Source organism: Somniosus microcephalus, chromosome 10, assembly GCF_052327205.1.
Source record: "Somniosus microcephalus isolate GS21.2 chromosome 10, FLI_Smic_1.0, whole genome shotgun sequence".
In the NCBI taxonomy this organism is placed as follows: Eukaryota; Metazoa; Chordata; class Chondrichthyes; order Squaliformes; family Somniosidae; genus Somniosus; species Somniosus microcephalus.
In genome coordinates, this window is record NC_140996.1 from 6,134,391 (window position 1) to 6,278,569 (window position 144,179).

The 144,179-nt window shown below is 47.5% G+C and overlaps 2 protein-coding genes across 3 annotated transcripts in view; one reads left to right on the top strand and one right to left on the bottom strand.

Moving 5' to 3' along the window:
- Nucleotides 1-3,620: 3,620 nt before the first annotated feature.
- Nucleotides 3,621-97,661, bottom strand: gramd1c (GRAM domain containing 1c). Its single transcript, XM_085998372.1, has 15 exons — nucleotides 97,591-97,661; nucleotides 90,667-90,762; nucleotides 87,246-87,326; nucleotides 67,321-67,439; nucleotides 60,221-60,392; nucleotides 50,731-50,902; nucleotides 49,440-49,580; nucleotides 44,212-44,330; nucleotides 39,239-39,381; nucleotides 24,896-24,999; nucleotides 23,829-23,990; nucleotides 19,910-19,988; nucleotides 7,669-7,788; nucleotides 6,150-6,255; nucleotides 3,621-5,134 (listed from the first exon to the last, which is right to left on the bottom strand). The coding sequence occupies exons 2-15, from the start codon at nucleotides 90,730-90,732 to the stop codon at nucleotides 5,060-5,062; spliced, it is 1,659 nt and encodes a 552-aa protein (XP_085854498.1). The 5' UTR covers nucleotides 90,733-90,762; nucleotides 97,591-97,661; the 3' UTR covers nucleotides 3,621-5,059.
- A 28,560-nt stretch (nucleotides 97,662-126,221) lies between these two features.
- The window catches only part of LOC147111409 (uncharacterized), a 23,506-nt gene continuing 5,548 nt past the window's right edge, over nucleotides 126,222-144,179 (top strand). For both annotated transcript variants that reach the window (XM_085998375.1, XM_085998374.1), the window contains exons 1-3: nucleotides 126,222-126,315; nucleotides 128,392-128,616; nucleotides 143,822-144,179. The exon at nucleotides 143,822-144,179 is cut by the window's right edge and continues 251 nt beyond it. In XM_085998375.1, coding sequence (XP_085854501.1) covers nucleotides 128,505-128,616; nucleotides 143,822-144,179 — 470 coding nt within the window. In that variant the 5' untranslated portion in view covers nucleotides 126,222-126,315; nucleotides 128,392-128,504. The remainder of the gene's footprint in view (nucleotides 126,316-128,391; nucleotides 128,617-143,821) is intronic.

The following is a 144,179-nucleotide window of genomic DNA, read 5'->3' on the forward strand; positions in this document are numbered from 1 at the left end:
GAACGGCGGCCTTCTCCCCAGAGGGAGAGTCCGGCCTCCAGTCCGGAGACAGTCCTCGCCCAGGAGGTGCGCCTCCTAGATGAAATGTCCGCGGATTCTGAGCGCCGCCACAAGGAGTTCATGGGGGTTGTGGGACAGTTGCCTCAGGCCATTGAGTCCCTGGCTCATAGTGTGGCCGCTTTCGGGGACTCACAGGCCAGGGGTGTCGAACAACTCGCGGCAGCACAGGCCAGGGGTGTCGACCAACTCGCGGCAGCACAGGACAGGGGTGTCCAGCAACTCGCGGCAGCACAGGACAGGGGTGTCCAGCAACTTGCGGCAGCGCAGGACGCGAGTCGCGAGTTCATGAGTGGTGCCGTGCAGACACTCACTGATCTGATGCGGGCACAGACCAGGGCAGTTCGGGCACTCACTTCTGCCACACTCGCTGTGCCGCGGAAGCATCGCCAGGGCACCCGCCGCCCTGCTGCAGCACAGCGGTCTGGCCTCCACCAGATTGCTGCGCTTGCTGTACTGCCAGCCCGGCCGAGTGCCAGTGTCTCTGGCGACCAGCGAGCGCCTGGCATCAGCCAGCTTGCCCCCATTGCTGCAGCCGCCACTGCAACTCCCCCAGCCAAGGTGCGACGAGCTGCTGCAGAGACTGATGCTGCCCAGCCACAGCTGCAGCAGTCAGCAGCCGGCCCCTCCAGGGCCGGTCCTCGTCTAGGCCGACCCCCAAGGGCATCTGCCGTCACGCATTCTGCCCCTCAGGAGCCTTCCCCCAGCCTTGCAACACCCACAGGGCCCAGGTTGAGGCGGAGCAACAGGTCGGGCAGGGGCCGCACAAGGCTGCACAAGGACTCGCCCTCTCGGCACACCTAGTAGAGTGTGTTGGCAACGGTTTTTTTTATATGGGGGTGTTTGTGTTGTGGGGGGGGCTTATTTTGGTAAGGCCGAGGATGAAGGCCAATTGGATGGGCAAGTTTTGTTATTCCTCCCCAGGTTGTGGGAGTGAGATATTTTTGTGACTGTTTTTTGGGGGTCTTGTCTGTTTTTCTGTTTCATGTGGGAAGGGCCCTGAGTTTGTTAAATAAAGCTTTTTATTTATTCAGCTTGTCCAGGTGTCATGTTTCCAGTGGTTGTTGCGTTAAGCGGCTGAGGGCTTGCGGAGCGGCTGCATTCAGGTGCGTTCATTGCCACAAGCCATTCCCTGACAGGGGGCCTAGAAGTGTCGTTCAATAAGCCGCCGGTGGACGGCCCTTGGACCTTGTGGCTCCCTCCTGGGCTGGTACTCCTCCTCCTCCTCCTCCTCCTCCTCATGGTCCTCCTGCTCGTCCGCCTGAGGTGGTGGTCCAACGTGAGGTGGCAGTGCCTGAGTCCTGCGGATAGCCAGGTTGTGCAGCATGCAGCAAACGATGACGAACTGGGAGACTCTATCTGGCGAATACTGTAGAGATCCGCCGGAGCGATCCAGGCAGCGGAACCGTTGCTTGAGGACGCCAATCGTTTGCTCTATGATGTTCCTTGTGGCTTGATGGCTTTCGTTGTATGCCTCCTCCGCAGGGGTCCTGGGCGCGCGGAGCGGGGTCATGAGCCATGTACACAAAGGGTAGCCCTTGTCCCCAATAAGCCATCCCCTTGGTGGAGGCTGTGCCTCGAACATGTCAGCCACAGTAGTCTGGCGCAGGATAAATGCATCGTGGCTGCTTCCTGGAAAGCGGGCATTGACAGCTAGGATGCGCTGCCTGTGGTCACACACCAGCTGTACATTGAGGGAATGGTAGCCCTTCCGGTTGCGGTAATTCTCGGCATTGTCGATAGGTGCCCGCCTAGCCACATGCGTGCAGTCAATGGCGCCCTGCACCATGGGGAAGTCCGCGATCCTGCCAAATCCGACTGCACGCTGCTCCTGCCTCTCTAGGGTCATGGGGAAGGAGATGAATTGGTGTCTCCTCGCGAAAAGGGCATCGGTGACCTGCCGGATGCAGCGATGCGCGGCGAACTGGGAGATGTTTGCTATGTCCCCAGCAGCGGCTTGGAAGGAGCCGCTTGCATAAAAGTTCAGAGCCACCGTGACCTTCACTTCCACCGAGAGAGACGTCCTGCACATCAGCTGTGGACGCAGATCTCTGTGAAGCAGCTGGCAGATCTCTGCAACCACCTCCCTTCTGAAGCGCAGCCTCTTAACACAATGCGCGGCAGTCATGGTGAGATAGGACACCTGCTGCCGGTATTCCCTGAGTGGGTAAGGCCTACGTTGCCGACGCCTGATGGCCCCTCTGCGCCTAGGCATGGCTGGCCCTCTCACACAGCGTCTGCGAGCCCTTCGCACATAATGCTGGAACTGAGGGTTGGAACCCCATACAGCCCCCATAATAAACTTGCAAACAGTTAAATCACAATGATTCAAATTTCCAAGCTCTGGCCAGAAGCCAAAAATACCTCTCCTATGTTGTCCCAAATCAGTAAGCTCTGTTCCTTGGTCTCTGTCCAGAAATCCAAAGCACTGAAGTCATTGCAGCAAAATGGCTGGGCTTTATAGGTCAGTGTAAGTGCCCTTTAATTAGCGCTCCCCGAGGCCCACAGGGCCTCTGTTGCGTTCCACTTCACAGTTCTTAACAGCGCCACGCCCACATTGGCCGGGCGCCACTGAATTTCTGGTTTGGGGCGCACAAACAGCGTTGCACGACGAAATGACGTCATAAGCTGCGCGCGCAGCTGAGCGGGCGCAAACACTTTGCGCCGGCGCTAAATGTCAACTGAAGTTGGGCGTAGGCGCAGATCGTTCTGCGCCCGGGCGCTAAGTGCCTAGCGCTGCAAATCTACCCCTCTTATGGCGTTAGCGGCTGGCGAACGCAACTGAATTTCTAGGCCATTCTCTTTCATAAATGTCTCGTCATTGAACCCACAAAGAAATCAATACAAGGTGTAGCAGGCAAGTGAAGTCCAGAAGCTATCTGAAGGCTAGAGAATTGTGGGATGAAGGTTGTTGCTGTCGGAATGAGAATCGGTTGCACTGCAGAAAGATGATGGCGAAATTGACGCAAGTTGGAGGTTACTGTAGATCAGAAGCAGCAGAGAAAATGTAAAACCACAAGCCAGTGACCAGCAAAGCTGAAAAACCAGTAGAACGAGTCACCCGACAGCAGTGAAACAGCAGCTGCCAGCCAGAAGCCAACAAAGCTGAAAAACCAGTAGAACCAGCTTAGCAGAGAGGCAGACGCAGTTTAAGTCATTGAAGGTTTCACTTTCCCAATCATGTACAATGATTAGAACAAGTTGGTTGTACTCCCAACCCTGGCACTCTGAGCAGGGATTGCGGACATTCGATCCGATCGGTGCGCCTGCCCACCTTCCCATTGTGAGGGGTAGTGGGGGCTCGTTAGCCTTGCTTGCAGCCCACCTAGGAGAAAATGCTCAGAAGATAGAAACCACGAGGAAAGCAACGGGAAACCATCCCAGCTAGTCTTCCTCAGTAAGTGGCTCCAGAATCTCATGTCTGAGACTTGAGTTAGGAGCTGTCCTGGGGGCAGAACACAACGGAGATTGATTATTCTTATGTTCTTTATTCAACCGCTTAACTATATTGTTTTGAAAGGAAATTTCTAACCAAGTCATTTAGTAACACTGAAAACAAGCAGTAAGCAATTAATATTTATTTGCCGAACATGCGCCATAGATTTTATACAATAGAAATTTTTTTTTTAATTAAAAAATTAAAGATCTTTCAATAAATCTGTTTCTAGTCTGCCAGTTACCATACGTTTCCTTACTACCCTTCCCCAGTACGTCACGCATGTCACATCAGTATAGATATCCTGAAATTCTTTTCTTCAATCTGATGTCCCAAGTGGTTATTAATTTGTGCCTGAATTGCAATCGTACTCAGATACTCTAATAAAACAAATGCTGACTGCAGGCCCTCAGGTTACGGACCTCAGTCGCTCCTGAATCCTCAAGTTATCTTTTACCCTTCCACTACAGTTAGTGTTCTGACACCGTGAGGCTTTGCTGCCCCAGAAAAATAATATTAAGAGGATTGAAATTACTGTTCATAACAACAGCAGACAAACACTTAATGTATCTGTAGGACATTCCTCGGGCCACTGTTTTAACAAGCGTTTACTCATTTAAGTGCCTGCTTAGCAAACAGAGGGAACAGGTGTATACACTGAGCGGTTGTCTGCTATTATCTGCAACAGTAATTTCTGCCTTCAAGACTTCACTAGAAATCACTAAAGGTCAATTAAAACACAGGTGGAATAACAGTACATTCCAAAATAAAAGAAATAAATGCAACTTCTTTCTTTACATTCCAAATGTAAACAATGAAAAAATGGCCCTGACATGCTACAGATCACTTCATAACATTGCCTTATTTAAAAATCTTTCCAGTTTTGGGGAGATTCCTTTAAAACTAGCTTTGCAATTAGATACTATGTATTAAACATCTGTTTATAAATCATTCATAATTTTTTAAAATTTATTTCTATAAATTGCAGTGGATTTTAATCCATATTAACACAAGTTTCTAAGTACAAACTCCAGCTAGGTTTTGTGTGCAACAACTGGATAATGTCAATTTCTACATAAAATTAAATGATGCAAGTGAGGTCCAGAAAGAGCCACAGCCCAAACAAACCGTGCAATTCTTAACTGGTGAAAGGTTAAAGTTGTTATTAAAAAATACAGCTGTGAAATGATTATTGAAGTGCAGTAGTTTAATGGTCGGCGTTTTGATCTTCCATCTGGTCCCAAGTTCTGGAGAATTCACATAGCATCCATCACAGTTGTAAATTAATTGGTCGCTCAGTAGAATTTACTTTTAATGTGCAGTGTGGCCAAGGATTGCAATCTGCTGTAATCACACTTTGTATATTTGTGCATCAGCTTAGCCCATTTGCGAGCTCACCGGTCTGAGTCGGAGGTTGTGTGTTTGAGTCCCACACCAGGGTGTGAGCGCATTATCTATATTGGGTTGTTCTCGATGCGAAAGGCACTATATAAACACTAGTGTTATGTTATTCTTTTCCATCTTCTCTTGGCTATGCTCAGATTTCACCTGCACTCTTCAGAAGCCCTATCTGCTGGGGATCTTCACAGTCTGGTTTTGCAGTTCAAAACTTTTCTGAATCGCTGCGAGTGAACTTTTCAACTGTAAATGAGAAAGAAAACAAAAATTGAATGGACGAATACTCTTCCTGGACAGAAGCACCCACAACTGACTTCATAAGCCCAAGTTTACAAGTGGCTGTCAATTTACCCACAAGTATTTGATGAATGATCACACTTGCTACAAGTTGGCCTGTGGAAGTATAGTTTCTGTTAATCCCACTACAGTGTGTCAGGTGGGCATTTTGAATCCTTGTTTCAAAACTGACCCACTCACCGAGGCTGCATGTTAAAGCTCATCACATTAATAGCCCAGGAAATGCGGGAATTGAAAAAAAAAACTTGGCTGGGAATTTCTTCGGCGTTGGCCCTGCTCCCATAGCTTAGTCGGAGATGGGGCGAAAACCCCCAAAAGTTATGGCAGCGGGAACTGAGGAAATTCTTACTGCTAACACTAGAAATAAAATATGGCAAACTTACTTTCATTTCTGCATACAGACAATTCAAATTCAGATTTTTAACTAAATTGAACAGTTTTTATAAGCAGAATACTTCACTGACTTTGTAATTGCTTTTATTTTCACTTGAGGAGGTTCACATTTTATTTCTAACTCCTATTACTTATGACTTATTTAACTTGAGATAATAAAAATACTATTTTTGTAATAATATAAATTATAATTGCATACTGAATCATTTCTAATATCAAAGCACTTAAAATGACGAATGAGAAAAGTAATCAAAATAACTTTAAAACAAAAAGTGTCCCAGTTGGGAGGCACGTTTAATGACAGCAGGTCAGAGGAGATTAATGTAGCCCTATCGTGGCCCGGGCTCCTGTGCAAGAATGCTGAATTTACCCCGCATTTCAAAAGGAACTGCAGCCAGATTTAATAGTAAGTTTGTTCTCCCAATACCTTTTATTTTACTAGCACAGCTCTATGCCTCGCAACCATCAGCATAAGCTGCATCTCCCTGATGATGGACCAGTCAGGGAGCACCTTTACACATGAAATTTACAGACCTCTTCAAAAATGCTCCCTGTTCATACGTAGTACCTGTTCTAGAAGTAAAATGGAATTATTGATCATCGTCCGCAGTCTTTGAAGTTCGGCGTTATTCTTGTGTTTCGCTTCCTGCTTTGTTATCTTCTCTTGATCTAAACTGTGGGAAGTAGGAAAATAATACTGTCTCAGCGAAACTCGAAGAGGTTTTCAGGATATGTTTTTAAAACCAGATGCAAGAGCATGCTGAATGGCACAAATAGAACTATAGTACCTTGGGTGAACCGTCTTACTCAGTGCCACAATGGCTTGAGCCTGGCCTCCCTCCATCAGGGAGATGTGTCATTGCCATATTTATTGCTTGTGCTTGGGCATGAATGTGATCCAGTGAACCTGGTAACTGCTCATGTGTAGATGAAGTGTTCCCTGCCTCTACAGATCCAGCGAACCTGGTAGCTAGCTGCTCGTGTATAGATGAAGTGTTCCCTGCCTCTACAGATCCAGCGAACCAGGTAACTGCTCGTGTATAGATGAAGTGTTCCCTGCCTCTACAGATCCAGTGAACCTGGTAACTGCTCGTGTATAGATGAAGTGTTCCCTGCCTCTACAGATCCAGTGAACCTGGTAGCTAGCTGCTCATGTATAGATGAAGTGTTCCCTGCCTCTACAGTTTCTTGTCGAGGTGTCTTTGCTTGATGAAATGAATTGCCATACTTAGTCTGTACTGGAAAATTCACCATGGAATCCTCTAGTGGCGATTAAATTCGACCCAGTCTTGGGACTACGAAACCTGATACAGCCTATCCAGTCTAGGGAAGATTGTAACTGATTGTGGCAGGTTCTCCCATACTGCTTTAGCTGGTAATCACAGTTATAAATTTCAGGTCTGCACTTGGGTTTAGTGTGACTGGTCTCTCCTGCTTACGTAACGTCACCTGTCTCCGCCCCTGCCTCAGCTCATCTGCTGCTGAAACCCTCATCCATGCCTTTGTTACCTCTAGGCTTGACTATTCCAACGCACTCCTGGCTGGCCTCCCACATTCCACCCTGCGTAAACTTGAGGTCATCTAAAACTCGGCTGCCCGTGTCCTAACTCGCACCGAGTCCCATTCGCCCATCTCCCTTCTGCTCACTGACCTACATTGGCTCTCGGTTAAGCAGCGCCTTGATTTCAAAATGCTCATCCTTGTTTTCAAATCCCTCCATGGCCTCTCCCCTCCCTATCTCTGTAATCTCCTTCAGCCCCACAACCCCCCCGCCCCGAGATATCTGCACTCCTCTAATTCTGCCCTCTTGAGCATCCTGATTATAATCGCTCACCCACTGGTGGCCGTGCCTTCTGCTGCCTAGGCCCTAAGCTCTGGAATTCCCTGCCTCAACCTCTCCACCTCGCTACTTCTCTTTCTTCCTTTATGACACTCCTTAAAACCTACCTCTTTGACCAAACTTTTGGTCACCTGCCCTAATTTATCCTTAAGTGGCTCGGTGTCAAATTTTTTGTCTTATAATACTCCTGTGCAGCGCCTTGGGATGCTTTACTACGACACTTCTGACTTTATGGAGCACCACTTACCTAAGACTCAGTTTTTCAGATGTTCTTATCTTGTTCGATAAGTAGACCTTTTGGGCCACATCTTCTATGCTCAAAAGTTTAAAAAACAGGCCTAAATTCAACAAGGCTAGGATAAAGAGACTGAAATATAAAAGAATTGAATTAGTTGTACAGCTCCAAAGGGTGGGTTCCAGATCACCAGCTATTCTTGGAAAGAAAATGGACTTTATTATTTGGAAAAAACATTCGTTTAATTTTATTTACAAAAATACTTCATATTTCTGCTTATAGATAATTAACTCACAAAATACAATTAGTACAACTCCCTTCCATTTGTACAATGCTCCAAATGTCCTCTGAAAAATACGATTATCAGTTTTGAAGATTCTTCATTTTTGAATGAAACAAACATTTACGATACACTACACATGTATGTTCAGGCTGGCAATCGGAAGAACCACCAGACACAATCCCTTTAGATTGATTGGGATACTGACTTCAGGTAGCCAGACACAGCTTCTTGTGTTGCCTACATAGAATGTCCAGCACAGAAACAGGCCATTCGGCCCAACTGGTCCGTGCCGGTGTTTGTGCCCCACACGAGCCTCCTCCCTCCCCTCTTCATCTCACCCCATCAGCAGAACTTTCTATTCCTTTCTTCCACATCTGTTTATCCAGCTTCCCCTTAAATTGCATCTCTGCTATTCATCTCAACCATTCCCTGTGGTAGCGAGTTCCACATTCTAACCACTATCTGGTTAAAGAAGTTTCTCCTGAATTCCCTATTGGATTTATCAGTGACTATCTTATATTGATGGCCCTTAGTTTTGGTCACTCCCACAAGTGGAAACATCTTCTCTACGTCTACCCTATCAAACCCATTCATAATTTTAAAAGACCTCTATTAATGCTTTGTTTGCATTTTTTATGGCCTTGTTAATCTGCGTTGCTACTTTTAATGGTTCAGACCAAACTCTGCTGAATCCTGAAAACAAACAGTATGCAACATGTGACAGTACAAGAAGAAAGCATCTTCTCTTATTTTCACTTTCACATTACATAAGAAATAGGAGCAGGAATAGGCCACTCGGCCCCTCAAGCCTGCTCCGCCATTCAATAAGATCATGGCTGACCTTGGGCTCAAAGCCATTTCCCAGCCCGCTCCCCATACCCCTTCACTCCCTTATCTTGCAAAAATTTTGTCTATCTCCACTTTAAATGTATTTAATGACCCAGCCTCCACAGCTCTCTGGGGCAGAGAATTCCACAGATTTACGACCCTCTGAGAGAAGAAATTCCTCCTCATCTCAGTTCTAAAAGGACGACCCTTTATTCTGAGACTGTGCCCCCGAGTTCTAGATTTCCCCACGAGGGGAAACATCCTCTCTGCATCTACCCTGTCGAGCCCCCTCAGTATCTTATATGTGTCAATAAGGTCACCTCTCATTCTTCTAAATTCCAATGAGTATAGGCCCAGCCTGCTCAACCTTTCCTCATAAGTCAACCCCCTCATCTCTGGAATTAACCTAGTGAATCATCTCTGAACTGCCTCCAATGCAAGTATATCCTTCCTTAAATAAGGAGACCAAAACTGTACGCAGTACTCCAGGTGTGGTCTCACCAATACCCTGTACAGTTGTAGCAGGACTTCCCTGCTTTTATACTTGTGGTAAACCACAGTTATACCTGTCTGTATGTGCATGTGTATTCCACTAGGTACAGGTCTGGACATGCCTCGGCCGACTCCTCCCACTATTCCAGGTATATAAGTGACTACCTCCCAGTCCCTTAGTATTCTGGACGGGTCGACCACTCGAGACAAGACCTTCATTCTTTAGTTAATAAAAGCCTGATTGTTACTCGCGAACCTCAGTCTTTTGAGTAATTGATGGCGCATCAATTTTATCAACTAAATTTTTTATAATGGAGAAGATCCTCACACCAGCATGCCTGGACCTGGACAGTCGGGAAGCGGACGCTTCCACCAAGTTTGCTCACTGGCTCATGTGCTTCGAGACATTCCTGACTGCCTCCACTGCGGTCGAAACGGATGCGGACAAACTGTCTGTCCTGATCTCCAAGGTGAACCACCGAGTGTACTCAGTCATCCGGGACGCGACCTCGTACACAGACGCCCTCCAGCTCCTCAAGACCCAGTACGCGCACCCTGTGAACGAAGTGTACGCCAGGCACCTCCTGGGGAGTTGCAAGCAACAACCTGGGGAATCGACTGAGGAATACCTCCAAGCACTGTCTGTGCTTGGCCGGGCCTGTGGGTGTAAGGCGGTAACGCCCGCTAAGTACACGGAGGAACTGATCCGGGATGCCTTCGTAGCGGGCCACAGGTCCAACTACACCCGACAGCGTCTGCTGGAGCAGAGCGACCTCACCCTCAACAAAGCCTCCGAAATCGTACTAACGCTGGACGCAGCCCACCGGGGCATGGATGCCTACTCCTCTGCACCGTGGACGTCGCGGGGAACGACAACCTGGGACACGGTAGGACAGCCCCATAGCACCGTGCCACCCCAGCCACAGCCCAACAATGGGCCAACTACCGCAGCAGTGTCCCAAAGCCAGACAGCAGTATCCCAAGGCCAGAAATGCTACTTCTGTGGCCAGGCCAAACACCCCAGAGCGCGCTGCCTGGCGAAGAATGCGACCTGCTCGGGCTGCGGGAAAAAGGGACACTACGCCAGCGTCTGCAAGGCCAAAGCCACCCCGAACGCCAGCAGCGCCGCGTGTGGGCCGGGCGAGCCGCCATCTTGGGCCCCCAACAGCGCCGCGTGTGGGCCGTGCGGGCCGCCATCTTGGGCCTCCCCAGCCATGTGCGAACCACCGCAGCAGCAGCCATCTTGGACGACTCCAGCCACATGGGAATCATGGACGCTGCCATCTTGGACACCAGCCGGGACGCAGCAGACCGCCAACCCCCCCCCATTTGATACCCGCAGCGACACACCGACCCCTACGCTGGCCTCTGTTACGCTGGACCAAACGAGACCGCACCAACTAGCTCGGTCCAAAATGGACGTTAAGGTAAACAGCCATGCAATAAACTGCCTTTTTGACTCCGGGAGCACAGAGAGCTTCATCCACCCCGACACGGTGCGGCGTTGCTCTCTCCCAGTCCTGCCTGCGCACCAGCGGATTTCTATGGCCTCCGAGTCACAGTCAGTGGACATTGGCGGCTACTGCGTGGTGACACTAGTAGTAGACGGGACTGTATTCAATAATTTTAAACTCCTGGTCCTGCCCGACCTCTGCGCTGCCGTCCTACTGGGGTTGGATTTCCAGTGCCACCTCAAAAGCGTTACGATGGCGTACGGTGGCCCCCTCCCCCCACTCACAGTCCGCAGCCAGCAGCCTCCAAATTGCCCGCCGCGCACCAGATGCAACCTCTCCACACTCAGAGTCCCACCCCCCCCACTGTTTGCTAACCTCACCCCCGACTGTAAGCCCATCGCCACAAAGAGCAGGCGATACAGTGCCGGGGACAGGGTTTTCATCAAAACCGAAGTGGAGCGACTCCTGAAGGAGGGGATTATTGAGGGCAGCTCCAGCCCCTGGCGAGCCCAGGTTGTGGTCGTTAAGACCGGCGAGAAACAACGCCTGGTCATCGACTACAGCCAAACAATAAACCGCTACACCCTGCTGGACGCCTACCCACTCCCCCACATAGCTGACATGGTCAACCAGATCGCGCAGTACCGCGTCTTTTCGACCATTGACCTGAAATCAGCGTACCACCAGCTCCCCATCCGCCCTGAAGACCGCCAGTATACTGCTTTTGAGGCAAACGGCCGCCTCTATCACTTCCTTAGGGTTCCCTTCGGCGTTACCAACGGGGTCTCCGTCTTCCAAAGGGAGATGGACCGGATGGTCGATCAAAACGCGCTGCAGGCCACTTTCCCTTACCTAGACAATGTGACCATCTGCGACCATGACTTGCAGGACCATGACGCAAACCTCGAGAAATTCCTCCGCACCGCCCAACTCCTGAACCTGACATATAACAAGGAGAAGTGCATATTCCGCACAGACCGCCTCGCCATCCTTGGCTGTGTTGTGGAACACGGGGTCATCGGTCCCGACCCAGACCGGATGTGTCCCCTTATGGAACTCCCACTGCCCCACTGCCTAAAAGCCCTGAAGAGGTGCCTAGGGTTTTTTTCCTACTACGCTCAGTGGGTCCCCTACTATGCAGACAAAGCCCGTCCGCTGATCAAATCCACCTCTTTTCCCCTGATGGCAGAGGCCCGCTCGGCCTTCCACCATATCAAGGAGGACATTGCCAAAGCCACCATGCACGCAGTGGACGAATCCATCCCCTTCCAGGTGGAAAGCGATGCGTCCGACTTCGCTCTGGCCGCCACCCTTAATCAGGCGGGCAGACCTGTGGCATTCTTCTCACGAACCCTCCAGGGCCCGGAGACCAGACACTCCGCGGTCGAGAAGGAGGCCCAGGCTATTGTGGAGGCTGTGCGTCATTGGAGGCACTACCTGGCCGGAAAACGATTTACCCTGCTCACTGACCAGCGTTCAGTTGCTTTTATGTTCAACAACAAGCAGAGGGGCAAAATCAAAAATGACAAGATCTTGAGGTGGAGAATCGAACTTTCCACCTACAACTACGAGATCTTGTACCGGCCTGGGAAGCTCAATGAACCCCCAGATGCCCTATCACGTGGCACCTGCGCCAGCACGCAGATCGATAGGCTGAGGGCCCTCCACAATGACCTCTGCCACCCGGGGGTCACCAGGTTCTTCCACTTCATCAAGGCCCGCAACCTGCCTTACTCCATCGAGGAGGTCAGGGCCATGACCAAGAACTGCCAAGTCTGCGCTGAGTGCAAACCGCACTTTTATAGACCAGACAGAGCCCACCTGATAAAAGCCACTCGCCCTTTCGAACGCCTGAGCGTCGATTTTAAAGGGCCTCTCCCCTCCTCCGACCGCAATGTGTACTTCCTCAACATCATTGACGAGTACTCCCGTTTCCCGTTCGCTATCCCCTGCTCGGACATGACCAGTGCCACGGTCATTAAATCTCTGAACAGCCTCTTCACCCTGTTCGGTTTCCCCAGCTATATCCATAGCGACCGGGGCTCATCGTTTATGAGTGACGATCTCCGCCAGTACCTGCTCGCTAGGGGTATAGCCACAAGCAGGACCACCAGTTACAACCCCCGGGGGAACGGACAGGTGGAAAGAGAGAATGCAACAGTTTGGAAGGCCACCCTACTAGCCTTAAAGTCTAGGGGCCTTCCGACCTCCCGCTGGCAGGAGGTGCTCCCCGATGCGCTCCACTCGATTCGGTCACTGCTCTGCACTGCTACCAATGCCACCCCTCACGAGAAAATGTTTGTCTTCCCAAGGAAGTCCACATCGGGGACATCGTTACCTCCATGGCTGACGTCCCCAGGGCCGGTACTACTGAGAAGACACGTGAGGGCCAATAAAACGGACCCCCTGGTCGAGAGGGTCGACCTCCTCCATGCCAACCCCCAGTACGCTTACATTGCGTACCCGGACGGGCGGGAGGACACAGTCTCCATACGAGACCTCGCACCCTCGGGGACCGCCATAGGGCGGGAGGACACAGTCTCCATACGAGACCTTGCACCCTCGGGGACCGCTGTAACCCACTACCCATTACCACCCCCCCCACGACCCGATATCCAACCCCAACAGCCGGCTTGCCTTGGACCATCACCCACGAGGACTACACTCCAGGGCCCCAGCCTACACGGGACGCGACGCCGGAAGCTCCACCACCCCTGCCGTCACCACGTCGATCACAGCGGCAGACAAGACCTCCGGAGAGACTCCAATACACGAACTTTTAAATACACTTCACCCCGCCAGACTCATTTTTAAACAAGGGGTGAATGTGGTAAACCACTGTTATACCTGTCTGTATGTGCATGTGTATTCCACTAGGTACAGGTCTGGACATGCCTCGGCCGACTCCTCCCACTATTCCAGGTATATAAGTGACTACCTCCCAGTCCCTTAGTATTCTGGACGGGTCGACCACTCGAGACAAGACCTTCATTCTTTAGTTAATAAAAGCCTGATTGTTACTCGCTTAACCTCAGTCTTTGGAGTAATTGATGGCGCATCAATACTCCAACCCCCATTTGGAGCATTTGCCTTTTTGATTACAGGAAACTTTCGATTAACCGGCCCCTAAATAACCGGAACGCTCTATCCACCGGCAAAATTCAGGAGTCAGTTCAGGTAACTTTTATTACTTTTATTACTTTTTTTACTCCATTTGTTGCTGTGCAAGGGTGTAGCTGAAGCTGTTGCTAAGCTACAGAGATGCTTGCAACTTGTGCCGATTGTTTTGAAGCTGGGTTTGTTGCTTTATACGGAGCTCTGAGCTCCGTATCTTTTACTATAGCGTTCGGTTATCCGGAATTGTTGATGAACCGGCACCACGTCGGTCCCGTCCGTGCCGGATACCAGAAAGTTTCCTGTACTTGCTGTACCTGCATACTAACTTTTTGTGTTTCATGCACAAGGACCCCCAGGTCCCTCTGAACTGCAGCATTTTGTAATCTCTCTCCATTTAAATAATAGTTTGCTTTTTTATTTTTCCTGCCAAAGTGGATAACCTTGCACTTTCCCACATTATACTCCATCTGCTTAATTTTTGCCCACTCACCTAGCCTGTCTATACCCCTTTGCAAATTCTTTGAGTCCTCTGCACAACTTGCTTTCCCACCCATCTTTGTATTATCCGCAAACTTGGCTACATTACTCTCGATCCCTTCATCCAAGTCATTAATGTAGATTGTAAATAGTTGAGGCCCCAGCACCGATCCCTGTGGCACCCCACTAGTTACCGTTTGCCAACCTGAAAATGACCCATTTATCCCGACTCTCTGCTTTCTGTTAGTTAGCCAATTCTCTATCCATGCTAATATATTACCCCCAACTCCGTGAGCTCTTATCTTATGCAGTAACCTTTTATGTGGCACCTTATCGAATGCCTTCTGGAAATCCAAATACACCACATCCACTGGCTCACCCTTGTCCACCCTGCTTGTTACATCCTCAAAGAATTCCAGCAAATTTGTTAAACATGATTTCCCTTTCCTAAAACCATGCTGACTCTGTTTGACTGCATTATGTTTTTCTAAATGCCCTGTTACTGCTTCCTTAATGAAGGACTCCAGCATTTTCCCAACGACAGATGTTAGGCTAACTGGTCTATAGTTTCCTGCTTTCTGTCTCCCTCCTTTCTTAAATAGGGGTGTTACATTAGCGGTTTTCCAATCCACTGGGACCTCTCCAGAGTCCAGGGAATTGGGTCAGGCTTCCTCACAAACCAACTTGTGAATGTGGAATGGTAATCCAGATATGCTGAACACTTAGGCCGCGATTTTACTAACCTTGGCGGGTCGGTGGCGGGCGATGTCGGTGGCGGGTCCCGACCCCGCTGCTGGCTCCAACCCGCTCTTTGAAATGAATTTCCGCTGATGGGGTTTGTTAAGCCTGCCCAGCGCGTTTTCCGGCCAATTAGAGGAAGCGGGTCTGGTGACGTCATTCATGATGTGTCATCAGCCGGTTTCCTTAAAGGGACCACGGCCACCTTTATTTTGATATTTGTGCTGTCAGTGTTCTACAGTATTGAGGTGCTGCAAACATTGACAATGACTACACAGAGGAGCAGGGCTGCACCCAGGTTCTCCCATGACTCCCTCAGGGAGTCACAGCACACAGGGGGGTCCTCTTCTCTTCCGATAGGCGGAAGACACCTCCCCAGGACACCAACACAGCCTGGTTGCACCGTGGACCAGAGGGCACAAGCAAGGATGTCGCCAGGAGGACCTCGGTGCAGTGGTGCAATGATCCCATTAGATCATGAAACGTTAATACAAAGCCACACTCACCTTCATCCTCCTGTGCCTCTCATCACATCCCCATCACTCTGCCTTCCCTACCCTACCTCTACACATCCTTACTCACACTAACTTACCTTGCACATCCACCCATCCCTCTCTCTATCTACATTATCACATCCCCATCTCACTAGCCACCCCTCACACTCACCCTCATCCTAGTGCACTCATACCAACTAACAAAACACAAGGGTAGGCACTTGGATGTTTTATCCAATGTTCATGTAAAGTTTCTGTTAATGTGCTGTCAAATACTGAAACCTTTATTTTCAACACTTTACATTCTTGGACAGATTTGTATGCACCTTTGGAAGTGGCTTAGTGAGTTGCAGTGAATGGTGAGACATAACGGTACCCCGCCAATGGTGGCGCGTGTGAAAGGAATGGCTTGGACATTGTAGGGATGCTTTATGGTGTTGGCGTGGGGTGGTGCCAACCTGGCGCATCATGTAGCAGCCAGGATATACAGCGTCAAGTGAAGTAAATCTGGCCATGGTGAGGCCATCCCTGGCGGCAATGTGCTCGGGTGCTGATGCCCTCTGTCCTGTGCAGCATTAGGTGATTACGGAGAAGGTTGGTGTTGTTGTTGGTGCTGCTGGTGTGCCTGGTGCTGTTGGTGTTGGGGCTGATCGTGGTCGGATTCTGAGGACCAAGGTGAGACAGTATAAAGGGTACCCATGTTGATAGAATAGATGGCAGGTGAAGTAGAGATGACAGAAGCATTCTGTCAATGGTGAGAGAGTTCTTCCAATGAGGTGATACTAGATGTAAAGTAGAAAGTCTGCAGAATCTGTGCTGGAAATGGACTGAGAAATAGCTTGTGGCTGAGGAAAGTGATGATCTGTCAGGTGGGAGCTTTTACTGTACATTTGAAGCTATCAACTCATCAGCTGGAGCAATGGCCACTGAACTCCCGCCTCAGGTTGACAGCCGTGGTCCCCGAACAGCGTGGTTCCCGTGGCCATGAAGTCAAAGTGAAAAGGTAAGTTTAAAAAGTCTGTTAAGCATCTGTCAACCAGATGTTAATGAGATTAATTGGGTCCCCTACCGCTGCCTGTCGGGTCTGCTCAGCGCTGACAGACCCGACATTGGGAAAGGCACGTGGCGGGGTCCCGACCTGCTGTCAAAAAAAAACACTTTCCCACCCGACCCGCCACCGAATGCGCCCGCTGACCCCCCGCAAAATTCCGGTCTTTGTCCCAGAATCTGCTGCCAAAATAATGCCAAGTTTAATGGCATAAGCTAACCTATAGGGTATTGAGGTAACTGTGCACAATTTTTCAGGGTCAGGTCATTTGAATAGTTAGGATAAGCACCCAGAACTGTTCTGGGCTTGTGTCAGTGGATAAGTTAATGATGATGCACAAAATCTGTCCAGTGGCTCAAATTTAATGGGATGTGTGCATATGAAGGTAAGTGGCTGCAGATAAGGGAAAATATTATTTCAGTCTTTACAAAGTTTCAAAATTAATTTTATGTATTTGTCAGCCTTTGCCAAAGCAGTAGGGGAGGGTGAGAGCGGGGAATGCGAGGTGAAAGTAAAGTGAAAGAAAATGCAAAGCTGAGGTAGAAAGCAGAGTCTGTGGACACCAAACCCCTGCTTGATGGCTGGCCATGTGGATTTGCTGCTGAATGAGGTAGATACGAGAATGGTTGCCCTATTTGGCATTTCCGGGCTTCCTCCCCAGAGAACAGCATGACACCTTGGCCTAGAAATTGGGTATAGCCCTGCCAGCACGTTTGCGCCGAAAATTTTGCGCCCGCCGCGGAGCCAGTTGTGCCCGCCCCATATTCACTTTCAGCGCCCCAAAGCAGAACCGGGCGCTGGTACAGGGTGTGTCCGCCCCGTTTGGGGCGCTGAAAGTGAATTTCAGCGCTCCCGGTCCCGCTGCGCCACCCGATGCGGTGCGGCAGGCTGCTGTACTGCAGGCCTCCCCCTTCTCTTAAGGGGGAGGTGCCTGCAACGGCCGGAGCCCCGATTGCAAGTGCCGGCAAAAGAGCCCAGCACAACGGAGAAGTGCCGGGCTCCACGGAAACCAGCCGGCAATGCCGCGGGGGGGGGGTGGGGGGGTGGGAGGAGGCCAGGGAAGGAGGTGCGGGCAGGCGGCCGCCGAAAAAGCGGCCGCCCCGCACCTCCACCTTAACTTGCGCCGCTAAGGCTGCAGTAAGGACCCGGTCTCCCGATGTTGTTAGCGCCCGCCACGGAAGAGGCGGCCGCTACTGAAGATGGGGATCGGCGTGGTTTCGGGCGGTACCGGGGCACTGCGCACACCGATGACGTCATCGGTGCCGGCGCAGCACTACCGGCTAACGCCGATGTTAGGGCCCACCTAATTTCGGGCGCGACGCAACTTCCGGCGCAACCCACTCTTTCGCCCCTAATTGGGCGCAAACGCAACTGAATTTCTAGGCCCTTGTCTATTAGGAGGTGGCAGACAGGCTCAATAGTCTGTACAGTACCTGGGTGTCATCTGCTATACCATGTTCACTTCAGCTGCTGTCTCTTTCCCATCACTCATGTTGCATCAGGACCTCTGTCACTTGCTTGATGCATCTGCACAGCTAACAGCCTAATGAAGAGTCTTGGGACCTTTTACTGTGTTAAAAGGCGCTATATAAATGTAAGTTGTTGTTGTTGATGTGAGACAATCACCTGTGGTGGCTCAGAAGGATCCGGCGCTGCTAAAGAATGGCCACAGGAAAAGCTGTCTCTGTGGTACAAGCTGTCTGCAGGAGAAGGCATAGCTGTGTAACGGCCCCTTTGTGAAGTGGAGATGCTGAAGACATGCCAAGGAAGGGCTGTCTGAGTCAGTAAAGATGTACCTTTCTGTCCCCTCTAGAACTGCTCACCCTCCTCCAAACTTGGGAGTGCCATTGGAACCTCAAAAGAATTCCCATCCTCACAATTAGGTAGCTGCAAGCAAAGTAGCAACTGAAAGCAAGAAGGATGGATTTGTAAATAAAACATTTTACAATACAAAAATGTAAAACATTTCTGCAGGCCTGGCAATCCATGCACTTCTGTGCCATTTCAAATGCATACACCTCACTATTGGGTGTAAGGAAGCAGCGAGACAGTTGCAAGGCGAGAACCATTTACATATTCTTGCTACCTGTAACGAGGTTTGTACTGACCAACAGATCAGCATCCAAAAAGCTGCCTTTTTAATTTGCCGCAAAATGCAGTGGGGTGCCAATTGGACATAGGACGTGGCACCTCCAGTTTTGCAGCCCATGCTCACAGCCAGCAAGGGTCTACGCTGGTTCAATAGGCAACGATTGCACTTCGTGCCTTGCCTCAGTGGTCATTATTCATAAGCAAGTCTCAACAGTAGCATTAGCAGGCTATTGGATTATGCTGCAGCATCACAACAGTGCCTAAAAATTAGATTAATTTAGATGAAAAATGGGAAGCCTGTGCCTGAATTCCTGATACATAGGGCTAGAAATTCAGTGGGCTTTGCGCCCAGTTACCGCCCAAATAGGGTTTCTGCGCCAGTGTAAGAGGGTGCGCTGATATTCAGCGCTGCGGTAATGGCGGCGGTAGCCGGTAGCGCTGCGCCGACACCGATGACGTCATCGGTGTGCGCAGTGCCCCGGTTCCGCCCCGCTTCCGGCCCAAACCCCATATTTAGTTGCGGCCGCCTCTTCTGCAGCGGCCGCAAACAGCGATTGAAAAACGGGGCCGTACTGCTGCGCTACTGGGGCACTTTAAGGTGGAGGTGCGGCCGGCCGCTTTTTCGGCGGCCGCCTGCCCGCACCTCCTTCCCCGGCCTCCTCCACCCCCCCCCCTGCGGCATTGCTGGCTGCTTTCCGCGAGCCCGGCACTTCTCCGTGGTGCCGGGCTCATTTGCCGGCACAATCCAGCGGCGATCTCGCTGTTGCAGGCACCTCCCCCTTAAGAGAAGGAGGAGGCCTGCAGTACCGCAGCCTGCCGCTCCGCAGCGGGTAGCGCAGCGGGGCCTACAGCGCAGAAATTCAGTTTCAGCGCCCCAAGCGGGGGCGGGCACACCCTGGAATAGCGCCCGGTTCCGACTTGGGGCGCAAAAGCCGAATATCTGACGGGCGCACCTGGCTCCGCGCGCAGCGCTAACTTTTGGGCGTTAGCCTGCTGGCGGGCCTTAACTGAATTTCTAGGCCATACTCCCTTAAGGGCGAGGCTCCCCACCAGGAGCAACATTTTGTAAAATCGACCCTAATGTGTCTACGATCTGCTGACTATTTTACACCTGCCTCCCAATCTTTGGAGGAGTTGCCCTGATAGTAACTCAGTTAGGTCTGAAGTCTTTAGCTGTTCACATGGTGTTCCTGCAAAAATGTTTTTGAAAAGTCTTTCAAAATGTACTTACATAGCACTCATGGTCAACACGAGCTTTGAAAGGTTCCAACTCTGCATTACTGGTTTATTTTCCAAATTATTTCCTCTATCTGCAATAAAAATAACAAAAATAGCACAATTGTAAAATAATGCCAACATTTGGCCCAGAGGTTTCAGCAGGAAGTGCAGAACAGCAAACCTTCCACCCACCAGACTGGCCTCAACATGATCCCATCCCAAATTAGTCATTTAAACATGAGGGTTGGGTGCACATGGCATAAGAACATAAGAAATAGGAGCACGGGTCGGCCATTCGGCCCTTCGAGCCTGCTCCACCATTCAATGAGATCATGGCTGTTCTTCTGCCTCAACTCCATTCACCGGCCCTATCGCCATGTCCCTTGATGCCCTTACTAGTCAGAAATCTATCGACTTCTGTTTTGAATATACCCAATGACTGAGCCTCCACAGCCCTCTGGGGTAGAGAATTCCAAAGATTCACCACCCTCTGTGTGAAGAAATTTCTTCTCATCTCAGTCCTGAATGGCCTACCCTTTATCCTGAGGCTGTGGCCCCTGGTTCTAGACTCCCCAGCCAAGGGAAACATTCTCCCAGCATCCACCCTATCAAGCCCTGTAATAATTTTGTATGCTTCAATAAGATCCCCTCTCATTCTTCTGAATTCAAGAGAATACAGGCCTAGTTTACTCAATCTCTTCTCATACGACGGTCCCGCCATCCCAGGAATCAATCTCGTGAATCTTCATTGCACTCCCTCTATGGCAAGTATATCCTTCCTTAGGTAAGGAGACCAAAATTGTACACAGTACTCCAGGTGTGGTCTCACCAAGGCCCTATATAATTGGAGTAAGACTTCTTTACTCCTGTACTCAAATCCTCTTGTAATGAAGGCCAGCATACCATTTGCCTTTCTAATGGCTTGCTGCACCTGCACATTCACTTTCAGTGACTCATGTACAAGGACACCCAGGTCCCTTTGAGCATCTGCATTCCCCAATCTTTCACCATTTAGGAAATACTCTGCCTTTCTGTTTTTTCTACCAAAGTAGATAACTTCATATTTATCCACATTATATTCCATCTGCCATGTTCTCGCCCACTCACTGAGCCTGTTGAGATCCCCTTGAAGCCTCTTCACATCCTCTTCGCAACTGACACTGCCACCTAGCTTCGAGTCATCAGCAAATTTGGAAATGTTACATTTAATCTCCTCAACCAAATCATTGATATAGATTGTGAATAGCTGGGGCCGAAGCACCGATCCTTGCGGTACCGCACTAGTCACAGCCTGCCATCCTGAAAAAGACCCGTTTATCCCTACTCTTTTTTTTCTGTCTGTTAACCAATTCTCAATCCATGCTAGTATATTACCCCCAATTCCATGTGCCCTAATTTTGTTCACCAACCTCTTGTGTGGGACCTTATCGAAGGTCCATTGGGGTTTCGAGCCTGCGGACCTGGCAGGATTTCGGAGTGCTCTTTTCTGATGCTCCCTTGCAGGTGTGTTGCACATTTAATCCCTCTGGGGCCAATTGCTGTTTGAGTATGGAATTGGGGGCCCACATATGGCAAGTATGCTGGCTTCATGCAGATATACTTTCCATCAGCCATAAGGGAGACGTAACTGGTGAGATTTCTGGGGGAGCCCAGGACCCTGGGAGATATGCTTCCAAAAATAATGTTGGGATGGACGTAAGAAGTGCCCATGTACACCCCCGCATTGCAACAAGGGGTGGAAATGGGTTCCATCCCAATTTACCTCCCTTCTGCTCAATGTCGACCAGATTTCTGCTCCAGTAACACACACAATTTTACTGCTTTTGTAACTACTTCATCCAATTAATTTTCTTTCAGTCAGTCTCTTATAATGAAAGGCAGGTGACCTTTATGAAGCCTTGTGCAGACCTCAGCTACTCCTGACATCCTTGCTTCTTGGAAGGGAGAACAAAGGATTGCAATAGGGTGTGCATGGGGATAGACAGAGTGTACACAATTTTTTTTGAGGCAATGCCCACTTTTTGGAAACTCTGAATGCACTTGCTTGCCCCAATCAGGCGCTATGAGAGTTTGCATTTTGAACATGGTGGGGTGTTGGGTTGGATTGTTCCCTCTTAGTGTCCTTTTTTATTCGCTCCTGGGATGTGGGCATCGCTGGCAAGGCCAGCATTTATTGCCCATCCCCCAGTTGCCCTTGAGAAGGTGGTGGTGAGCCGCCTTCTTGAACCGCTGCAGTCCGTGTGGTGAAGGTGCTCCCACAGTGCTGTTAGGGAGGGAGTTCCAGGATTTTGACCCAGTGACAATGAAGGTCTGTAGCCTCTTCCCAGATCTGTGAGGAGGATGCAAAGAGGCTTCAAGGGGATATAGACAGGCTAAGTGAGTGGGCAAGAAGGTGGTAAATGGAATATAATGTGGAGAAATGTGAAGTTATCCACTTTGGTAGGAAAAATAGAAAAGCAGAGTATTTTTTAAATGGTGAGAGATTGGGAAATGTTGGTGTTCAGAGGGACCTGGGTGTCCTTGTACACGAATCACTGAAAGTTAACATGCAGGTACAGCAATCAATTAGGAAAGCAAATGGTATGTTGGCCTTCATTACAAGAGGATTTGAGTATAAGAGTAAAGACGTCTTACTGCAATTATATAGGGCCCTGGTGAGACCACACCTGGAGTATTGTGCACAGTTCTAGTCTCCTTACCTATGGAAGGATATATTTGCCATAGAGGGAGTGCAACGAAGGTTCACCAGACTGGTTTCTGGGATGGGGGGATTGTCCTATGAGGACAGGTTGTGTAGACTAGGTCTATATTCTCTCGAGTTTAGAAGAATGAGAGGTGATCTCATTGAAACATACAAAATTCTTACAGGGCTTGACAGGGTAGATGCAGGGAGGATGTTTCCCCTGGCTGGGGAGTCTAGAACCAGGGGTCACAGTCTCAGAATAAGGGGTCGGCCATTTAGGACTGAGATGAGGAGAAATTTCTTCACTCAGAAGGTGGTGAATCTTTGGAATTCTCTGCTCCAGAGGGCTGTGGAGGCTCAGTCGTTGAGTATATTCAAGACAGAGATCGTTAGATTTTTGGATATTAAGGGAATCAAAGGATATGGGGATAGTGCAGGAAAGTGGAGTTGAGGTCGAAGATCAGCCAGGATCTTATTGAATGGCGGAGCAGGTTTGAGGGGCCAAATGGCCGACTCCTGCTCCTATTTCTTATGTTCTTAATTAACACAAGCCATTTAGAATGATTCAGTTGGTCCTGGGATGGGATACCAGAGAGGCCAGCCTTCAGATAGCAAACTTCTTGATTTTGCAGCCATCTTCGCTTTGAGGCAATAAACATTGCCATTATAATAGAATGGTTTTCATTCATTCTGCCCAACAGTGGGCTTAACTGAACAGACGTATGGATGTTGCAAGCTTCCATACCCAAGTGGGGGGTGCTTTTCAATCAAAGTGCTTACTTTGAATTGCAGCTCGGCAGACTAATCCTCAACACCCAGATATGAGAGAGGGGTCAGAGGACAGTCCTTGTTTTTCTCTCCCTACATTTGGAGAGGCAGTTTGAGATATCATCGGTATGGAGATATCTTTCTCTCTCTCATTCTCCAGTCAGTCATGGAGATTGAGAAACTCCAGGCCAAGGTGCGAACGTGTACAGCCTGTAACAGAGGAAGTTTGGTGCTTTCGAATAATCAGGAAATTATGCTTTACCTGTTGCAAGCTTGGCACACAACCTTCTGCACTATCTTCAGACAATGGTCTTACACCCCAACTGGCCAGCATTTTAGGGTCAATCTCACCAACTATTGCGCAGCTATTCCTGTAGTTGATTCAGCACATTTCACGTGTTGTGAGTTATCCTAAAATGTCAGTCACCTTTACCTAAATCTGACTTAACCCACAGTAAAATAATCATAACTAATGCACTACCTGTGTACACTTCTCTTCGAGCTACACCCAGATGAGGAGGTAAACTAGTAAACTGGTCCACATGGCTCCGGCTGTAGGCTCGGCGACGCCTCCGAAGCCCAGGCTGACCCAATTCTGTGGAGATTGGATTGTGCAACGCTTCTTCAATCAACAGGTCCGATTCTGAAAAATGAGACACTCTATGAAGTTGAAGAAGTCTTTCTTCAAATTATATTTTCATCAATATAAAATGACAAACGTCCCAAATGCAGTAATGGGGAATGTTTGTAGGATACCTGTTTGTTTAAAAGTGCATCATTTAACTTCTGTTTATACACAAGCAACAGACAGACTGAATGAGAAGCATTCTGGCAATAAACGACACGAGAGGTGCTGCCTGGGTAATGTGCTTATGCCACAATAAGCAAGTTGAAGAGTGGATGGAATATGTGAGGGATTTCCTGGTACCAGGCAAAATAGCTTTGAAGGGAAATCATTCCTGGCAAAGAGGGGAGGTTTCCTGCATTGAAGCTGATGACCAGAATCAGTCCCATTCTATTGGGAAGTGGCAATAATCAACAACTCTGTTTTTATCTATACTCATTATTCTGACCTCTCTCCTGTAGAGGCTAGTTTATACTGAGTATGATGCCTCACTTGGATCAGGTACAGCTCTCCTGTATCTCATGCAGGTGGCCAATCTTCATATAGGAGCCTAGACAAAGTCAGTGAGGCAAGCCCATTTGTATCCTCACAGATGCACGTTGCAGCAGGAGTCAGTGCATAACAATCAGTAATGGAACCCGGCCTGATTTCCCCTCGGAATGCCCTGTAGCCCTGAGGCCATTGTGGCAATCCAACTACTGCCCAGTCCAAGATTGATTAATTCAGCACAGACTGGGGATTGAACCTGCACCTTCTGGTCTGCATGGCTAAGTACCACTAAGGCACTGGGGGAAGCCAATTACACACTTAAATGCCGGGGAATGGTCTTCCCTTCCAGTTCGAAGATACTTTAGTGATTCCTGTTGACCATCCTAGGTACATTGCATCTACTAGTTTATTAAGTACTAAAATATAGTAGAAACCTAAGTGTTTGAAGTAGACTTCTAATCCACTCCATGAGTTTTTCTGTATGAAGGACTTCACCAAACCCCATGGTTGTTTTCTGTAGCGCACATCTGTTGAAACTCTGCAATCAAAAAATAGTAAGTATGAAGGAAAATTACTAAAAAACAAAAGGCGTGTTTTTAAGGCATCAAATTATGTCTAATCTATAAAAGTGAATCATTTGACAAGTTAGACTGATTTGAAGCTAAATCTAGTTAAAGAGAAAATATATCTTTACTCACGTCCTCATTTTGGAGTAACAACAGAAAATGCTGGAAAAACTCAGCAGGCCAGGCAACATCCGTGGAGAGAAAATAGAGTCGACGTTTCGGGTCAAACCCTTTTTCAAAACTGGAAAGGAAATGAAATAGATCGAAAGGCAGGGCTGGGAGAACAAAAGAGAAGAGACATTAAGAGGTATTCAAAACGAAACGAGATGGTGATAGGACTAGTGGAGACAAAAGACGGCTCAGATTAGGTGTGAAATGTTCTGGCAGAATGAGAGACAGCTGCCATGTGGGAGAGAGAAAAAGGGGGTGGGGAAGGGCCAAAACAAAGATGTGGATAAAATATAAGCAAAAATATAATAGGGGCCGAGGTTATGATCTGAAATTGTTGAACTCTATGTTGAGCCCGGAAGGCTGTAAAGTGCCTAATCGGAAGATGAGGTGCTGTTCCTCGAGTTTACGTTGAGCTTCCGTGGAACAATGCAAGAGGCCAAGGACGGTGAGGTCTGAGTGGGAATGGAGCGGTGAATTAAAGTGACAGGCGACCGGAAACTCAGGGTCCCCCTTACGGACTGAACGGAGGTGTTCCGCAAAGCGGTCACCCAATCTGCGATTGGTCTCCCCAATGTAGAGGAGACCACAGCGTGAGCAGTGAATACAGTATACTAGATTGCAAGAAGTACAAGTAAATTGCTGTTTCACCTGGAAGGGATGTTTGGGGCCCTGGACAGTGGGAAGGGGGGAGGTATAAGGGCAGGTCTTGCATCTCCTGCGCTTGCACGGGAAGGTGCCGGGCGAAGGGGAAGGGGTGCTGGGTGTGATAGAGGAGTGGACTAGGGTGTCTCGGAGGGAGCGGTCCCTACGGAATGCTGAAAGGGGAGGGGAAGATGTGTTTGGTGGTGGGATCACGTTGGAGGTGGCGGAAATGGCGGAGGATGATCCGTTGAATGTGGAGGCTGGTGGGGTAAAAGGTGAGGACAAGGGGAACCCTATCATGGTTCCGGGAGGGAGGGGCAGGGGTGAGGGCAGAAATGCGGGAGATAGAACTGACACGGTCGAGGGCTGTGTCAACCACAGTAGAGGGGAATCCTCAGTTGCAGAAAAAGGAAGACATGTCGGAAGCACTGATGTGGAAGGTGGCATCGTCGGAGCAGGTGCGGCAGAGACGGAGAAACTGGGAGAATGGAATAGAGTCCTTACAGGAGGCGGGGTGGGAGGAAGTGTAGTCCAGGTAGCTGTGGGAGTCAGTGGGCTTGTAGTGAATGTTGGTCAATAACCTATCTCCAGAGATGGAGACGGAGAAGTCGAGGAAGGGAAGGGAAGAGTCGGAGATGGACCATGTGAAGGTGAGGGAAGGGTGGAAATTGGAGGCAAAGTGAATGAAATTGTCTAGTTCAGGGCGAGAGCAGGAAACGGCACCGATACAGTCATCAATGTACTGGAAGAAGAGGTAAGGGAGGGGACCCGAGTAGGACTGGAACAAAGATTGTTCCACATAGCCCACGAAAAGGCAGGCATAGCTAGGACCCATGCGGGTACCCATGGCAACACCTTTGATTTGGAGGAAATGAGTGGAGTTAAAGGAGAAGTTGTTCAATGTGAGAACAAGTTCAGCCAGGCAGAGGAGGGTGGTGGTGGATGGGGACTGGTCGGGCCTCTGTTCAAGGAAGAAGCGGAGCGCCCTCAGGCCATCCTGGTGGGGGATGGAGGTGTAGAGGGATTGTACGTTCATGGTGAAAAGGAGGCGGTTGGGGCCAGGAAACTGGAAACTGTTAAGGTGGCGGAGGGCGTCCGAAGAGTCGCGGATGTAGGTGGGAATTGACTGGACAAGGGGAGAAAAGATAGAGTCGAGATAGGAAGAGATAAGTTCGGTGGGGCAAGAACAGGCTGAAACGATGGGTCTACCAGGGCAGTCCTGTTTGTGGATCTTAGGAAGGAGGTAGAAGCGGGCTGTGCGGGGTTGGGGAACTATGAGGTTGGTGGCCGCGGGGGGAAGATCGCCAGAGGAGGTGAGGTCAGTGACAGTCTTGGAAACGGTGGTTTGATGTTCGGTAGTGGGGTCATGGTCCAGGTGGAGGTAGGAGGAGGTGTCGGAGAGTTGGCGTTCAGCTTCCGCTAGGTAGAGGTCGGTGCGCCAAACAACAACAGCACCACCCTTGTCAGCAGGTTTAATGACAATGTCAGGGTTGGATCTAAGAGAATGGAGTGCTGCAAGTTCAGAGGGAGGTAGGTTGGAGTGAGTGAGGGGAGCAGAGAAATGGAGACGGCCGATGTCACGGCGGCAGTTAGTGATGAAAAGAGCTTTACAGCCTTCTGGACTCAACATCGAGTTCAACAATTTCAGATCATAACCTCGGCCCCCATTACATTTTTGCTTATATTTTATCCACATCTTCGTTTTGGCCCTTTCCCCACCCCCCCTCTTTTTTTTTCTCTCTCCCACATGGCAGCTGTCTCCCATTCTGCCAGCGCATTTCACACCTAATCTAGAGCCGTCTTTTGTCTCCACTGTCCTATCACCATCTCGTCTCGTTTTGAATACCTCTTAATGTCTCTTTACTTCTTTTGTTCTCTCCCAGCCCTGCCTTTCGATCTATTTCATTTCCTATCCAGTTTTGAAAAAGGGTTAGACCCGAAACATCGACTCTATTTTCTCTCCACGGATGTTGCCTGGCCTGCTGAGTGTTTCCAGCATTTTCTGTTGTTATTTCGGATTTCCAGCATCTGCAGTATTTTGCTATCGTCCTCATTTTGGAGACCGTTTAAAAGAGACGGGTTAACGGCGAGTCATACAAACAGGTTAAGTGTTTTGTCCACTAACACCGCCAATGGTAATTTCTAGGCCCACTTGTTCCAAACACTGGAAGCCAGGCATTACTGAAAACTTTCTGCATTCAGCATTAATCTGTATTGATCCGTGCTAATATTTCAGGGTAAGGTTTCCAGGAGATTCAATTATTAGAGGGAAAGGCAGCATTTTTGTAGCTGTGACTGTGAGTCCCGAAAGGTGTGTTGCCTCCCTGGTGCCAGGATGAAGGACATAATGGAGTGGGTGGAAAAACTTTTGGAAAAGGAGGGAGAACAGTCCATGTAGGAACCAGTGATGTAGGAAATAGGATGGAGGTCTTGTGGAGGCAATGTGAGGAGTTAGGGTCCAGGCTGGGGAGTAATAAGCAAAGTAGAAGTAAGGACACGCTTCATTGTGTCATGTGGTACTACCACCGTGTTAACTGGGATAGATTAAGAACAGAAAATGCTGGAAATACTCAGCAGGTCAGGCAGCATCTGGAAAACTGGAGATGGAACAGGTTTTTAAGCAAATGCAGGGGCAGGGAAAGGGGGGAGGGGAGGAAAGAACAAAAGGGAAGGTCTGTGATAGGATGGAAGGCAGGAGAGATTAAATGACAAAAGGGATGATGGTGCGAGGCAAAAGGAGGTGGTAATGGGACAAGTAAAGAAATAAAAGATGGCTCTAGATGAACAGTAACAGAGCATTTGGATAAACATAATTTAATAGGACAGAGTCAGCATGGTTTTATGAAGGGGGAGTCATGTTTGACAAATTTGCTCGAATTCTTTGAGGATGTAACATACAGGGTGGTTATAGGGGAACCAGTGGATGTAGTGTATTTGGACTTCCAAAAGGCATTTGACAAGGTTCCACACAAAAGACTACTGATCAAGATAAAAAATCATGGGGTTGGGGGGAATATACTGGCATGGGTGGAAGATTGGCTATCTAACAGAAAACAGAGAGTCGGGATAAATGGTTCGTTCTCGGGCTGGCAATCAGTAACTAGTGGTGTTCCGCAGGGGTCAGTGCTGGGACCCCAACTCTTTACAATCTATATTAACGATTTGGAGGAAGGGACCGAGTGCAACATATCCAAGTTTGCCGACGATACAAAGATGGGAGGGAAAGCAGTGAGTGGGGAGGACATAAAAAACCTGCAAAAGGACATAGACAGGCTAAGTGAGTGGGCAGAGATTGGCAGATGCAATATAATGTTGGAAAGTGTGAGGTTATGCACTTTGGCAGAAAAAATCAAAGAGCAAGTTATTATCTAAATGGAGAGAAACTGCAAAGTGCTACAGTACAAAGGGATCTGGGGGTCCTGGTGCATGAAACACAAAAAGTTAGTATGCAGGTGCAGCAGGTGATCAGGAAGGCCAATGGAATCTTGGCTTTTATTGCAAGGGGGATGGAGTATAAAAACAGGGAAGTCTTGCTGCAGTTATACAGGGTATTGGTGAGGCCACACCTGGAATACTGCGTGCAGTTTTGGTTTCCATATTTAAGAAAAGATATACTTGCTCTCGAGGCGGTTCAGAGAAGGTTCACTCGGTTGATTCCAGAGATGAGGGGGTTGACGTATGAGGAAAGGTTGAGTAGGTTGGGACTCTACTCATTGGAGTTCAGAAGAATGAGAGGCGGTCTTATCGAAACATATAAGATTGTGAGGGGGCTTGATCGGGTGGATGCGGGGAGGATGTTTCCACTGATGGGTGAGACTAGAACAAGGGGGCATAATCTTAGAATAAGGGGCTGCCCTTTCAAAACTGAAATGAGGAGAAACTTCTTCACTCAGAGGGTAGTAAATCTATGGAATTTGCTACCCCAGAGAGCTGTGGAAGCTGCAACATTAAATAAATTTAAAATGGAGATAGACATTTTCCCAGCAGATAAGGGAATTAGGGGTTATGGGGAGAGGGCAGGGAAGTGGACGTGAGTCTAGGTTCAGATCAGCCATGATCCTATTGAATGGCGGAGCAGGCCCGAGGGGCCGTATGGCCTACTCCTGCTCCTATTTCTTATGTTCTTATGTTAAGTGTAAATGGCGATGGCAGAATGAAAGACAGCTGCCATGTGGGAGAGAGAGGAGAAAAAAATTGAAAAAAAAGGGATGGGGCAGAGTTTATGGCCTGAAATTGTTGAACTCGATGTTGAGTCCAGAAGGCTGTAAAGTGCCTAATCGAAAGATGAGGTGCTGTTCCTCGAGCTTACGTTGAACTTCGTTGGAACAGTGCAAGAGGCTGAGGACGGTGAGGTCTGAGTGGGGATGGAGCGGAGAATTAAAGTGACAGGCGACCGGAAGCTCGGGGTCACCCTTACGGACTGATCGGAGATTAAGAACAGATCTAGCAGCTCAAAACTGGACATCATTGAGGCGCTGTAGGCCATCAGCAGCAGCAGACTTGTATACCACCACAATCTGTAACCTCATGGACCGGCATATTCCTCACTCCACCATACACCATCAAGAAATGGCTGACTGCACTGGACACAGCAAAGGCTACAGGCCTCAACAACATCCTGGCTGTAGTGCTGAAGACTTATGCTTCAGAAATGCAAGATGAATCCTGAAAAGCTTGAAGATTGGTACCTCAAAGATCCTGCTTTCAAGCCCTATTGTGGAGGCATTTGAGGCACTGAACATATCTAACAACCTGCCAGGCAGCATCCGTGGAGAGAGAAACAGATTCAACGTTTCGGGTCGAAACCCTTCTACAGAACTGAGAAAAAAAAGGCAGGAAATGAAACAGATTAAAAGGCAGTTTGGGGGCTGGGAAATGGGGGAGGGGATGAAAGAAGAGACATTAAGAGATATTCAAGGTGAGACGAGATGGTAATAGGACAGGTAAAGAAACAAACAATGGCTCTCGATGAAGTGTGAAATGCGCTGGCAGAGTGAGAGACAGCTGCCATGTGGGAGAGAGGAAAAAAAGGAAAAGGCACAAACCAAAAGTGTGGATAAAAAATATAAAAATATAATAGGGGCCGAGGTTATGATCTGAAGTTGAACTAGACAATTTAATTCACTTTGCCTCCAATTTCCACCCTTCCTTCACCTTCACATGGTCCATCTCTGACTCTTCCCTTCCTCGACTTCTCCGTCTCCATCTCTGGGGATAGGTTATTGACCAACATTCACTACAAGCCCACTGACTCCCACAGCTACCTGGACTACACTTCCTCCCACCCGCCTCCTGTAAGGACTATATTCCATTCTCCCAGTTTCTCCGTCTCCGCTGCATCTGCTCCGACGATGCCACCTTCCACACCAGTGCTTCCGACTTGTCTTCCTTTTTCCTCAACTGAGGATTCCCCTCTACCGTGGTTGACACAGCCCTCGACTGGGTCCGTTCTATCTCCCGCACTTCTGCCCTCACCCCTGCCCCTCCCTCCCGGAACCACGATAGGGTTCCCCTTGTCCTCACCTTTCACCCCACCAGCCTCCACATTCAACGGATCATCCTCCGCCATTTCTGCCACCTCCAACGTGATCCCACCACCAAACGCATCTTCCCCTCCCCTCCCCTTTCAGCATTCCGTAGGGACCGCTCCCTCCGAGACACCCTAGTCCACTCCTCTATCACCCCCAGCACCCCTTCCCCCGGCACCTTCCCGTGCAAGCGCAGGAGATGCAACACCTGCCCATATACCTCCCCCCTTCCCACTGTCCAGGGCCCCAAACACCCCTTCCAGGTGAAACAGCGATTTACTTGTACTTCTTGCAATCTAGTATACTGTATTCGCTGCTCACGATGTGGTCTCCTCTACATTGGGGAGTCCAAACGCAGATTGGGTGACCGCTTTGCGGAACACCTCCGTTCAGTCCGTAAGGGTGACCCCGAGCTTCCGGTCGCCTGTCATTTCAATTCACCGCTCCATTCCCACTCGGACCTCACCGTCCTCGGCCTCTTGCATTGTTCCACGGAAGCTCAACGTAAACTCGAGGAACATCTTCCGATTAGGCACTTTACAGCCTTCCGGACTCAATATCGAGTTCAACAATTTCAGATCATAACCTCGGCCCCTATTATATTTTTATATTTTTTATCCACACTTTTGGTTTGTGCCTTTTCCTTTTTTTTCTCTCTCCCACATGGCAGCGGTCTCTCACTCTGCCAGCGCATTTCACACTTCATCGAGAGCCATTGTTTGTTTCTTTACTTACCTGTCCTATTACCATCTCGTCTCACCTTGAATATCTCTTAATGTCACTTCTTTCATCCCCTCCCCCATTTCCCAGCCCCCAAACTGCCTTTTAATCTGTTTCATTTCCTGCCTTTTTTTCTCAGTTCTGATGAAGGGTTTCGACCCGAAATGTTGAATCTGTTTCTCTCTCCACGGATGTTGCCTGGCCTGCTGAGTTTTTCCAGCCTTTTCTGTTGTTATTTCGGATTTCCAGCATCCGCAGTATTTTGCCATCATATCTAACAACCTTACTGATTAATAATGACACTGGCTAAGCACATGATCAATCATGATCTTCCTCATCTTCCTGGTTAGTCGCCTTCTGGAGGTGGAGCAGGGAGTTCGCTTGGGTGTGTAACAAAGTTAAAATGGATAGATGGAGTTTTTAAAAATTGCAGTAATTCAGTTCTAAGATGGATAACACACACTTTGTGAAAATCAAAATAGCTGTCCAAAACAACTCGTTTCACTTAATACATGTTAATCAAGAATTAGTTAAGATAAAGGCTCTCTTTCATGGGGACACTGGCCCTGAACGTCCATAGGGTTCACCTGATCTACCGTAATATCGGCAGAAGATCAGCAGAAACCCTGAAAGAACAGCAGAAACAGCCATTTTTAGCCAAGGATGCCATTTCTCCAAGGGTCCTGGCAATCTCCACAGGAATTCCAGGCGACTGTTTAAAATGCAAATGTATTAAGCAGCCTGTGTTTTTTTTAAACTTCAAAGGGATCCAAGTACTGCATGCTGAAATAACAATTCTCTGCTCTTGAAATAACAAGTTGGCCTCTGTATTGTGAAACTGTGTACATATAACACCTAACAATTGTGTGCCTGGAGTTTGATTTATAGGAAACTTGTTAATAAATTAGACAGACGTGGTGGAGCCTGATTTATAGGAAGTGTCTTAATGGATTGACATCAGAACGTAATGTGGTTTGCCACAGGTATGATAAACTAACCTCCATAAACGTAGTCTATTGTTTGATTTCGCGGATTTGTTCTTGCATGTCAACTCATAAGTGAATTAACCTTGTCAATAAATTATGATCTTCTTCAACAAGTATTTATATAGCGCCTTGGGCGTAGTAAAGTATCCCAAGGCGTTGCGCAGCAGTATTTTAAGACAAAAAATTTGACACCGATCCACATAAGGAGATATTAGGGCAGGTGACCAAAAGCTTGGTCAAAGAGGTAGGTTTTAAGGAGCATCATAAAGGAGGAGAGAGAGGTAGCGAGGTGGAGAGGTTTAGGCAGGAGGATCCAGAGCTTAGGGCCTAGGCAACAGAAGGCACAGCCACCAATGGTGGAGCGATTATAATCAGGGATGCTCAAGAGGGCAGAATTAGAGGAGCGCAGATATCTCGGGGGGTTGTGGGGCTGAAGGAGATTACAGAGATAGGGAGGGGCGAGGCCATGGAGGGATTTGAAAACAAGGATGAAAATTTTGAAATTGAGGCGCTGCTTAACCGGGAGCCAATGTAGGTCAGCGAGCACAGGGGTGATGGGCGAACGGGACTTGGTGCGAGTTAGGACACGGGCAGCTGAGTTTTGGGTGACCTCAAGTTTACGTAGGGTGGAATGTGGGAGGCCAGCCAGGAGTGCGTTAGAATAGTCAAGCCTAGAGGTAACAAAGGCATGGATGAGGGTTTCAGCAGCGGATGAGCTGAGGCAAGGGCGGAGACGGGCGATGTTACGGAGATGGAAATAGGCGGTCTTGGTGATGCTGCGGATATGTGGTCGGAAGCTCATTTCAGGGTCAAATATGACACCAAGGTTGCGAACAGTGTGGTTCAGCCTCAGACAGATGTTAGGGAGAGGGATGGAGTCAGTGGCTCGGGAACGGAGTTTGTGGCGGGGACCGAAAACAATGGCTTCGGTCTCCCCAATATTTAATTGGAGAAAATTTTTGCTCATCCAGAACTGGATGTCGGACAAGCAGTCTGACAATTTAGACACCTGTCAAATAACCTGCAGTTGAAAATGGCCCCAGCCTTACAACATTCTAGCCCTGATTCTCTGGCCTGTGCTCCCTATAAGTATGAATCCCTGCTGGGAGCTTGAGATCGTGAATTTACCACAAATTTGCCTTCAGTAAGTTTCCCTATTCAGAGTTAAGTAGGTAGGACAAGCTGTCATGAAAAATGAGACATTTACATGTTAAAAGGAATTCGGTTTGGATTATAGCTATAGTCACAGAACCACCACCACAAGTTTTATACACAAGATAGAGGTCCTCCCCAGGAGGCAGTTGTTAGTTTCAGAAAACATCACGGGGTAAAAATTCGGTTGCTTTGCGCCTCCAGTTAGTGCCCTAAGAGGGCGTTAATGGGGCGCGGCGCCGCCCACGCCTCCCGCGAAATTCAGCGGCAGGTTAACAGCGGCGCTAACCGGTAGCGCCCCGCGGCGCTGTGCCGCCAGCGACGACGTCATCGCCGTGCGCAGCGCCCTGCCCGTGCCCCAGCCGCGATCTTCGGAAGCGCCCCCTGAATTACCGCCGGACGCTATGTCCGACGGGGTCAGGGGCTCCTGCCTGCGGCCGGGGAGGCGCAATTTAAAGGCGAGGTGCGGGGTGGCCATTTTTGTTGCTGGCCGCCTGCAGCACCTGCCTGCGCTCCCGTCCCCGGCTTCCTGAACGACTCCCCTCACGGAGTGCCGGCTCTTTTGCCGGCACTCCCGATCCCCGGTGGCCCAGCTGGGTCCCGGGTCACGCTGCGCAAGGCTCCTCCCCTTTAAGAAGTGGAGGAAGGCCTGCAATACGTGCACGTCACTCCGCGATATTCCCTTGCAGCGCCCCAAGAGGGTTGCGAGGCGCTGTAATGTATATACCTTTAAGGGGGGGACTATGTTTTACAGCTCATGTATACTGCAGTACCGGCAGTGACCACACCTGTATATAACACTGAGTAGTAATCTGTACAGATCAGTTGCAGTTTCAGCCACATTGAGTAAACACCTATTGTACCGTTCTCCGCAGTCCGTTTCTTATTATACACGGACGTAACATTGGCGACGAGGCAGGTTCGAACCTACCTGCAACTCTGCATCACCTCCCGGGGATTCGTTCCTGGAGCTCAGTGGATTGGAGGTCAAGGCCAGAGACTCGGGCGTCGACCACGGGCAACCGCCCAGTCATCCAGCAGAGACTCGAGAATTGCGGGGGAGGCTGTCGAGAGCCAGGCTTGGCTTTCCAGTCGAGGTGGTCCAGCGAAACGGGCTGGCAACAGGTAGTGCGCAGACCCTTCCCGGACGGCGGCGGGCTAGAGCCCGACCGAGCGGCACAGCAAAGGGCCGAGCAGCATCGACGGGGAGAGAGAGAGAGGGCAGAGCGCACAGGGCGCAGCCGGTGTTCAGGGGCCGAGCAGCGTCGGAGAAAGGGAGAGAGAGACGCGCAGAAACCCGTGAGGCGCCGCCATTGCCACGAGAACCGCCGGGAGCGGCGTCGGCAGCAGCGGGGGAGGAAGGAAAGCGCGGGAGACGCCATTTTAAGCCATTGGGAGACGCCATTTTAAACCACACCCAAAATGCCGAAGAGTGGCAGTATCACCACATTTGACAATGAAGTCGAAGATTGGACTACATATGTCGAACGAATAGAGGTGTACTGCAAGGCAAATGAGGTGTTAGATGACAAGAAAGCGTCGGTATTGTTAAATTTAATGGGTGCAAAGATGTATGGTTTATTACGAAATCTAGTAACCCAAACGGAGCCAATGGAAAAGAGTTTTGAAGACATAGTAACGATACTAAAGGAACATTTAAACCCCACACCGCTGCTGATAGCAGAAAGATTCAAGTCCCACAAACGGAACCAGCATAAGGATGAAAGCAATGCTGATTATTTAACAGAACTGCGCAAACTATCGAAACACTGCCAGCTTGGAGCGGGACTGGCAGATACCTTAAGGGACAAGTTTGTGTGTGGGCTTCAAAGTGAAGGAACCCAGAAATGGCTTTTATCTGAAAAGGACCTTACACTGGAAAAGGCTTTCAGCATTGCGGTATCATATGAAGCAGCAGCACGGGGCGCTGCAGAGATACAACAGAGGCCGCAAGAATATGGCACAAACGAAATGTCATATGGAACAGAGAAGTGCTATCGCTGCGGCAGAACAACACACGACCAGAATGATTGCTGGTTCAAAGACAAAGTGTGCAGACAGTGTGGAAAAGTAGGACACATAGCACGAGTCTGCAGGTCAGGAAAGAAAACCAGCAATAAGAAACCGACCAAAGGGAAGTACAAGAAGGTACATAAGATGACGGAGAATAGTTCAGACGAACAAAAGAGTGATAACGACTCCGAAAGCAGGGAACTGAGTTGTCTGAAACTACATAATGTGATCACAATGGAGGATCACTGAACCATTTGGGTCACTCTCAAGATAGCAGGAGTCCAGGTAAAGATGGAATTGGACACAGGATCAGCTCTAACAGTCATAAACCGACGGGACTATTAGCGGCTATTCTCACACATACCCTTGAGAGACATAAAAATTATTTTGAAGACGTACACGGGGCAAAAAGTCTACCCCAAAGGAAAAATAAGGGTGACCGTTATATATAACGGTAAGGAAACACCAAAACTAGACCTGTATGTATTGCAAGATGGAGGACCACCATTACTGGGACGTGAATGGATCCGGAAAATACAACTGGATTGGCATTCCATACAGGCACTGACTGTGGCTGACAAAAAGGATGACGACGTCACACCTGGGCGATTGTCAAAGATCCTAACTGACACGAAAGAAGTGTTCCAGCAAGGACTCGGAACACTAAAAGGCATGACAGTGACGATTAAAATGAAAGAAAACGCAAGCCCAAAATTTTTTAAGGCCAAACCGGTACCTTATGCGATCCGCCCAGCCGTCGAAGCAGAGCTGGAGAGTCTGGAACGTTCAGGTGTACTGTCCAAGGTAGACTGGAGCGAGTGGGCTACACCCATCGTCCCTGTGATGAAAAAGTCGTTGAGCAGCACGCCTGGGGAACCAAGGAAGGTTCGCATCTGTGGGACTTTAAGGTAACAGTGAACCCGGTCCTTCACACCGTACAATATCCACTTCCGCGGATTGAAGATATTTTCGCCTCGCTATCTGGAGGGAAACGCTTCACTAAGATTGATCTGGCCCAGGCGTATCTGCAAATGGAGGTAGAAGAAGCATCAAAAAAATACCTCACAATCAACACCCATAAAGGTCTCTACCAATACAACCGGCTGGTGTTCGGGGTAGCATCGGCTCCGGCTATTTGGCAGAGGGCAATGGAACAAGTCCTGCAAGGGATCCCAGGGACCCAGTGTTATTTGGACGACATCCTGGTCACGGGCAAAAATGACAGTGATCACCTTGCCAACCTGGAGCAGGTGCTCACTAGATTGAAGGAATATGGGCTCCGAGCTAACCGCCCCAAATGCGAGTTTTTTAGAAAACAGATCTCATATTGTGGCCACGTTATCGGTGAAGAGGGGTTACATAAGTCCCCAGAGAAGATTGAGGCAGTAGTCAAGGCTCCAGCACCGGAAAATGTGTCACAACTGAGGTCGTTCCTCGGGCTGGTAAACTACTACCATAAGGTCTTGCCAAATTTGTCTACAATACTACACCCACTGAACACCCTACTGCAAACTGGGGTGCCATGGAAGTGGAATGACGAATGTAGACGAGCTTTCCAGAAGAGCAAAACACTAATCACATCGAAAGAGGTATTGGCCCATTACAACCCAGCATTACCAATTCGGTTGGCATGTGATGCGTCACCCTACGGCATTGGAGTGGTGCTGTCACACAAATTCTCGGACGGCTCAGAGAGGCCAATAGCCTTTGCGTCACGATCACTAACCCCATGCCTCGCCCATACGTACCTGGTGATGAACCCGACGTACAGGTCGCATCTACCCCAGAAACAGTAGCATCGGAAGCTGATGAACCAACCGACGACAGGAGGCCAGAATCGCCTCCGCACCAAGAGCAAGACACTCGGGAAAGGCGCTATCCAGAAAGGATCAGGAAGCCTCCCCAAAGACTGAATATATAAATAGACTATTTTCAGCTAATGTTGCATGTTAAAAGTGTTAATTGTAATTAGTTTGATATTTAATTGTTAAATGAGTGTTATGGTACTGTTAATCTAAAAGGGGAGGAATTGTAATGTATATACCTTTAAGGGGGGGACTATGTTTTACAGCTCATGTATACTGCAGTACCGGCAGTGACCACACCTGTATATAGCACTGAGTAGTAATCTGTACAGATCAGTTGCAGTTTGAGCCACTTTGAGTAAACACCTATTGTACCGTTCTCCACAGTCCGTTTCTTATTATACACGGACGTAACAGGCGCTACCACTCAATTTCCAGCGCAGGGATGCTAATTTTTCCAGGGCACTAAAAGTACACACACACTCACACTCACACTCAATTTTTAGCACCACATTTTTAATCACAATATCCAGGGTTTGTTTAGCTGTAGGAAAAAGCATATTTGCCCCAGGTTCTCCCAGACACAGGCCTGGATTTTTCCTCTGCCCCAAATTGTGTGGGATACTGGTGGTGTGGCCTACCACCGCGCTCCCATCCCAGCCAGGAAAGCCGCTGACTGCCCCATCCCGTCTACCACATGCAAATTACTGCAGGGAGGTGGTGACCAGCAAGCCAGCCAATTTCCTTTTTTGCTGCCGCTGATACCAACCCAAGGACCGCCAGGATCGGTGTACCCTGGGGTAGCAGTGGCAAGCCTCTTACTTCACTGATTAAAGGGGAGAGGGCCTAGTCATTGCCTCCTCTCGCTCCCCAAAACCTGACTAGTTGAAGGCCTCAGTCCAGTCCGAGGCCTTTAATAAATATACAATGTGCATTTCAGGGCTCTGCCAGCCTTTTAATTGTGTCTGCCACCTCTTCAGATGCTTCAACGGATGTCCCACCCTGCCCTATAGACCATAGTCTAAAATCCATGGAAACACGATGTCCTGGTCAAGTTGGGGGAGGGGGACTTTGCAATTAAATTGATTGTATCAATAGGAATTTGGAACCAATCTATTTTTGGCACGTCTAAAACACAATATGTACTACGGATTAGAAGATATCCTCTATAGGCTGTACAAAAGCAAACATTACCTTAGTCTACACTTGTGTTTCGATGTCTGAATGATGCAGTATCTGTTAAGCGTGTAGAAGTAGTCATGGTAAGGCACGTCATGCGTGATCACCTCTGCATCAATCTGATAGTACTGCCCACTCTGGTTCTCTTTACACATAGTCTGTAACAATACAGAAACTTGTCATAGTAATCGCTTACGTCCCAGATAAATGAAGACACTCGGTCAATGATTTCAGTGATAGAATCAGAATTTTACAGCACAGAAGGAGACCCACCATCCCATCGTGCCTGTTCTGTCTCGCCACATGTCCTTTCTCAATACCCTTGAAAAATTTTATTTTTCAAATATTTACCCACTTTCCTTTTAAAAGTTATTACGGTTTCTGCTACCAACGCTCTTTCTAGTAGGACATTCCAAGTCCTAACAGGCCACTGTGTAAAAAAAAAGTTCTGTTGGTGCTGATCTTAAAATAATGCTCTCTAGTTACTGGCTCACTAACCAGTGCTCTCCGGTTACTGGCTCACTAACCAGTGCTCTCCGGTTACTGGCTCACTAACCAGTGCTCGCCGGTTACTGGCTCACTAACCAGTGCTCTCCGGTTACTGGCTCACTAACCAGTGCTCTCCGGTTACTGGCTCACTAACCAGTGCTCGCCGGTTACTGGCTCACTAACCAGTGCTCTCCGGTTACTGGCTCACTAACCAGTGCTCTCCGGTTACTGGCTCACTAACCAGTGCTCTCCGGTTACTGGCTCACTAACCAGTGCTCGCCGGTTACTGGCTCACTAACCAGTGCTCGCCGGTTACTGGCTCGCTAACCAGTGCTCGCCGGTTACTGGCTCACTAACCAGTGCTCTCCGGTTACTGGCTCGCTAACCAGTGCTCGCCGGTTACTGGCTCACTAACCAGTGCTCTCCGGTTACTGGCTCGCTAACCAGTGCTCTCCGGCTAATGGCTCACTAACCAGTGCTCTCCGGTTACTGGCTCACTAACCAGTGCTCTCCGGCTAATGGCTCACTAACCAGTGCTCGCCGGTTACCGGCTCACTAACCAGTGCTCTCCGGTTACCAGCTCACTAACCAGTGCTCTCCGGTTACCGGCTCACTAACCAGTGCTCTCTGGTTACCGGCTCGCTAACCAGTGCTCGCCGGTTACCGGCTCACTAACCAGTGCTCTCCGGTTACCGGCTCGCTAACCAGTGCTCGCCGGTTACCGGCTCACTAACCAGTGCTCTCCGGTTAATGGCTCACTAACCAGTGCTCTCCGGTTACCGGCTCACTAACCAGTGCTCTCCGGTTAATGGCTCACTAACCAGTGCTCGCCGGTTACCGGCTCACTAACCAGTGCTCTCCGGTTACCAGCTCACTAACCAGTGCTCTCTGGTTACCGGCTCACTAACCAGTGCTCTCCGGTTACCGGCTCACTAACCAGTGCTCTCCGGTTACCGGCTCACTAACCAGTGCTCTCCGGTTACCGGCTCACTAACCAGTGCACTCCGGTTACTGGCTCACTAGCCAGTGCAAATAGTTTTACCGGACTTACCACATCAAAAGCCCATATAATTTCGACCACCTCTATCAGAGCTGCTAATAACCTTCCATTAATAAAAGCCCTAACTAAATAAGCTAAGGATAGTATTAGATTTTAAAAAAGAGGCTTATAATGTTGCGAAGAATAGCAGTAAGCCTGAAGAGTGGGAGAGCTTTATAAATCAGCAAAAGATGACCAAAAAATTGATAAAAGGGAGAAAATATATGAGAATAAACTAACAAGAAATATAAAAACAGATTGTAAGAACTTCTACAAGTATGTAAAAAGGAAGAGAATAGCAAAAGTAAGCGTTGGTTCTTTAGAGGCGGAGACAGGAGAAATTATAATGGGGAATAAGGAAATGGCCGGGACTTTAAACAAATATTTTGTATTGGTCTTCACAGTAGATGACACAAAACGTGTACCAAAAATAGTGAGGAACTAAGGGGCTAATGAGATTGAGGAACTTAAAGTACAGGAAACTTTCTGGTATCCGGCACTGACGGGACCGAGCTGGTGCCGGTCGATCAACACTGCCGGAGAAACCAGCGCTAATGTTAAAACATACGGAGCTTCTGAGCTCCGTATCTAGCAACAAACCCTGTTGCTTAGCAACAGCTTCAAAACAGTCGGCGCAGCTTGCAAGCATCTCTGTAGCTAAGCAACAGCTTCAGCTAGACGCTTGCAGAGCCAGGAATGGAGAAAAAAAGCAACGAAAAGTAAAAAAAGTTATCTGAACCGACTCCTGAATTTTGCCGGTGGATAGAGCATTCTGGAGATTTAACCTCCGTTTAAACGAAAGTTTCCTGTAATTAAGATCAGTAGAGGAAAAAGTACTTGAGAAACTACTGGGTCTAAAAGCCGACAAATCCCCTGGACCTGATGGCTTACATCCTAGGGTCCTAAAATAGGTGGCTGGAGAGATAGTGGATGCATTGGTTGTGATCTTCCAAAATTCCCTAGATTCTAGAATAGTCCCAATGGATTGGAAGGTAGCAAATGTAACCCCGCTATTCAAAAAAGGAGAGAGAAAACAGGGAACTACAGGCCAGTTAGCCTGACATCAGTCGTCGGGGAAATGCTGAAATCCATTGTTAAGGAAGTGGTAACAGGGCACTGAGAAAATCATAATATAATTAGGCAGAATCAACAGGGTTTATGAGAGGGAAATTGTGTTTAACAAATTTATTAGAGTTTTATTGAGGATGTAACTAGCAGGGTAGGTAAAGGGGAACAAGTGGATGTAGTACAAAAGCAAAATATGATGAAAGATCATCAACCTGAAACGTTAACTCAGTTTCTCTCTCCACTAATGCTGCCTGGCCTGCTGAGTGCTCCCAGCATTTTCTGTTTTTAACTCAGATACTCAGTGTGTGCCTGAATTTGTAATATAGTAGCATGCTTCTTATTGGGAGTGTAAATTTGGAATCTATGGGAGATGTCAACTTTAAAAATGAACATTTTAATTTTGGAATAAAATGCATTTGTAAGCGCTTGTTTAAATTTAGTTGACAGAGATGGAAAGAACTCTTGTTTTCCTAGTATAAAAACGAGGTATTTGGCCTTCCACACAAGTAATATGAATCGTGTTCGTCAGCCTTTATTTTCTACAGGTCTCTCTCACTCATTCAAGCGCAGGAGTCACCCGGGTATGGTTAAATAATTGATTTACTAAACCAAACAGGTGGTTTAATTAAGGCAAGATCAACACTGCCAGCAACAACAGTCACATTCATAAAACTGACATATTCTTAAAAAAGCAAAAGTCACAAATATGATAAAAATATCTACATTATCTGACTTGTATACATAAATTAAAACAAGTAAACTAAATTACGGCTAATGAGTCCTGACCAAAGGTTTTTCTTTCAATTTTAAACATTAATACTTTGCCTTACTGTTTCTTTCACGGTTAACAGCATGAACACAGTCCTTTGGACAACAGTAACTTTGTTCAAACGATTAAAGAGAGGCTAATCACAGTACCCTTTACCTAAAATATTAGCTGAGCAGACAATCCCGCCAAGTTAGGACCTGGGTTTTTAAATAGTGAAGATCAAGAAATATAAAACTTAACAGAAGATTAAAATAATATGCATATTCACTTCTTTTCCAAATCCTCCATGTAACTCAAAGGCTCTGCTCAAATAAACATGTCTAAATTCTTAAATTTTATTCAAAACTTCTCTCCAAACTTGACTAATGGTAACGTTCTTCCAGCGCTTGCACTCATATTAATCCCTTTTCTGTTGACTGCTTTTGAATTATCTTTTAGAGGCACTTATACAAAACAAATGCAATTGCTCTAGCTGTATAATATATTACAAAGTACACAAATTATATTTCACTTGTTACATAGGCATGGAAGCCTAAAAATATAAATCAGGAGGGAGACAATATGACGAAAATCCAACTCCAGGACAGAAAAAAAAACTCAACAACAAGTTCTCGGAAGGAAAAACATGTTAGATGGATTTCTAATAGGACATGGGCAATTTTATGTGTATCTAAAGGATTTTTTAAAAGAAAGAACTTGCATTTATAGAGCATCTTTCATGACCTCATGACGTCCCAAGAGCTTTACAGCCAATAAAATACCTATGAAGTGTAGTCACTGTTGTAATGTGGGGAAATGCGGCAACCAATTTGTGCGCAGCAAGGTCCCATAAACAGCAATGAGATAATGACCAGATAATCTGTTTTTAGGGATTGGCTGAGAGATAAATATTGGCCAGGACACCGGGGATAACTCTTCTTCGAATAGTGGCCGTGGGATATTTTACGCCCACCTGAGAGGGCAGTCGGGGCCTCGGTTCAATGTCTCATCCGAAAGACGGCACCTCCACCAGTGCAGGCTGGATTATGGGGCTCAAGTCTGTGGAGTGGGGCTTGAACCCATGACCTTCTGACTCAGAGGCGAGAATGCTACCCACTGAGCCATGGCTGACATCTTAAATCTATGTTTGTTAGGTTGTAAATCTGGGGGGTAGTATTAAACTATCCCACGCAGAGGGAAACTGATGGTATTGGACTGGCCCCCATTTTACACCCTGCCTGATTTTACTTCCCATTGAGTGGGCGGCCAATCGGATGCAGTCAATTTCCCACCAGGCGGGTCAGGTTAAAATGACCTTCTTTATCTTCGGTACTACATCCCTCGGTTACTGAAAACAGGTTCGACAGGTGAAAGCATTTTTTAAAGTATTTGAAGTCATTTGATTAGTTTCTTTCTCCTCCTTGCTAAATATTTTATTGGTAGCCATTTGATGGCTGCTGACTCTCGCGTGGTAGTTCTCTACTTGTTTACGGTAGATTCAAATGAGTTCTTTTAAAATGAATTGTCCGTGAGACAGTCAAGTACAAAGTGTGACTTACATTTTGCATCTGCGGCACTCAACGTGACAGACGCATACTTGATGCAAAATGTTATTTTATACGTAAATGTAGCCTCTGCAAATACCTGTTTTTCAGTTGCTGTTGAAAACTTGCCAATCAGAGGATTTGCGATGGTTATTATGTACTTCAATGTCCTTATCTGGTTACCATTCACTTCTTTCTCCCATGGACCACTGACAATATCTAGAGAAAGAGAATTTTTTCTTTCACATTAAAAGTCAATGAGCTACCATTCTATTTTTAAAAATCGACTCATATAATTTTACAAATACTGAAAAATCTCAAATTTAAATTTGAACACCGACCAGAACACTTTAGTCTTTTTTGTCGTGGGAAGCACATATAAAAAGGAAGAACTTGCATTTATATAACGCCTTACACGACCTCAGGATGTCCCAAAGCACATTACAGACAATGAAGTGCTTTTAAAAAAGATAGAGTGTAGTCACTGTTGTAATGTAGGAATAAACACGTCTAACTCCATCTGCAATGTGCAGTTTTCAAGAAGAAAAAAGAACCTAAAAAGCACCGGACTCTCAAACAGGATAGAAAAAAGAATTAAGGAGGAAAGACTCACATTTATATCACACCGTTCACATCCTCAGAATATTTTAAAGCACTTCACAGCCAAATGAATTACAGAAGCTCGAGCCACCGGCAAAAATCAGGAGCCGTTTTCGTTAGTTTTTTTTTCTCGTTGCTTTTTTCCTCAACAGTCAAGCTCTTGTCTCACAGTGCCAGGGACCCGGGTTCGAATCCGGCCTCGGGTGACTGTCTGTGTGGAGTTTGCACATTCTCCCCGTGTTTGCGTGGGTTTCCTCCGGGTGCTCCGGTTTCCTCCCACAGTCCAAAGATGTGCAGGTTAGGTTGATTGGCTATGATAAATTGACCCTTAGTGTTAGGGGGATTAAATACGTGGGGTTACGGGGATAGGGTGGGATATGTGTCGGTGCAGGCTCGATGGGCCGAAATGGCCTCTATCCGCACTGTGGGGTTTCTGTGATTCTGCAAGGTCTGCTGAAGCTGTTGCTAAGCTACAGAGACACTACAGAGACGCTTGGACTGTTTAGAAGCTGTAACAGGGTTTGTTGACAGAGAAGCTTCCGTATCTTTCAACATTAGCGCTGGAGTGTCCGGCAGTTTTGAGGGAACGGCAACAGCTCGGTCCCGTCGGTGCCGGATTGCACAAAGTTTCCTGTATCTCTGAATTATTGTTGATCGGTAAACGCGGCAGTCAATTTGCGCAAACTGCAGCGAGGCGAATGATCAGGTAACCAATATTTCCTGAATATCGCACACAATATAAAGTAAATGGGGGAAAAATTCGGTTGGTTTGCACCTCCCGTTAGCGCTTTAAGAGGGCGCTAATGGGGCGCAAAGCAACTAGCGCCCGGGCGCGGTGATGTTTGCGCCGCTCGCGAAATTGACCATTTTGCGGTGGCACTAAACACTACCGCCACGATCTCTTGCGCCCGCAGATCGTGACGTCAGTCGAGCGTGCAACGCCCCAATAGCACCCCGGACCAGATATTGAGTGGCGCCCCCTGCCTTACCGCCTGCCGCTAGCAACAACAGGTAGAGGGGAGCATTTTGCAGTCGGGAAGGGACTGGGGGAGCGCTATTTAAAGGCAGCCGCTTCATGCCTTTTTTTGTCGGCGACGTTTTTGCACCACGCATTCTGAGAGAGAGAGAGACTTCTGGAGAGGTTCAATGCTGTGTTGAGGAGTTTTGGGTACTGAGCAGCACTTTGCAGGTTGATTTTGATTTGCCCTTCCTTGCATCAATTTAGAAGAGACTGTGGGGGCTGCACTCTGAGCTCTTTCCCTGGGCCTCTCCATTGTTCTTTCCAACAGATTTGATGTACAGGTCTCTCCAGGCCGAGATTCAAGGCTGCAATGAGCAGGGTGTGGATGGAGAGCAAGATCGACCCTCCCCTTTAAGAACTGGCTGGCGCCAGTGTGTCTGTGTTCCATTGTTGACTGACATCACATGAGCTTCGGCAGCACTCTGAGGTAGTGCCTCGCTCCTCGGCGTTAGCGCCTTAAGAGAGGTGTGTAGCACCTTTATTAGTGCTCCAATCACCTCCAGGGGTGATAAGAACCAAGTTTGCAGTGGGAGGCGATAATTAGCGCCAGGCGCTAAACTTTGCGCCCGGCCGATAAATGCGCCCCAAACGGGGCGATACCGAATTTCTCCCCCATGGTGCCTTTTGAAAGGGGGTGCAGAAACAGAGAGACCAGGGGTTCACATACACAAAGTTGACAAGTTGAGAAGGCTGTTAAAAAAGCAGACGGGATCCTTGGCTTTAGGCAGAGAAGTAAAAAAGTTATGCTAAATCTTTATAAATCACTGGTCAGGCCTCAACTGGAGCAGTGTGTCCGATTCTGGGCACCGTACTATCGGAAGGATGTCACGGCATTGGAGGGGGTGCAGAGGAGATTTACTAGAATGGGGAACTTCAGTTACGTGGAGAGACTGGAGAAACTGGGATTGTTCTCCTTGGAGCAGAGAAGGTTAAGAGGAGATTTAATAGAGGTGTTCAAAACCATGAAAAGTTTTGATAAGAGTAGGTAAACAGAAACTGTTTCCAGTGGCAGGAGGGTGGGTAACCAGAGGACACAGAGTGAAGGTCATTGGCAAAAGAACCAGAGGGGAGGTGAGGAGAAATGTTTTAATGCAGCAAGTTCTTATAATCTGGAATTAACTGCCTGAAAGGGGGAAGGCGATTCAATAATAACTTTCAAAAGGTAATTGGATAAAAACTCAAAGGGGCAAAATTTGCAGGGCTCTGGGGAAAGAGCAGGAGCACGGGACTAATTGGATAGCTCGTTCAAAGAGCTGGCAGAGGCACGATAGGCTGAATGATACAGCACAGAAGGAAGCCATTCTATGATTCTATAACAACTTTTATAGCGCCTTTAACATAATAAAACGTCCCAAGGCGCTTCACAGGAGTGTTAGCAAAAAACAAAATTTGACACCGACCCATTTAAGGAGATGTTAGGGCAGATGACCTTGGTCGAAGAGGTAGGTTTTAAGGAGCGTCTTAAAGGAGGAAAGGGAAGTGGAGAGGCGAAGAGGTTTAAGGAGGGAATTCCAGAGCTCAGGACCGAGGCAGCTGAAGGCACGACTACCAATGGTCATAGAGTCATTACGGCACAGACGGAGGCCATTCAGCCCATCAAGTCCGTGCCGGCTCTCTGTAGAGCGATCCAGTCAGTCCCATTCCCCCGCTCTATCCCCATAGCCCTACATGTTTATCTCCCTCGAGTGCCTGTCCAGTCTCCTTTTGAAATCATTGATCATCTCCGCTTCCACCACCCTCGTCGGCAACGAGTTCCAGGTCCTCACCACTTGCTGCGTAAAAGTTTTTCCTCACATCCCCCCTGTATCTCTTGCCCAAAACCTTAAATCTGTGTCCCCTAGTCCTTGTACCATCAGCTAATGGGAACAGCCTTTCTCTGTCTACCTTATCCAAACCCGTCATAATCTTGTACACCTCTATCAAATCTCCCCTCTACCTCCTTTGCTCCAAGGAGAACAACCCCAGCTTCTCCGACCTAACCTTGTAGCTAAAATCCCTCATCCCTGGAACCATTCTGGTAAATCTCCTCTGCACCCTCTCAAGGACCTTCACATCCTTCCTAAAGTGTGGTGACCAGAACTGGATGCAATACTCCAGTTGTGGCCTAACCAGAGCCTTATAAAGGTTCAGCATAACTTCTCTACTTTTGTACTCAATACCTCTATTTATGAAGCCCAAGATCCCATATGCTTTGCTAACTAGTCTCTCAATATGTCCTGCCACCTTCAAAGATCTATGCACATGAACCCCCAGGTCCCTCTGTCCCTGCAACTCTTTAGAACTGTGCCATTAAGTGTATATTGCCTCTCCCTGTTCCTTCTGTCAAAATGCATCACCTTACACTTCTCTGTATTAAATTCCATCTGCCATTTGTCTGCCCATTCTGCTAGCCTATCTATGTCCTGTTGCAGTTGATTGGTATCCTCCTCACTGTTTGCCACACCTCCAAGTTTGGTATCATCGGCAAATTTTGAAATTTTACTCTGTATTCCAATATCCAAGTCATTTATATAGATCAAAAAAGCAGTGGCCCCAGCACTGACCCTTGGGGAATACCACTGTCTACCATCCTCCAGTCTGAAAAACAGACATTTACCACAACTCGCTGTTTTCTGTCCTTAAGACAATCCAAGCTGACACTGACCCTCCTATTCCATGAGCCTCAATTTTGTTAACCAGCCTTTTTATGTGGTACTTTGTCAAAAGCTTTCTTAAAATCCACGTAGACAACATCCACCGCATTCCGTTCATCAACCTTCTCTGTTACTTCATCAAAAAATTCAATTCGATTCGTCAAACACAATCTGCCTTTTTTGCAAATCTATGCTGGCTCTCCTTAATTAACTTAAACCTCTCCAAGTGTCAAATGGTGGAGCATTTAAAATTGGGGACGTTCAAAAGGCCAGAATAGGTGGAGTGCAGAGGTCTAGGGGGATTATAGGGCTGGAGGAGATTACAGAGATAAGGAGGGGCGAGGGCCATGGAGGGATTTGAAAACGAGGATGAGAATTTTAAAATCGAGGCGTTGCTTAACTGGGAGCCAGTGTAGGTCAGCGAGCACAGGGGAGATGGGTGAGCGGGACTTGGTGCGAGTTAGCACACGGGCGGCAGAGTTTTGGATTACCTCAAGTTTATGGAGGGTAGAATGTGGGAGGCCAGCCAGAAGTGCGTTGGAATAGTCAAGTCTAGAGGTGGCAAAGAGATGGATGAGGGTTTCAGCAGTGGATGAGCTGAGGCAGGGGCGGAGATGGGCGATGAATGAACATATATGTTTGAAACCTTGCACTACTGCATGACAGTATGAATGATCCCAGCCTTGCCATGGTTACATTTTGCTATAATGGAAATTTACTGTCGATGGGTGAGATTCTGTTCAGGTGGCCAGCATGTTGCGATACTGCGATGCATGTTTCCTAAAATACTGAAGTGGTAGTTTGTTAAAGCTGCAATGTGTCTGTGTGTATATCTGATAATAGCCTGATGTCCTTATTCAACTGTGTTTCAGATGTGTGGAAAGGGGATGTACAATCTATGGTGAGACAGGGAATGATACCCCTGCTAGTCAAGTTAGAGCGAAGCTAGTTCAGCATAAATATAGGTAGTGTAGCCACTGACTGTTAGAACAGAACAGACTCAAAAAGAGAACTACTATACTTCTGTTCCCGCTTAATGAAGAACGTCATTTCCATATTTAATTAATTAGTTACCTGTAATTTTTCTTGCATTAACAAATTTCTGTATAAACTGAGAGTCAGTGAACAGAAGCTCAAACATCTTGTCCGCATTCATGTTGAATACCCGGTTAATGTAAAGTTTACCCTGAAGGTCACTGTAAGAGGTCTCGCCAGCTGCAGAGAATCACATTAAATTCACTTAAGAAAAGTTTAAAAAATCTACTGTATAAAAAGTCGTTTATATAGTGTACCATACTATATTTTAGTTATATTAAAAGTCTTAATTCTTGTAATTCTTGTAATACTTCTGGCATAACGGCAAACTTAGTCATTCATTTTATTTACCTCCAACTACTCCAGGCAGCCCAGTAGGTGGCACTATTGGCCACTTCCCCCCAAACATGTTCTCCAAGGTAGGTGGTGCCTTTCCCCGATTACCTCAGACCTCCCAACACCGCCTTCAAGCAAACTTGTGCCATGGCCAGGAACATTGCTTTACTTCAAGCGGAGCTGGGAGCCTGGTAAAAGTCCTCCCATGTTAACTGGACCCTGGCTCGCTGGGTAAATCCACTGGCAGAAGGGTCGAGAACCAGAGGACACAGATTTAAGGTGATTGGCAAAAGAACCAAAGGCGACGTGAGGAAAAGCTTTTTTACTCAGCGAGTGGTTAGGATCTGGAATGCGCTGCCTGAGAGGATGGTGGAGGCAGACTCAATCACTGCTTTCAAAAGAGAGTTGGATAAGTATCTGAAGGAAAGAAATTTGCAGGGCTCCGGGGAAAGGGTGGGGGAGTGGGACTAGCTGAAGTGCTCTTGCAGAGAGCCGGCACGGGCTCGACGGGCCGAATGGCCTTCTTCCGTGCTGTAACCATTCTAGGATTCTAGCCCCTATTTAAATGGCTAGCAACAAATGGCAAATAACACAGACTTTTCCAGCTGACTATTGGAAATGTCCTTTAGTATTTTAAAAGCTTAATGGAAGGGAAGGATTCTCCTTCACCCATCTTTCTACCTGCCCTGAATGCTCTTCTCGTCCTCTCAGCCCCCGCCCACCCCCCGCCCCCCCTCACTGTCCAGTAACCCGCGCTGGATGTAAACGTGTGGAAACCAGATGAGGACAGCATTGCGTTTGACTGACTGCCCTCTGCAGTGAATAGCTTGCTAGCACCCTATCGAGGTTCACACACACAAATAATTGCCACCTGGGCGAGGTACTGGATGAAGGAAATGCAGCTGATAAACTGAAGCCCAACAGTAAATTAAGAACCAACATTCCCTTTTCTCCCCCCATTGTGTTTAATCAATCCCCGATACATTTTTCATACCTTCATCAGCCACATCAGATGTGTCTGACCTTTCTGTGGGGAGATCTTCATTGCCATTATGGTCTAAAGAAGATGAAGCTGACTTGGTGCCAACTCTGTTGTTTTTCCTTTCAGAGGTAGCAAGGGGATGGCTTCTTTCCTGATTCTCAGCTCTGACGTCTTCTCTGGGGGACTGAACAGAGATTTAATGCTCATTAGCAGCACAAAACTCTCATTGACTGACAATAAATCCCTTTGAATTAATAATTTGAATTAAGACATAATCATGTAAACAAGCTTCGATATCCAATCATTGATTCAGCCCATTTCCAGAAGACTGTAGCTTTACCCTCCTAAATGGAACGGGCTACAGAGAGCCAATTGGTGATGACGGTGAACGTGACAAGAACGTTTTTAGCAAATAAAAACTTTTTTTTTTAAACTTAGAGCACAGTGTTCTATGTGACTGAAACTGTAAAAGGAGTCTCAACTATGTTGAGTAAGAAAACAAGTTAAATCAAGACAAGGCAACTCATGGGCTTTCCCTTGTGTGAAAGAAAGAAAAGGAGAATAAGGCGGAAATGGTACAAGGCCGTGGATATAGCAGAGGGGGGAAAGACGACAGGAGGTGACTTTCGACTGTCGGCAATCCATTTGTAGGCTGAGAACAGGCAGCTAGCAAGTGTAAGGTTGGGAGGATGGGCACAGGCCCTCCTGATGTCGGCTCTGACGGAAGTTGAAAATCCCCCTCCACTCTTACCTGTTGACACAGAGAGCACATTTCATCAGGCACAGCGAGGGAGAAATTCAACTCATGCTTGTTGATCTTGTGCCTGAAAAACTGGTCAGGAGTTGATTAATTGGGTAATTGGTGGTGGGGGGGGGGGGGGGGGACGGGGGGGCGGGGGGCAGACGGTGGTGCGGTGAGGAAACCTGGGACGCCTCATTGACACCCAAACCTTGACTGATGCCATACTCAGGTGGGGCCTGTTCCTGTGCAAGCAGCCTGCCCGCCTGCCTGAAGCACGCTGTTTTACAGTGCAAAACTGGAACCCACACTGGGTGTAGGAGCCCAATGCTCAATTCAGGTACAATTGGGTGGAGCTTGTGCAGTCCAAGCTCCGCCCTGTTGTAGCAGGTCTGGAACAGCCGAACCATCGGTCCTGAAAGGACACCACTCAAAAAATGGCCACAAAACTATTGCAAGCTTATATTTTGCAAAGTTAGATTTTTGTGGAGCCAGCAAGAGGGACGGGCGATGGGAGCGGTGAGCTGAGTGAGGACGGGCGATGGGGGCGGTGAGCTGAGTGAGGACGGGCGATGGGGGCGGTGAGCTGAGTGAGGACGGGCGATGGGGGCGGTGAGCTGAGTGAGGACGGGCGATGGCAGCGGTGAGCGGAGTGAGGACGGGCGATGGGAGCGGTGAGCCGAGTGAGGACGGGCGATGGGGGCGGTGAGCGGAGTGAGGACGGGCGATGGGAGCGGTGAGCGGAGTGAGGACGGGCGATGGGGGCGGTGAGCTGAGTGAGGACGGGCGATGGGAGCGGTGAGCTGAGTGAGGACGGGCGATGGGAGCGGTGAGCTGAGTGAGGACGGGCGATGGGGGCGGTGAGCTGAGTGAGGACGGGCGATGGGGGCGGTGAGCTGAGTGAGGACGGGCGATGGGAGCGGTGAGCTGAGTGAGGACGGGCGATGGGGGCGGTGAGCTGAGTGAGGACGGGCGATGGGGCCGGTAAGCTGAGTGAGGACGGGCGATGGGGCGGTGAGCTGAGTGAGGACGGGCGATGGGGGCGGTGAGCTGAGTGAGGACGGGCGATGGGGGCGGTGAGCTGAGTGAGGACGGGCGATGGGAGCGGTGAGCTGAGTCGGGATGGGCGGTGGGAGCGGTGAGCTGAGTGAGGACGGGCGATGGGGCGGTGAGCTGAGTGAGGACGGGCGATGGGGGCGGTGAGCTGAGTGAGGACGGGCGATGGGAGCGGTGAGCTGAGTGAGGACGGGCGATGGGAGCGGTGAGCTGAGTGAGGACGGGCGATGGGAGCGGTGAGCTGAGTGAGGACGGGCGATGGGGGCGGTGAGCTGAGTGAGGACGGGCGATGGGAGCGGTGAGCTGAGTGAGGACGGGCGATGGGGCGGTGAGCTGAGTGAGGACGGGCGATGGGGGCGGTGAGCTGAGTGAGGACGGGCGATGGGGGCGGTGAGCTGAGTGAGGACGGGCGATGGGGGCGGTGAGCTGAGTGAGGACGGGCGATGGGGGCGGTGAGCGGAGTGAGGACGGGCGATGGGGGCGGTGAGCCGAGTGAGGACGGGCGATGGGGGCGGTGAGCCGAGTCGGGACGGGCGATGGGAGCGGTGAGCTGAGTGAGGACGGGCGATGGGGGCGGTGAGCGGAGTGAGGACGGGCGATGGGGGCGGTGAGCGGAGTGAGGACGGGCGATGGGAGCGGTGAGCCGAGTGAGGACGGGCGATGGGGGCGGTGAGCCGAGTGAGGACGGGCGATGGGGGCGGTGAGCGGAGTGAGGACGGGCGATGGGAGCGGTGAGCTGAGTGAGGACGGGCGATGGGGGCGGTGAGCTGAGTCGGGACGGGCGATGGGAGCGGTGAGCTGAGTGAGGATGGGCGATGGGGGCGGTGAGCGGAGTGAGGACGGGCGATGGGAGCGGTGAGCCGAGTGAGGACGGGCGATGGGGGCGGTGAGCCGAGTGAGGACGGGCGATGGGGGCGGTGAGCCGAGTGAGGACGGGCGATGGGGGCGGTGAGCCGAGTGAGGACGGGCGATGGGGGCGGTGAGCCGAGTGAGGACGGGCGATGGGGGCGGTGAGCGGAGTGAGGACGGGCGATGGGGGCGGTGAGCCGAGTGAGGACGGGCGATGGGGGCGGTGAGCCGAGTGAGGACGGGCGATGGGGGCGGTGAGCCGAGTGAGGACGGGCGATGGGGGCGGTGAGCCGAGTGAGGACGGGCGATGGGAGCGGTGAGCCGAGTGAGGACGGGCGATGGGGGCGGTGAGCCGAGTGAGGACGGGCGATGGGGGCGGTGAGCCGAGTGAGGACGGGCGATGGGGGCGGTGAGCCGAGTGAGGACGGGCGATGGGGGCGGTGAGCCGAGTGAGGACGGGCGATGGGGGCGGTGAGCCGAGTGAGGACGGGCGATGGGGGCGGTGAGCCGAGTGAGGACGGGCGATGGGGGCGGTGAGCCGAGTGAGGACGGGCGATGGGGGCGGTGAGCCGAGTGAGGACGGGCGATGGGGGCGGTGAGCCGAGTGAGGACGGGCGATGGGAGCGGTGAGCTGAGTGAGGACGGGCGATGGGAGCGGTGAGCTGAGTGAGGACGGGCGATGGGAGCGGTGAGCTGAGTGAGGACGGGCGATGGGGGCGGTGAGCGGAGTGAGGACGGGCGATGGGAGCGGCGAGCTGCGGGCCTTTCAAATAAGGACAGTTGCCAAATCTGGCACCGTCCATGTGCAGAGCCATCACTCCACTGACTTGCTGCCTGTTTTGGGCACAAGTCAAATTTCTCCCCCAGTATCTCCACAGATTTCTATTCCCCTAGTGGAATGATGGCAATCTCCATATGTGCAGATTAAATCAATGGTGAAGAATCATTCTTTTATCATCTCAGATGTTGCTTCCATATGCCGGATTTGAATTGGTTGAGCCTAACAATTTACTATATGTAAATAAATCAGCATCTGTAACACCCATACATACAGATTATACAGATAGAATGAGCACTTGTAAAAATAATTATATAAAACTACAAACACATAACCACAACCACAAAACTCTCCCAAAGACAGGGTCAAACTGTGCACAGCAAACACACTAAAAGAATTACAAGCTCCAGCACATTCAAAACACTTGCAAATAACCACAAAATGTTTACTTTATCTATCGCCAAACCCACAACACGCCAATATAAAAAGCTGTACATTAGTTACCAAAACATTATAAAACAGCATATCCTCTGAGCAATGAGAGAGCCACTAGTATTTTAAAAAAACCTCGGAGTCCACCATCATTTTATTGTGAAGGAAATAAAGTGGAATTTTTTGTAAAGTGGACCAATCTGATCATATGACCCCAGATTCCCCTCCCATTGGAGGGTTTGGGGCAGGGTGGTCCTAGTAGCCACCAATGTGAAACCACTAATGTTCCACAATTTGCTCCCAGAAGCTCATTATACAATTTGGAGACCAGACATCTGCACTTCACTGGTTCACCATCACAAAGATGGAGGGAAATCCAGTTCTGCTGCAGCCAGTTAAAGGGATAGCACAAGAAGCATCAAGCTTAGAGGTGTCAGCAGCTGGAAAGTCCACCATATCTGCTAGTGTCTCTGGAGGTGTTGCTGGCAGCACTGGGCCTGAGGAGGGACTGTCTGGTAAGCACTGAGGGCAGGAGGACCTGTAATAAGAGTGATGCAGGTCAGGGAGGGAGGTGGCGGAAGCAGTCAGTGCAACCTCCACTACCACAAGAACTGCCATACAGTTCAAGAAAAAGTTCAATGACCTGGGTGGCCAAGGCTCTGGTGCCAATAGACATCCTCTACCATTCATACAGCTTTACTCTTTCTCCAGCAGGACCTGGGTGTCAGGGAAACTCACTTCTGAAAAGAGCAACCTCTCCAAACGATCAAGTGTCTACTTTAGTGAAGACTAACTCAACTCACTTTGCCTGCCACAAGGGCTTCTCGACTTCACGGTCACTTCATTTAAAGAAACATTTCATCTTCGTGGCATAGGCGACCTCATATGGGGCAAGTTTCCATGACACAGGCCGATAGACATTCTTCCCTCCCTCTAAAGAACAAAATGTACAACTGGCGCCACAGGAGGACAATTGGGGGAGGATGACACTCACCGACAGCCCTGAGTGTGCAGGAAAAAGTGGCGTTGGATTTAATAGGCAGATGTACAGGACAGTCTGTAGGAGAGGATGAGGTTGGAGGCAAGCTTCAAAGTATTCCAATGACCTTACAATCACCCAGTATTTCTTCAAAGACAAATGTCACTGTGTGCACAGTTAAACAAGCTCTTCTGTCTTTCACATTAAAGGGGGTGCCTTGAAGGACGTGGCCAGCCACTCCGATCACCGCCCAGGCACTTTAAGATCCGCACCTGCTGCCAGATCCTCACCTACTCTGTCCTGGCATCTTACCTGTGCAAGCATCAGCACAGAGCTACCCACTCATGAGGAACTAGTTAGACAGTAACAAGAGTTATCACTGGGTGAATCACTGAACACTAGTGAGGAGGCGGACCTGGGAGCGAAAGAGAGACAGTGTGCCATTCCTCCACGGAGAAGGGACGAGTAACAAATGTCGTCAGTTGATGATCCTAGGGTCCCAGATCTCAGGGGCCCAGTCTTCAAAGGAGCAATAATACAAGAGCATCAATCTCACATTCAGGCAGTGGAGACGGTTTCTAGACAGATGGTTGAGACGATGGGTAAGTGGGAGGAGTCCACTGCTTGGATCTGCAGAACACTCTGGAGACAGTCTCAGCCAGGAGACTGCTGCAACATCAAGACACCACACCTTGCTACTACTCCTCATTCAACTCCTTGGCAAATTCTCTCTCCATGGTAATATTCTGCAGAATACCATTACAATTCTACCCAGCTAGATATGGGAAGACTGGATAAAGGCTTCATAGGATCTGAACTTTTGCCCTCTCTATTGCGTTTGTCAGTCTGTGGCCTAAACCACCTAAGCTCCTTGTCCTTTTGTTGACCGTATGTTTTTAATCTTAAGCTTGGTCGATGATCAGAGCATGAGCTGTACACCGGACTGACAGTCTGAATACACTTGAACTTGTCTGGTATAATTTGTTGAGGACCATGTAGCATGTTCTTGCCTTATTCATTTGCTATCTGTATGCTGTACGTTCTACTGGCTATGGACACTATGGCGGAACACTGACATAGGTTCAATTATTAAGGATTGTTAACTGTTCAAAATACATATACTTCCTATTTGTTTAACAAGTTAATTGGTTAGCAACTAGTGACTTGGGGATGGGGTGAGATGTGGCAAAACATGATGGGAAAGACACAATGACCTAGCAGAGTTCCTGGTGACTTCTTTTCTCCCCTACATTCCACAATGTTAAATTGGGTTCTTTTAATGTACATGGGGGATAAATTAGAACATAAGGATTAGGAGCAGGAGTGGGCCATTCGGCCCCTCGAGACTGCTCCGTCATTCAATAAGATCATGGCTGATCTTCGACCTCAACTCCACTTTCCCGCCCGATCCCCGTAATCACTTGATTCCCCTAGAGTCCAAAAGTCTATCGATCTCAGTCTTGAATATACTTAACGATGCAGTATACGCAGCCCTTTAGTTTAGGGTTGCAAAATTCTGGGAATTTTTAAAAGAGGAAACTTTCCATGGGAATTTATAGGAATTTGGGGAATTTTGAGTTTTTTTGCACACTAATGGTTTTTGTCTCTGACCCTTATATTATCTTTGTCATCAAAATAGACATACTGTTCCATACAAATAAAAACAGTCTTTCAAAACTTTATTTAGGTTATAATTTTGAACTTTATTGAACCCCCACAAAAAAGACCCATCTAAAATAAAATCAAAAGAGCGTCAGCTTATCTAGCCGGTAATTTGTCCTTATTTTGTCCCTTTGAGTCTTCTACTCATGAATCTTCTACTCATCATTGCCCCTCCTGATTCTCTGACTCTGGCTCTGACGTGTCCATTTCCTCCTGTGTCACTGTCTAGCTGTGTGGTGGACACTTCTGTATCTGGCTCAATAAGTTGTAGGTTCGCCCGGATAGCCACCAGTTTCTCCACTCTCTTGTTAGTCAGCCTGTTGCGCACCTTTGTATGCGTATTCCCAAAAAGTGACCAGTTTCGTTCAGAGGCCGCTGATGAAGGTGGGATTTGGAGTATCACCGATGCAATGGGTGACAGGGCCTCAGATGCACAAAGTCCCTTCCACCAGGTATGTGCACTGATATGCTTGCATGATTCCCATGTCCCGTCCCCATTCCAAAGACCTTGCTTGGTAGAGAACTTTACCAGACTTTCCAGAACTTTGCCCACGTCGAGATTGAGGTGGCGTGCGAGGGTAGAAATCACACTAAGCGCTGTTGATCTGTTCTCCAGAAAGTATTGGTCTCCCAACATGCTTTGGGTCCAGCATGTATGCTGCAGCATGAATCGGCTGGACACAAAATTCCTGACACGTCTGTATGAATTGAACAATTGCCTTCTCCTCTGCTTTGAGCAGCAGGGATGTGGGTAGGGCAATGCTGATTTGTTCTTTTAAATCAGCAAAAAGCCTGGAGAACATCTGACAAGACAGCGTCATCTCCTTCAATCTGAGCAATTGCAGATGCTACTGGTGAGAGTAGTTTAAAGGCTGCTAACCACTCTCTCCCAAAACACATCATCCAGCAGTATTTTCTTGATGGTGGTTTCCATATCCCCAGACTGGGATATTGCCATTTCTTGCAGCGACTCCTTACCCTCCAGAAGGCTGTTGTACATTATGACAACGCCACCCCATCTAGTGTTGCTGGGCAGCTTCAGTGTGGTGTTCTTGTTCTTTGTCGTTTGCTTGGAGTTGTAGGTTGCTGCAACTACCTGTTTTCCCCTGACATACTTAACAACTTGCTTGGCTCTCTTGTACAGTATTTCCATGGATCTCAGACCCATGATGTCCTTGTGGAGCAAGTTGAGCCCATGAGCTGCGCACCCAATAGACATAATATGAGGGTAGGCCTCCTCCACTTGAGCCCAAGCAGCCTTCATATTCGCAGCATTGTCAGTAACTACTGCGAAGACCTTTTGTGATCCAAGATCATTGATGACTGCTTTCAGCTCATCAGCAATGTATGTGCCTGTTTGTCTGTTGTCCTTCATGTCTGTGCTTTTGAAGAACACTGGGAGAGGAGTGGAGACGATGTAGTTTATGATGCCCTCCCCTCGTACATTTGACCACCCATCTGAGATAACTGCAACACAGTCTGCCATCACTATCGTTTCTTTGAGCTTTCCTTGGACTCTGTTATACTCAGCCTCCAGCAAATAAGTAGACAAAGCATGTCTGGTGGGAGGACAGTATGCAGGGCGAATAACATTGAAAAATCTCTTCCAGTACACATTGGCTGTGAGCATGAGGGGTGAGCCTGTCGCATATACAGCTCAAGCAAGGCACTCATCTGCATTCTTCTGGCTATGGTTATCCATTGTATCAAAGAACCTTCCAAGTGGGCCAGGAGTTGCTGATGATAAGGAGCCTGATGCTGAATGTGAACCATCATCTTCTTGAATGGAAGCAGAGGAACTCTGGGCTGACTGCTGTGAGCTTTGAGTGAAGTTGTTGCATTTGGATAAATGCTGCTGCATCTTTGTGGCATTCTTTACATATGGCTTTGTACAGTGTTTGCCCATGTACACAGTCTTTCCATCTTTAATGCCTGGGATAAAATACTTCCACACATCCGACGGTAAATGTGGCATTGTTCTATGCAGAGAAATAAAGGGCATTCATCTCTGTGTCGAACTGCGGTCGATCAGCACGATTGCAACAGGGTGAGTAAATTTTTCCTGATGCTCCATGTGATGGAAGCATAACCTGTGCACGCATGATGCTACATCACCAATAGAGGGAGCTAATCGCTCATCCACTCATCCAACCAATCAGGACACATTTGTTCACAGTCACACACAAAACTTGTAATTATTAAAACAAGCCAAGTAAGAAGATAAACATATATTGATTAAGAAATTCCTTAATAATTAAGATTGCATCTCTGTTAGTAATTTTAAGAGAGGACCTGTGAAAAAAATGAAAGAAATACCAAAAAAAGAATATTATGCCAGCATGTGCTTTTTTGAGCAAAATTCCCAAGCTAAACTTCCCGTGGAAAATTTCCAGAAATTTACCAGAAATTTTCCACCCCTTCACAACCCTACTTTGGGGTAGAGAATTCCAAAGATTCACAACCCTCTGAGTGAAGAAATTCCTCCTCATCTCAGTCTTAAATGGCTGATTCTTTATCCTGAGACTATGCCCCCTAGTTCTACACACTCCAGCCAGGGGAAACATCCTCTCAGCATCTACCCTGTTAATTCCCTTCAGAATCTTCTATGTTTCAATAAGATCACCTCTCATTCTTCTAAACTCTGGCAAGTATAGGCCCAATCTACCCAATCTCTCCTCATAGGACAACCCTCCCATTCCAGGAATCAATCTAGTGAACCTTCGTTGCACCGCCTCCAAGGCAAGGATATCCTTCCTCAGATAAGGAGACCAAAACTGTGCCCAGTACTCCAGGTGTGGTCTCACCAAGGCCAATTGTAGCAAGACTTCTTTACAGTTGTACTCCTCATTACAGTTTGCTGGCTTTATAATTTAACTGTAAGTAGATGTAAAAATGTTGAGTGATGGAGTGAATCATTGACAAGTTAGCAACTGGCAGGTGAAAAAAGTTAGAAGATAAAAAGGAACTAGGGAACAAGCGTAGCAGAAGAGAAAAAAAACATTCTTACCATTGCTGGTCCATTATCCTGACTAACAGCTGAAGGAATTATAAATGTCGTGTCTCCAAATGGAAGTGGTGTACTTGTATCTTGAGCACGCGTGTCAGTGCAAATGATCTTGGATGCATTTGGTCGTTCTCCTTTATCATTATATTCATTGCATGTGTTTTTCCCCACAATTCTAGACACAAGAACATTACGTCATGCACAAGAAAGGTCTGCTCAGCCTATCCAAAGCTCATTTTTCTAATGCATTAACTCTGTCACCTTAGCATTTAACTGTATTTTGAATGACCCTGATGGTAGTTGAGACAAAAACCATGTCTTGGAGATTATTCCAAATACCTTCAAGTAGAAAAATCCTTCTGCTATCTATTTAAAATCTACTTTTCACTTCGGTCCTACTTTCCTGGCTTACTTTAAAATAATATTATGGTCTACCTTAACTATATTTATGAAAAAACTCTGCACATCTGTTGTGCAAATCTAGTCATCTACATTGTGACTGTCAGCCAATGTCAATTTTCTTTCTCCTACTTCTCATTTGTTAAATCCATGTTTTTCTCTTTTATGCTTGGTAAGTAATGAAAGTAAGAAATAAGCAAAGTTACACAAACTCTCGTCACTAATTTCAATTTTCCCATGTTCCACATGATATACCTATCAATTCCTCCAATAAAAGGCGAAGAGTTACGAAGGTGACTAAAGGTTTTTATTGACTAAATAACAGAGCCCACTCTCGTGGGTGATCCGATCCAAGCAGGAGGAATACCAGCCAGTCGCTCACCTTTATACCTGGCCTGGTGGGTGGAGCCAAGGCGGAGTCGGCAGTGGTCATCCCAGGTATAGCAGTGTGGCAAGAGGCGACCTCGTACCGTGATACAATAGTGGTCAGTGATACAGTTATAACGAACAGTGGTGAACAGTGCTAACTACTAACAGTGATACGATAGTGAACGTGGTTTACCACATTCACCCCTTGTTTAGAATTAAGTCCGGCGGGGTGAAGTGTACTACCAATTCTGGTAGGTCAGTCTGTCCGGAGGCTTCGTAAGCCTCTCCGATCGCCGCAGCGGTGGTGTTGCCTTATCCGGTGCTGGTGCCTTATCCGGTGTTGATGCTGGTGTTTGCGTGGTCGGCGAGGGCTCGTGGGGTTCCGGCATGCCGTCTGCCTGGGCTGAGGTTGTGGGGGGGGGGGGGGTGGTGGCGGTGTTTCCGGATCGGCTGAGGGTGCGAGGTCTCGTAGGGAGACAGTGTCCTCCCGCCCGTCTGGGTACGCCACGTAGGCGTACTGGGGGTTGGCGTGCAGGAGGTTCACCCTCTCGACCAGGGGGTCCGTTTTATGGGCCCTCACGTGTTTCCGCAGCCAGACCGGCCCCGGGGCGGTCAGCCAGGTTGGTAGAGTGGTTCCCGTAGTCGACTTCCTGGGGAAAACGAACATTCGTTCATGGGGGGGTGGTGTTAGTGGCCGTGCAAAGTAATGACCGGATGGAGTGCAGCGCTGTCGGGAGGACTTCTTGCCAGCGGGAGGTTGGGAGGCCCTTAGACTTTAAGGCTAAGTGGACGGCCTTCCATACCGTCGCGTTCTCTCTTTCCACCTGACCGTTACCTCTGGGGTTGTAGCTGGTGGTCCTGCTTGCTGCAATACCTCTCTCTAGGAGGAATTGCCGGAGTTCCTCGCTCATGAAGGAGGAGCCCCGGTCGCTGTGTATATAGTTCGGGAACCCGAACAAGGCGAAGAGGGCATTCAGGCACTTAATGACCGTGCTACTGGTCATGTCGGGGCAGGGGAAGGCAAAGGGGAAACGGGAGTACTCATCAACAATGTTGAGGAAGTACACATTACGGTCAGAGGACGGGAGGGGCCCCTTAAAGTCGATGCTCAGGCGCTCGAAGGGGCGGGTGGCCTTGATCAGGCTTGCTCGGTCCGGCCTATAGAAGTGCGGTTTGCACTCCGCACAGGTCTGGCAGTTCCTGGTCATGGTCCTGACCTCCTCGATGGAGTAGGTCAGGTTGCGGGCCTTAATGAAATGGTAGAGTCTGGTGACTCCGGGGTGGCAGAGCTGGTCGTGGAGGGTCTGAAGCCTATCGATATGCGCGCTGGCGCATGTCATTCATGAAAGGGCATCAGGGGATTCGTTCAGCTTGCCTGGCCAGTACAAGATCTCATAATCGTAGGTGGAGAGCTCGATTCTCCATCTCAAAATCTTGTCATTCTTGATTTTGCCCTTCAGCTTGTTATTAAACATGAAAGCCACCGAACGCTGGTCGGTGAGGAGGGTAAATCGTTTGCCTGCCAGGTAGTGCCTCCAGCGCCGTACTGCCTCCACGATCGCCTGGGCCTCTTTCTCGACCGACGAATGTCGGATCTCGGGGCCCTGTAGGGTCCTTGAGAAGAAGGCCACTGGCCTCCCCTCCTGGTTTAGGGCGGCGGCTAAGGCGAAGTCGGATGCGTCGCTCTCCACCTGGAAGGGGATGGACTCGTCCACTGCGTGCATCGTGGCCTTGGCTATGTCTCCCTTAATGAGGGAGAAGGCCGCGCACGCCTCCTCCGTGAGGGGGAAGGAAGTGGCTTTCAGGAGGGGTCTGGCTTTGTCCGCGTAATTGGGTACCCATTGGGCATAGTAGGCGAAAAGCCCCAGGGTTCTCCTAAGTGCTTTAGGGCAGTGGGGGAGGGGTAGCTCCATGAGGGGGCGCATTCTTTCTGGGTCGGGGCCGATGATTCCGTTCTCCACTACGCAGCCGAGGATGGCAAGGCGCGTGGTATTAAACACGCATTTCTCCTTATTGTAGGTGAGGTTCAGCCGTTGGGCCGTACGGAGGAATTTCTCCAGATTCGCGTCATGTTCCTGCCGGTCGCGGCCGCAGATAGTGACGTTATCTAGGTAGGGGAATGTAGCCTGCAGTTCGTTCTGGTCAACCATCTGGTCCATCTCCCTTTGGAAGACCGAGACCCCATTAGTGACACCGAAGGGGACCCTAAGGAAGTGGTATAGGCGCCCATTCGCCTCAAAGGCGGTATACTGGCGGTCCTCAGGGTGGATAGGGAGTTGGTGGTAGGCCGACTTCAGGTCGATGGTCGAGAATACTTTATACTGTGCAATCTGATTGACCATGTCAGATATGCGGGGGAGGGGGTATGCGTCCAGCTGGGTATATCTGTTTATGGTCTGGCTGTAGTCGATGACCAGGCGGTTTTTATCGCCGGTCTTTACGACTACGACCTGGGCACGCCAGGGGCTGCTGCTCCCCTCGATAATGCCCTCTTTCAGGAGGCGCCGCACCTCAGAGCTAATGAAGGCTCTGTCCCCGGCGCTATACCGCCTGCTCTTGGTAGCGACGGGTTTGCAGTCAGGGGTAAGGTTAGCAAACAGAGAGGGTGGCGGGACCTTGAGGGTGGAGAGGCTGCAGGTGTTACTCGGTGGGCGGTTTAACGTTTGCTGGTTGTTGACTGTGAGTGGGGGGAGGGGTCCACCGTATGCTAGGGTTACGCTTTGGAGGTGGGATTGGAAGTCCAGCCCTAGTAGGACGGCAGCGCAGAGATGGGGGAGGACGAGGAGTTTAAAGTTTTTATACTCCGTGCCCTTAACCGACAGGGTCACGACACAGTAGCCGCTGATGTCCGTGGCGTGGGACCTCGATGCCATCGAGATTCGGCTGCGCGTTGGTAGGACAGAGAGGGAGTAGTGGCTCACCGTGTCTGGGTGGATGAAGCTCTCCGTGCTTCCGCTGTCGAACAGGCAGGTCGTGGCGTGGCCGTTCACTTTGATGTCCATCATTGACTTGGACAGATGGTGCGGGCGGGCTTGGTCCAGGGTGACGGAAGCTAGTGTGTAGCTGAGCGAGTCGTTGTCATCTGCGGGCGAGGCGGTCGGGCGTGGTGAGTAAAATGGCGTCTCCCACGAGGTAGGGCAAAATGACGGAGAAGATGGCTGCCCCCGTAGCTCACATGAGGCACTATTGGGGTCGGTTGCCTTAATCAAAGATGGCCGCCCCCATGACTCATGTGTGGGGATGCTGGCCTCAGTTGCCCTAAACAAAGATGGCCGCCCCCATGACTCATGTGTGGGGATGCTGGCCTCAGTTGCCCTAAACGAAGATGGCCGCCCCCATAGTTCGCATGCGGCACTGCTGGCCTCTGAGGATCCGCTCCTGCAGGCCTTGGAGAAGTGGCCTTTCTTCAGGCAGGTTTTGCATATGGAGTTCTTGGCTGGGCAGCGCGACCTCGGGTGCTTCTCCTGGCCACAAAAAAAAACAGCCGGCGGCCCGATCGCGGATGCCCGATGTCGGGGCCGGTGCCGGGGGTGGCGGGGCCGGTCGGGTCCGGGACGCCGACGCAGAGGTGGGTCCCGGGGGCGGCGCTGGGAAGGGTGCTGTGGTAGGGGTCGGGCCCGAGTCCCAGGGTCGCGAGCAGTACCTGGTGAATGCTTCCTGATCTTGGTGGGCCACTTCCAGGGAGATAGCGAGGGCTTCAGCTTTTTCCATGCTGAGGTCTTTAGCTTCCAGCAGTCTTTGCCGTGAGTACTCGGACCGTAGGCCTTTCAGGAATGCGTCGCGGATATTATCTTCAGTATTTTCGGCTGCCGACACCGATTTAAAGTCACAGTTCCTGGCGAGTGCATATAGCGCCTGTGAGAATTCGGCTACTGATTCTCCTGGCTGTTGCGGCCGTGATCTTAGGAGGTGCCTAGCGCACATGTAGTTTACCGGGGTCCGGTACTTCTGTTTCAGCAGGTTGATGGTGGTCTCGTAGGTAGTCATGTCCTCGATGAGAGTGTATACTCTCGGGCTCAGTTGTGCCTGCAGGACACTTAGTTTGGATGCCTGAGGGACGCTGGATTCTCTCAGGTATGATTCGAAGCAGACCAGCCAGTGTTTAAAGTCTGCAGCTGAATTTGCTGCTCGTGGGTTCAGGTCCAGGTACAGCGGTCTGAGGGCTCGCAGCCAAGCTGGCTGGTGTGGCTGTGCTCCTGGGAGCTGCGCTGGTGGCTCCTCCGCCGGTTGTGACTCGTTGTCGGACATCATTAAATTTAGTCAATAAAATTGATATACCTATCAATTCCTCCAATAAAAGGCGAAGAGTTACGAAGGTGACTAAAGGTTTTTATTGACTAAATAACAGAGCCCACTCTCGTGGGTGATCCGATCCAAGCAGGAGGAATACCAGCCAGTCGCTCACCTTTATACCTGGCCTGGTGGGTGGAGCCAAGGCGGAGTCGGCAGTGGTCATCCCAGGTATAGCAGTGTGGCAAGAGGCGACCTCGTACCGTGATACAATAGTGGTCAGTGATACAGTTATAACGAACAGTGGTGAACAGTGCTAACTACTAACAGTGATACGATAGTGAACGTGGTTTACCACACCACAAAAACAAACCAGGGTAAAATTCACCATCCGCGTGCGCGTAAAGTGGATTGTCAGCCCGTCATACAGCCACCCCAGCCCCCCACCCGATTTTCTTTACTAGTGGCCGATCCACTACTGCCCGTTTTGCACCCCTACTAAAGGTGACTTTTACCCTCCATGTCTCTGAGCTACAGCCACCATGACAATTCCCAACACACCCTCCTGTCTACCCCTGAAATACAGTGGCCATGTTGAATTTCTTAATTTAAAATACTGGCCCAGAAATTCGGGTCGGGGGCTTCCCGCGGGTGCAAGCATCCGACCTGCACTTACCTAGCGCGCCGGTCGTTGAGCTGCGGGCCCGCGTGGGATTCCGATCCTGGGCCTGCTCCAACTGCTGGCGCGCAGTGCTTGCGTATCCCAGGGGCGCAGTTAGTTTGAAGCGTCCTTTGGGATCACGTGGGCCATGGAGAGCCAATGGTAGCAGGGAATCTGTATTCATAGATTTGACAGGAAGAGCTGTCAAATCTATGAATACAATTCAGCCCCAAAACATAACTAAAACTTCAAATAAATTTTAAAAAATACATCACATTTTTAAAATAACTATAAATTACATAAAATAACTATTTTAAACAATAATTTAAATTTTTGAACAAATTAATTACAGTTTCTAACGGGGCTAAAAATAAACTTATCTTTCTTTAAAGTATTTAAAAATAATAAACCTGTGGAAAAAATGTTTTAATTTTACTTAATTCACCACTTACCTTGTTAAAAGCAGGCCTTGCGACTGCTTTTTAAAAGCGTAGCTCCTGGAGACTTACCCTCCCGGAGAAACCTGCAAAAAAACCGGAAGTCCCAGGCGTACGCGCTGCCTCTCCGGCGCACGCGTTCGACCTGTGAACCCCTTCCTTTAAGGGAACGGAAGTTCCAGTTTCCCGCGCATGCGCAGTGCATGCACGAAACCGGCACTTTCGTTGAGCCTTCACGTGAGTACCCAACGCGTACGCACCCGTGGGGACCCGAAGTTCTGGAAACTTTATCACAATTTATGCTGTATGGGGAACCACATCATTTATACCCACAGGTTAGTAAATACAAAGATAAAATTTAACTTTGCACAGATAACCATCTTTTGAAGCAATAAAAGGATTGCAAGATAAATATTAAAGAAATACAGACAAAAGATTATATATAAAGAGAAAACAAAATTAGGAGCTGATCAGTTAAGTTATACTCTGTTCAATATTTTTAAGTTTAATACTTTTGTTTAAACAAATAAAACTCAGTGGCATTTTAACATTGTTTTTTCCTGCATAATGCACTATTGCAACAGAGGTGTTCTATTCAGTATCTTAGCTGTCCAGATTCCAACAATGGCTAATTTCTATCTGCAGTCTGATGGGACGAGTGGGCTTCTAGTAATTCATTGTAAAAACTCACTAACTCATTACAGTTAAACAGCTAGCTATGGGCAGTCCTTGAGAGAAACTCAGTACAGTGAGGGATAAGCGCTCAAAGAATAAAATTATGGTATGAATTTTAGCATTAAAAAATTCTTCAATATTACCATCATCTTCCTACTACAGAGACTAATTCACCAATTAAAACTAAAAAATGAGACGGGCGTATATAACTTCTCTGATCTGGAGTTAGTAAATTAAAAGATCAGAATTAAACAGATTGCCTTTGTGAGTAGTACAGCTCTAAATCTAGTGATTATCTGGGTAGCCAGTTTATAATGCAGACATTTCCTTACCCTGCGAAGTAGGCATCGTCATTGGATAATTGCAGGTTATCCATTTCATCTTTTTTTAATCCCAGGTCTGTGCCATAATTCTGCTGTACCACGCTAAGGAGCTCCGTTTTACTCAAACGCTAGAAACACAACAAAAAAACTGTGAAACTGGAAATGAAACAAAAGGAATTAGAATTGCGTAGGGTTTTCAACATTCTTCAATCAGGAAGCATGCTCCAGACTGGAGAGGAGTGGAGATGTTCTGAAGAAATCAAACAGTAGGTGTCACCCTCTGGTGAGCTTTTTGACATACAGTATCTATGGCCATGTGGTGATGTTGGCCATGTGGTGATGTTGGCCATGTGGTGATGTTGGCCATGTGGTGATGTTGGCCATCTGCACCCATCACTTACCTTCACAGCACACTTTTGCACCCCTCCGACCCCCGCAGACCCACTGCTTGCCTCGGTGACCCTGGTGGGGTTTGCAGCCTTCGGGAAGCCCGCACCTGTGTGGGTAAAATGGGGATAATCCTCTATCTGCCTGTTAACTACATGTTAACAGGCAGTTAAGTGGCTGTAATCCCCTTCCTGCCTCCAGGAGACGGGACCCGGTGCGGGTCGGGTACCTGCCTCCCGGGAAGATGGCACGGAGGCGTGTTGGGGGCGGGATGGGCACCCGTCCCCAGATTCTGCCATTTTCCTGGCAGTCCCGCCTCCAAACCCACCTCCCCAGGGCTGGCAAGGTCACACCCATCGAGTCATAATGGCACAGAAGGAGGCCATTCGGCCCATCGAGTCCGTGCCGGCTCTCTGTGGAGCAATCCAGTCAGTCCCATTCCCCCGCTCTATCCCCGTAGCCCTGCAAGTTTATTTCCTCAAGTGCCTATCCAGTCTCCCCTTGAAAACATTGATAGAGACATTGATGGCTCATCAAATGCCACATAAGTATGCTCCAAAAAATCTAGTTCAGCCAGTTACGGTTAGCTGGATTATAGAGTTTACAGGTGCATACAAAAGAACAGAATTCTGGATGAGAATGCAGCCTGGGAGCTTCACATACCAATTCAGCGTGAAGCTTCACTGCTGGCAGTTGCATTTTGTACCAACCTTTTGGATTGATAGTGGGGTACCACGACGATCAGTACTTGGGCTTCAGCTATTCACAATCTACATCAATGATTTGGATGAGGGGACCAAATGTAATATATCCAAGTTTGCTGATGATACAAAGCTGGGTGGGAATGTAAGTTGTGAGGAGGATGCAAAGAGGCTTCAAGGGGATATAGACAGGCTAAGTGAGTGGGCAAGAACATGGCAAATGGAATATAATGTGGAGAAATGTGAAGTTATCCACTTTGGTAGGAAAAATAGAAAAGCAGAGTATTTTTTAAATGATGAGAGATTGGGAAATGTTGGTGTTCAGAGGGACCTGGGTGTCCTTGTACACGAATCACTGAAAGTTAACATGCAGGTACAGCAAGCAATTAGGAAAGCAAATGGTGATGTAAAGAGACTACTGAGTGCTTGGTTTGAGTATAAAACAAGGCTTTAATCAACTGTTTCAAAACCATGAGATTCTAGTTACAATCCCTAGTTCCTAGTTACAGAAACATCCCGAGCAAGCTGGGCCCACACCCGAGTATTTATACTCCTTGGATGGCGCCACCAGCTGGCCGCCCAGTGTTACTTCATGAGTCATGATAAGATTCATGACAAATGGTATGTTGGCCTTTATTACAAGAGGATTTGAGTATAAGAGTAAAGACATTTTACTGCAATTATATCGGGCCCTGGTGAGACCACACCTGGAGTATTGTGCACAGTTTTGGTCTCCTTACCTAAGGAAGGATATATTTGCCACAGAGGGAGTGCAACGAAGGTTCACCAGACTGGTTCCTGGAATGGGGGATTGTCCTATGAGGAGAGATTGAGTAGACTGGGCCTATATTCCCTAGAGTTTAGAAGAACGGGGAGTCTAGAACCAGGGGTCACAGTCTCAGAATAAGGGGTCGGCCATTTAGGACTGAGATGAGGAGGAATTTCTTCACTCAGAGGGTGGTGAATCTTTGGAATTCTCTACCCCAGAGGGCTGTGGAGGCTCAGTCGCTGAGTATATTCAAGACAGAGATCGATAGATTTTTGAATATTGAGGGAATCAAAGGATATGGGGATAGTGCAGGAAAGTGGAGATGAGGTAGAAGATCAGCCATGATATTATTGAATGGCGGAGCAGGCTCGAGGGGCCAAATGGCTGACTCCTGCTCCTATTTCTTATGTTCTTATAAAGTTGAGGGGAAGCCGAACAAGAATGGTATTATTGGTAGAAGTGTGGAAGTCTGGCTTACATGCTAAGACCCTGCATATTGTTATACAAGACTGATAGTCTTCTTGTTAAGTCCACTGTCTGTATTCCCAGTTTTTAAAAATAGACAATGGCCTAGGAATTGGATCACGCTGCGCTCGTTTAACAGGCGCAAAATGGACGCATAAGGTCCAATCTGGCGGGCAATGTCTGCGAACTCACTCCGCACCAGTAGTGCATCAGCTGCCGTAATGGTTAGTGTTCCATTGTAGGACGTGTACCTGAAACAGGCGTATGCAAAGAACCTAACTACTATCTGAGGATCCCTTTGCAAAATTCAATTACAACTGACCACAGCATGTGCTGTGAATGTTGCGGTCAGTTTCTTCAGGCACTTAGCAGCCAAACCAGCAGTCCTTAAAGGACCACGGAAGGCTGCCACAAGAAAGGCAAGTTTCAACTTTTTTTAAAAACTTACCTTATTGTGGAGCTGAGCGGAGGAGTGGTTCTCCCGCCCCACATTAAATCCGAGGGATGTTGCCGGCCACTGCTCGCCCTCCTCCCAATTGCTACCTCCCCCCCCCCCCCCCCCCCCCCAGGACTCTCCCAAGGCCCTCGGCTGGCATCTTAGCCGGTTGATCTTGCTGCCCCCCCCCCCCACCTTTGGTGGCAAAAACAGGAAGGCAGATTATTATTTGAATGGCAATAGATTGGGAGAAGGGGAAGTGCAAAGAGACCTGGGTGTTCTTGTGCACCAGTCACTGAAGGTAAGCATGCAGGTGCAGCAGGCGGTTAAGAAGGCAAATGGTATGTTGGCCTTCGTAGCAAGAGGGTTCGAGTACAAGAACAAGGATGTCTTGCTACAGTTGTACAGGGCCTTGGTGAGACCGCACCTTGAGTATTGTGTGCAGTTTTGGTCGCCTTACCTGAGGAAGGACGTTCTTGCCATGGAAGGAGTGCAGCGAAGATTCACCAGGCTGATACCTGGGATGGCAGGAATGACGTATGAGGAGAGATTGTGTTGATTGGGATTATACTCACTGGAGTTTAGAAGATTGAGAGGGGATCTCATCGAAACCTATAAAATTCTGTCAGGCCTGGACAGACTAGATGCAGGAAGGATGTTTATGATGGCCGGGGAGCGCAGAACCAGGGGTCATAGTCTAAGGATAAGGGGTAAGCCATTTAGGACTGAAATGAGGAGGAATTTCTTCATCCAGAGAGTGGTGAACCTGTGGAATTCTCTGCCACAGAGGGCGGTGGAGGCTAGTTCATTAAATATATTCAAAAAAAGAGTTGGATATATTTCTTAAGGCTAAAGGGATATGGGGAGAAGGCAGGGACAGGGTACTGAATTTGGATGATCAGCCATGATCTCATTGAATGGCGGAGCAGGCTCGAGGGGCCGAATGGCCTACTCCTGCTCCTATCTTCTATGTTTCTATGTTTCTATGACCGGCGAACTGGGTAATGAGCAAACGATGACCGGCGCGCTGATTGGCCGTGGTCCTGTCGCTGGCCCCATTAGGCACACGCAGTGTGCGCTGCACCGGGATCGCGCACCAATTCAACCATGATCCAATTTCTGGGCCAGTTTCCCTTTCAATAGTTGTGCCAGGCTGCGCATGAGCAGGTAGAGTTCCTGTTGATCAGGCAGTATACAAAGGCACTTTAATACTTGGCATTTAGTTGAGGACACTGGAAACCAACATCCTTGTACTGGCTCTCTGCATTTACAAATTCACAGCTGGCAGTGGCACTAGCGAGACAGTGTAATAGTACACGCATGTATACAATAAAAGGAGTGGAGCAATCATCAGATTGCTTTATACTCAGTCACATGTATTAACCATTTTTTTTAAAACCCACTCAGCCTTCCCATTTGATATTTTGCAATTATAGTTTGTATTCCCATTACTGCTACTAATTTATTGCTACAATTATCACTGAGTTTCGCTGTGCAGTTGTGGAAGCTGCATTTTCCACAATTGCTGCTAATTTTTAGAAGCGGCAAATTACATTTAGCTAAACTAAGTGTTTATAATAGTCAGCCAGTAAGAAAATAGAGGAATAATACCTTGTGAATAATAATAATTCAGCATATATAATTGGCTTGCCAACTAGACAACTAATGAAAGCTGACCAGCAGCTTCAAAACGTCCCGACATTTCAAATACGTCTCTGAATACAAGTCTATAATATGCAAAAACAAGTAATAATGCATAGTACAGTGGGACATAGGCTTGTAACTTAACGAATGTGAATGGCCAACATTCCTTCACTCATACGATAGCAAAATACTGTGGATGCTGGAAATCCGAAATAACAACAGAAAACGCTGGAAAAACTCAGCAGGCCCGGCAACATCCGTGGAGAGAGATTAGAGTCGACGTTTCAGGTCGAAACCCTTCTTCAGAACTGAGAGAAACGGCAGGGAATGAAAAGATTAAAAGGCAGTTTGGGGGTTGGGAAATGGGGGAGGGGGTGAAAGAAGAGACATGAAGAGATATTCAAGGTGAGACGAGATGGTAATAGGACCGGTAAAGAAACAAACAATGGCTCGAGATGAAGTGTGAAATGCTCTGGCAGAGTGAGAGACTTTGTTGGTTTGTGCCTTTTCCTTTTTTCTCTCTGTCTCCCACATGGCAGCTGAGAGTGGAGAGAATGTGGAACTCGCTCCCACGGGGAGTGGTTGAGGTGAATAGTGTAGAAGCATTTAAGGAGAAGCTAGATAAGCACATGAGGGAGAAAGGAATAGAAGGTTATGTTGTTACGGTTAGAAGGTCCCACAAACAGCAATGAGATGATAGCCGGAGATTCTTTTTTGGTGATGTTGGTTGAGGGATGGATGTTGGTCGGGACGCTGGGGGTGGCTCCCCTGCTCTTCTTCGAGGTGGCGGCCGTGGGATCTTTTGCGTTCACCCGAGAGAGCGGACGGGGCCTCGGTTTGGCGTCTCATCCGAGGGACGGCGCCTCCGGCGGTGCGGCACTCCCTCGGTGCTGCACTGGAGTGTCGGCCTGGGTGTTTGTGCTCGGGTCACTGGAGTGGGACTTGAATCCACGGCCTTCTGGCTCCGGGGCGCGAGTGCGGCCCACTGAGCCACGGCTGACACTGAAGGGCTGTGGCCATTGAGGAAAGTGGGGAGATCTCCGAACAAGCAAGGAGAATAAACAGTCTGGGAGGGCGAGACATTTTAATCTGAAGAGCCTAGCTTCCCCCACAAGGTAGGGTCCTCCTGTTAATACTTAACACATCTCAGATTGGATAAATGGTAAATAATACGAAACAGAGGGCACATGTTCAGTGGGTGCTGTTATTATGGGTTAGTAACTCACCTGACATTATCATTATGTATACAAATGAATGTCCCATAGGTTTTGTCTGGGGCTGCACTTAATCTTTTTAATGATAATTTTGAATGAAAACTAAGATAAAGTTTCAAAACAAATGCATGGTTAAAGTTTGCACTGTAACAGGTTCAGTATCTGCCAAACGCACAACTTTTCACAAACGATTGATGTTGACTTTTTTTTCTGTTTTCAAAAGGAAACATTTTGTCCCCTCGTTTTCTAACCATCCTGGGGCATGGTTACACACTAGGGTCAGCAACTCTGGTTGAATGTGTTCCTGGCGGTTTCATCACATGACCTCCTGCCCCACACTCCACCCTCCCCATGCTCCCACCATTGGTCGCCCAGCACGTCCATCCTCGCGGCGCGCCGCCTTCCCACAGCCAATCGGAAACCGAAAAGACTCATTTCCCGATTGGATGACTGTGGCAACAAGAGCAGGTCAGAGGCTGGGTATTCTGCAGCGAGTGTCTCACCTCCTGACTCCCCAAAGCCGTTCCACCATCTACAAGGCACCAGTAAGGCGTGTGATGGAATACTCTCCACTTGCCTGGATGAGTGCAGCTCCAACAACACTAAAGAAGTTCGACACCATCCAGGACAAAGCAGCCTGCTTGATTAACACCCCGTCAACCACCTTAAACATTCACTCCCTCCACCACCGGCGCACTGTGGCTGCAGTGTGTACCATCTACAAGATGCACTGCAGCAACTCGCCAAAGCTCCTTCAACAGCACCTTCCAAACCCGCGACCTCTACCACCTAGAAGGACAAGGGCAGCAGACGCATGGGAACACCACCACCTTCAAGTTCCCCTCCAACTCACACACCATCCTGACTTGGAAATATATCACCGATCCTTCATCATCGCTGGATCAAAATCCTGGCACTCCCTCCCTAACAGCACTGTGGGAGCACCTTCACCACACGGACTGCAGCGGTTCAAGAAGGCAGCTCACCACCAGCTTCTCAAGGGCAACTAGGGATGGGCAATAAATGCTGGCTTTGCCAGTGACGCCCACATCCTATGAATGAATAATAAAAAAAAATTATTGAATGCCAGTCAAACAGCCATTTTCCCATCTCCAATACTTTTAGAACTAATAAACAAAAGTATTTAAAAGAAAAACCCACTTTTTTAATTGCCCTGATGATTTTCCTCCCTGGGGTTGCTGGCAGCAGTGTCCTGGAGAGATTAGTCTTCCACTCCTGGGGACTCCAGCGCATTCCCGGAGGGTTGGCCCCCCTATTCCACAGGCACTAACAGCCCTCGGGGGGGTCTTACCCAAGTGGCCAGTTTTCGTGTCATCACCTGGACAGCACGCTCGAAGTTCTCCGCTGCAGTTACACCCGCTCCCTGTGGAACTACTCCGAATGTCTTAGATAATCCTTCGGGGCTAGCTCTGTTGGTCTCCGACTCTTTCCCAGTGATTCCAGAAGAGGGGGGAGGCTGAGGTTAGATTTAATAGAGGTGTTCAAAATCATGAAGGGTTTTGATGGAGTAAATAAGGAGAAACTGTTTCCAGTGGCAGGAGGGTCGGTAACCAGAGGTCACAGAGTGAAGGGAATTGGCAAAAGAACCAGAGGGGAGATGAGGAGAATGTTTTTTTACACAGCGAGTTGTTGTGATCTGGAATGCGCTGCCTGAAAGGGCGGTGGAAGCAGATTCAATAGTAACTTTCAAAAGGGAATTGGATAAATACTTGAAGGGGAAAAAATGACAGGGCTGTGGGGAAAGAGCAGGGGGGTGTGGGACTAATTGGAGAGCTCTTTCAAAGAGCCGGCACAGGCTCGATGGGCCGAATGGCCTCCTTCTGTGCTATAAGTTTCCGTTTCAGTGAAGATGAAATAAGGTGGGAGGAGGCTCGTGTTGAGCATAAACACCGGCACGGACCATTGGGCCAAATGGCCTCTTTCGGTGCTGTAAAATTCTATGTAGTTGCATTTTCACCCCGCTCCATCTAAAAAAAGGAGCATTTGCTTAACATGATTGAAAAGTACTCTCTACTTGTCGTAAAGCAATTACTTTTATAAATTGTAAAATATCTCACATTAGCTGCAGGTAAACCTTAATTTCCTTTTTAAAAAGTGCCTAATAGTAAATAGGGGATCTGCACCCCCTCCTATTAATCAGATAGGATCATTCCAGTCAGGGCCATGTATAACAAAATTAAAGCTGTATACACCCTTTTCAAATGCTTCCCAAAGTTAATGCTGGCAATGCCCACTTTCCCCACTTCAACATGGCACTCATCCCCCACCAGTTCAAGTTGTCATGCTATTTCCCACTAACAGTCCCAGTTAATGCCACGAGCAATTTGAGTCAGAGATTGGTATAGTCCTTATATAGGGAAAATCACAAACAACAAAAACACACACAAGGTAACATGACCACAAGGGCACGGTGCATTGCACATTACAGAACGGCTTTTGTTCTGTACACACACACGCAACTATACATCTGTGATCAGATTAATTTTCATTTAAACAAAAGGAACCATTTCTTTCCACTTGCCATCAGCTGCTCCCTTAGTGACCAGACTACCACCTATAAAACATGAAGACAAGAGACCTAAACTAACTAATAAAAGCCATTCCCACAATTCAAGCTATGACAACTACAAGAGTAAGTCATAGAATCATAGAATAGTACAACACAGCAGGAGGTCATTCGGCCCATCGAGTCTGCGCCGGCTCTTTCAAAGAGCAATCCAGTTAGTCCCACTCCCCCGCTCTTTCCCCAAATCCCTGCAATTTTTCCCTCCTTTCTAATTTTTTTAATATTCATTCATGGGATGTGGGCGTCGCTGGCAAGGCTAGCATTTACTGCCCATCCCTAATTGCCCTCGAGAAGGTGGTGGTGGGCCGCCCAGTACTTGGCTGAGCATGCCAATATCACATTCACCACTCAGCTATCTACGTGTATCTCACCTGAAATTGATCATTTTTGGAACCAGTTATAACATAAACTACATCCAACAGTCACAGGTGAGAACGTTTATACAAAGTGACCGACACTCGGATTATCCAGCTGGCCCATTAGCTGCCTAGATAGGGACTGGTCACTGACATAATTCTACTGACCCCTGACAGACAAGCCCACTCACCAAGCATAGAATCCCAGATTTCTAATATCAAACAAGTTACAGCAGATTTGAAATGCAGCTTCTGTAGACTAGCACAACGCCAAATACTCCACCACCTCAACATTACAAAAAACAAATCAGTGCTTAATACGAGCCATCTTTCTTCAGCTTCAGGCGAAAACAAAGAAACACATTTTCAACGTAAGCAACTTTCGACAAACTTTAAGCACAGCCAGTTTAATTTTGCAAAGTAGCAAAGCCCTTGCTGATTAATTTGGTAAAACATTACCTGTCCAGTTCCGCACCCTTGCTAGCATGACATTTGTACACATAGCAGCAGTTGTGTAAAACCTGCTGAACATGGAAGCTGCAAATGCTGAAGGTTGAAGTGGGAGGTTTTAAGGGTCAAAGTTCACATCAGTGCTGCCGGTTCCTGTAAAGGTTGGTGATTTCAGGTGGATCGGGGTTACTGGGTGTGACATACATAGTTCTTACTTTCAACTCGACTTTCAGTAGCATGAAGAAATACGGCTTTGTTAGCTTAAAAGAACATACTTCTATTTAACCATCTGTTGTGCTAAGATAAGTTGCTGTTACCTGCTGTTGCTACGCTTTTAAATATTACTCAAATAGATTATATTAATTTTCAAATCAGTCCTCTTAATTTTAAACTGAGAACTCTTCTATCCCTTTTATAGAATCCTAGAATGGTTACAGCACAGAAGGCGGCCATTCGGCCCATCGAGCCCGTGCCAGCTCTCTGCAAGAGCACTTCAGCTAGTCCCACTCCCCCGCCCTTTCCCCATAGCCCTGCAAATTTCTTTCCTTCAGGTACTTATCCGACTCCCTTTTGAGAGCCACGATTGAGTCTGCCTCCACCACCCTTTCAAGCAGTGCCGTCCAGATCCCAACCACTCGCTGTGTAAAAAAGTTTTTCCTCCTTTGGTTGTTTTGCCAATCACCTTAAATCTGTATCCTCTGGTCCTTGACCCTTCCACCAAATTATTAATTTTAACAAGCGGCTATTAAAAAGCTGAACCATGTGAAATATCAACAAAAGTTAAAAAATTAACCCTGTGAGAACTATAATTTTAGTATTGTATGAGCTAAATGATTCACGATCAAGCAGATATCTGCTACCTTATACAAACCCATTCAATTGTGTTATTTTATTTTAGTACATTTATAAAATATCAATTGGTCACTGATTTTCTTTATTTAGAGTGTTGGTGACTCCTGGTAAGTACTGGAAGAACAACTCTGGCAGTGGGGATACTCAAATACAAGCTTGGAGCTCACCTTAATGGAACTTTTTGCAAGATAAGGGAGTGAAAGGTTATGGGGAGTGGGCGGGGAAGTGGCTTTGAGCCCAAGATCAGCCATGATCTTATTGAATGGCGGAGCAGGCTCGAGGGGCCAAGTGGTCTATTCCTGCTCCTATTTCTTATGTTCTTATGTTAACTTCATAACATGCAAGCAAGCAGTGAAAACATAGCTTAATGAAAATTGAACTGCGTTCTTTAGTGCAATACGAAACTGGCATTCAACCTTTTGTTCTTGCCAATTTTCCCCCTGCCATGCTATCCTGAAAGAGTTGACTCTTTCCTTGGATGCTGTTCTGTGGGCGCTCCAGTACTTGTCCCAAGTGGCCACTATTCAGGTTTGAGCCTTGATAGTAATTGTTGATAAGCAAGTTGACAATGGGGGTTAACAAGTCCAATCCTATCCTCACCTCCGACACAAACACACAATGGTCAGAACATCAATCAGGAGCAGGAAGTGGAGTTGTTCCTCCCCTTTCCCAATACCAGAGATACCAAGACCAATTGTAACACTCCTCCCACTATCCTGGCTGAAATCAGGTAACTCAACACTGATAGGGTGTCAAATCTGGGAACTTCCTGGTCTGTATGACTTGGGAGCTCATTGGATATACTGGCAAAACAATCACAGGAGTGCCCTCTCTTGTTTTGTTTGCCAATTTTCTCTCCTCCTGTCTTGAAGATATTGGGGGCGATTTTCAGTGTACCGTGAGGCGGGCTTTTAGGCGTGCGGGGGGCTAAAATCCCGAATTCGAGGGTCCCGACACCATCCCGCCCAAAACCCGCCTCCATGTAAGTTTCAAAGGAGGCGGGTACCCGCCCCACACTGGGACCCGCCGACCCGAGGCGGGAAGGGATTAGTGCCAATTAACTGCCTGTTAATAGGTAGTTAACAGGCAGTTTTTAGCCTAATCCCTATTTTGAAGGTTGTTGTGTGGGATTCCCGATGGCTCCAAACCACGCCAAGTTAGAGGAGTCGGGCCGTCAGGTTGAAGGACTTGGAGGGGTCGAGATGTCGGTGTTCAGGTGAGTGATGGGTGAATGAGTGCAAAGGTAAGTGTGTTTGGTGTGTCTAAAGTGTGTAAAGAAGTTTAAATTACCTGTACTTACCTTTACAGCCTTCCTTCCTCTAGGCTTCGGGAGTCTATCATTCAGCCGGCACAGAAAGCAGAATGGCTGCGATCTGTCAAAAGTGACAGCCTGCAGCTTTCAGTGCCAGCGAGATTTCTAACTGAGTCTGTGTAGAAGGACTCAGGTTAGAAGTAAGACTGTCAGTGTTTGACAGCTTCAAGCAGCTGTGAAACACTGATATTTCATCTGTCAACACATCTTGACAGATGAAATTTCAGTCTGTGACGTCACCTGTTGCCGGGTGGCCCTTAATTGGCCTTCTGAGCCCACTAAACGGGCTCAACAAGGTCAATCAAGTGAAAATCACGTGGATTGGCCGCATCTCGATGGAAGCAGGACTACAACCCGAAAGTTGTAGTCCCGCCTCCTTCCCGACTTCTGAATGAAAATCCAGCCCATTGAGTCTTCCACAATAATGGTCAGCCTTCTGGTACTTTGTCTGTGTATTGATTCTTCATGTGTGAGCCTGGAAGATCAGGCTATCTGACTGTATTCACTTAAAGGATGGCACATTGATTCAAGAGCTGGTTACAGAAATTGACACAGCAAATGAGTCAGCATCTGCAGCGAGGTCAGACGGGTCAATGTTTCAGGCTGAGCTGTTCTTCAGGACTGAAAAATGAAAATATATACATCCACCTCATTAAACCTGTGCTCAGTTGGTGTCCTTGGATATCGCTGAGGTGTCGTGACCCATGGCTGCAGAGGATAACCATAATCAGGCTAGGATCTGCCTTTGAGGGTCAAATATCGGTGGGATGGTGGGCTTCCTTAAAATAAAGGCATTATGATAGCTGCCTAGGAATTGATCATTGGCCTGCATAATGAGCTGAACATTTAGCGAGTCGAATCCTTTCCTCCACCTGTAGATAGTGGCATTGTGTGAAGTAGTATATTGAGCCATATGGATGTAATTTATAATTCCCTGGACCATAGGGGATCCTGCACGTTCCTCTTGTGCTGTCGTCGGTTGTGCAGAAAAGTTAACGACGGCTGTGACCTTCACAGGGGCTGGCAGTGCTGTGCCTGGGGAGGAGTTTGTCTGCAGGCCAACTTGGAGAGTGTGGCTCAACTCTGTCATGACTTTTTTTATAAACTGAAGCACAGGCACTGGCACTGCTCCTTTGATGAATGAATATATGTGCTCCTTTACCAGTAGATTCTTGTGTAGGTGTGCCCATTGGTGCGGGTGCAGGTGCGGGAAGTCTCTGGGGCAGGCTGATCTGCCTGGCATCGTTCAGCTGGTATTCTTTACCTTTTTAAAAAAAAAATGAAGCAAAGGAGGATTTATAGGAGGAAATCATTGAGTTACTTGCTGCTGGTAGTTGAAAGATGTCAGTGTCTAAACGATTGCCCCAAGAGCTGCAGGCAACCTAAATGGCAACAGGAAAAAAACGAAGCCAAAAAAATATCCAAACATGCTCCAAATGCTTTTACCAATCTTAGTACCAGTTCTTTCAAGCTACTTCCGTAAACAGCACTGCCTCTAGCAATCCTGGATGTCCATTTTATATATGCGGTTACCCAGTATTCGTGCTGAGAAACTGCATACATGATGCAATTAGGTCATTTTGACTTCATTTGCTTGATCCGTCCATGAACTTTTGGGCAATTCTAGCACTCTTCAAACTTTGTATTGAGAAATTGGATACAGCACTAAATGGGCGTCACGTGTCTCTAAGCCCAATTTCCATTTGGTTTCCCCAATTTACTCCTCCTTATCGGGAAAACTGACCACAAAATCTACCCTAATATATGCAACAATCCCAATCCTGTTGTTCATTAAACTGTCAGACTATTGAGATTCTGTTCACTTTGTAACCTTCAAATAAATAGGTTTTTAACTTTAGAGTGCTTATGTATTACAGCAATAAACTGTCAGGAGTTTGCCAAAGACTTTGAAAAAACTCAAGAACAATGTACTCTATTAAACAGTCATCTCAGTTACATGCATTACAAATTACGACTTGCGCTGTATTGTATTTTGCCTGGGTTTTGTTTTGCTTCTCAAATCATAGAATGACACAGCACAGAGGAGGCCATTCGGCCCATTGTGCCTGTGCCGGCTCTTTGAAAGAGCTCTCCAATTAGTCCCGCTCTTTCCCCATAGCCATGCAAATTTTCCCCCTTCACGTACTTATTCTGTAAATCATTTAATTGCAAATAAATCTGGTTAGCAGCTTAGCCTATGTAAAACATTGGGCCAGAATTTACTGTAAAAATAATAGGGAGGATAATAGCATTCATCGTTATTTTTACAGTAATGAAAATCTGGAAGTTGCTGCCCGGGCTGCGTTGCTCCGTCGCAAGCTACGCGAAAACAGCATCTCGCTGTCTGCGCACCATTCAAATGCATTGAACGGCATGAGATTCTTGTACTTGCACTGTAGATATGGGCTAAACTCGCCACAGAAAGTTGGGGCTTATCTATTTCAGTCTAAGTACCCTTTTTAACGGCGTGATAAGTCTTAATTACTGCCAAACAATCTCTCTGGCACTGAAAATTAACTTTTACAACTATGGAGTCTCATTCCTTCAGCTTTTACTTACAGTTGGAGATTTTTTTTAATTAATTACTTTTCTTTATTTTTTCTTTGTCTTTCTTTCCTCTCTCCTAATCCAATTGTAATGTATTATCACATGGTTTATCACATAGTTTAGCATGAGCATGTTCAGTTTGCTCTAGCCTAGTAAAGCAAGCACATGAACTAGCAACTCATCATGTCTCTGTCCTTCATTTGTTCTACCCATATAGATTACATTTTTGGTGACGAGAATGGGATCCCAAAGCCATTTTTAGGGATCATGGAAGGGCACAGGGCTGGATTTTGCCAGCCCTGGGGAGGCGGGTTTGGAGGCGGGACTGCCGGGAAAATGGCAGAATTTGGGGGCGGGTGCCCAACCCGTCTCCATGCCATCTTCCCAGGAGGCGGGTAGCCGTTCCGCGCTGGGTCCCGTCTCCTTGAAGGCAGGAAGGGATTAAAGCCACCTAACAGGTAGTTAACAGGCAGAAAATAGGCTTATCACCATTTTGCCCACACAAGTGCGGGCTTCCCGAAGGCTCCGAAACCCGCCAGGGTCACCGAGGCGAGTAGTGGGTCTGTGGGGGTCGGAGGGGTCCAAAAGTGTGCTGTGGAGGTGAGTGATGGGTGCAAGTGTGGAGAGGTGAGTATCTGAGGTAAGTGCAAAGTGTTAGAAAAAGTGTACTTACCTTTGTTTCTTCCTGCAGGCTTCAATCGGTGGGGATGCGGAGAGTCTTGCACCTCCGCGGTAGAGATGACAGATGGCCGTTACATTCTCCAAAGCAGCGGCCATCCAATTTCTACAAAAGAAAGAGGTTTGATGAGGTCTTGAATTCAAGAACTCATCAAACTACAGGGAATGTCACTGTTTGACAGCTTCACAGAGCTGTCAAACGATGACAACGTCATACGTTGACGTTCTCTGTAACCGGCTTTCCCTTAATTGGCCTGCTAAGCCTGCTGGGCGGGCTTAACAAGGTCAATCAAGGGAAAATAGCGTGGGTTGGCCAGAAGTTGATGGAGGCGGGACTGAAACCCGACAAGTGGGAGTCCCGCCTCCAAAAGCACCCCATTGGTAAAATCCAGCCCACAGTGTTCAACCTTCGAGTGGAAAAGTTTAAGGTGAATGTGTGACACCTAAACTGAATTTTTTGCGATGTTTTACTGTTAATGCTGATGCAGAATTGTCTCTACTTCGCCTTTGCGTGTATGTATACACAGCAACAGTGGCGTTGATTCTCACAGGTACACGGGTAGCATGCGGAGTCACTGTTCAATGGGATTGGGACAATCATGGCCGCGCCTACGGGATTCATCGGAAGCCTCGGCCTGTATGACCAAGCTCGCGAATCATTCAGTTCTTACATTGAGCAGATGGAGATGTTTTTTAGGGCCAGTAACATTATTGAGACGAAAGGTGCAGATGAGAATGTTCAAGCTCAAAATAAAGTAATTCGTGAATGTAAAAAAGCAATTTTTCTAACCAAGTTCGGGCCAGATGTTTATGGAACTTTGACAAACTTACTTGCGCCAGGGAAAGCGAAGGATGTGTCGTTTGAAGACATTGTCGAGAAACTCGAGGACCATTTTGACCCAAAGCCATTAGAAATAGCAGAGAGCTCTAAGTTTGGTACCAGAAACCAAAAACAAAGTGAAACCATCACTGAGTACATTGTAGCTCTGAAGAACCTGTCTTTGCAGGTGTAACTTCGGCACAGTGTTGGATCGTGTGTTGTGAGATAAGTTTGTGTGTGGACTGGTGGATGAGCGCATTGAGCCCAAATTACTGAACACCCCGAACCCAACATTTGACATAGCACGCAAAATTGCTCTATCTATGGCGATGGCATCTAAGAATGCTAGGGAGTTCCGTCCAACTCAAGTGACTAGTGCAGCTGAGGTCTACAGTCACAAAGCCATTGCCGGACCTAAAGCTGTGAGACCAAGTCAAAAGCACGTCGGTGAGAGCAGTTCAGTGAATTATTATCGCTGCAATGGAAATCACTCACCACAGACCTGCCAATACAGAAATGCGAAGTGTTTTCATTGCCAGAAGCAAGGTCATATTTCGACAGCTTGCAGAGCTAGATCTAAAGTAGGAAGTAAGAACCATTCTAGTGGTAATGCAAAGCAGCGACAACAAAAGGGAGGAATTCACCATATTGAAGTGAACACACCTGATATTGAAGACCTGGCATCTACAGTATCTATGCCACTAGTCGCAACGCTAGCAGTCGTGAGAAAGACTTCCGTACAAAATGTTTGATCAATGACCAATATATTGATATGTGTATCGACACGGCAGCTGACTGCTCTATCATGAGTAAGGACACCATATGAGATGAAGTTTAATCAAATACCACTTAACAAGAGTACCGTAGAGTTAAAAACCTACTCCGGAGAAATCCTAGAGACATGTGGACAAATGGAATGTACAGTTCAGCACAATGGCCAGTCAGTAAAGCTGCCTATTATTGTAGTGATCTACAACAACAGGCCAACCCTCATGGGCAAAGACTGGTTGAGAAAGTTAAAACTAGACTGGAAAAACATCTTCAGTGTAGATGAACTCGCCACAATGCTGAACAAGTATAAAAGCATGTTCTCAGACAGTTATGAGGCCATCACTGGGTATGACGCGAATATCCACATCAAGTCCAACGTGAAGCCTGTCTATTGTAAGGCAAGGCCGGTCCCCTATGCATTGAAAAGCCAGGTGGAGGAAGAGCTAGAGAAAGAGAGAGAGAATGGAGTGCTAGTAAAAACTGACCAAAGTGAATGGACTACCCCAATTGTGGTAGTGCCCAAAGCAAACAAAACTGTTCGCTTGTGCGGTGACTACAAAGTTACCATCAACCAAGCAGTTGACGATGAGCAGTACCCGTTACTGACATCACAAGATTTGTATGCAGCACTCTCTGGGTCAAAGGTTTTCTCTAAGCTTAACCTGTCGCACGCTTACGCTCAGCTGAATGTTGACAAAGAGCGTCAACAGTATCTCACTATCAACACACACAAGGGGCTGTACTCATACACCAAGCTGCCATATGGTGTAAAGTCCTCCCCCAAAATCTTCCAGGCTACGATGGATAAAATTTTGCAAGTAATTCCAAATTGCTTATGCAATCAAGATGATGTGCTGATCGCAACAAGCAGCGAAGAAGAAAATCCAGACGTGTTAGATTTAGTGCTTCAAAGGTTGAATTCCCACAATGTTAAATTGAAAAGGAGCAAATATGCTTTTGTACAGCCTGAGGTTGTGTACCTTGGTCTGAAAGTTGATGCAAATGGCTTGCAACCAGTGAAGGAAAAGGTTGATGCTGTCATCAATGCTCCAAAGCCACAGAACGTGTCTGAATTAAGATCTTTCCTTGGAATGATCCAGTATTACACACATTTCTTACCTGAGTTAGCGACCATGTTAGCTCCATTGCACGAGCTCCTCAAGAAGGATGTCCAGTGGAAGTGGACAAAAGTGCAACAGGAAGCTTACGACGCTTGTAAGAGGAGTCTCTCTTGCGATGCTCTACTTGTGCACTACGACACAGAGCATGAGCTTAAGTTAGCGTGTAATGCTTCTAGTTACAGTGTGAGAGATGTCATAAGCTACCTAATGGATGATGGCCAAGAGAAACCAATCGCGTTCGCATCGCGAACCCTCACAAAGAGTGAAAGAAACTACGTGCAAATTGAAAAGGAAGCACTTGCCACCGTGTTTGGAATCAAGAAATTCAGCAGAAAGTTTACCCTGATAATCGATCACAAACCGCTCCTCGCAATATTAGGGCCCAAATCTGCCATCCCTGCAATAGCCGCATCACGAATGCAACGTTGGGCAGTGTTGTTTTCACAATATGACTACATGATTGAATATCGCACTTCAAAGCAAAACGCAATCGCAGATGCCTTGTCCAGGTTGCCACATGAAGACTCGTGTTGGGAGTGAAGGCAAGATTTTCACACTAGGCGCAGTTGACAAAGACTTTCCCATGAATGCAACTGAGATTGCAAATGAGACTCAAAAGGACTCAGTACTGAAAAGAGTGTATGAAAACACCTTGAATGGATGGACTGATCAGTATCTGGACACAGAGTTGAAAACATTCCATAACCATCATACTGAATTGTCTTGTGAGCAAGGTTGTATCAAGTGGGGAAACAGAGTGGTGGTACATACTTATTTGAGAGAGAGAATTCTGGCCGAAATTCATACTGAACATCCAGGGATCATCAGTATGAAATCAATTGCAAGAAGCTTTGTTCACTGGCCTGGATTGGACAGTGATCTTGAATCACTTGTCAGCAAAGTGAATTGAAGTGAAACATATAGGTTTAAACAAATCTGAGATAGAAACAGGATCATGTTTGAGTTCGGAACCAGAACAAAGCAGCCCGAAGATTGGTTCAACACCAAAACCTTCTGTAAGTAGATCAGGAAGGCTCTGCAAACTTGTTATTAAACTGGATTTGTGGTTCTGTGGGGGCTTGCTGTGCGCAAATTGGCTGCTGTGTTTCCTACATTATAACAGTGACTACACTTCAAAAAAGTACTTCATTGGTTGTAAAGTGCTTTGGGACTCCGGTGGTCGTGAAAGGTGCTATATAAATGCAAATCTTTCTTTCTTTCTATTGTTATTTTCCTGCATTTAAGTCAGTTTTCACGCTGCTGCCTCTTAGATTTAAAAACAATGGCACTGGAAACTTTGCAGCGGTGTGATTTATGGATCAGTATTTGAGGAAGCAGGTTGTTTTATTTCCCGGGCTCCGGGAGACTCTGTGGTGCACGGCACAGGACACATAAGAGCTCCTGGCTATGGACCCAAATTAGCATTTAATGAATATTATTGGAAAACAATCTCAGCAATCTGGATCTTTCTCTTTATCAATACAAAGCTGTCGCCCTGAGATGAAGCCTGATCCTTTGTGAGATATATTCATGTTCCAAGAAAAACCCTCATCACAGACAGTCACTTTTATAGCAGTGGCCACTTAAAACCCTTGCCCTAGAGATCTTAGCAAATTGTTACATGACCAGACACACAGCCTGAGATACCTAAAATTAAAAGGCCGCACAAACAAATAAATGTTTTAATTATAGTTTAAAAACAATCTGATAAATAATTTTCATCCCGGTGGTATGCATCCAATGTCAACAAAGCAACACAGACCAGCAATAAATTAGCTATCCCTCTAACACAGCCTGTACAACAAGCAGCCATAAATAAAATGGCTCAACCTCCTATTATCACTTTTTCCATTGTCAATCACAGCTCTACAATTCACCCCTAGATTAACCGTTACCTGCATAATTCCAAAGAAAACCCTCACCGAGTGGCTAATTGGGGAAAAAAAATGTAATTTTCAGTTTAATTAACCAAAGTGTCAAAAACCCAGCCGATTTCTCAACCAATTTCACATGGGTTTGTGTCTTTGATAATGGAACAAGTAATATTATTGTAGGCAAGACTTTTGAAATCAGCTTTTTCCATTTTCAGCCACTCTGCTTTGCTGTTGCTGTATTTTAAAACCACCTTAGTCTTATTTTTGTATCGTGTTTTGGGCAAAAAGTACATTTTATGTAGCACGCTATTGAGTGCAAAGATACATTGCTCCGTTAGCGGCGGGATCAGTACATTGTCCCCTGCCCGATGCTTCTGATTCGGCGCTGTGCTCGCTGTGGCATATTCTAATTACAAAGACAGGAAAATTATGGAGCAAGTTATCAATGGCGAGATCAGGAAAATTTACGGTCTAAGTTGCCCCTTTGCACCACTGCTGGAAAATCTGGTCCATTATGTTACTCAGGCATCAGAAAAGTATTACTTTTCTCTATGTATTGCACGTGGAAAGCACAATATGATATGGCAAAGCAAACCACAACTAACAATTGCTACTTCATTTTTTTTTTACTGCTTTTCATTCTTACAAGTTAAAGCTTTTGCTAAGAATACAAGCTGCTGCATCATACTGTATATCTATCACCTCGCTTGCCGCCAGCGCAAATCATAAACTGCGCCTGCCTTGCCCGTGATTTTCAAATGAATTGTCAAACTCATAAAATTGTCCTTACAACGCTGTATGTCCTTTCCAGACCCTTATTTCCAAGTTTCATTCCACTGTATAATCACTCATCCACCTCCACCTCTTATTTCAGTGGTGCATCTGATACCTTGCTGCTATTACGGGAGATTGCCTGTCTTTCAGGTAAATATTAAGGTCGCTGTTTTTACCTTGTTGAGGAGTGTGTTTTGCCACATTCGAAAGATACTGAGATAAGCTTCCTCTCTCGCAGCAAGGGATGTGAAGTGAAGCTGGGGAAATAACAACAAAATATTTCACTGCTGAGCTTGAAGTTGGTGCCCAGCACTATCTATAAATATATTTGTAAATAGAAACAACGGCATCTCATTATATATTTTATATAGTGGACCCCACTCAAAATCAATAATAAGGTCAAACCGCACTAAATCCTTTTCAAAAATTGTAAATTTACCCTTGAATGTCCCTTTAAGATTAGTTTTATAGAAAGGCGCATTCTCTCTATCCTCTCTAATCCGATCCTCTCTAACTTCTACCGCTGCACTATAGAGAGCATCCTGACAAACTGTATCACAGTATGGTATGGCAGCTGTAGCTCCCATGACCGGAAAGCCCTGCAGCGGGTAGTCAAAACTGCCCAACGCATTACCGGCACCCGGCTACCGACCATAGAACATATATATCAGAAACGCTGCCTACGGAGGGCACGGTCCATCATCAAAGACCCTACCCACCCCAGCCACAGTCTGTTCGGCCTCCTACCATCTGGAAGACGCTACAGATGCATTCGCACCCGTACGACCAGATTTAGGAACAGCTTCTTTCCCAGGGCTGTCATCCTACTGAACTCCACAAATAAACACTAAAGCCTGCACATCTGCCGATGCACTTTATTATGGTCATATTTATGCTAATATATATGTACAAATGTATGTTGAAATGTTTAAGTGTCCTAATCCAAATTGTACACTCTCGGGAGCTGCAAGCCTACATTTCGTTGTACTGCACTTGTGCACTAACAATGACAATAAAAGTTGATTTGATTTGATTTATTTTGTATCTTATCACATCTCAACACAATTTTTAAAAATACTGTTACTGTTGTTATGTAGCCAATCTATGCACAGCAAGACCCCACAAGGAGCAATGAAACAAATGACCAGTTGATGTATTTTTGGTGTGTTGGTTGGTGAATGTTGGCTATAACAGAAAGAGAGCTTGTTAAGAAAGGAAACCAACTTATTAACTAAAGTTACTGATAAGGGATAAGTTCAATTAAATTCTCCTTATATGGAGTTGTATTTTAACTATTGTATAATGACATAAAGCAACGAATTGTCACAGGGTCGGGGGTGACAGAAATGTATAAAAAGTGTCAGATGGTAATGACTATTTGGATCCACAAAGGTCTGCTCGACCTGTATGCTGAGCTCATAACTGCAACACGTTTGAGTCTCCAACCTATCCATGCCCTGGTGTGGTTGTAAGTGTTATCTGTTAAGTGTATGTTAAGTACTATTGTGTGTACTGTATGCTTGATAAACTATGAACGCTGGCCTCAATGTTTAAGAATATTATTGATTTGAGTGGTAGTTGGAACTATAGTTATAAATAAAAACCATCCTCAAATAGTCTGATTTGCAGATACTGGTTCTTCTCAGGACTGTGGCTACCAGAGACAGCAACCACATCAGTCACATGATGCTCAGACAGACAAAAGAGCAGCTGATCAATCATAAAATCATACAGCACAGAAGGACGTTATTGGGCTCATCGTGCTGTGCCGGCTCCTTGAAAGAGCTCTCCAAGTAGTCCCACTCCCCCTGCTCTTTCCCCCAGAGCCCTGCAATGCTTTCCCCTTCATTTATTTATCCAATTCCCTTTTGAAAGTTACTATTGAATCTGCTTCCACCGCCCTTTCAGGCAGCGCATTCCAGATCACAATTGGCTCACCTCGCTCATTCAGATGGCATCTAGAAGAAGTTCATAGTTCGCGCAAAGTATTATATCACGTAGAGGCACAAAGGGGAAGCACTATAAAGACTGAGGAACTTCTGTGCCTTATGACACATGTTGATGTAATAAATTTTAATTATACTTTTCCAGCTTTTATTCCCTTGGCAGTACTGAGTGTTGTGGGAAAGGGAGATGATGATGTTTGGCTTGTTATTGGAACGTTCCAAATAACTGTAAAGTTGAGCTTGCAATGTTGTGGGGAGATATTGGCAATTACAGATATTGGGGTCTGAATGTCTCCATGAATATATAAATTCATTACTTTCTCCATGAGAACCTGTCCCTTAACAGAGGACCTCTGACATTTCTTGGACCAGGCACATAATACGTCTCGGGATCATGGTCTTTCTCCGTCCCGTCAGTATTTACTTCCACGTCCTCCTCCCTTTCCCACAGTGGTTCCTCCTCCGCCCGCTGCTGGATGCATCAGGCAATGGCTATTCTCAATATTTGTGCTACAGCCTATTGTAGAGCACCACTGAACCTGTCCAGACAGTGAAATGGTGCTTTCAGTATTCCAAAGGTGCATTCGATTATGATTCTGGTGGTTGCTTCGGCCTTGTTGTACATCTCCTCAGCATCACTGTGAAGAATACTGACTGTGGTCAGTAGACATGTCTGAAAAGGGTAACCCTTATCTCTAAGTAACCACTTGGCCTCGGATCAACTACACAGGTGACTGCCTCATTATAAATGCATCATGGCACCTGCCAGGATACCTCGCATTGACCTGCAGGGTCTTATGCCTGTGGTCACATATCAGCTGCACGTTTAAAAATGATATCCCTTTCTGTTAATGTATGCCACTGTCTCTTTTACTGGTGTTCTGATAGCCACGTGAGTGCAGTCCACAGGCCCTTGCATCCTTAGGATGCCTCCCAATATTTATCCCTCAATCAACATAACAAAAACAGGATTATCTGGTCATTATCACATTGCTGTTTGTGGGAACTTGCTGTGTGCAAATTGGCTGCTGCGTTTCCTACATTACAATAGAGACTACACTTCAAAAAAACTTCATTGGCTGTAAAGTGCGCTGGGGCGTCCGGTGGTCGTGAAAGGCGCTATATAAATGTAAGTCTTTCTTTCGTTCCCATTCTAAACAGCTCAATCAATGCCCTCCCACGTTGAGAAGCTGCATCCATGGGAAACTAAAAATAAACTGGCCAACTCTAGTGAATAGTCCATCGGTCACCAGCTTGTTGCAACTTGATTGTACACTGTGAAATGTTGCAGAGATCCCCTGTACTAGATGGGAAGGATCCCAATGCATAATTCCAGTGCAGTTGAAACCTTGACCTCCATGGACAGATCATTGGAGCAGTGTTAAACACTTCTGTCAGCATTACACCCCTTTTTAGCTTGCTTAATCAAATTATCAATGGGAGGAAAATATGGTTCCTCTTTATCTTTTTATTCCTACAAAATATCTATGTTGTAGGACCTTTTCAAGGCTGAGTATCTCAATATTCTTAGGTCCCATTAGTTGTGTGCTTGTACTTCTTACCGCTTCTGGTCCATGATTCAAATGGTTTGCCTTATAAATTAAGCATTATGCCACAATACTGAAAACATTTATATCAGATAAAATGTTACCTTATCAGTTGCTGTACAGATCTGAATAGCATTGGGTATCAATCTTGCTGTTTTCTCTTTTGTCATGGAGGTAATCTCCTTCAAGGGAATTGTAATCTGTAAAAGGAAGATTTATCAATGAATAAATGTACAGATCGAGTAATGGAGCCATTTTGTTTTAATAATGATTTGTGATACTGTGTGAAATGCTAACTATGGGCAATGCAAAAGCACAATGACTACCACTCACTTAAAATGTTTCAAAACTCATAGGAAAAGTAGAAAGGTTATACTTACATAGAAGATAGGAAAGGAGCAGGAGTAGGCCAGTCAGCCCCTCGAGCCTTCTCTGCCATTTAATGAGATCCTGGCTGATCATCCAAATTCAGTACCCTGTCCCTGCCTTCTCCCCATATCCCTTGATCCCTTTAGCCTTAAGAAATATATCTAACTCGTTCTTGAATATATTTAATGTATTGGCCTCTACTGCCTTCTGTGGTAGAGAATTCCACAGGTTCACCACTCTCTGGGTAAAGAAATTCCTCCTCATCTGAGTCCTAAATGGCCTACCCCTTATCCTAAGACTGTGACCCCTGGTTCTGGACTCCCCCGTCATCGGGAACATCCTTCCTGCATCTAGTCTGTCTAGTCCTGTTAGAATTTTATAAGTTTCAATGAGATCCGCTCTCATTCTTCTAAACTCTAGCGAATATAAGCCTAATCGACCCAATCTCTCCTCATACATCATTCCTGCCATCCCAAGTATCAGTCTGGTGAACCTTCGCTGCACTCCCTCCATGGCAAGAACATCCTTTCTCAGATAAGGCGACCAAAACTGCACACAATACTCAAGCTGTGGTCTCACCAAGGCCCTGTACAACTGCAGCAAGACATCCTTGCTCTTATACTCGAATCCTCTCGCTATGGAGGCCAACATACCATTTGCCTTCTTAACCGCCTGCTGCACCTGCATGCTTACCTTCAGCGACTGGTGCACAAGGACACCCAGGTCTCGTTGCACTTCCCCTTTTCCCAATCTATTGCCATTCAGATAATAATCTGCCTTCCTGTTTTTGCCACCAAAGTGGATAACCTCGCATTTATCCACATTATACTGCATCTGCCATGCATCTGCCCAATCACCCAACCTGTCCAAATCATACTGAAGTTTCTCTGCATCCTCCTCACAGCACACACGCCCACCCACCTTTGTGTCGTCTGCAAACTTGGAGATATTACATCTAGTTCCCTTGTCTAGATCATTAATATATATTGTGAATAGCTGGGGTCCTAGCACCGATCCCTGCGGTACCCCACTAGTCACTGCCTGCCACTCGGAAAAAGACCCGTTTATTCCAACACTTTGCTTCCTGTCTGCCAACCAGTTCTCTATCCAAGTCAGTACCTTGCCCCCAATCCCATGTGCCTTAATTTTGCACGCTAATCTCTTATGTGGGACCTTATCGAAAGCCTTCTGAAAGTCCAAATACACCACATCCACTGGTTCTCCCTTATCTATTCTACCAGTTACATCCTCAAAAAATTCCAGTAGATTAGTCAAGCATGATTTACCTTTTGTAAATCCATGTTGACTTTGTCCAATCCTGTCACTGTTTTCCAAGTGCTCTGCTATTACATCTTTTATAATGGACTCTAGCATTTTCCCCACTACCGACGTCAGGCTTACTGGTCTATAATTCCACGTTTTCTCTCTACCACTGTTTTTAAATAGTGGGGTTACATTAGCTACCCTCCAATCCATGGGAACTGTTCCAGAGTCTATATAATTTTGGAAGATGACCAGCAATGCATCTACTATTTGTAGGGCCACTTCCTTAAGTACCCGAGGATGTAGATTATCAGGCCCTGGGGATTTATCGGCCTTCAATCCCGTCAATTTCCTTAACACTATTTCCCTACAAATACTGATTTCATTCCGTTCCTCCCTCTCATTGGACCCTATGTTCCTCGACATCTCTGGGAGGTTATTTGTATCCTCCTTTGTGAAGACAGAACCAAAGTATGTATTTAATTGGTCTGCCATTTCTTTGTTCCCCATTATAAATTCCCCTGATTCTGACTGCAAGGGACCTACGCTTGACTTCACCAATCTTTTTCTCTTCACATGTCTATAGAAGCTTTTACAGTCAGTTTTTATGTTCCCTGAAAGCTTACTCTCACATTCTATTTTCCCCCTCTTAATTAATCCCTTTGTCCTCCTTTGCTGAATCCTAAACTGCTCCCAATCTTCAGGTTTGCTGCTTTTTCTGGCCAATTTATATGTCCTCTCCTTGGATCTTATGCTATCCCTAATTTCCCTTGTTAGCCACGGTTGAGTCACCTTTTTTGTTTTATTTTTATGCCAAACAGGGATGAACAAATTCTGTAGTTCATCCATGCGATCTTTAAATGTTTGCCATTGCCTATCCACCGTCAACCCTTTAAGTAACGTTCCCCAATCCATCCTAGCCAACTCGCTCCTCAGACCATCGTAGTTTCCTTTATTTAAATTCAGGACCCTAGTCTCTGAGTCAACTACTTCACTCTCCATTTTAATGAAGAATTCTATCATATTATGATCGCTCCGACCCAAGGGGCCTCGCACAACAAGATTGCTAATTAATCCTTTCTCATTACATAATACCCAGTCTAAGATGACCTGATCTCCAGTTGGTTCCTCAACATATTGGTCCAGGAAACCATCCCGTATACACTCTAGGAATTCCTCCTCCACAGTATTGTTACTAATTTGGTTAGCCCAATCTATATGTAGATTAAAGTCACCCATGATAACTGCTGTGCCCTTATTGCACGTGTCTCTAATTTCCCGTTTAATGCCATCCCCAACCTCAGCATTACTGTTTGGGGGTCTGTATACAATTCCCACTAACATTTTCTGCCCCTTGGTATTTCTCAGCTCTACCCATACAGATTCCACATCATCAGAGCTAATATCCTTCCTTACTATTGTGTTAATCTCCTCTTTAACCAGCAATGCTACCCCACCTCCTTTTACTTTTTGCCTGTCCTTCCTGAATATTGAATACCCCTGGATGTTGAATTCCCAGCCTTGGTCACCCTGGAGCCATGTCTCCGTAATCCCAATTATATCATATCCGTTTACATCTATTTGCGCAGCTAATTCATCCACCTTATTACGAATGCTCCTCGCATTAAGACACAAAGCCTTCAGGATTGTTTTTTTTAACACTCTTAGTCCTTTTAGAATTATTATTTTCTGTAGCCCTGTTTGATTTACACCCTTGATTTCTCTGCCTTCCACTTTTGCTTTTCTCCTTCCTATCTTTTGTTTCTATCCTTGCTTCCCTTTCCTCTGTCTCCCTGCACAGGTTCCCAACCCCCCGCCATTTTAGTTTAAACCCTCCCCAACAGCACTAGCAAACACTATGATAAACTGTGAATTTAAATAACTCATAAGAACATAAGAACGTAAGAATTAGGAGCAGGAGTAAGCCATATGGCTCCTCAGGCCTCCTCCGCCATTCAGTAAGATCATGGCCGATCTTCAATCTCAACTCCACTTTGCTGCCCCATCTCCATATCCCTTGATTCCCCTAGAGTCCAAAAATCTACCTATCTCAGCCTTGAATATACTCAACAATTGAGCGTCCACAGCCCTTTGGGGTATAGAATTCCAAAGACTCACAACCCTCAGAGTGAAGAAATTCCTCCTCATCTCAGTATCAAATGGCCGACCCCTTATCCTGAAACTATGCCCCCTAGTTCGAGACTCTCCAGCCAGGGGAAAAACTTCTCAGCATCTACCCTGCCAATCCCCCTCAGGATCTTATGTGTTTCAATGAAATCGCCTCTCATTCTTCTAAACTCCAGAGAGTATCGGCACAATCTACTCAATCTCTCCTCATAGGACAACCCTCCCATCCCAGGAATCAATCTAGTGAACCTTTGTTGCACCGCCTCCAAGGCAAGTATATCCTTCCTCAGATAAGGAGACCAAAACTGTGCACAATACTCCAGGTGTGGTCTCACCAAGGCCCTGTACAATTGTTGCATTACTCTTGTATTCCAACCCCCTTGCAATAAAGGCCAACATGCTATTTGCCTTCCTAATTGCTTGCTGTACCTGTATGCGAACTCTCTGGCCTAGAAGTTCACTATAGCCCCGTTTGGGGCGCCAGCCTCACCAGGGCGCTTAAAGTAGCGCCCCAGAAGCAGTCGCGGCCGCCCGCCGGAAATTCAGTTTGCGCGCCCCAGAGGGAAGCGCGGCGCTACTGGAGGCACCCCGCATCCCTCTTGGGGCGCTGCAGCTGAATATCGCTGCGCAACGTGCCGCAGCGCCACATGCTGCGGCACGGCGCGCTGCGGTACTGCAGACCTTCCTCCCCTTCTTAAAGGGGAGGGGCCTTCTGCAGCGCGATCAAGGATCGTGAGTGCCGGCAAAAGAGCCCGGCACCAAGGAGAAGTGCCGGGCTCTTGGAACGCAGTTGGCACTCCGCGGGGGGGGGGGGGGGCTCAGGAGGCTGGGGACGGCAGCGCGGAGAGGTGCTGGCAGGCGGCCAGTAAAAAAAATGGCCGCCCCGCACCTCTCCTTTAATTAGCGCCTCTACCGCCGCAGATAGGCCCCCCTGAACCGGTCGCAAATAGCGCCCAGCGTTAAAGCAGGGGGCGCATCTAAATATCGCGATCGGGGCGTTAGCGGGGCACTGCGCACACCGATGACGTCATCGGTAGCGGCGCAGCGCTAACGGTTAGCGCCGCCATTAGCGTCCCGCTGAATTTAGCGGGAGGCGTGGCCAGTGGCTTCCGACCCACTTAGCGCCCTCTTAAGGCGCTAACGGGTGGCGCAGCCCACTGAATTTCTAGGCCTCTGTGTTTCCTGAACATCAACATTTAATAGTTTCTCACCATTTAAAAAATATTCTGTTTTTCTATTCTTCCTACCAAAGTGTGTTCCAGCCTACTCTACCCACCAGGTAAATGACCTGCTGGTGTCAATAAGTCAAAACTCTGCTTGATCACAGCACCTAAATTGCGTCCCAACTCATCTCTATATAAATAAAACTCTTGCAACCAGCGCATGTCCTTAGGGTGTGCTAAAGTGTCCATCATACTTTGAAATGTCACTCATGAAAAGTATCTGTTACCCAAACTCCACCCAATTGGCTCAAAAATCATATTCATAAAACAGCTAATTACAGTTAACTGATTGCCTCAGCATCATGAAGTGCTGAACTTCCGTGGAGGATGAAAGCATCCTCAGATTCAGCCTTTGTGACTTGCATCCGTCAGTTGCTGATCAAACATTGATGGTTGTCCTTTTTCCTGCCCCCAGTCTCAGCAAAAAGCCACGGATAAGTGAGATGAATGAAAGAAGGAAAGACTTGCATTTCTATAGCGCCTTTCATAACCTCAGGACGTCCCAATGTGCTTTACAGCCAATGAAGTACTTTTGAAGTGGAGTCACTGTTGTAATGTAGGAAACGCGGCAGCCCATTTGTGCACAGCAAGCTCCCACAAATAGCAATGTGATAATGACCAGATAATCTGTTTTAGTGATGTCAGCTAAGGGATAAATATTGGCCAGGACACCGGGGAGAACTTCCCTGCTCTTCTTCGAAATAGTACCCATGGAACTTTCACATCCACCTGAGAGAGTAAACAGAGCCTTGGTTTAACATCTCATCCAAAAGACGGCACCTCCGACAGTACCACACTGGAGTGTCAGCCTAGAGTATGTGCTCAAGTTCCAGGAGTGGGACTTAAACCCACAACCTTCTGACAAAAGCAAGAGTGCTACCCGCTGAACCACGGCTGATACTACTAATAATAACTGCTCACTGCTGGCAGAAACAGCTGAGTTGATGGCGAGTTGTGGGAGTGGTGAGTCAACTCACCATCCGTGCCATCCAGCCCACTTGAATGACTCAAACCAAGCCAGAAAGAGAATGGGCCTAGGCAGCCATCACAGTAGCTGTTTCAGGAACATCTTGGGAGCAAAATTGGGTCGCGCCCCCTTTGGGGCGCTAACTTCACCAGAGCACTACTTTTAGTGCCTCGAAAAAGTTAGCGCCCCCCGCACTCGAATTTCACTGGTAGCGCCCCAAGAGGGAGGCGGGGCACTACTGGAAGCACCCCGCCTCCCTCTTGGGGCACTGCGAGTGAATATCACGGTGCTACATGCAGGCCTTCCTCCCCTTCTTAAAGAGTGCGACCCGGGGCCCAGCTGGGCCACCAGGGATTGGAGTGCCGGCAAAATAGCCCGGCACTCAAGAGAAGTGACGGGCTCACAGAGCGCAGCCGGCACCCCGTGGGGGGGGACTGCACAGGAGGCCGGAGACAGCAACTGGGGCAGGTGCTGGCAGGCGGCCAGCAACAAAAATGGCCGCCCGGCTCCTCCCCTTTAATTTGCGCCGCCCCGGCCGCAGGTAGGCGCCCTTGACCCTGTCGGACATAGTGTCCGGTAATAAGTCAGGGGGCTCGAACGAAAATCTCGGCCGTGGCGAGAGCGGGGCGCTGCACACGGCAATGACGTCATTGCCGGAGGTGCAGCAACGCGGGGCGCTAACGGTTACCGCCGCTGCTAACCTCCTGCTGAATTTCATGGGAGGCGTTAGCGGCCCCACGCCCAGGCGTTAGTTGCCCTGGGAGGCGCAAATCAACTGAAATTTTCCCCCCTTATATCCTTGTAGAAGGAGGTAACATGTCAATCCTGTTACAGGAAGTGCTTGGCGACATTAAACAGCCAGCCGCCAGCAGATAGCAGCAGAAAATATACCCTACAATATGCTTCAGCAAAGGGTAACTGTTTGGCCATTACTAGAGTTATTGCATTGCCTATTACATGCTTTACATTTGACTTGGAAGCTGTTAATACTCTAAAGAAGGCAAATAGCAGATATGATCCATTTTTAAGCATACTCAAATTAGACACTTGGCACACCCTCTCCATGAAAAATTACTCACAGATGTTTCCCAACGAAAGATGTTGCTATGAAAGCAAAGCCAGTTCTCAGTGAGGTATAAACGTCCGTGAAGCAATATGTCCTTCTGCAATGCACATGCATGATCTATGTCAACAGAAAGTGGATTCAAGTAAAGAAAGTAGGAGCAGACAATCCAGTGTTGGGAGCTAAGTCTTTCAGAAACTCTTAAGGCATTCAAATACTATTGTGTAAATATTCTGTAGTTTATTCTGTTCCTGGAAAGAAAGGCATATTTAATAAATAATTTTAAAAGTCATTCATTATAAACAGATTTTAAATGTTTCTTGATATATATTTCAGAAACCATTCACCCAAGAACACCACCTGAGAACCTTTAAGCTTTGTCCAGGGAAATCCATGACTTGTACTGCAGTGGGGAAACTGACATCGCTGGCAGTTTCACTGAATGGTGTAAGAAAGACAATAATCTAATAGGCCTTTTGCAGTAGTGAGCTTTTTCTAAGTTGATGACATAGTCGGATGTGGAAACCATAAGAGGCCTAAGAGGATGTAAGTTCTGTTCTGGCAAGAAAGTAAAACAATGAAAGAAGCCTAGAGAGGCAGGAAAGGAGGACAATGAGTACCTCATTTGGCATAAACAAAGGTCATAGGTGCAACAACAGCTTGACATATACTTTTCCGATAATAAAGGCGGTACTTTACTGTAACGCGGCATAGGCAACCAATCAGTGAAGATGCATGTGGGCCAGGATCCAATCGGGTGGCAGGAATGAATTGTGCATGAGGTGGCCGTGTGTATTGTAATGTATAAGAGTGCAGTGTTTGCTGTGGCAATTTGGAAAGGTCTGGCTAAGACAGAGCAGACTGTCTCCCCACCACTTGAGTATCGATCTAAAACCTTGTGTCGAGTGTTGGTTTAAAATACTCCACAACATGTACAGATTTGATATCTACTTTTTTTTGTGAAGTTGAGCTTTGTCCCTTTCCCAGCAAGTCAAACTTCATTCCAAGAAACTCTTTCAGTCTACACATATGCCAGCGTTATCTCTGTAGCAATTGATTTTGAGATTTTGTGGATTGTTTTGTATCTTTCAATTTCCTGTCAAAAGGTCTTGCTTTCACCCACAATAGGGTGATACAGCATTTTTTCAATACCCACATTAATAACATGAAGCATGAACATCCCTGTAGATGCTGGGTGAATCATTACGGGTCTGCACTTAATTCCTCTTCCTCGCAAAAGTGGTAAGAGGGAGATGGCCTTATTAATCCACAGGAATCTTCCTTTTGAGGCTGAGGGCATGCTAGCAGTTAATCAAGAACTCTATAGGGTTAATTTTATGAATTTGCACTCTTGCCATAGAGCTTTGCACGCTGGGCCTGTAGGTATGGAGATCAGACAGCCCTGCAGGATTTTCCAGCCCTGCAGTGGACAGAGAATCCTGTAGGGCTCGCTGACTTCACAGCTTGAATCCCCGATATCTGCTCCCGGCAGGTGAAGCCCTGTTCTAGCAATGCAGATTCACAAAATTTACCCTTATATGAGCAAAGCTCTCAACACTGAATAAATCCTAGGTGTGACATTTTCAGTCATGCCAAAAACATAAATATGGCCAAAAGTTGCATTCATCATATGGGAATACAGGGGGCGGCCAGTAGGCATGAATGTATTCCAATTCTTTCCTCATGCTGAAAGCCCTCTACTGGAGGCTGCGATTCACCAATAAACATGTCTAAGGATAGAAGACTTTCACTATGACTATGAATCCTGGGGTAAGTGCAATTTACTGCACAGTCATATACACAAAGCCCCATTCCATTGCCGGAAGGGTAGCAAAGTTGGACTTTTGCCCACACATCCACCCTCACCCTGAACCAGTCCTAAATCCTAGGAACAGGGTCATTTGAATAATAGGGGTGGATGACCAGACTAATAACTGCGCGAATGAGGCACACCCCGCATGGAGGCAGAGGGATTTAATGGTGATGCATTGCCGCTCAATCGGGGGTGGCAGGTTCAAGTTGGTCTGGTTTAAGCCTACAAATTTGCTCTCTCAAATGTTACAATTTGGTTCATTCTGGTCTGCTACTTTCCTATCGCTCTCACTTCGATCGGTTGTTGTTGGAATATGGCATTGTGGAACCCACTTTTGCCCTTGAATGTTTGTTTCATGCAGGAGTACTTACTGCTGGCCATACACTAAGTGGAACTGGCAGGACACTAATAGGCTTGATTTAAAAGCTTTTGAATGTAATATTTTGTTTTAATTTACAGTACTAAGAAACTGACTACTGTACCCCAATATAGCTAGCAAATGGTTGTATATTTTTTTTTAAGTAATTTAAAATCAGAGCGACTGCTGCCAATGATCGGAAGCTGCGCAGAAGTTTTCTACGCATAAATCTGTGGTGGTTTAATTATTCATGTATAATAAGCATAGTTTCACCCAACAGCTTTTTTTCCACTCGGGAACATAATTATCACGGGTTGGTTTAAGTATGAATGTATAATTCACCCAACAATCTTTTTTCACTCAGAACTATTAAAACTTTGATGGAGCTTCTGCGAATTATCTGCCGCATTTTTGTGATGGCGACAATATTTTCTTTTCAGTTAGCGAACAACCAAAGAAACACTGAAACTGTGCATGCGCAACCAATTCATTTCGTTGGCATCAGTCACTGCCAATTTGAAATCAGGTTCCTCAGAGCTGGTGGATTGACACTCTGATTAAAAATGCCTATTTTTTGTGAAAAAAAACATTTTCAGCTTCATTAATCAAACTGCACCATTAACACTCTTAAATATATCAAGGAATATTTTTGAAAGCAAAATTACCTTTTAAAACGCTGCCCAATTGCGCTGGTTCATGACAGATCTTTCGTTTGGCAATATGCAAATGAGTTTGAGCAAAATCTCAGGAGAAAAAAAAGCAGTTCTCAAAACTAGCACAATTTGCGCCCGGATTGCCGATTGCACCCAAATCTGTAACTCTTCTTTAAATTACATGGTCTCAATCTCACTCTGTTTTGAAGAAGTTAAAAATTCCGAGTTGATTTAATTCATTTTGAAGAAATGTTCATTACTCACCTACTATAAGTATCTCTGACTCTGGGAGTTCCTTGAACTGTTTTTTGAATTCATCATTCTTTTGCTTGTATGTGGGACTGGAGGTCTGTAACTATATGCCGTACAAAAATAATCAGTGATCTTGAATCAATGATTGCAATACATTAAATAGCCATTATATAGTAACACGTTACAAAGCTACTTGGGTTACAGCCAATAGTTCACTCTACAAATAGTGAATGAAGGAAATCTCCCTCCTATATCTCCAATTTATTAGGAGGAGAATCCACTCAAAGCAGGAGCTTGCCAGATTAGTCAGCCACAGGTTGGACTCTTAGACTTTCTAAGAGTGCGGTATGTTGTTGATACTAACATTTTGTTGCATTGCATTGAAAAAGCTAACTCGAATCTTTTTGTGAAAAATTTATGATTTTAATAACTTTTTTTGTGTGTGAAATGGTGTAATTCTAGCTAAGATAGTTTAGGGGGAGTAGAAAATGTACTGAGAGATGAGCTCTGCTGAACAGTGTTAGGAACACAACTTTGAGACTATAGATAACTGCTCTTGCAGAGAGCCGGCACAGGCTCGACAGGCCAAATGGCCTCCTTCTGTGCTGTAACCATTCTATGATAAGTGGGGCCTCCTGTAATTCACTGGCGTGAATGGAAGTCTGTCAGGAGTTGTTTACTTCTGGGTAGGAATGTAAAGCAATAGCCATATTTCAGAAAAATACACCATCCTAAGAACGGAATTTTGACTTTATTAAAACATGATATACTGGGTTTAAAAATCTAAAAGCCTCAACGATACAGGCTGTAAACAGAATACAGGCTTCTGAGATAAGATGAAGTGTTAACACAAGCTGTAAACACCATACAAGCTTTTGAAATGGGAACTGGTTGTTTAAACTGAGACAATGGCCCTATTGAAGCAAAAGGTTGGAGTTTCCAAGAAGTCTGCAGTTTGGGAGAAACACAATACCATTACCCAGTTTAAAGTGTTAAAAACTAACACTTCGAACAGAAACTCAGAACATTAAAGAACCATGGGCTAGATTTTCAGTCGCTTGCGCCAGCAGTTAGCGCCTTAAGAGAAGTGTTTTTCGGGTGCTATGCGTGTAGCGCCCGGGCGCAGCGCAGTTTGCGCCCCGCCCCAAATTAAGTTGCCCGTTAGCGCCGGCGCAAAGTTTAGCGCCCGCCCGGATGCACGCGCAGAAAATGATGTCACATCCTCGTGCAACGCCCTTTGTGCGCCCCGATTCCAAACTTCAGTCGGACCGCCCCATTGTGCGGCTGGCGGCCGGAGCGTTTGGAAAAAGGAACGCAACACAACCAGCGCGGGCCCCGGGGGGCGCAAATTAAAGGGGACGTACTCTCCAGTATAAAGGCCAGCCTTTTTTCAGAAAACACTCTTGTGCAACGCATTTCTGGAGACACAACAAGGAGGATAGCTAACTGGTTTCAAGCAGCAAGAGCCAGGTATTTTTGGACTCAGGCCAGAGCGCTGCAAGTGGCCTTTTGGAAATTAGAGTGTTTGCCAGGATTTGATGGGGGTTGCATGGGGTGCCAACGCGGAGCTGCAGCTCCATGTCCGTAGGGCTCGCAGACGCATTGTGAGAGGGGCAGCCCTGGCTAGAGGCAGAGGGGGCTACAGGCGTCAGCCACGTAGGCCTTACCCAGTCAGGCTATACCGCCAGCAGCGCTCCTACCTAAACATGAGTGCCGCGCGATGTGTTAAAAGGCTCCGATTCCGAAAGGAGGTGATTGCAGAGATCTGCCACCTGCTTCGCCGAGATCTGCGGCCAAATCTCAGGTGCAGGACGTCTCTGTCGGTGGAAGTGAAGGTGACGGTGGCATTGAACTTCTATGCCACCGGCTCCTTCCAATACGCTGCTGGGGACATAGCAAACACCTCCCAGTACGGCGCGCATCGCTGCATCCGCCAGGTGACCGAAGCACTGTTCAGAAGGAGAAGCCAATTCATCTCCTTCCCCATGGCCCTGGAGAGCCAGCATCAGCGCGCATTGGGATTTTCCAGACTCGGGGAATTCCCCTTGGTGCAGGGCGCCATTGACTGTACGCATGTGGCTTTGCGGGCCCCTCTGGAGCATGGCGAGCAGTATCGCAACAGGAAGGGCTACCATTCTCTGAATGTGCAGCTGGTCTGTGACCACAAGCAGCGCATCATGGCAGTCAATGCCAGCTTCCCAGGCAGCAGCCACGATGCCTTTATCCTGCGGCAGAGTACTGTGCATGACATGTTCCAGGCACAGCCTCCCCCAAGAGGATGGCTACTCGGGGACAAAGGCTATCCTTTGTGCACCTGGCTCATGACCCCGCTCCGCGCGCCCAGGACCGCTGCTGAAGAGGCCTACAACGAGAGCCATCAAACCACCCGCAACATCATCGAGCTAACTATTGGGGTCCTCAAGCAGCGGTTCCGCTGCCTTGATCGCTCCGGAGGAGCTCTCCAGTATTCGCCGGACCGGGTCTCCCAATTTGTGGTGGTTTGCAGCATGCTACACAACCTGGCTATCCGCAGGACTCGGGCACTGCCACCTGACGTTGGACCAGCACCTCAGGAGGAGGAGCAGGAGGAGCATGAGGAGGAGGAGGAGGAGGAGCAGGAGTACGTTCCCAGGAGGGAGCGACCAGGGCCAAGGGCCGCACGACGCCACCTTATTACACGGTACTTCTAAGCCCCCTGTCAGGGAATGGCCAGGGGCCATGAGGGAAGATGAATGCAGCCGCTCCGCAAGCCCTCAGCCGGCGAAGCCAACAAACACTAAGAAGAACAACCATGGAGACTGCATGAATAAAGATAATTTTTTATTACACAAAAATGAAAAGCCCTTCCCACATGAATCCCCAAAAACAATAAACGGGCCCCACAAAAAGCCCAACAAACGACTCACTCCCACAAACTGGGGAGGAGTCACTCCACCTTTCTTCAAACCGGGCCTCAACGTCGGCCTAACGCAAAAAATAAGCCCTCCAACAACACAACCATGGGCAAAATAAAGATGGCCACCGCCATATAAAAGGAAAGCTGCCCACACCCTCTACTGAGTGGCCCGCAAGGGCGAGACCTTGCCCAGCCTTTTCCCTCCCCTGCCCGGCCTGCTGCTCCTTCGCAAGCTCTGCCCAGTGGCTGCTGCGAGGCTGGGGGAAGGCGCCTGAAGCTCAGATGCCCTTCCGCCAGATGCCGCTGGGGGGCGGCCTACACGGCGCTTGGGCCTCGAGGGGCCGTCTGCTGAGTGGCGCACCTGAGCCTGGCCACCATCAGCTGCAGCCGCTTGCCCTTGACGCCCCAGTGGGGGAATGGCGGCGACGGATGGCGCAATGTGGGCCAGCTGGCGTCTGGGATGCGCTGGCTGGTGCTGTGGCGCGGTGGCACTCGGCCGGGCCCGCACTGCAGGATCCGCAACAATCAGCCGAGGGGCGGCTTGCTGGGATGGTCCAGCGCGGCGGCTGCCCTGGCGATGCCTGCCTGAGACAGCGCATGTGGCAGCAGTGAGTGCCCCTGTGGTCCTGCTGTGCGTGCGCATCACAGCCGCCAGGGTCTTGATGGCATCAGTCAGCATGCGGCCACTCGCGGCAGTTGCTGCCCCGAACTCGCGCACACTGGTCGCCAGCGACTCGATGGCCTCAGGCATGCGCCCCACCACGCTCATGAGCTCCGTGTGGCGCCGGTCCGAATCCTCGGCCATCTTATCCAGCTTCTGCACCTCCTCCGAGGTGAAGGTGTCCGGACTGGAGTCGCGACTCTCCCGCTGGGGAGGAGGGGGCCGAACTAGGGGACCCTTGCCGCGTTGGTGGCGGCGAGTGTGCCGAACAGCAGCACTCCCCTCTGATCCTTCCCCCCTTTGGGGGGAAGGCCGCGGGCCACGCGCACGGCTCCTGGGTGGCTGGACGCCACTGGTCCCAGAAGCTGCATTGCCCTGCGACAGTTCCTCCAGGCACTCGTCCAGTGAGGAGGTGTCAAGCATTTCCTCCTCTCCTGCGGGACGTGACTGTTCCCCCGAAGGTCCGGCTTGCTCCTCCTCCTCCTCCTGGTCGGAGGTGCTGTCACTAGCAGCTTCAGGGTCCTGGTCGTCACCAGCTGAAAGCAGGAATGCACAAGAGTAGCTTCAGAGTGAGGAGACGGCGTCAGCGAGGGAGTCAGGACTGGTGGCATTCAGCGCATTGGTGGGACAGTGGCAAAGGAGGTAGCTCGGATGGGCCAGTGCGACGCGAGAGGGCCAAAAGGCGAGGTCCTTACCATTGCCGGGCAGTGGAGGGTCGGATACTCCGCACGCTGTGGGGACAATCACACGGGCTCCCATGAGCACACACACGCGCTCCTCCAGCCGAGTGAGCTTCTGCAGCTTGGCGCGGCCACCCCTGGCACGCGCCTGGCGATTAAACGCTACTTTAGCCTGCAAGAGAAAGGACGGGCTGTAAGTGCGCAGTGAAGCCCTGATGTAGTGTGCACTGCCTCCCATGGTGGAATAGCGTGGACAGAGTGAAGCCCTGATGTAGTGTGCACTGCCTCCCATGGTGGAATAGCGTGGACAGAGTGAAGCCCTGATGTAGTGTGCACTGCCTCCCATGGTGGAATAGCGTGGACAGAGTGAAGCCCTGATGTAGTGTGCACTGCCTCCCATGGTGGAATAGCTTGGACAAAGTGTAGAGTGCCGAATGGCCATGTGATGCTCATGACTGTCCCAATGCTGCTGGCTGAGGGCTGGCCAATAGGACTTTCAGCTCCCTTTGCCCATCATGTCAGGTGTACATGCAAGAATGAGGAGGAGACTGGAAAGGCTACTCACCTTCACAATCCTGGTCAGATCGTTGTATTTTTTACGACATTGTTTGTGGGTCCTGGGGGCATCGCCGGTGAACGTCACCCTCTGGGCGATCTGCTTCCAGGCTTTGGTGTAGTCGTGGTGGGTTGGATTCCTCCCACTCTCTGGGAACAAGATCTTGCGCCTCACCTCCAGAGCTGTGACCATTATGTCCAGATCACCCTCTGAGAAGCGCAGGGCACGCTGACGGGCCTTCTCTGGCGTTGCCATGACTCCCTGGGGCTGAGCAGCAGTGTTGAGGCCTCTTTGCAAGGCTGCAGTGTGCAGGGCGTGGCAGCAGACCAATTCGTCCCTTCCCCCTTTAAGAGCTGGTCGGCGCCACGGGGTCTGCTGTCAGTCCAAAAATGACCGCACCCGCACTGCGCCCCGCCTGGGCGCTATCCCTCTGGACCGCCGGCTTAGCGCCTAAAGATAGGAGTGGAACGCCTCTTTTAGCGCTCCACCAATCTCTTAGGGCGAAGCCACTGAATTTCCGGCAACGGGGCGCTACTTTGGGGCGGGCGCTAACTTCGAGCGGGCGCTAAGGTTAGCGCCCCAAAACTGTCTATACTGAAAATCTAGCCCCATATGCCTTCATAAATATCACATCAAATGAAAGACAGGAGACATAATTCGTAATATAACCATTGAAGTAGCTAAGAAATGCATAGAACACCCTAGTTGAAGTGTTTTTGATTTACATGTTGTAAAAGATACCAGCAGAAGACTTTGTAAATATGATATCAATAGATGCACCAAGCAATCACATTGTGTTTGTGTTGAACTTGGAATAGTTAGGAGGCACGACGTCTGCTTTCAACCAGCTAAGGTGATTTAAACATTGAATGGAAGAACTTCGTAAGAATGGCATCAAATAGATACATCTGTCATAACCATTTTTATGATAAAGTTTTGAACACCTAAAGGCAGAGACAGGATTCTGCAAGTTAACAGCTGAATTGACAGTAAGATCAGAAAGAAGTCAACAGAAAGAATGACTAGAGATAATTAGCTTACATCAGCAGAAAACTTCAAAGGATATATCACCGAGAAAGAGTATAAAATATGGAACTTTCAGATAGGAAGTCAGAAGTTGCTGAAAGGGGCAAGTGATTCTCAACTTCAGAGGCAGGTTCTGTAAGTTTTTAACTCTTTGAGTCTCGGAGATCAAAAGGTACTCTTATTTGATTTTGGTGGGTATCCTAGATTAGAAATAATAAGAAATGTAAAAATGTAATGAAGTTAAGATTTGAGAATAAGGATCTCTGAGAATAAGAAATGTAAGCTATTTGTATTTTGAACTGTTAAAGTTGCGATTGACTCACCAGCTGTTAACTACATGTCGGTTCTTTAATAAATCTATATATTTTTAGAATTGTCTCACATAATATTTCTGTATCAAACTCGCAAACTCAATCTCTGCACACTCTTTGGTGAGGAGTTACAGAATTCTGGAGGAGTATTCCGGACCCTCATAATATCCGGAAGGTTACAGTCTAGTTAAACTTAATTAAAGTGCTATCTGGAGGACGGTAACATCTTCAAGTCATTCCTTTCCTTTCGGGAGAGATAGTCTGAACCTTTAGACCCAATTAAGCGTCTTATAGAATTTGGCTGTCTCTAACTTTAGTTGAAGGTGAACACCTAGGGAATACGCCTGATCCGGGGTAGCCCGAAAAGGGCTAGGACTAGTAATTATCCCTTCAAGAATATGGCAATTCCCATTGTGCTCCGGCACTTCCAGAGTTCAGCTCATTCCATCTTGATTGCCTGACCTAGCTGAGGTGTCCTGGCTCATGAGTATGACTTCTGTCCTTATGATCTGTTACAAGTAGGTTGTATTTTTTTAAGATCTAGCTGTATATGGTACTTTCCTGCCGCTTATGTGCCCTTTGGACTTAATAAATTATACATAAAGGTATTATGCGTTGAGATTCCTTGAACACACACCCAGGCCAAGATCAACAAGCACAGGAATGACATTTTCATCGAGTGACACACACACCCATATCTTGTACATCTATCATTTAAAGTTGTGGTAACCAAAAGCACCAATTTTGGGTGCGAACCTGGTAGGAGGTGTGGGTGGCAACAGCCCTCATTCAAATGGTTGAGTGCTGGCCCTCCCATACTTTTGGGTTCAGGCTCATAATAACTTTGAGCTCCAGGCATGAATAACACCCGACTGGGAGCTTGATATTGTGGGGGTGGGTTGGGGGCAATGTTCTCTCTTATTTTTTGGGGGCGCGCGGCCCCTTCAAAATTCCGCGCATGCACTGTTCTTCGCATTGAAAAGCTGGCAAGCCGGCTGCGTGGGAGGTCCCGAGAGCTGTTAATGGGAACATTGGTGGGGGTGGAGCAAGAAATCAGGCGGCACAGCAAGACTTAAAATCCTTACAGCACCATCTTAAAGCGGGCTATATTTTAAAGGGCCAACTCCTTAAAGCTTCCCAGTAGAAGTTGCTAAAGAAACATCAATTTCCAGAGGAGCCGCACAGGTTTTTGCATGCTTCAGTGGAAGTTTTGATTGAAGCGTGCGCCAGAGAAGGGTGGCACACCTCAGCACACTAGCAAACATTGCAGACGGCATGAGCGGAAGGGACGATGCCTGTGATTGCAGAGTCACACAATCAATGAATCTGGATTAAAGTCCAAACGAAGTTTGCAACCTTAGTGGGTCAATTCAGATAGGATAGCTCACCACGGCATTATCTTAATTAGCTGCCCAAAGTACGCACAGCATGATGTTTCCTCCCCCACATTATCTTGCAGTAGTTTCAAGGATGACCATGCAGCAGGGTACACTTTGCACCAGTAACCTACACCTGTTAGTCTTCAGTCCATTACATTCATAAAGGTATTCACCATTAACCAATCCTTTTGTCTCAAGGCATCTGCTTGATATGCACATGTTATCATGGGCTGCACCATAACACTGATGTATGACTCTTCATTTTTCCATCCAATTTCTCTGATTGCAGTCAAAAGCTGCACATAACAGGGCCACACAAAACAGAACTAGAGGAGTAAAAACAGAAAATGCTGGAAATACTTAGTAGGTCAGGCAGCATCTGTGGAGAGAGAAACAGAGGATCATAGGAACAGGAGAAGGCCATTGAGCCCCTTGAGCCTGTTCCGCCATTCAATGAGATCTTGGCTGATCTGCAACCTAACTCCATATACCTGCCTTTGGCCCATATCCCTAATACCTTTAGTTAACAAAAAGTTATCAATCTCCGACTTAAAATTAACAATTGATCTAGCATCAATTGCCATTTGCGGAAGAGAGTTCCAAACTTCTACCACCCTTTGTGTGTAGAAGTGTTTCCTAATTTCACTCCTGAAAGGTCTGGCTCTAATTTTTAGACTCTGCCCCCTAGTCCTAGACTCCCCAACCAGCGGAAATAGTTTCTCTCTATCTACCCTATCTGTTCCCCTTAATGGCCCAGTAATTCCGGGCACAACGCGTGAGTACGGACAGGGTACTCACGCGTGTGCCCAGAGGAATTGCCGGTTTTCAGCATGCACAGCGCATGCGCTGAAAACCGGCATTTCCTGTCCTCTGACCCAAGGGGTTAAGAGGCAGAGCGCGCGCGACTGCACAGGCAGCGCGTGCGCGCTGAAATTCCTTTTTTTTTCCAGAGTTGCGCGCGTGTAAAGGCCTCCGGTCTTTACGCATTGAAAAACCACACGTAAGTACTTAGTTTTTCAGGTAAGTGGGCTTTTAGTACAATTGAGAAAATTTTTTTCCACAGGTTTGTTATTTTTAAAGAATTTACAGTAAGGTAAGTTTAGTTTTAGCCCCGATTTTTTATATAAATTTTTTTTTCAAATTTTAAAATTATTGTTTAAAATAGTTTTTCAGAGTTCTTTATTGTTCATTTAAGTAGTGCAATGTTTTTTTTAAATTTTCTTTCAGGTTTAAGTAGTGTTTTGGGGCCAGGAGTTTTCATGAGTTTGACAGTTCTTACTGTCAAACTCATGAATGAGTTTCCCCTCCCCTGATTGGCTGCACAGTGCTCACCTGATCCCAGCCGGCACATCGCACTAACTACGCCGCTGGATCAGGTAAGCACATCGCGCCGATATCTGAACCGGGCCAGGGACAGGAAATGCAAGCAGGCCCGGGCTTCAGATGTCGGCGCGCCGGGTGAGTGCACATCGGGGGCTTGCACGCGCGGCAAGCTCCCGATCCTAATTTCAGGGCCAATATCTTGAAAACTTTGATCAAATCACCCCTTAACCATCTAAATTCCAGGGAGTACAACCCTAGTTTGTGTAATCTCTCCTCGTAATTTAACCCTTGGAGTCTGGGTATCATTCTGGTAAACCTACGCTGCACTCCCTCCAAGGCCAATATATCCTTCCTAAGGTGTGGTGCCCAGAACTGCTCCCAGTGCTCCAGGTGTGGTCTAACCAGGGCTTTGTACAGCTGCAGCATAACTTCTACCCCCTTGTATTCTAGTCCTCTAGATATAAAGGCCAGCATTCCATTAGCCTTTTTGATTATTTTCTGTACCTGTTTATGACATTTTAATGATCGATGTACCTGGGCCCCGAGTCTCTTTGGACCTCCACTGTTTTTAGCTTTTCACCATTTAGAAAGTACCCTGATCTATCCTATTTAGGTGCAAAGTGGATGACCTCACATTTGCCTACATTGAAATTTGCCACAGTTTTGCCCATTCACTTAATCTGTCGATATCCCTCTCTAATTTTATGCTTCCATTTACACTGCCTACATTGCCGCCTATCTTTGTGTCATCGGCAAATTTGGATATATGACTTTCTATGCCATCATCTAAGTCGTTAATAAATACTGTGAATAGTTGAGGCCCCAACACAGATCCCTGTGGGACACCACTAGTCACATCCTGCCAATTTGAGTACCTACCCATTATCCCTATTGCCTGTCTCCTGCCACTCAGCCAATTTCCTCACCAGGTCAATAATTTGCCCTCAATTCCATGGGCTTCGACCTTAGTTAACAGTCTCTTATGTGGGACTTTATCACATGCCTTCTGGATGTCCATATAAATAACATCCATAGACATTCCCCTGTCCACGACTTTAGTCACCTACCCTTTACAAATCCATGTTGGCTCTCACTGATCAGTTGAAAATGTTCGAGGTGTTCAGTCACCCTATCCTTAATTATAGACTCTAGCAATTTCCCCACAACAGATGTTAGGCTAACTGATCTATAATTCCCTGGTTTCCCTCTCGCCATTCTTAAATAGCATTGTGACATGCGCAGTTTTCCAATCTAAAGGAATGGTTCCTGAATTGAGAGAACTCTGGAAGATTATAGTTCGGGCATCTGCAATGTGCTCACCGACTTCCTTTAAAACCCTGGGATGGAAACCATCTGGTCCTGGGGATTTGTCACTCTTTAGTGCCATTATTTTCTTCATTACTGTTATTTTACTTACGTTCATTTTATTGAGTCCGTGCCCCTGATTCAATATTAGTTTCCTTGGGATTTCTGGCGTGCTATTCTTTTCCTCTACTGTAAATACTGACGCAAAATAGAGGGAATTTCTCACAGAGAGGTCAGAGACCTACATCCAGGTCAAGGTTCGCACTTTTATTCACTATTTCCTGGCTTTTGTACTCTGTGGGGGCGATTTTCTCACTGGAGGCGAGATGGAGGCAGGTTTCGGTTTGGGTGGGTTTGAAACCCACATCCACTGATAGTTTTCAAAAAATTGCGATTTTCCCCTGATTGGCCACTTGATTTCAGAGTTGTGGGATGCCCTTGGTCAATTAGTGTTTTGGGACTGAAACTCGCCTCTGTTGACAGGACATTTCCAGCCTGATTTTATGGCTTCTTGCTCCCTTGGCTCATTCCACAGGATTTCTGCCTATCCTGCACCACCTGCAACATATTTTGTATCTTTCTTCTCACACTACTCACTCATTCTTTGCCCCGAAAGCACAATAGTGTGTGACTCATTTACTGTAAACTACATTTCAACTCTTTCTTTGATCACAGCATTGTAACCTACATTCTCCTTGCTTTCTCTAGGAGCTAGAGTCAGGACCCAGTGGGACAGTCATGGGCAGCACCCCTCCCTCAGCATTCAGTATCATGCACTCACAGAATCAGAATCATAGAATAGTACAGCAGAAGGAGGCCATTCGGCCCATTGAGTCTGCGCCGGCTCTTTCGAAGAGCAATCCAGTTAGTCCCACTCCCCCGCTCTTTCCCCATATCCCTGCAATTTTATCTCCCTCAAGTATTTATCCAATCCCCTTTTGAAGGCTACTATTGAATCTGTATCCACCGCCCTATCAGTGCATTCCAAATCCTAACCGCTCATTGCGTAAAAAGGTTTTTCCTCTTGTCACCTCTGGTTCTTTTGCCAATCATCTTAAATCTGTGCCCCCTCGTTATTGACCCTTCAGCCATTGGAAACAGTTTCGCTTTGTTTACTCTATCTAAACCCTTCATGATTTTAAACAACTCCTGGCTTTTGTACTCTGTGGGGGCGATTTTCTCACTGGAGGCGAGATGGAGGTGGGTTTCGGTTTGGGTGGGTTTGAAACCCGCATCCACTGATAGTTTTCAAAAATTTGCGATTTCCCCCTGATTGGCCACTTGATTTCAGAGGTGTGGGATGCCCTTGGTCAATTAGTGTTTTGGGACTGAAACTCGCCTCTGTTGACAGCACTTTTCCAGTCTGATTTTATGGCTTCTTGCTGCCTTGGCTCATTCCACAGGATTTCTGCCCATCCTGCACTACCTCCAACATATTTTGAGAAACCACTATGTCCAATTCCAAGGCAAGGGCCTCCCCGAGGCTCTCGGATGAGGCGCTGCAAAGGTTGTTTGAGGGGGTGACAGTTAGCATGGAGGTGCTCTTCCACTCATCTGGGAGGAAGAGGCCTGCCAAAGAAACCTCTGTGGGTACAGCTGGCAAGGGATATAAGCTCCAGATCTGTGTGCAGATTGGGAGAATGTTTATGTGCATTGATGAAATGCCAGCCCTGTTAGAAAGCATTAAAATGATTTGAAGCCAAAATGTTGGCATTATGGCATCTGTTCCTTCGCCTTAGGCAGCTCCACATTGCAGTGTCTGCCACACTTGCGTTGTCAGGTTGGTGACCTGAGTGAAAGGAGGCCAGAGAGTCATGTCCATTGTCAATGATGTCCTAGGATGGAGCCAAGGACATGTGCCAACTTGGGCAACCTATGCAAATCTGGCCAGGATAAGTTCATCCCTTGCATCCCGGGCAGCCATGTGCTCCCGTGCTGCCGCTGCCACTGGTCAATACACCGGCGCTCTGACCTCCTCCTGTTCCTCCTCCTGCTCCTGCTCCTCCTCCACCTCCTCCTCCTCATCCTCATCTGAGGAGGGCTGGAACTGAGCTGCTTGCTCATCAGGAAGCTGCAAGCCATGACGCTGTGTGATGTTGTGCAGTGTACAGCAGACCACGACCATTCTGGAGACCCTGTATGGTGTATACTACAGGGCTCCACAAGGCAACGGAAGCGCATCTTCTAGAACCCAATGGTTTGCTCTATGATGGACCTGGTCGAAGTGTGGCTGGCGTTGTAGCGCTCCTCAGTCTCGTTAGCTGGCCTCCTGATCGGCGTCATTAGCCACTTCTTCAGGGGGTAGCCTTTGTCATCAAGGAGCCATCCGTTAAGTTGGTTTGGTGGATTGAAAAGCGAAGGAACACTAGAGTGCCGCAGGATGAAAGAGTCATGGCAACTTCCACAGAACTTGGCGCAAACATGCAAGAGCTCCTTCTTGTGGTTACACACCAGCTGAACGTTGAGGGAGTGGAAGCCCTTTCGGCTGACATAGATAGCTGGGTTGTGATGGGGTGCCCTAAGGGCTACATGTGTGCAGTTTATGACACCCTGCAGCATTGGCATGCCTGCCATATTTGCAAATCCAACCGAACGGGCGGTTATACTTGCTTAATCCCTTGTGAACTGGATGTAATTGTGGGCCTTAGCAAAAAGGGCATCGGTAACACGTGATGCAACTGTGGGCGGCCGACTGGGAGATGCCGCTGATGTCTGCTGATGATCCCTGGAAGGAGCCTGAGGCAAAGAAGTTGAGTGTGGTGGTGACTTTGACAGCCACTGGTAAGGGGTGTCAACCCGTTCCTCTGGGCACCAGGTCTTGCTGCAGCAGGCCGCAGATCTCTTGGACAACCTCTCGCGAAAGTCTCAGCCTCCTTTGGCACTGCTGCCTCGATGCGCTGGTGCCTTGTGCCCTGTGCAGCATCAGGTGGCTGAGCAGGAGGTCGGGGCTCCTGCTGGTGTTGCTCCTGAGCTGCCTGAGCAGGAGGTTGGGGCTCCTGCTGGTGTTGCTCCTGAGCTGCCTGAGCAGGAGGTTGGGGCTCCTGCTGCTGTTGCTCCTGAGCTGCCTGAGCAGGAGGTTGGGGCTCCTGCTGCTGTTGCTCCTGAGCTGCCTGAGCAGGAGGTTGGGGCTCCTGCTGCTGTTGCTCCTGAGCTGCCTGGTTCTGCTGCTGCCCTAGATGGTCCTTGTCATGAATCGCAACTTCTACAAGGAAGTACTACTGAACAGCCAGCTGAGGGCGCCACCCGAGGAGTATAAATACTAGGGCATGGGCCCAGCTTGGCCAGAGACAGTCTGGAAACAGGAAGCTAGTGACTACTAACTAGACCTCCATGTTTTGTTACAGGTCGATTAAAGCCTTGCTTTATGTACGACCAAGTGCGTAGTGAGTCTTTATTACGTCAGTCCTCATCCTCATCTGAGGTCCATGCAGAAAGAAAACAAATGGTTCCCATGCTGCTTGCAGATGCCTCCTTTGGGGAAGCGCTCATTGCAAGCGGGGAGAGGGTCTGCCAAGGAGGTCCCACAGTTGATTGATTCGAGCTGCAGCACCTCCGACTTCGGAAGGCCTTCTAAAAGTGCTCAGAGACCTTTTAAAGCCAAGGTCTGGCACCTGCCAGTAATCCTTGCTGCAATAAACGATGTCTCGTTAGACCTGCAGCTGTGAGGAGGCCACCCACGAGTCAACCCGCCAGGTTTACCTGGCGTGGTTCAGGAGGTGCGTGGAGCATGCTGAAATCATCAAAATATCACCAGGGCCTCTTAAAATAGGCTTAGAGAGGCCCTTAATGAGTATTTAATGATGACAAGTATCGAATGGCCAGCTGGAGGCGGGACCGTTTCCCGACCTCCAAAACCGGCACCGGCAAAATCCCACGGAGGCAGGTTCCAAACCTGACCGCATTGAATCTGATTTTCCCGTCTTTTCGGCTTCCTCCGACGGCAGAAAATCACCCCCAGAGTCTCTATTTATAAGGCTTTATTAACTGCTTTGTTAACCATTTAGTGTGCAAGGTCTCTCCTCATTCTTCCTACCAAAATGTATCACCTCACACTTCTCTGAATTGAATTTCATCTGCCACGTGTCCGCCCATTCTCCCAGCCTGTCTATGTCTTCTTGAAGTCTATTACTATCTTCCTCACTGTTTGGTATACTTACAAGTTTTGTGTCATCTGCAAATTTTTAAATTGTGCCCTGTACCCTCAAGTCAAAGTCATTAATGTATATCATAAACAGCAGCGGTCCCAGTACTGAACCTTGGGGAACGCCACTGTATACCTCCCTCCAGTCCAAAAAACAGCCATTCACCACAAGTCTCGGTTTTCTATACCGTAGCCAATTTTGTATCCATGCTGCTACTGCCCTTTTCATCCCACGGGCTTCAATTTTGCTAACAAGCCTAGTATGTGATACTTTATCAAGTGCCTTTTGAAAGTCCATATACACATCAACTGCACCGCCCTTATCTACCCTCTCTGAAAACTCAATCAAGTTAGCCAAACGTGACTTTCCCTTAGCATACCCGTGCTGATTCTTCTTTATTAGTCCGCGCTTGTCCAAGTGCCTGTTAATTTTCCCCCAGATTATTGTTTCTAAAAGCTTCCCCACCACCGACGTTAAACTGACTGGCCTCTAATTGCCGGGTTTATCCTGCTCCCCTTTTTTGAACAAGGGTGTAACATTTGCAATCCTCCAGTCCTTTGGCACCACCCCTGTATCTAAGGAGGATTGGAAGATTGTGACCAGCACCTCCGCAATTTACATAACATAAGAAACAGGAGCAGGAGTCGGCCAATCGGCCCCTCGAGCCCGCTCCGCCATTCAATAAGATCGTGGCTGATCCAATCTTGGCCTCAACTCCACTTTCCCGCTCTCTCCCCGTACCCCTTGACCCCTTGACTCCCCTGTAGTTCAAATATCTGTCTATCTCCGCCTTGAATATATTCAGTGACTCCGCCTCCACAGCTCTCTGGGGTAGAGAATTCCAAAGATTCACGACCCTCCGAGAAGAAATTCCTCCTCATCTCCATCTTAAATGGGCGACCCCTTATTCTGAAACTATGCCCCCTAGTTCTAGATTCCCCCACGAGGGGAAACATCCTCTCAGCATCCACCCTGTCAATCCCCCTCAGAATCTTATATATTTTAATATACGATCACCTCTCATTCTTCTAAACTCCAATGAGTATAGGCCCAACCTGCTCAACCTTTCGTCATACGTCAACCCCTTCATCCCAGGAATCATCCGAGTGAACCTTCTCTGAACTGCCTCCAATGCAAGTATATCCTTCCTTAAATATGGAGACCAAAACTGTACGCAGTACTCCAGGTGCGGTCTCACCAGCGCCCTGTAAAGTTGCATCAAAACTTCCCTACTTTTATACTCCATACCCCTTGCAATAAAGGCCAACATTCCATTAGCCTTCCTAATTACTTGCTGTACCTGCATGCTAACTTTTTGTGTTTCATGTACTAGGACCCCCAGATCCCTTTGTACTGCAGCATTTTGCTTTTTCATTCTTCCTTCCAAAGTGGATAACCTCACATTTTCCCACATTGTACTCCATCTGCCAAATTCGATCTTGCTCCCTCCACCAGAGCTTGGAGGGAGGGCTCATCGAAGCGTGGAGCACACTTTTGCCTCCTAGTGGACATCGTCGATCAATAAACTCCTTACTACAATCACCATAAAGTTTGCAGTCTCTAGAAGAAGCAAGGCTGCTTGCAGGCCTTAAATCCAGCAGCATTGATGACGTCATCGGAGGCGACTTTCTGTATGAAAAGCCTCATTGGGCCAGGGGTTCCCACACACTGGAAATCAATTGCCCAATTAGGGGAAAATTGCACTTTTTCCCCACTTCACTTCGGAGTCGGGGTCCTGACACGAATGCCATCTGACACGCCCCAGCCCGTCCACACTGGCAAAATCGAGCCCTTTGTGCTCTCCTCACAACTTGCTTTCCCACCTATCTTTGTATCATCAGCAAATTTGGCTACAGTGCACTCGGTCCCTTCATCCAAGTCATTAATATAGATTGTAAATAGTTGAGGCCCCAGCACTGATCCCTGTGGCACCTCACTAGTTAGTGATTGCCAACCGGAAAATGACCCATTTATTCCAACTCTCTGTTTTCTGTTAGTTAGCCAATCCCCTATCGGTGCCAATATATTACCCCCAACCCCGTGCGCTCTTATCTTGTGCAGTAACCTTTTATGTGGCAATTTATTGAATGCCTTCTGGAAATCCAAATACACCACATCTACTGGTTCCCCTTTATCCACCCTGCTAGTTACATCCTCAAAGAACTCTAGCAAATTTGTCAAACACGATTTCCCTTTCATAAAACCATGTTGACTCTGCTTGATTGTCTTATGATTTTTTTAATGTCCTGCTATTACCTCCTTAATAATGGATTCCAACATTTTCCCAATGACAGATGTTAGGCTAACTGGCCTATAGTTTCCTGCTTTCTGTTTCCCTCCTATTTTGAATAGTGGCGTTATATTTGTGGTTTTCCAATCTGCTGGGACCTCTCCGGAATCCAGGAAATTTTGGTAGATTACAACCAATGCATCCACTATCTCTGCAGCCACTTCTTTTAAGACCCTAGGATGCAGGCCATCAGGTCCAGGGGACTTGTTGGCCTTTAGCCTCATTACTTTGCCTAGTACTTTTTCTCTAGTGATAGAGATTGTTTTAAGTTCCTCTCTCCCTATGGCCCCTTGATTATCTATTATTATTGGGATGTTTTTAGTGTCTTCTACTGTGAAGACCGATCCAAAATAATTGTTTAGAGTCTCTGCCATTTCTCTATTTCCCATTATTAATTCCCCAGACTCATCCTCTAAGGGACCAGCGTTTACTTTAGCTACTCTCTTCCTTTTTATATACCTGTAGAAGCTCTTACTGTCTGTTTTTATATTATTTGCTAGTTTACTCTCATACTCTATCTTCTCCCTCTTTATAATTTTTTTAATCATCCTTTGCTGGTTTCTAAAAATTTCCCAATCCTCTGGCCTACCACTAATCTTCGCAACATTGTCTGCCTTTTCTTTCAATTTGATACCATCCTTAACTTCCTTAGTTAGCCACGGATGGTGCATCCTTCTCGTAGAGCCTTTCTTTCTCACTGGAATATACCTTTGCTGAGATTTATGAAATATCTCCTTAAATGTCTGCCACTGCTGATCTACCATCTTACCCTTTAATCTATTTTCCCAGTCCACTTTAGCCAACTCTGTCCTCATACCCGTGTAATTGCCTTTATTTAAGTTTAGGACACTAGTTTCAGACCCAAGTTTCTCACCCTCAAACTGAATTTGAAATTCTACCATGCTATGATCACTAGTTCCTAGGGGATCCTTTACTATGAGATCATGAATTAATCCTGTCTCATTACACATTACCAGATCTAAAATAGCCTGCTCCCTGGTTGGTTCCTCAATGTATTGCTCTAAGAAACCATCCCGAATACATTCTATGAACTCATCCTCAAGGCTACCCTTGCTAATTTGATTAATCCAATCTATATGATGATTAAAATCGCCCACGATTATTGCAGTACCTTTCTTACAAGCCCCCATTATTTCTTGATTTATACTCTGTCCTACAGTATAGCTACGGTTAGGGGGCCTATATACTGCTCCCACCAGTGGCTTCTTACTCTTACTATTTCTTATCTTCACCCAAACTGATTCTACATCTTGAGCTTCTGAGCCAATATCATTCCTCACCACTGCACTGATCTCATCCTTTATTAACAGAGCTACCCCACCTCCTTTTCCTTTCTGTCTATCCTTCCGAAATGTCAAATAACCCTGAATATTCAGTTCCCAGCCTTGGTCACCTTGCAACCACATCTCTGTAATGGCTATCAGATCATACCCATTTATTTCTATTTCTGCCGTCAACTCATCTATCTTGTTACGAATGCTGCATGTATTCAGATAAAGAGCCTTTAATTTTACCTTATTATTTTCCCTTACTCTGACTCTATTTTCTGGTGCACTCTTATGCTTGTACACTCTTCCAGTTCCTGATACATTCTGGTTATCATTACCCCTGTCATTGCCCTGCACTATTGCCTTCTCCTTTCTCTTTGCCTTCCTAAATACCCCTTCACCTGAACCCCTATCATCTATTTCCAGCTTAGCTTTTCTCCCTTCTGATTCTACCCTCAGGTTCCCATCCCCCTGCCAAGCTAGTTTAAACCCTCCCCAACAGCACTAGCAACCCCTCCCGCGAGGATATTGGTCCCATTCCCATTGAGGTGCAACCCATCTGGCTTACAGAGGTCCCACCTCCCCCAGAAACGGTTCCAATTCCTCAGGAATCTAAAGCCCTCCATCCTACACCATCTCTCCAGTCATGCATTCATCTGCTCCATCTTCCTATTTCTGAACTCACTAGCACGTGGCACTGGTAGTAATCCGGAGATTACTACATTTGAGGTCCTGCTTTTCAACCTCTTTCCTAGCTCCCTAAACTCTGCCTGCAGGACCTCCTCCCTCTTTCTACCTATGTCATTGGTACCGATATGGACATCGACCTCTGGCTGTTCACCCTCCCCCTTCAGAGTGCCCTGCAGCCATTCAGTGACATCCTTGACCCTGGAACCAGGGAGGCAACATACCATCCTGGAGTCACGTCTGCAGCCACAGAAACGCCTGTCTGCTCCCCTAACTATTGAATCCCCTATCACTATTGCTCTCCCTCGCCTCTTCCCCAACCCCCCCCCCTCCCCTGTGCAGCTGAACCTTCCATGGTGCTGTGGACTTGGCTCTGGCTGCACTCCCCAGAAGAACCATCGCCTTCACCAGTACTCAGCACCGAATACTCAGCAAGATGGGCTCAAGGGACTCCTGCACTACCTGCCTGGTCCTCCTCTTCTGTCTGACGGTCACCCATTCCCTCTCTGCCTGCACATTCTTAAGCTGCGGGGTGACCACCTCCCGAAACGTGCTATCCACATAGCTCTCAGCCTTGCGGATGCACAGCAGTGACTGCAGCCGCCGCTCAAGCTCCATAATCCAGTGCTCGAGCTGCTGTAGCTGGTGACACTTCCCGCACATGTGGTCATCCAGACCATGGGAGGTGTCCAGGACTTCCCACATGGCACGGGTGTGAGCTGCCCTGCCGTTTCTCTACTTAACAGTCTATTTACTAACCTAGCTGGAATAAATGTAAAACTTTAAGAAAGCCAAGTATAAACACTTACCAGCTACTCACCAATCAGCTCCCTCCCCTTGCGCCGATGTCACTTTTTGACTTCTGACGTAACTCTTTCAAAATTCTGCCGGTGCTGAGGTGGTACCACCGCCGCCGCCTCGCCGCTCCTCCTAGGTCCGCTCTGCCGCCACCGTTGCTGCTGTGGGGATTTGTACCCTTACTTCCCTCAGCAACCGAGGATGCATCCCATCCGGACCAGGCGACTTATCCACTTTAATTATCACCAGCCTGTCTCGTACCTCCTCTTTATCTATTTTTATCTCATCCAGTATCCCAGCAACCTCCTCGTTTACCATAGCCTTGGTAAAGTCCTCTTCCTTGGTAAACACTCAGCCATGCCTTCTGCCACCACCAATAGTTCACCATTTTGGTCCCTAATCGGCCCCACCACTCCTCTGACAACCCTTTTACTGTTAATATGCCTACAGAATACCTTTGGATTCCCTTTTATGTAGGCCACCAATCTATTCTCAGACTGTCTCCCTGCCCCTCTTATTTCCTTTTTCACTTCTCCTATGTACTTCTCACATTCAGCCTGATTCTCCCTTGTGTTATCAAGCTGACATCTGTCATACCCCCCCTTTTCCTGCTTTATCCTACTCTCCAACTCCTTCGTCATCCAGGGAGCTCTGACTTTGGTTGCCCTCCCTTTCCCCCTTAGAGGAATGTACCTGAACCATCTCTTCTTTGAAGGCCGCCCATTGCGCCATTACATTTTTTCCGCTAGTCTTTGACTCCAATTTAACCAACCCTCATAAACAGCAACAACAACTTGCATTTATATAGCGCCTTTAATGTGGACAAAAAGTACCTTCACAGAGGCATAATCAGACAACAGGAGTTGGGATCTGGGCAACTCCCACTCACCCTGCAATGGTGGGTAGTCCTTGGCTTTTCTGGCCATATGTAGTTTTGCTGGCAATAATACAAGCATAACCTTTATCCCAAGATTCTTTTTGTTCTATGTGCATTTCCAGTTTAATAATGGGAATTATTAGGATTCATTTTCAACATTTGGTAATAGTATTTCAAAAGAGGAACTGTTAAAGAATTACTTAGAATTTACAGCACAGAAACAGACCATTCAGCCCAACAAGCTATGCTCCACACGATCTCCCACCCTACTTCACCTAAACCCTGTCAGCATTTCTCCCCCAAGTAATTATCATGCTTCCCCTTAAAGGCATCTATGCGATTCGCCTCAACCACTTCCTGTGGTAGCAAATTCCACATTCTCACCACTCTCTGGGTAAAGAAGTTTCTCCTAAATTCCTTATTGGATTTATTAGTGACTATCTTATATTTATGGCCCCTAGTCTTCTCTATGTCTACCCTATCAAACCCTTTCATCATTTTAAAGACCTCGATCGGGTCACCCCTCAGCCTTCTCTTTTCTAAAGAAAAGAGTCCCAGCCTGTTCAATCTTTCCTGATAGTTATAACCTCTCAGTTCTGGTATCACCACAGAGGCTCACCCAAAAACTCCAGTCCGTGCTCCAGTCATGTGCACTGGCCAAACGCGTCTTGTCTGAATCTTGGTTCTGACATTGCAAATTTAATGAAGAATTAAAATTGCTCAACTGTTCCTCAACGTTTATTGCCTAAAAAAACAGAAAGAAATACAAAGGCTCAGCAATGTCGTAGAAGTAATCCTGTCCAGTGCACTCCGTTTTTTTGTTTTCCACATGGGTAAAAAGTCAGTTCTATCAAAAGTTAAGTCATATATACATTCTAAAACATGCCACTTATTTACACAGGTACTTACAAGGTATTTCCAACTACTTTAAAGATCATGACAAATACACCACCCATCATTTTTCAATGATAGTACTGCACTTGCTTCAATTAAGACACCGAAAGTGTTGAAAATCCTGATCTTTTAACAGGCAGTTAGTTTTTATTTCTGTTTATTTCCCATCTGTGTGAGCATCTGCCTCAAAACATTTGGGGGAAAGTTTTGCGCTGGAGTTGTATCAGTTTCTCTGCATAACTCAAGCAGGCGGGGCAGAAAACTGGGCACGGGACGGAGCCATTCCACCGGTTCCCTGCGGTCTGCCGCCACTCTGCTGTAAATGACAAGAGACATTGGGTTGGGCTAGAAATTGCAATTGCAAGGGGGTGTGGTTGGGTGGGGTGGAAAATACCCGGAGAAGCAGAATATAAAAGCTGCTGCTGCTTAAAGGGGCAATTGGAGGAAGTAAGCAACCTGAGCTACAAGGATGACAGTCAGATCAAAGAAACGAGCAGGATACTTCAGGGATCTGAATCTGTAATACTCATAATGGAGAAACAGAGCAGGAGAGATAGTTTATTTGAGGTCAAGGGCCAAAGGTCTGCCAGAACGTGGTATGCACTTTGTGGAGGGAGGTACCTATGGCAGTGAGTGCCACCTCCTCGAAACCCAGGATTCCTTTGCAGAGCAGTAAGAAGTTTAATGATCTCACTAGAGCAGTCAAGGTAAGCTACCCCTTCATTCAATACCTTCATGGATTCCAGGAGTCAAAGGTGAAAGTGGAATCTGACAGTACGGAGCAGAGGCATAACTTCTGGAATTTCTGATATTGGCTTGTAATAATAGACGTGAACTGGGAAAAGCCAAGGCATTGGCAGAGGCAGCACGGTGGCATAGTGGTTAGCACTGTTGTCTCACAGCGCCAGGGACTCGGGTTCGAATCCGGCCTCGGGCGACTGTGTGGAGTTTGCACATTCTCCCCGTGTTTGCGTGGGTTTCCTCCGGGTGCTCCGGTTTCCTCCCACAGTCCAAAGATGTGCGAGTTAGGTTGATTGGCTATGATAAATTGACCCTTAGTGTTAGGGGGATTAAATACGTGGGGTTACGGGGATAGGGTGGGATATTTGTTGGTGTAGGGGTTACGGGGATTGGGTGGGATATGTGTCGGTGCAGGCTCGATGGGCCAAAATGGCCTCTATCTGCACTGTGGGGTTTCTGTGATTCTGTGAAGAAAGTCCAACTCAAGCTCCAGCCAAGTACCCCAAATTTAGTCCCAGGATCTAGACACAAGAGTAGGCCTCTCCCAGAAAACATTTTCTAGCAATTTCAGTGGTTGCCGGTGATTAACGGGACTCTGTATTTGATTCAATGTGCTTCAGACCAACACCATTAGAAAAACAAGTGTGGGTGTGAATTCAGAAAGAAAAAAAATCACATTCACTAAAAAACAATTAATCATAAGAATCAAGCAAATCCCTCAAAGAAATTACAAATACCCAGAATTACAGCCTCATAGAAATTTATGGCACAGAAGGAGGCCATTCGACTCATCGGGCTAGATTTTCCTGGAGCCTTCAGGCGTGGGGGGGGGGGGGAAATCCCGAAATTGGGGGTCCCGACACCATCCCGCCCAAAACCCCGCCCCACGCAACTTTCAGGGCCGGCGGGTACCCGCCCCGCACCGGGACCCGCCAAAACCAGGCGGGAAGGGATTAGTGCCTAATCCCTATTTTGAGTGGTTTCGTGTGGGATTCCCGACGGCTCCAAGCCACGCCAGGTTAGAGCAGGCGGGCCGTCGGGTTGAAGGAGTTGGAGGGGTCGCGATGTCAGTGTTCAGGTGAGTGATGGGTGCATGAGTGCAAAGGTAAGTGTGTTTGGTGTGTCTAAAGTGTGTAAAGAACTTTTACTTACCTGTACTTACCTTAACAGCCTTTCTTCCTGTAGCCGTCAGGAGCGCATCACTCAGCCGGCACTTAAAGCTGAACGGCTGCGATCTGTGAAAAGTGACAGCCTTCAGCTTTGAGTGCCGGTGAGAGTTCTAACTGAGTCTGTGCAGAAGGACTCAGGTTAGAACTCACACTGTCAGTGTTTGACAACTTCAAACAGCTGTGAAACACTGATATTTCATCTGTCAAGAACTCTTGACAGATGACATTGCAGTCTGTGACGTCACCTGTTGCCGGGTGGCCCTTAATTGGCCTGCTGAGCCCACTGGGCGGGCTCCACAAGGTCAATCAAGGGAAAATCGCGCGGATTGGCCGGACGTCGATGTAGGCGGGTCAGAAACCCGAAAGTTGAAGTCCCACCTTCTTCCCGACAGGTTCGGGAAAATCGACCCCATCGTGTCTGTGCCGGCCGAAAAAGAGCTACCCAGCCTAATCTCACTTTCCAGCTCTTAGTTCATAGCCTTGTAGGTTACGGCACTTCAAGTGCATATCCAAGTACTTTTTAAATGTGATGAGGGTTTCTGCCACATGTCCGCCCAATTCTCCAGCCTGTCTATGTCTTCTTGAAGTCTATCACTATCCTCCTCACTGTTCACTATATTTCCAAGTTTTGTGTCATCTGCAAATTTTGAAATTGCACCCTATACTCCCAAGTCCAAGTCATTAATATATATATCAAAAAAAGCAGTGGTCCTAGAACCGACCCCTGGGGAACACCACTGTATACCTTCCTCCAGTCCGAAAAACAACCGTTCACCACTACTCTCTGTTTCCTGTCACTTAGCCAATTTCGTATCCATGCTGCCACTGTCTCTTTTATTCCATGGGTTTCAACTTTGCTAGCAAGCCTATTATGTGGCACTTTATCAAACGTCTTTTGGAAATCCATATACACGTCAACCACATTGCCCTCATCAACCCTCGCTGTTACCTCATCAAAAACTCAATCAAGTTAGTTAAGCACGATTTTCCTTTAACAAATCTGTACTGGCTTTCCTTAATTAATCCAGACTTGTCCAAGTGACAGTTAACTTTGTGCCTGATTATCATTTCCAAAAGCTTCCCCACTACTGAGATTAAACTGACTGGCCTGTAGTTGCTGGGTTTATCGCCTCTGACTCAGAATGTTGTGGGTTCAAGTCCCACTCCAGAGACTTGAGCAGAAAAATCTAGGCCGACACTCCAGTGCAGTACCAAGGGAGTGCTGCACTGTCGGAGGTGCCGTCTTTCAGATGAGACGTTAAACCGAAGCCCCGTCTGCTCTCTCAGGTGGACGTAAAAGATCCCACAGCACTATTTGAAGAAGAGCAGGGGAGTTATCCCCGGTGTCCTGGGCCAACAATTATCCCTCAACCAACATCAGTAAAACAGATGATCACATTGCCGTTTGTGGGAGCTTGCTGTGCGCAAATTGGTTGCCACATTTCCTACATTACAACAGTGACTACACTTCAAAAAGTACTTCATTGGCTGTAAAGTGCTTTGGGACGTCCGGTGATCGTGAAAGGAAGCTGTAGAAATGCCAGTCCTTCTTTCCAGGGGATGAGCGGCTGGGACCCCCCTGCCGGAGGGAACTGAATGTAGATTCCATGTAAGGTGGCATCCTTGTGCCTTGCCCAAGGTTGGACCAAATGTTTTTTTTATTTGTTTATGGGATGTGGGCGTCGCTGGCAAAGCCTGCATTTATTGCCCATCCCTAATTGCCCTTGAGAAGGTGGTGGTGAGCCACCTTGAAGCGCTGCAGTCTGTGTGGTGAAGGTGCTCCCACAGGCTGTTAGGGAGGGAGCTCCAGGATTTTGACCCAGCGACGATAAAGGATCGGCGATATATTTCCAAATCAGGATGGTGTGTAACTCGGAGGGGAACTTGGAGGTGGTGGTCTTCCCATGCACCTGCTGCCCTTGTCCTTCTAGGTGGAAGAGGTCGCGGGTTTGGGAGGTGCTGCCGAAGAAGCACCTGAAGGTGGTGGTGGGCATCCCAAAGCTTTTGAGCTCCCATTTGCTTCATGACCTGCCTTCCTTCCTTCTTTCCTTCCCACCCTCATTTTCTTTTATCTGCTGGGCGTGGACTTGTCACCAGGTGTTGGGTAGCTGCCCTGCCTCTCACCATTGAAGGGGGCTGCTGGCCATGGGCAGGATTTGAAGGCCCGCTCTCCACCTCCATCACTGGCTGCTCGGTCTCCATGGCAGCAGAGGCCGCTGGACCTGACCCCGGTGTAGCCCCGCCCCCGGTCTGGCCCCGCCCCTGTGTAGCCCCACCCCCTGTGTAGCCCGCCCCCACCACGCCCCCGGTGTAGCCCCGCCCCCGATCTGGCCCCACCCCCGGGCTGGCTCCGCCCCCCCCCCGGCCGGCCGTTGCTCGCGCGCCCTCGCGCTCAGTTTTGAATTTGCCGCGCAGGCGTACCGCCCCCTTTGCCCGTCGCGGCCCCGAAAGCCGATTGGCCGGGACTCGCTAATTTATGCAAATATTATGCCGGGGCGACCTTTGACCTGAAGCTCCGTGCTAGCCCCGTCCAGGTGTGTGGCCCGAATGGCCTCACTTTGCCGAAATGGGGCTAAATCCCCAAACTGGCACCTTAGAGTGGGTGAGTAGGGACCCCAGGCCCGAGGGGGTCTCCACTGAGGTGGGTGTTAGTGCAGAGGGAAGAAGGAAGTGTTGGCTTTTGTTGGTTGTCACACTCTGTAATTTCAATACTTTATTGCCCAATGCTCTTTGAAAGGAAAGAATGTGCATTTCTACAGCGCCTTCCATGTCATCCTGATGTCCCAAAGCGCTTTACAGTCACTGGAGTATTTTTCGAAGGTTACTCACTGTTGTAAACGCGGCACCAAATTTGCACACAGCAAGCTCCCACAAACAGCAACGAGAGAAATGGACAGTTAATGTTTCTGGCAGAGTTGATTGAGGGATAATTGTTGGCCCAGAACACCAGGAGCGCTCCCTAATCGTCTTTAAATAGTGGCTGTGGGATCTGCTACATCCACCTGAACAGGCAGACGAGGCCTCAGTTTAACATCTCATCTGAAAGGTGGCCCCTCCGACAGTGCGACGCTCCCTCAGTACTGCCCCTCCGACAGTGCAGCGCTCCCTCAGTACTGCCCCTCCGACAGTGCGGCGCTCCCTCAGTACTGCCCCTCCGACAGTACGGCGCTCCCTCAGTACTGCCCCTCCGACAGTGCGGCGCTCCCTCAGTACTGCCCCTCTGACAGCGCGGTGCTCCCTCAGCACTGCCCCTCCGACAGTGCAGCGCTCCCTCAGTACTGCCCCTCCGACAGTACGGCGCTCCCTAAGTACTGCCCCTCCGACAGTGCAGCACTCCCTCAGTACTGCCCCTCCGACAGTGCGGCGCTCCCTCAGTATTGCCCCTCTGACAGTGCAGCGCTCCCTCAGTACTGCCCCTCCGACAGTGCGGCGCTCCCTCAGGACTGCCCCTTCGACAGTGCAGCGTTCCCTCAATACTGCCCCTCCGACAGTGCAGCGCTCCCTCAGTACTGACCCTCCGACAGTGCAGCACTCTCTCAGTACTGACCCTCCGACAGTGCGGCGCTCCCTCAGTACTGCCCCTATGACAGTGCAGCGCTCCCTCAGTACTGCCTCTCCGACAGTGCGGCGCTCCCTCAGTACTGCCCCTCCGACAGTGCAGCGGAGGCTCCCTCAGTACTGCACTGAAGTGCTCAACTCCTGGAGTAGGGCTTGTAGCTCCAACTTGACTCAGAGGAGAGGTGCTGAAGAAATTGATCCTTTAATGTTTACTCTTCCTCATAGAGTTGCCTTTAAGGTGCTGTAAATCCTTGGAAAATGTTTTCTCAGAACGGCCTACTCCTATATTGTGAGCCTGGGGCTAAATATGAAATATTAGCAGGAGCGTGAATTACTGGGTTGGGCTTTTTTATTTATTCATTCATGCAATGTGGGCATTGCTGGCAAGGCCAGCATTTATTGCCTGTCCGTAATTGCTCTTGAGAAGATGGTGATGAACCACCTTATGCAACTGAGTGACTCGCTTAGCCATTTCAGAGGGCAGTTTAGAGTCAACCACATTGCTGTGGGTCTGGAGTCACATATCGGCCAGACCGGGTAAGGGCGGCAGATTTCCTTCCCTAAAGGACATTAGTGAACCAGATGGGTTTTTACGACAATCCAGTAGTTTCATGGTCACCATTACTGATACTAGCTTTTTATTCCAGATTTTAAAAATTTAATTAACTGAATTTAAATTCCCCAGCTGCCGTGATGGGATTAAGAACTCATGTTCCCCAGATCATTAGTTCAGGCCTTTGGCTTACTAGTCCAGTAACATAACCACTATGCTACCGTACTCTTTGCCGACTGTTTTTTCTATACATGCCTTGGTTCTGATTGATCATTGTTAATGTCCGTTGCAGTAAGCCCCTCTGTTCACTTTAGCTCCAGAGTACCGATAAAAATCCTGCTCTTCCCAGCTTAAATCAATGGATGGAAAATCAGGCACCGTGGGCCCGTTATTTCTCTTCAAGAGCCAGTCCTTGCCAGGAGCGCCTGGTCAGCCTATAGTGTATGCCGTTGTTAATAGTTTTAAGCAATATCTGGAATATTTTATCAAACTGGTTAAAAGAAATTGTAAGAAAAAACTTATTTTTCTTTTCTAACTTGTAATAGCCATTAAATCTTACAGTATACAGTAATTAATCACTAAATTATATTTATAACTTTTGTCTAGATTTTCACTTGGTGAGATGTTGAAAACAAATTTTCAAAGTATTTTCCAGACCTGCGATAACATTTCTCCGTGGGCTGTTACAAAATGCAAGTGTCATGAAAATACTGTGACTAATGTTCTGCAGCCCGGGCCTGCATTTCTTCTGGAGTGAAAGCTTTCAGAACATGAAATCCTTTGGTCTTACGGTCTTCATGCAAGCCGTTTTGCAGCTTGTATTCATAATTCGTGAGTACAGTAATAACTAAACTGTTGCTTTCATATCGAGCCTAAAATCAATATTGTTAGTAAGAGTTTCTTTTTTTTTATTATTCATTATTGGAATGTATGCGTTGCTGCCAAGGCCACCATTTACCGCCCTTGACAAACTGCTGTTTTTCTTCACATCGCATGGGCACTCGGCAGTTTAAAAAACCTTGCTTTTGACTGATGTTAATTGATTCAAATAGTGATTATGTGATGTTGAACTACTTAAAATTCCTGGGCAATGGAGCTATTCCTGTCTTCACTTGATAACTTGGATTGGTCTTCAAAATTCACTGGGTAGTTTTTGAATTCTACTGCCTTGCACCCAGGTACAGATTGATAAAGCAAGATTATTATTTGAATGCAACTACATTAGGTACTCTTCACTCTTCATTAAATAAATTTGTCAACTTATGCACATTTAAAAATTATCCTGCACTATGAGGACAATTAAACAGGCACTTTTACACATATAAAGGTCCATTCTGTGATCCATTGCTATCAGCAGTCAGCCACAATCACAGGTAGCACATAGGGCACTCCCTGTGAGTGCTGCTCCCAATGGAAGTGTCGGATCATGGAATTCACCCCTGGGTTGCATTCACTCCATGCACCCTATGTCCTTCCTGTACCATCTGGATGGGAGGTTTTTTTGTGTGTCAGATATTTTGAGTTTCACTTTTCTTTCTGTGTCTATTTCCTTCCATCTATTTATTCTGTCAATTGCTTCCCCAGTAATTTCTGTTCAGCCATATTTTCTCTCTCTTCTGATATATAAAGTTACACTGACGAGATCAGTTATTAAAAGAGGCCCTGTGATCTAGAATTACACACTTTGTGTCTAATATTAGAATACAGGAATGAGATATCATTTTACTTTCAGTGTAGATTAGATCATGTAAATCATATTGAGCAGAATATAGGCAGTGTACCCAATTTCCCAAGGAACTGTCTCAATCTGTATCACCTCCCATCCAAAAGGAAAGAAGGAAAACTCACTGAGAAAAACAAAAAGAAGATTTAGGGAGCAAACCAGAAGAGAAGAGAAAATGAAAGGGCAACACAGAGACCCAGAGATCCACTAGTATTTATATATAATGATGCTTTAAACCCAATCTATATCCAAAACTCTGCTGCCCATATCCTAACTTGCTCCAAGTCTCGCTCACCCATCACCCCTGTGCTCACTGACCTACATTGGCTCCCGGTCCGGCAATGCCTCAAATTTAAAATTCTCATCCTTGTTTTCAAATCCCTCCATGGCCTCACAACTCCCTATCTCTGTAACCTCCTCCAGCCCTACAACCCTCCGAGATCTCTGCGCTCCTCCAATTCTGGCCTCTTGCACATATCGCTTCACCATTGGTGGTCGTGCCTTCAGTTGCCTAGACCCTAAGCTCTGGAATTCCCTCCCTAAACCTCTCTGCCTCTACCTCTGTCTCGTCAGAAACCTACATCTTTGACCAAGCTTTTGGTCATCTATCCTAATAGCTCCTTATGTGATTTGTGAGTTTTGAAGAAGGGTTTCAACCCGAAACGTCAACTCAAATTTCTCTCCACGGATGTTGCCTGACCTGCTGAGTTTTTCCAGCATTCTCTGCTGTTATTTTGTGTCAACTTTTGTTTGATAACGCTCCTGTGAAATACCTTGGGCTATTTTACTACATTAAAAGCACTATATAAATGCCACCTGTTGTTGTTGTTGTTTTAATTTCAGTGAATACTGAAAAGGTTGTTAAAGCGATTTTGCATAGGCAGATCCATTCTTTTGATATCCAAATGAGTAAAAACACAATCTGAAGCAATTCTAGAGTCCAGATATCCAAGTGCAATTATCACCTTGTAGCCCGGGGGCTCAGCAAACATCCCTTCTTTAAATAGCTTGCAAACCTGTGCCCAGGTCTCAACACAAATTCCGTGTGGCATGTCCAAAATGGACCCATGCTTTGTCTGATAACACTATCAGAAACGGTCAATTAAATAAGAACATAAGAGATACGAGCAGGAGGAGGCCATTCGGCCCCTCGAGCCTGCTCCGCCATTCAGTAAGATCACGGCTGATCTTCTACCTCAACTCCACTTTCCCGCCCGATCCCCATATCCCTCGATTCCCTTAGTGTCCAAATATCTATCAATCTCGGTCTTGAATATACTCAACGACTGAGCCTCCACAGCCCTCTGGGGTGGAGAATTCCAAAGATTCACCACCCTCTGAGTGAAGAAATTTCTCCTCATCTCAGTCCTAAATGGCCGACCCCTTATTCTGAGACTGTGACCCCTGGTTCTAGACTCCCCAGCCAGGTGAAACTGCCTCTCAGCATCTACCCTGTCAAGCCCTCCAAGAATTTTATACGTATAACTGCATAGAACAGTTTTAGGAGGTAAATGTTCATCTTTAGCACTCCTGTTTCACACACTGGGATCACAAATGAGGAATTTAGAGGTGCAACCAATTTATGGCCCCACAGTTTTCTATCTATTAAAGATGAGAAGCTGAAAACGTTAATCCCAGGAATGTGCATGCATCCTATAAAAGGAAGGATTTCCCAATATTTGGGCGGAAATCCCGCCCAGCGTTAATTCAGCCTATTCGCATTGGGCATTGAACTTAAGCAGTGTATGGAGCTACGCCGAGACAGTTAGCAATCACCAAAGAGGGGCCCGTCCCATAATACAATCCTCACAAAGGAGGAATGGTCCTTATGTTGAGAAAATGCTCAACGTAGGTGGGTTGGAAACCAAGTATTGAAGCTCAGCTCACCCGATTGAGAAATGAGCTGTTGCTGCAATACAAATTCTAATTACTCTCGGGCATGGTTTGATTGCAGAGATATTTGGCCACACAGTTTGTGGTACTGATACTTTTGATATTTATGGGTTCACTCACTTTTGATGGGAATAGGTACAAAAAAATGGGACTATCTACAAAAAAGAGCTTTGAAATGGTATTTTCTTTCTACTTGTTTTGTTACTATCAGTCAAAAAGAATCCACCAGTATCTTCAGCACACAGTGTGATTGATGTCTATGCCGAGTAAACTTGACGATGATAGATAGAGAACAGAGCCCGCACTTTCAGAATTTCCACCATTGAGAACAGCTGCTGAAAATGGATAAATATGCAACACAGCAGTCTTACATTAAGGAATTAAATACTGGGAGAGATAAGGGACCATAATTTGTGTACTGCAAACTTTTACATTTGTCAGTTAAAAGTTAGACTGATGTAGACTCTCTTAATGTTATGGGCAAACATCAGGGCCCAGTTTGTGTGTATGCGCTGTAGGTGGGGAATTTCGCCCACCAGTCGCACATATTGGAAAATTAATGGGCCAGATTTTGTTGAAACTATAACGGCGTCTGAACGACGCTCGCTGTTATTAATCTGAAAATCGGTGAGCAACTTGTGGCGAGGAAGCGATACCCCGTGCGTCGTGAATCACCACAGGTTGCTGGACAATTCACGCCACTCCGCTGTTATAGCTTAGTGAAAACGGCAGCTCACCCTCAACTGCCCCATGAGTTTCAAGAAATTGCTGAATTTGCGCATTAATTACCCATTAACATAGAAACATAGAAACATAGAAGATAGGAGCAGGAGTAGGCCATTCGGCCCCTCGAGCCCGCTCCGCCATTCAACGAGATCATGGCCGATTATCCAAACCCTAGCACCCGGTCCCTACACCGACAGCCATCCCACCCAAGCCCTATCCCCGTAACCCTGTAACCCCACGTATTTAATCCCCCCTAACACTAAGGGTCAATTTTTTTATCATGGCCAATCAACCTAACCCGCACATCTTTGGACTGTGGGAGGAAACCAGAGCACCCGGAGGAAACCCACGCAAACACGGGGAGAATGTGCAAACTCCACACAGACAGTCACCCGAGGCCGGATTTGAACCCGGGTCCCTGGCGCTGTGAGGCAGAATAAACTTGACGCAGAATGTTAAGTCTAGTAATTAACAATGTAACTACCCATTTAACAACGTGATCATTGTTAAAGACTGCCAATCAGTCTCCGGCCCAGAAATTGAACAATTAAAAGTGTGGAGTCTCATTCCTTCAGGTTGTGAATTGTTGTTGGAGAGTTTTAAAATGTCAAATTTTAAATTTTAATTTTTCTCTTACTTTTCCTTTCTGTCTCTTTTTCTCTCTATATCTCCAATCTTTCTTTCCTTCTCTTTCCGTACCTGATTTGACTCTAATTCGCCCGATTTCCTTCTCCATCGTTCCTCTGTTTCTTACTCGATCCTTAAATCTCATGGGTTAAGGAGACAGACTGTTGGTCCCGTCGTTCACTGGGGTCCCAGATGCCCCGCTGCCCTCGCCGCCCCGTTATCAGCTCCCACTTCCAGCAACTTTGTGGGCAAAGATTGTTTGAGCTGAAGGGTGCAGGAACAAATCTAACTAACAGGGCATGCTGCGAGATGCCCCACTCCAGCAAATTCTGGGCCAATATCAATCGATGGAAAACTGCGCGCAACACACCTGCGATTTTTTTTCCTAATATGAGCAGTCGCTGTCAGCAGGTGAGATTGCATGGTTGGAAAATCAGCCATGTTGTATTCTTAGAATCTCTTCCTTCACCTTGAGCTGGGTCTACCAAGATCCCTTTGTGTTGTAACAGTGTCAGGTAAGTGGCAATTTTGTTCACCAGTGGCCACTCTGAAAGCATCTGCAAGAATGCTGCTCTACAAACCAAAAATAACTTATCCATCAATCTAGTTGTGGAGTGTGCAAATTCTACACGGTGGTACAAACCCCAATTTTTATTTTTGGATGAGGGTCTGCAGCTAATAGTAAGCAGCATAAGGGCCCAGAGAAATGCTCAGTATGGAGCAGAGGGTAAAACCGGTGTGAAGGCCAACACCATGACAGTAACTGCATGGTCACGTACTCGAGGAACTTGGAGGGATATCCAGGAAAGGAGTTGGACCTCAAGAAAAGTGCCACGGTGAGCAAAGAGTATGGCTGAATAAATATAGGCTGTCATGCATATGGAAGCTACCATGTATAGAGAGAACCCTTTATTTCAATCACTGTAAAGTTGGAGGTATTAGACCTACATAGTACAGAAGGAGAAAAATTCAGTTGCTTTGCACCTCGTTAGCGCCCTAAGAGGGCGCAAAGCAACTAGCGCCCGGGTGCGGCGATGTTTGTGCCGCTCACGAAATTGACCAGATATTTTGCGGCGGCGCTAAACACTACCGCCACGATCTCCTGCGCCCGCAGATCGTGACGTCAGTTGAGCGTGCAACGCCCCGGACCGGATATTGAGTGGCGCCCCCTGCCTTTCTGCCTGCTGCTAGCAACGACAGGTAGAAGGGAACGTTTGCAGTCAGGAAGGGACTGGGGGGCGCTATTTAAAGGCAGCCGCTTCCTGCCTTTTTTTGTCAGCGACATTTTTGCACCACGCATTCCGAGAGAGAGAGAGAGAGAGAGAGAGAGACTTCTGGAGAGATTCAACGCTGTGTGAAGGAGTTTTAGGTACTGAGCAGCACTTTGCAGGTTCATTTTGATTTGACCTTCCTTGCATCGATTTAGAAGAGACTATGGGGGCTGCACTCTGAGCTCTTTCCCTGGGCCTTTCCATTGTTCTTTCCAGCAGATTTGATGTACAGGTCTCTCCAGGCTGAGATTCAAGGCTGCAATGAGCAGGGTGTGGACGGAGAGCAAGATCGACCCTCCCCTTTAAGAACTGGCCGGCGCCAGTGTGTCTGTGTTCCATCGCTGACTGACATCACCTGAGCTTCGCCAGCGCTCTGAGGTAGCGCGTCGCTCCTCGGCGTTAGCGCCTTAAGAGAGGTGTGTAGCGCCTGATTTAGTGCTCCAATCACCTCCAGGGGCGATAGAAGCCAAGTTTGCAGTTGGAGGTGATAATTAGCGCCAGGTGCTAAACTTTGTGCCTGGACAATAATTGCGCCCCAAACGGGGCGATACTGAATTTCTCCCACATAGTATTTAAAGGACAGAAACAGGCCATTCAGCCCAACAAGTCATGCCAGTGTTTCTGCTCCACACCAGCCTCCTCCCACCCCTCTTCATCTCACCCCATCAGCATATCCTTCTATTCCTTTCTCCCTCATGTGTTTATCCAGCTTCCCCTTAAATCATCTCTGCTCTTCGCCTCAACCACTCCCTGTGGGAGCGAGTTCTACATTCTCACCACTCTCTGGGTAAAGAAGTTTCTCCTGAATTCCCTATTGGATTTATTAGTGACTATCTTATATTGATGGCCCCTAGTTCTGGTCTCCCCCACAAGTGGAAACATCTTCTCTACGTCTACCCTATCGAACCCCTTCATAATTTTAAAGCCCTCTATCAGGTCATCCCTCAGCCTTCTCTTTTCTAGAGAAAAGAGCCCCAGCCTGTTCAATCTTTCCTGATAAGCAAACAAGAACTGAGAGGGTATACCTAAGTTGCTTATATACTTAACCTGAATTGGTACAGTAATAAAGTCGGTTGAGGCCAAAAAAGGGATAGCCTGTAAGTGAGAAGGATGGAAATCTAACCACCATTATTCATACATAGAACTGATAGGATCAACTATTCAAGCAGAACAGGTTAGTGAAAGAGCTAAGGAACGCAGTGCTAAAATAATGCCAGTAGGGTTCTATAGTTCAACAGGAACAGGATTCCTCAGCATTAAAGTCAACTAAATCCCTCTCCATGTGTTACTGGCATCGATAGAACCACAAATACAGGTGCAGTTCCAAGCTTGCAAACACTGCAGTTACTCACCAGCTTCTCAGGGTCAGTACTTGTGCATGGCCACATGAAGAGAACAGTCTTCCCCTGAATCCTGACTTCTTCCCGCGATTACAGCTCCTGCATGACAACCAATGTGCCTTCATAGAATCATAGAATGGTTACAGCACGGAAGAAGGTCATTTGGCCCGTCGAGCCCGTGCCAGCTCACTGCAAGAGCAATTCAGCTAGTCCCACTCCCCCACCCTTTCCCCGGAGCCCTGCAACATTTTTTCCTTCAGGTATTTATCCAATTCCCTTTTGAAAGCCACGATTGAGTCTGCCTCCACCACCCTTTCAGGCAGTGCATTCCAGATCCTCACCACTCGCTGCGTAAAAAAGTTTTTCCTCGTGTCGCCTTTGGTTCTTTTGCCAATCACCTTAAATTTGTGTCCTCTGGTTCTCGACCCTTCCGCCAATGGGAACAGTTTCTCTCTATCTACTGTATCCAAATCCCTCGTTATTTTGAACACCTCTATTAAATCTCCTCTCAATCTTCTCTGCTCTAAGGAGAACAACCCCAGATTCTCTAGTCTATCCACTCTAAGGCCTTCATATCCTTCCTAAAGTGTGGTGCCCAGAATTGGACACAATACTCCGGTTGAGGCCGAACCAGTGTTTTATAAAGGTTCATCATAACTTCCTTGCTTTTTTACTCTATACCTCTATTTACGAAGCCCAGGATCCCGTAAGCTTTTTTAACTGCTTTCTCAACCTGCCCTGCCACTTTCAACGATTTGTGCACACATACCCCCAGGTCTCTCTGTTCATGCACCCCCTTCAGGATTATACCCTTTAGTTTATATGTCCTCTCCTCATTCTTTCTAACAAAATGTATCACTTCGCACTTTTCAGCGGTAAATTTAATCTGCCACGTGTCCGCCCATTTCACCTGCCTGTCTATGTCCTCTTGAAGTCTATCACTATCCTCCTCACTGTTCACTATACTTCCAAGTTTTGTGTCATCTGCAAATTTTGAAATTGCGCCCTGTACACCCAAGTCCAAGTCATTAATATATATCAAGAAAAGCAGTGGTCCTAGAACCGACCCCTGGGGAACACCACTGTATACCTTCCTCCAGTCCAAAAAACAATCGTTCACCACTACTCTGTTTTCTGTCACTTAGCCAATTTCGTAACCATGCTGCCACTGTCCCTTTTATTCTACGGGCTTCAACTTTGCTGGCAAGCCTATTATGTGGCACTTTGTCGAATGCTTTTTGGAAATCCACGTCTGCACAACTGCATTGCCCTCATCAACACTCTGTTACCTCATCAAAGTTGATTAAACACGCTTTGCCTTTAACAAATCCGTGCTGGCTTTGCTTAATTAATCCACACTTGTCCAAGTGACTGTTAATAACCAGGGACAAAATTATTTATAAAAGCTTCCCCACTACCGAGGTTAAATTGACTGGCCTATACATAGAAACATAGAAGATAGGAGCAGGAGTAGGCCATTTGGCCCCTCGAGCCTGCTCCGCCATTCAATGAGATCATGGCTGATCATCCAAATTCAGTACCCTGTCCCTGCCTTCTCTCCATACCCCTTGATCCCTTTAGCCTTAAGAAATATATCCAACTCCTTCTTGAATATATTTAATGAATTGGCCTCCACTGCCTTCTGTGGTAGAGAATTCCACAGGTTCACCACTCTCTGGGTGAAGAAATTCCTCCTCATCTCTGTCCTAAATGGCTTACCCCTTATCCTTAGACTGTGACCCCTGGTTCTGGACTCCCCGACCATCAGGAACATCCTTCCAGCATCTAGTCTGTCTAGTCCTGTTAGAATTTTTATAAGTTTCGATGAGATCCCCTCTCATTCTTCTAAACTCCAGCGAGTACAAGCCCAATCGACCCATTCTCTCCTCATACGTCATTCCTGCCATCCCAGGTATCAGCCTGGTGAATCTTCGCTGCTCTCCTTCCATGGCAAGAACATCCTTCCTCAGATAAGGCGACCAAAACTGCACACAATACTCCAGATGTGGTCTCACCAAGGCCCTGCACAACTGCAGCAAGACATCCTTGTTCCTATACTCAAACCCTCTCGCTATGAAGGCCAACATACCATTTGCCTTCTTAACCGCCTGCTGCACCTGCATGCTTACTTTCAGCGACTGGTGCACAAGGATGCCCAGGTCTCGTTGCACTTCCCCTTCTCCCAATCTATTGCCATTCAGATAATAATCTGCCTTCCTGTTTTTGACACCAAAGTGGATAAACTCGCATTTATCCACGTTATATTGCATCTGCCATGCTTCTGCCCAATCACCCAACCTGTCCAAATCATACTGGAGTTTCTCTGCATCCTCCTCACAGCACATATGCCCACCCAGCTTTGTGTCGTCTGCAAACTTGGAGATATTACATCTAGTTCCCTCGTCCAGATCATTAATATATATTGTGAATAGCTGGGGTCCAAGGACCGATCCCTGCGGTACCCCACTAGTCACTGCCTGCCACTCGGAAAAAGAGCCGTTTATTGCAACTCTTTGCTTTCTGTCTGCCAACCAGTTCTCTATCCAAGTCAATACCTTGCCCCCAATCCCATGTGCCTTAATTTTACACACTAATCTCTTACGCGGGACCTTATCGAAAGCCTTTTGAAAATCCAAATACACCACATCCACTGGTTCTCCCCTATCTATTTTACCAGTTACATCCTCAAAAAATTCCAGTAGATTAGTCAAGCACGATTTACCTTTTGTAAAGCCATGTTGACTTTGTCCGATCCAGTCACTTTTTCCAAGTGCTCTGCTATTACATCCTTTATAATCTATAGTTGCTGGGTTTATCTTTACACCCTTTTTTGAACAAGGGTGTAACGTTTGCAATTCTCCAGTCCTCTGGCACTACTCCCATTTCTAAGGAGGATTGGAAGATTACGGCCAGTACCTTCGCGATTTCTTCCTTCACTTCTCTCAGCATCCTAGGATGCATCCAATCTGGTCCTGGTGACTTATCTACTTTAAGCACAGCCAGCATTTCGAGTGCCTGGAATAAATCTGGAATAAAAAGCTAGTATCAGTAATAGTGACCATGAAACTATCGGATTGTTGTAAAAACCCACCTGGTTCACTAATGTCCTTTAGAGAAGGAAATCTGCCGTCCTTACCTGGTCTGGCCTAGATGTGACTTCAGACCCACAGCAATGTGGTTGACTCTTAACTGCCCTCTGAAATGGCCCAGCAAGCCACTCAGTTGTAAAAAACTGCTACGAAAAACAATAAGAATAAAACTGGGCCTGCAACAGGTGGTGAGAGAACCAACACGAGGGAAAAACCTACTTGACCTCATCCTCACCAATCTACCTGTCGCAGATGCATCTGTCCATGACAGTATTGGTAGCAGTGACCACCGCATAGTCATTGTGGAAACGAAGTCCCGTCTTCACACTGAGGACACCCTCCATCGTGTTCTGTGGCACTACCACCATGCTAAATGGGATAGATTCAGAACAGATCTAGCAGTTCAAAACTGGACATCCATGAGGCGTTGTGGGCCATCAGCAGCAGCAGAATTGTATTCCACCACAATCTGTAACCTCATGGCCCTGCATATCCATCACTCTACCAGTACCATCAAGCCAGGGGACCAACCCTGGTTCAATAAGGAGTGTAGAAGAGCATGCCAGGACCTAAAAATGCAGTGCCAACCTGGGGAAGCTGCAACACAACTACATGCATGCTATAGACAGAGTTAAGCGATCCCATAATCAACGGATCAGATCAAAGCTCTGCAGTCCTGCCACATCCAGTTGTGAATGGTGGTGGACCATTAAACAACTAACGAGAGGAGGAGGCTCCATGAATATCCCCACCCTCAATGATGGTGGAGCCCAGCACATGAGTGCAAAAGACAAAGCTGAAGCGTTTGCAACCGTCTTCAGCCAGAAGTGCCGAGTGGATGATCCATATCGACCTCCTCCTGAGGTTCCCACCACCACAGAAGCCAGTCTTCGGTCAATTTGATTCACTCCATGTGATATCAAGAAACGGCTGAGCGCACTGGATACAGCAAAGGCTGTGGGTCCTGACAACATCCCGGCTGTCATGCTGAAGACGTGTGCTCCAAAACTAGCCGCGCCTCTAGCCAAGCTGTTCCAGTATAGCTATAACACTGGCCTCTATCCAACAATGTGGAAAACTGCCCAGGTATGTCCTGCTCACAAAAAGCAGGACAAGTCCAATCCAGCCAATTACCACCCATTCAGTCTACTCTCAATCATCAGCAAAGTGATGGAAGGTGTCGTCGACAGTGCTATCAAGTGGCACTTACTCACCAATAACCTGCTCACTGATGCCCAGTTTGGGTTCTGCCAGGACCACTGGCTCCAGGCCTCATTACAGCCTTGGACCAAACATGGACAAAAGAGCTGAATTCCAGAGGTGAGGTGAGAGTGACTGCCCTTGACATCAAGGCAGCATTTGACCGAGTGTGGCATCAAGGAGCCCTAGTAAAACTGAAGTCAATGGGAATCGGGGGTTTGGGGGGGGGGGGGGACTCTCCACTGGCTGGAGTCAGACCTAGCACAAAGGAAGATGGTTGTGGTGGTTGAAGGTCAATCATCACAGCCCCAGGACATTGCTGCAGAAGTTCCTCAGGGCCGTGTCCTAGGCCCAACCATCTTCAGCTGCTTCACCAATGACCTTCCCTCCATCATAAGGTCAGAAGTAGGGATGTTCACTGATGACTGCACAGTGTTCATTGCCATTCGCAACTCCTCAGATAATGAAGCAGTCCATGCCCGCACGCAGCAAGACCTGAACGACATTCAGGCTTGGGCTGATAAATGGCAGGTAACACTCGCGCCACACAAATCTCCAACAAGCGAGCGTTTAACCACCACCCCTTGACATTCAACAGCATTACCATCGCCGAATTCCCCACCATCAATATCCTGGGGGGGTCACCAGAAACTTAACTGGACCAGCCACATAAAAACTGTGACAATAAGAGCAGGTCAGAGGCTGGTTATTCTGCGGTGTCTCACCTCCTGACTGCCCGAAGCCTTTCCACCATCTACAAGGCACAAGTAAGGAGTGTGATGGAATGCTCTCCACTTGCCTGGATGAGTGCAGCTCCAACAACACTCAAGAAGCTCGACACCGTCCAAGACAAAGCAGCCCGCTTGATCGGCACCCCATCCACCACCTTACACATTCACTCCCTCCACCACCGGCGCACCGTGGCTGCAGTATGTTCCATCTACAAGATGCACTGCAGCAACTCGCCAAGGCTTCTTCGGCAGCACCTCCCAAACCCGCAACCTCTACCACCTAGAAGGTCAAGGGCAGCAGGCACATGGGAACACCACCACCTCCAAGTTCCCCTCCAAGTCACACACCATCCTGACTTGGAAGTACATTGCCATTCCTTCATCGTCACTGGGTCAAAATCCTGGAACTCCCTCCCTAACAGCACTATGGGAGCACCTTCACCACATGGACTGCAGCAGTTCAAGAAGGCGGCTCACCACCACCTTCTCAAGGGCAATTAGGGATGGGCAATAAATGCTGGCCTTGTCAGCGATGCTCACATCCCATGAACAAATAAAAAAAAACTCTTCTTTATCAATTTTTATTCCATCCAGTATACCCTCTACCTCCTCCTTCACTATGTCTATGGCAGCATCTTCTTCCTTGGTGAAGACAGATGTAAAGTACTCATTTAGTACCTCAGCCATACCCTCTGCCTCCATGCGTAGGTCTCCTTTTTGGTCCCTAATTGGCCCCACCCCTCTTATTACCCGTTTACTATTTATCTGCCTATAGAAGACTTTTGGATTACTTTTTATGTTGGCTGCCATTCTATTCTCATACCCCCTCTTATTTTTTTTTTCACTTCTCTGAACTTTCTATATTTAGCCTGATTATCAGATGTATTCTCGACTTGACATCTGTCATATGCACTCTTTTTCTTCTTTATCTTACTCTCTATCTCTTTTGTCATCCAGGGAGCTCTGACTTTAATTTCCCTACCTTTCCCCCTAGTACCCAATCTATTTCTTCTTTAAAGGCAGCCCATTGTTTGATTACAGTATTGCCTGCCAATCTTTGGTTGCAATTTACCCGGGCCAGATCCGTTCTCATCCCACTAAAATTGGCCTTCCTCCAATTAAGTATTTTTACTCTAGATTGCTCCCTGTCCTTTTCCATAGCTAATCTAAACCTTATGATACTATGATCACTATTCCCTAAATGTTCACCTACTGACACTTGCTCCACTTGACCCACCTCATTCCCCAGAACCAGATCCAACAACGCCTCCGTCCTCATTGGGCCGGAAACATACTGATCAAGAAAGTTCTCCTAAACACATTTCAGAATTTCTTCCCCCTCTCTGTCCTTTACACTATTACTATCGCAGTCTATATTAGGATAGTTGAAGTTCCCCATTATCACTACTCTATAGTTCTTGCACCTCTCTGTAATAGCTCTCTGTAGATGCCATCTTGGTGAAGGAGTTGAAGCTTGCAATAAGAACGGCCGCCCAGAGGATGATTGTTAAGGGGCTGATTGCCATTTAAATTACCTGCTAGTGCTGATTGAGGCTGCGCGGTATTTTGACAGATAACACTTGACCTAACGCCCTCTCCGAACAGTGGCCAGCTGACTAGGAGTAAACAAGTCATTGTTGAGGATTTCGAGCGCTACTTAAAGGTGCGTCACCTTTTACTGTTCACTTGCTGCTGGAGTTTTGAAGAGGACTTTTGAAACACACGGGAGACTTTCCGGGACACTTTGTCAAGACTTTACCAAAATATCAACATTTATTCCGGAAATTCTCTGAGGACTTCACCTAAAAAGAGTGAGCACTGTGTGACTCTACCTTGTTGGACATCTTTTAGGAGTCACCGGGAGAAAGAGAGTGCTCGGTCATGGACATTTTGATAGGGGTTCCCCTTGGTCTGCTGGAGGAATGGGAGGAGGAGATGAGAGCAGCACCAGCAGGAGAGAGCGAGAGGAGGGCGAGGTAGACTCCTTCCCCCCCCGCCCGCGGGTACAGGACATCCCTCCTCCTCTGGACCTCCTCCACCAGGACCTCCAGTGCCGCATCTGAGAACCTGTGCGCCCTCTAACTCAGTCCCTGAGCCATCCTGAAACCTGCCGCTGTGTGTCAGCCAGCCCACTCCATATCTTCAGTGGAAGTGGGTGCGAGGAACCCACATATACTGCTCCATGAAAAGTGCGTCTAATCAGCGCTTGAGTACTAAACTTGTCGGTGTCTGTTTTAGCGCCTGCAGGCAGGCCTTCTACCAGGCATGTCTTATGAGCACAGCACCCATTTAGCGCCTGTTTTCACCCTTTCACCAAAATAACCCTCAAAATGTCAATGAACACCTCCTGACGTTCTACCTAGTAAGCTTCACTGCATTGTCCCAAGAGTTATGTACTGTGAACCATGATGCAACAAGCCAGAGGCAATTATCAGGGGATGGATTTACAACTTGTTGGCAGACCTCCGGTTGGTAGTGCATTGCACCCTGGTTGCTCTAACCTCTTCCATGGCCAAGCAGGTGGGGAGAGGAGGAGAGGCACCAACACTTCACACAACTTCCACTTGGAAGACATTTGAATTTGAAAAGTTACAAATGCTACTTATAAGCGAAATATTCAACCTTTGGGCAATAGAGAGATTGGGTGGTGGGTGCAGTTAAAAGTTTGTTCTTTCACCTCGTGGATTTGGGTTTGCATGCAGCACAGACTTATATGGGAATAAAAGGCTCTTGCTGTAAAAGTCTGTGAAATAAGCTTGACAGTTTTAGCCCAGTTTCTTGTGGGTGAGGTGCTCACTCCGTAGAGCAATAATTTGGAAATTTTGCTCAGAGAGGCTGTCTCGATAGCTGTGTTGTTTTTCCCTTTAGTATTTCTGGTGCTAAATTAAGTATTACTTTACCAAGGAAGATCTTACTTCAGTTTTCATTCTCAGTTATAGGCATAAGCAGCAAAAATGCACTAAACCGTGGAAACCTAGTCAAATATTTACCTAATATACAACAACAACTTGCATTTATATAGCGCCTTTAAAGTAGCAAAATGTCCCACGGTGCTTCACAGGAGCGTTATCAGATAAAAATTGACCTTGAGCCAAAGAAGGAGACGTTAGGACAGGTCTTGGTCACAGAGGTAGGTTTTACAGAGTGCCTAATAGAGAGAGGTGGAGAGGCAGGGAGGCTTAGAGGGGGAATTCCAGAGCTTGGGGTTCTAGGCACTGAAGGCTACTGGGATAATAAATATTCATGATTTTGGAATTTACCTGCTCTTTATTGAACATCATGGTGGGAGATTTCCTCTGTGCGTTGTGTAGCAAAATCATAAGTGCATTTCTTTTAAACGGGTTTACCGTTTCGTAACACAGAGGAAATCTTGCCTCCCTTTCCCGAGTTACAATGAATGAACAATCTGATTAATTCTTCATTGCAATATAAACAGCTGTATTCATCAAAGCTGACCATGTGGCTGAAAGTGGAACCATGTCTGTCTTCCCTCATCTGGAAACCCCTCATAACGAAACGATGGCTAATGGAAGAGTCAATGTGATGACAAACACAAGCTTGGCTTTGAAAACTGTTGCAACAGCCACCCTTCTGCCTAGTGGGGATGAATCATTAGTTACTGAAAGCAGTGTGGAGTCAAATGAAACCGAAACTGCTGAAACAACTATCACAGAAGAGGTACGAGCCCAGCCACAACAGCCATCTGTGGATCAGGGTATTGACCAGCTGAAAGTTCAGGAGGGGAAGTCGGCGATTTTGCCATGCCAGTATCACAATAACGGTGCTTATTCAGA

Excerpts from the sequence above, each read along its gene's own strand:
- gramd1c (XM_085998372.1), bottom strand. The coding sequence starts at position 90,732 with ATGACAAAAGAGAAAACAGCAAGATTGATACCCAATGCTATTCAGATC. Across the intron at positions 60,393-67,320 it reads GACGATGCCTACTTCGCAGG|AATTGTGGGGAAAAACACAT; the intron begins GTAAGGAAATGT and ends TCTTGTGTCTAG. Across the intron at positions 7,789-19,909 it reads GTGTTGACCATGAGTGCTAT|TCTCTTTATCCTAGCCTTGT; the intron begins GTAAGTACATTT and ends TTTATATTTCAG.